This window comes from Euleptes europaea, chromosome 6, assembly GCF_029931775.1.
Source record: "Euleptes europaea isolate rEulEur1 chromosome 6, rEulEur1.hap1, whole genome shotgun sequence".
NCBI lineage: Eukaryota > Metazoa > Chordata > Lepidosauria > Squamata > Sphaerodactylidae > Euleptes > Euleptes europaea.
Window position 1 is genome coordinate 73,519,062 of NC_079317.1, and position 102,385 is coordinate 73,621,446.

The window sequence follows — 102,385 nt, forward strand, 5'->3', positions numbered from 1 at the left end:
TGGCCAGGGCAGAAACCCGACTGGAATGGGTCCAACACCAATGCTTCATCCAGGAATCTCTGCAGCTGCTCGGCGACCTCTCTCTCAATTACCTTGCCCAGAAATGAAAGATTTGAGACTGGGCGGTAGTTGGCTAGATCTTTAGGATCTATTGATGGCTTTTTAAAGAGCAGTTGTACCACGGCCTCCTTTAAAACCTCCGGGAAGGTCCTGGAACTGAAAGACAGGTTAATAATCTCTCGCAGAGGGCCCAACACTGCCTCCCAACTGGCCTTAACCAACCAGGAAGGGCATAGGTCAAGGAGGCATATGGTAGGCCTAACAGCCAAATTAGTAGTTAAATTTGGTTGTTTGTTCAAAGACGTCAAATACCTAATACTCTAAATACTTGTGCTGGGAGAGAGCTACCAAATGCTATTTCTGTGTAGTATTCTTTCTTAGCAGCCTTCACCGCCATCTTATAGGCTTTCATAAACATCCTATGAGATGTTCCTGCAGCCTCATCGCGAGTTCAACACCAGACTTGCTCTAGCCGTCTAAGCGCCCCCTTCATCATCCAGAGGCCCTCAGTGTACCAAGGGGCCTGGGTTCGGGGCGAAGAGGGCATATGGGTGTGATTTCATCAATGGCAGCAGAGAGCCAGCTTTACCAGTCATCCACCAACATATTGAGAAAATCACCGGGGGGATAGGATCCCACAGAGTCCTCTGGAATCTCATTGGATCCATGAGTCTCTGCGGGCGAGCGTAAATCGGCTCAGCTCCCAAATAGGCAGGGAGTCCCTCCCCCCCCAAAACAGGCCTTCAGGACTTCGTGGTCTGACCATGGAACTTCCTCTTTTGGCATCAGACCCAGACCCACCCCTTCCACAAAGATCAGATCTAGCATGTGGCCCGACTGATGTGTAGAGTCCGAAATAACTTGGGAGAGCCCCAGAGCTGCCATGGATGAGACCAGGTCTGAGACATGCGATAAAGGAGAGGATTCAGCACGAACATTGAAGTACACCAGTGTCAGTAGCCTGGGGAACTCCAAGGCCCAGCCTGCCACCGCTGCCTCTAGCAAGCTTGATAGGTTATCTGCCGGTGCGTTGGGCGGCCGGTACACCAGACAGCCAAGCTCTCCTCCGCTTCCCACGCCAGGCCAACACATTCAGTGCCTGGGATCTCTGGACTGGGTAGGGCCCTGAAGGAGAAAGCCTCCCGGATGAACAAAGGCCACCCCGCCCCCCAGGCCCGTAATCCAGGATTGATGGAGGACTGAGAAGCCGGGGGAGGGAGGTGAGTTCTTTCAGGGCGACAGTTTTGCCCTCCTGCACCCCTATCTCAGCAAGCCAGGTCCACACCCTGCATTACAAAATAGTTCTACAGGGTGGCGGTCTTATTGCTAATGGACCTTTTACATGATATGCAATCACTGACCATTAACACAATTCCGACTTTAGGTGCCCTGTGACAGTCTGGAGCCTCCGACTCAAAGCTTCCCATTGTTTCCAATCTCCTGTCCATATATGACTCACCTTTATATCTCCATCTTTTGTAATCCTGAATTATAATTTAATCAAAAACTGCCCTTTTCCTGGTGCCATTTAGTCAGTTCTATAGTTTTCTTTTGATTACTCTCAAGTATTCCTTTATCCTCTGTCCTAATCTTTTGATTCCTGAAAAGAACCCATTTTATGGCATGGGCCAAAAACGGTATAACTAACCTGACTTTAGAGCCAGGAAAGAGAGAGTCTGATCTTGGATACCAGCTGAACTGCGACAGATTCTCAACATACATTGGGCCCCCACCCCCTTCTTCCAGGTAATCTTTGTGGTCCCTCTTGACCTATTTTCCAAACCGCTCGTCCAAGAGCCATACAAATCCATTAACCGTAATTCCACATGGGTTTTCTTTCCCCTGAGGGGCAGTTATGGAACCCCCATATTCAATTGGGCCCTGGGGCCAGGGATGGTGGGCACGTGTGGACGAACCCTTTCTCCTATACCTCTTTCCTGCTGCAAATTGTACTCCACCTCTCCAGAACTTCTATTTGCTTTACAGGGCAGAACATACAGGTTCTGCATAGCAACTAGGAGAGGGAGGATTTGAATAGGGAAACTAGTATACCTCCTTCCTAGGGTTGCCAACCTCCAGGTGGTGGCTGGAGAAATCCTGCTATTACAACTGATCTCCAGGTGACAAAGATCAGTTCCCCTGGAGAAAATGGCCGCTTTGGCGATTGGACTCTATGGCACTGAACTCCCTCCCCTCTTCAAACCCTGCCCTCCTGAGGCGCCACTCCCAAAATCTCCAGGTATTTCCCGACCCAGAGCTAGCAACCCTGCTCCTTCCACCAGCACTGTGGCTGCACTCAGAGCTGCTACCCCATTGCTTTTAACAAAAGAGGGGTAATATGACCATGGCTCTCCCTATGTCTCCTCCAGTCTGAACCCAAATCAAGTGGCAAAAGCCTTCAGCTGTTTCACACACACAAAAAAATTCCCAAAATCTCAAACAACACAGTGATCTCACAAACAATGAGTGCCCCCCCAATTATCTGAATTCTAAAACAGTATTGAAATACAGCAAAGCCCATTTCAGATGTTAGCATTCTATATGAATAAACTGTTGTGTGAGGGGATCTGTTCTTGTCTTTCATGCAACGTTGTCCACAAAATAGGTCTCTTCAAAACTTGTAAATGGCTTCCAGTCACTCTGTCTTCAAGATGGAAAAAGAACCGGGGGTGAGAGGTAGGGTTGCCAGCTCTGGGTTGGGAAATGCCTGGAGACGTTTGGGGTGGAGCCTGAGGAAGGTGGGGTTTGGGGAGGGACTTCAATGCCATAGAGTCCAATTGCCAAAGGGGCCATTTTCTCCAGGGGAACTGATCCCTATCGGCTGGAGATCAGCTGTAACAGCACGAGTTCTCCAGCTAGTACCTGGAAGTTGGCAACCCTTGTGAGTTGGCAGCATGTTGGCAGCACCCCCCCCCCAAAAAAAAGTAGGGAGAAGTGTTATGAACCCCCCTTCATCTTCTCCTTCCACCCGGCAGTTCATCCACTGAAACGCGTTTGAAGTAGTTTTGGGTTGTTTTTTGCCGGACCAAGGATGCACGCGATAGCACACTTTGCTTCGTTTTTTGAACGAGAAAATGTTCGCTTTGGCTATTTATGCACGGGAGCTCACACCCTGCCAGAAAAAGAGTTTTGTTAGTCTTTAAGGTGCTCCTGGACTCTTGCTCCTTTCTACTACTGCAGACAGACTAACACGGCGACCCACTGGGAATTACGCACGGGAGGTTTTGCCTTGGGTTTGCCGCTCTCCAGATGCACATTTTCCCCATCCGAAGTCTCAAAACTCTGCATAGGGGCTTATTGTTGCCTTTTGAGACTTCGGATGGGGGGGAAAACGTGCATCTAGAGAGCGGCACATCCAAGGCAAAAGCCTCCCGTGCGTTTCTGAAGGCGAAGCAGCGGCCGCCGCTCCGCTCGCGAAAACGCCTTTGCGGTCACAGAACTTGGGCGTGAGCCCCAGGAGGGAGACCCACCAAGAGCCTCAACAGGAAAAGGGCGGGGAGCACACCCGAGGGGAGAGCGCGCGCGCCAGCAGCCTCCCGGTCTCTGTTCTTCCCCCCCCCGTGACGTAACCCACGCGAGTCATCCGATCCCCAAAGCGCGGCAACGTGCGCAGACCCTGACTCACCGCTTTCCGCTCCCTCCCGCCGCTTCCAGGGCCCCAGGGAGGCGCCTTCCCTTTAAGGGCAAGGGCAAGAGTCCAGGAGCACCTTAAAGACTAACAGAAACGTTTTCTGGTAGGGGACGAGCTTTCTGCATAGCAGCTAGGAGGAAAGCTCGTCCCCTACCAGAACATATTTTTGATAAAGGTGCTCCTGGACTCTTGCCCTTGTCTACTACTGCAGACAGACTCACACGGCGACCCGCTGTGAATTCCCTTTAAGGGCAACAGCCCTTCTCCCCCCATTCCCCCGCCAAGGCTGCCCCCCTCCGGCTTTATTTTTTTTTTTTGTCCGGCCGACAGAAAAGGCATCGTGGCCTTTCCCTCGGCGTCCCAGGGCGCAGCTGGCACAAGGCAGACCCCGCGTTGAGGGTGGCGCTCCGCCGCCGGGGGCTAAGGGCAGGGCGACGCCTCCGAGCGCATCCCCGGGGCCCCGAGGGAGGAGCGAGGCGTCGGGGGCGTGCGCTCCCGGCTCGGCCTCCTTCGGTCGGCTCCGGCCTCTCTGGAGCGGGGCGCGCTCCCTCCGCGGTCCCTTGCGGAGCCTCCCGGCCGCCGCTGCCATGAACCGGCTGGGGAGAAAAGACGGCGAGACCCTCATCGAGATGGCCCAGGCCACCGACGGCGAGTCGGGTGAGCGCCTTGCCGAGCTGACCCCGCCAGGGGAGGGGAGGGGAGGGGGGCTCCCCCGGGAGGGGCTGGCGCGGTCGCGCAAAGCGGGGGGAATCCCGGGCTTCCCCCTTGCGACCCGGCCCGCGCTTTCCCCCTCGCCCGCCCTGTGCCGGTGCTGAAGGCGGGCCGGGCCCGGGGCTTGACATAACGGTGCCGCCGGCCGGGGCGGGGCGCGGCTGGCTGGACGGACGGACGGACGGACGGTGGCGCGGCCCGGCCTGCTCGGCCTTCCTTCGCTCGCCGGCCGGGAATCCCGCTGCCGGGCGTTGCGGGGAGGAAACGCCGGAGGGTCACTTTTTCCTCTCGGGCGGGCTGGGAGACCCGCCCTGGCCAGGGGCAGGCGCGGGGCGTCCCCGCCGGCCGGGGCAGGAGGGCGGCTCCCTCGTCCCCTGGGAAAGCTCGGGAAAGGAACCAGCTTCGGGCCGCGGGCCGCTGCCTGCAGGGATCAGCATGCGTGTACGGAGATCAGAACGGGAGCAGTTGCACGTGTGGAGGCTGCTCGCCTCCGGCTGCGCTCATGCTCATTCCTTTTTAAAAAAATTTTTTATTGCTTTTATAATAAGACATACCTAAAAAGAAAAAAAAAGAAAAAAATAATAATAGTAGTAAAATCATAATCCAATACAATAATAATGTAAATAATAATGTATTAGTAGCGTAATAGTTCTCTGTATATGTTTTTGTGTATGTTTTGTTGTTGTATTGGCTCATGCTCATGTTGTTGTATTGGCTCATGGAAAGCTCCTTTCCAGGGCAGAATTCTGAACAGACCCTACTCAGACAGGATCTGCCCTTGCTCTTCTGGCTCTATTGACTCATTAGCCCATGCCCTTTGGGAAGGCCGCTTTGACGAGGAACTTGGATCGCACTATATTTCCCCCCTTTTAACATACAAATCCAGTGCCTCTGTGACTGACATAATGCCTTTTTTACTAAGCGATAGGGACCCCAAGGCTACATTCTCAGTGGCAAGATTTGTTTCAATCCTTATATCCCTCCAACACTAGATATATGCTGCTCAAGATCAATTGATCAAGGAGCAAGGGATAAAAGGAAAGGAAAGCTCCTTTCCATCTAGAATCGGCCCACAAAGGAATCCTGGATGGGCATGACAGTGCACTTCAGTGTAGCCAAAAGTACTAGAAGCACATCTGTTCCCCAAAGAGAAAGTAAAAGTGGAGGGCACCCAGAAATGCCAAGAATTCATGCTTTGAAAGTTCGGGGGGGGGGGGGTAAAGCTGGTATTTTATCATTAATTTTAGCCAAAACCTAAGCCAGAAACGCTTTCAAGTGCCTTTTTAGCCAAAATTTAGGCCCGAAGCACTTCCAAATGCTAGATCTGAGTGATATAGTCTCAATAATCGAGAATGTGCTAATGAATCTGTTTTGAGTGGATTTCTCTTACCAGTGAGTATTACAACCAGCCTCATATATCTAGAATTAAAATAAATATTTTCTTTTTTATTAATATTTTATGTAGAAAGAAAATATCTTCTTGTAGGAGTAACCAACATATTACAAACTTAATTCAATTTTATTAATAATGGAAGTCCATAAGTGATCAAAAGACAAAGAATACTTGTCTGTATCTATAGATATAGATACAATAGGTGTGTGTATATATATATAGTTGTATGTATGTATATAATGTATCAATGTATTTGATAAAAGCTACTAGCAACAAAGAAATATCTACATACACACATAAGTGTGGATATTTCTTTGTTGCTAGTATCTTTTATCAAATATAATGATACAATGTATCAAGTATATTGTATCAAATAGAAGTTCTTATTTTTATATAATAGATGGCATGATTGTATTTGTGTACTGAGAGACGTTTTCTAGCTGTATTAATTGAGATCCGTTAAACAATTATGCCAGGAATTAAATTTGGGACCTTTTTCATGTAAAGCATGGAGGTACCCATTTTCTACCTTTGTCTGTTCTTCATCTGTTGGGCAAAGACTGCATGTGCACTATTAAATCTCCCACTTGTGTCTTTGGATTAGGCCACGTTTTTCACTTTTGCTGTGTTAGCAGCCCAAAGATCCCAAGTAGAACAAGTAGCTTGCAAGAATTAAAACCCAACACAACTAATTAAGGTGCAATACAAAATGCTGCTGGGAAGAATGTGGCTCTCAGCTGTACTGGGGACTACGCATGATGGCAAGATGCTTGGCTACTGGTTTCCCCCCTTCTGGTGGCCTCATGCTGCCGGGTGGGAGATTGATTCTGAGGTGGAACTGATTGTAGGCATGATGAAAGAGACGTAAGAAACCATAAATAGTCTCTGATAATTCCTTCCTTTTTCTGCACTTCCTCATTTGAGAGAAGGGATGGTTCTCCAGAGATGATTTTAATGTAATGTTTAATGCTTGGGGAAGCACTTTTAAAAAGCAATCCCAAGTACTCATTGAAAAGGTTGTGTTGGAACCAGTTACCTATGCTATATTTCTGGGGACAACTTCATCCTAGTTTCCTATGCATGAGGCTGTGGCTCAGTGATAGAGCATCTGCTTGGCATGCAGAAGGTCCCAGGTTCAATCCCTGACATCTCCAGTTAAAGGGACTAGGTAAGTAGGTGATGTGAAAGACCTCTGCCTGAGACTCTGGAGTGCCGCTACTGGTCTGAGTAGACAATACTGACTTTGATGGACCAAGTGTCTGATTCAGTTTAAGGCAGCTTCATGTGTGTTCAACTTCCCTGCATGCCAGCTTTTGGGGAGGGGCTGTGGCTCACTGGCAGAGCATCTGCTTGGCATGCAGAAGGTCCCAGGTTCAATCCCCGGCATCTCCAATTAAAGGGACTAGGCAGGTAGGTGATGCGAAAGACCCCTGCCTGACACCCCGGAGAGCTGCTGCTAGTCTGAGTAGACAATACCGACTTTGATGGACCAGGGGTCTGATTCAGTATAAGGCAGCTTCATGTGTTCATGTGTACCAACATTGCAACTTCCAAGCTGCTTTACACCCATCCCTGGTAAAATTTACTCTTTAAGGTGCCACAAGACTCTTTAGAGGCTTGGATGAAAAAGAACTGGAGACTTACAGTGTCTCTAATCTTTATATTATTTTAAAATATGCAGGTGGTGCATAAGTGAAGAAATGAGCTGCCTCAACAAGGCAACATTTTCCTATCCAAATTGCCACTCCCAAGTTGCCCCATCCCATGGTAAAATTGCTGTATAGGCTAAAACAATGGGGAGGTGGAGATTTTCAGTGGGGAAACTGCATGAGAAGAAAGAATGACATCACCCCACCTCGAACAGTCTCCCCTTTTAAATAGCCAGTAAATGGTTGTTGCCAAGAAAGCACTTTGAAACGGTCACATGTTCCTCATTTATATGAGATTCAGGTATTCCCCCCAGGAAAATGCTTCTGCTTCAAGGAGAGCAAGTTTTACTGCACTCAAATTTCAATATATTATTCTTGAGAAAATTCAGATCCTTACCCATTTACTGGGGTCATTTTGATTTACTGTTTGTGATATGGTTGTGTAAGTGTCACCAGCATTTTTTTGAATAGTGCTCCCTTTCCCCCAACCATAATACCATGAGAGTGACCTTAAGACCAGTGTTTAACTAGTAAAGAGGGGGAATTGCACAAGAAATGAAATAGACTAGCTTTAAGGCCAGAGTCATTTATACATGTGACACTAAAAGTGCCTTTGAGACTCTCTGACTTGACTATGCTAATGCAGGATAATAATTTTACATGCAGGCTTTCTCCCTTCTTGGTCATAAAGGCCATCGCACAAAATTGTTCACTCAGAGGCAATTGCTGTATGTCTCAGGTCATCAGAGGACTGGCTAAATTGTACTGCTGTGAAATCTGTGAAACGTTGTGAAACATTGCAACGAATCAGTTATAGTGTACAAAAGGTAAATGGCAACTGTCTGCTGAGTTTCAGCTCATTCCTGACAGGAGCAGTGGCTGGGGACGGCATAGCGCAGTGCCTCCAATGAGGTTTCCCAGGTGCTGCAAGGCTAAAAAAGGGTATTTAAAAAAACTTGAAAAAGGGGGGGGAGCCCCATTGAAAACAGCGATGCTGTGCCAAGAAAAAGGTGGTGCGGCACTACTGCTGCTTCAGGGGGCATTCCTGGCTTGGATTCCCCCTCCCCCGAAACACCCTAGGAACACCTCTCAGGACGTTGACGCAGGGACTTGCACCGGGAGGAGGATGCACCTGTGTCCAAGGGCCACTCTGCCGCCGCGCTCTAAGGGCCAGTTTACCAGTGTCCATGTCAGTTTGCACGGCGCAGATGGCATGACGTTGGAGTCATTACGCCTCCTAAGGCGATTCGGCCCACAGCCCCAGGAATGGGCTGTTTGTTGATTAAGGGAGGGTGAATACAAGTACCGGTGACAAGTTATTGTGTTCGTATAGTCCATCAATTTCAGTATATTTTTCCTGTCAGAACATTGGCTTTCTTTGTTTTAAAGGCTCCAGTATAGGTATCATATAACAGAAACAGCCAGAACGTTCTTTCATTAAGTAGTATCTCTATATATTCTTTTGGCTTAGGGAAATTATTATACATTCATGTCAGCAATGAATTAGCTTTAAAAGTCTTATTTTCCAATATTCAAATTTTAAAAAATGGTTATTTTCCTATCAGCATTTTTTAAAAAAACCTATATGTTTATTTTCTTGGCAATTTATATATTTCATACAGCAGAACTGCTGATAAAATTGTACTTTGTGTATAATCAAGAAGGCCTGTTGGTTGTGTAGCTATCTTATCAAAAGGCAGGGCACATTCCTGAAGCTGTCTTTCCATTTGCAAACCACAGTATTGCATCTCTGTCTGGCCAGATGGGCTGATTGTGCAAGTTTCAGTGTCTTTGTGAATCAGTAGGCAATAGACCAGGAAGAGCAGGTATTGTAATGCCTTAGTTTTAAGAGTTTGCTTCTTTTAAAGGACTACAACCTTATATTTGCATGAATTCATCATCCTGGTAGATTTTTTTTTTTTTTTTGAAAACACTCACATTAAAATAGACAAAGTTGCTATTCTCCTTGGTATCCACATGCGTTCGAACTTTTGGCATATTCTGCAGGATAAATTTGTATCTCACAGTATGGAATCAGATAGTTCAGGAGGTGAATCAGTTGCAGAGAAAATTGTGATATACTATTGGAGTGTTACTGTCAGAAGAAACTGTGCTAGCAACCATATTTAGAAGAGTTGGTAGTTTTCCCCCCTGAAGTTTACAAACAGAAATAACTGACTGTTTATTTTTAAGTCTGCACATGTAAATCTAAGTTTGAACTTTTAATGGATAATATTTATAAAGAGAATGCTGTAGTAAGTAATTAGTTCACACATTAATAAACACAGAGAAAGGGAGTTTCCTGCATAGAAGGGGGAGGGAATCTTTGTGCCTAAGGGTGACCAAATATAGCCTTAGTGAAGAGCTGAGTCATGAGACGTTTAACGAAAAGTAACTCTTATCGCTTTCCTGTCTTTAATGCAGAAAGTAAAGCATTTTTGTAAAGAGTTTCAATTACATTAAATGACTTGACAATAGATCTTTGACTTTTGGATCAGTACAGATGTTCACTCAAAATCTAGTAGTGATTTTAAAACTGATCTTACAGCCTTAATATCCATAATGATTAATGGCCTTGAGAGAGAGATTGGGCCTTGAGATGACTGACTGATTCATTTCCTTCCCTGATTCTGTCATGTCCTGTCCCTCCCTACCGCTGCTTTACCATCCTGGACCATTCTGTGTTGCTATAGCAATCTGAAATGCCAACCCAAAATATTTTTTATGTTGCAAGACATAAGTCTTTAAAAAAAAAAAAAAAAACACCTTTAAAAAGGTTCTTATACTTTTCTGCTAACCTGTGGCTTTCCCTTGGTTTGCAGAAATCTGCACCATAGTCCCTTTTGTGTGTGTGTGTGTGTGTGTGTGTGCGCCATCAAGCTGTCTTATGGTGCTCCTGTAGGGTTTTCAAGGCAAGAGACATTCGGTAGGGTTTGCCATTGCCTGCCTCCGCATCACGACCCTGGTATTCCTTGGCGGTCTCCCAGCCAATCTCTGCCAGGGTCAGGGCTGAGAGAGTATGATTGGCCCAAGGTCACCCAGCAAGCTTCTGTGGTTTGGGTGGGGATTTGAACCTGGGTTTCCCAGATCCTAGTCCGACACCTTAACCACTACACCATGCTGGTTCTCACTCTATACTTGGTGAGCCCATTATATGGACTTTTTTGATCTGCATGGTGGGGCCATCCATGGCTATTAGATATATAGTACCCAGTATTTATTCGTTGTATTTAAATACTTTTTTATGAAGTGATTTATATTTGTAGAAGAGGCATCAGTTTAACCAATAAAAACCGAAGGAAAGGTGTCCAGGAATGTCTGGCTGCTCCAGCCTTCTTTTTAGTCCTTTTGGTTGTGCTTGTCCTAGTGTTCAGAGCAGCTGAACTTTAATGACATGCTAATATGTTTAATGTAGACTAACACCATTTTGATAGAGTGAAATTTAGAATAGAGAAATGTTTGGAGGGGAAGTCTTTCTCTCCCCCATCCCGAGACAACAAGCATTTGGTACTTTGTAGGGGGAAAGTTGCTTGTGGAGAGGACGGGTGATAGAGAAGTACTCAATTCCCCACTACTTTCCCATTCTAAATATTACGCTCTCAAACCACTTTCTTGTATTTTAAATGCTACTTTTCCAGGAAGAAAAAGTTCACAGCAGCTTGCAACATACAACCCACCACAACTATCTAATAAAATCAATTATATAAGTATCTAACAATTAAGTCATAGGTAATAACCAATATTAGTGGGAGGGGGGATCAAAAATCAAACAGTGTTGCTGGAAATGGGAGAAGACACCAATGGCGAATTTAAGCCTTTCTAAAACAAAGGTAACAGGTCAATTATTTGGCTGTACCAGGAGGTCATTCCACAGCCTCTAGGGCTACAACTTTAAGTGTTCTGTTTCTAATGCTGTTTGTTTTACACATACTGATGAAACATGAATCAGGGCCTAATTAGTTGAACAGAATCGGTGGGGGCATTAGCATGACTACATTAGCATGTGTAGTCATAGCCCCTCACTAATCCATAGGACAATACTTTTAGATAGGTCAGGATATTTATTCCCCGACCTATACTTATGGAAATGTATGTTCAGTTCATTAAGCATCTCTCAGAATAATGAACTTTCTCATGGGATGGTGATTAAGCAAAGATGACATTGTTTTTGCATTCATTATGATGCCTCAACCTTACAACAGTAGTCTCAGTATGTACACATTGAAGATGATGACTATTAGAATCATAATTGCTGCAGTTTTTACCAAGTGACTATAAAAAAAGATCTGATATGCAATGGCCAATTAGATCACTGATGGATATCTCCCCCAATGTAACAATATTAAATTGTGAGGAAAACAAATACAAGGAAAGGGAAAGAGAGACAGAAAGAAAGAACCCACACTGGTTGGTGGTGGTCGTTTCCCATAATGGAGCAGGGTGATAAATGTCAACACTTTATAACATGGATATTGGATACTGGTTTTGTTAAAGGGAATGGGAGTTTGGTTTTATTTGGGGGGTATTTTGGTCTGTTTCCATGCCAGCTTTCAAATGGTTTATCTGCAAGCCGTAACAGCTGGTTAAATATTTGTGACAGACATTGCTCAAATATGTTTGGCACAGGCATTGTCTATAGGCTAGGAGAATCTCCCTCAACTGACAGTAGATGTCAACTACAGATGGATTTAACACATAACAGTTAGACCTTGGAGCAGTGTAATATTACTCGGCATTTATTATATAGTACTTCAGAGTGTTCAAAGCATTTCAGTATTTCATATATACTATCCTCGTAGGCTTTACAATGGCCCTGAAATGTAGGTCTATTATCCTTGTAATTGTTGTGAAACTACGAAATAGTGGCTTGCCTAAGGCAACACAAGGAATCCATAATAGATGAGGGAGCTGAACTACGGTAGGTGTTTCAGACACTCAGTTCATTCTCTTGGCTGCTACACTAGGAAGCAACTAGAGCCACAACTTTGAGAACTGGGCCTTAAAAACTGCTTCCTGCAGCATGAAGAAGAAGAGTTGGTTTTTATATGCCGACTTTCTCTACCACTTAAAGAAGAATCAAACAGACTTACAATCTCCTCCCCTTCCCCTCCCCACAACAGACACCTTGTGAGGTAGGTGGGGCTGAGAGAGCTCTAAGAGAGCTGTGACTACCCCAAGGTCATCCAGCTGGCTTCATGTGTAGGAGTGGGAAAACCAACCACCAGATCAGTGTCCACCACTCATGTGGAGGAGTGGGGAATCAAAACCACTGCTCCAAATCACCACTCTTAACCACTACACCACTCTGGTTCTCACCCCGCTGGCTCCTTTGTGTTCATTTAGGTCAGCTAGTGCAAGTGCGTAGCACAAGAGTGACACAGGGACACAGAGCTGCTATTTGAGAAGGACTACAAGAAAAAAATGAAAAGAAACCAGCTATCCCTGAGTTTTTGAGGTCATAAGCCGCTATTGGAACTTGGAAGAGAGAATCTGCTTCCTTTTCTGGAATTTGTTGAGTGTGGGGGTTTGTTAAATTTTGCAACTCTGGTTAAGCTAATCTTTGTGGGGAGGGGGTTTGAAGCAATATTCTGAGCTCTTGGCTGAAAATAGAGGACATTAAAAGAACTGATCCACATTTGTTCCTTAGGCAGAATAGCTGCTCTTTTTGTTAATGAAGACAATTTAAAAGAAACAAAAGACATATGAAAGTTCCTTAAATGTGTGTGTGTATTTAAAAATCTATGTGGTTAATTAAGTTGTCTCATGCTCCTGATATGATCATCCCCCCCCCCTCTTTGGTATCTATTGCTGATAAAGAGTTCCAGAAGTCCCACCCTGGAGAAGCATCTATCTTTAGGCGTGGTGCAGTTTTATAGCACCAAGAGATCAGGTGGCCTTTCTCAACAGGTCTATTTGGTAGCTGGGGAATTTGACTATTATCAAACGTGGTGAAATAGTAGAAGCTCCAGAGCCATAGAAGCTGGAAAGCAGCACTGCTAAATTTAACTTTTATTCTGGCCTTTAATTTTCCCATAATTTGACTTTGAAAATATACAAGGATCTGTGGTTTGTTATTCAAGGTTTAAAACTATAAGCTAGGAGATCCGAAAGACTAGAATTAGCAAATTCCAAGTAACCCTGAAATGTATCATGCTGACAAATACAAGTTAAAAGTGGATGATCAAAGAAAAAAATCTTTGCAAGGCCACAGTGGTAACTATTAGTGGAAAGTACTTCAGGGAGATATGGATTATGCTCCTACTGTTTAAAAAGTATGCTTACGTTTGATACCATGGACCATGATCTAACTCTTATTTCTATTGATCAGCCTGTTCCAGATGATCTAGGATTGTCATTGAATGATCTGCAAACTCTCTGAAGAAGCTTGCATAGAAATGCCATAAGTAGATTAAAAAGGGAATAAAAATTGATTGCAAACAGTAGGGGGGAAATGATTGCATTTTTATACTACAAATAAATTATAATGGTTCTGTGTTCAAATTGGTATAGAATGGGCAGCGTATTCCTAAAGGGGGGTATTTCTGCAGCATCCGGGAGCAGCAGAGAGAGAAATAAATGTTGTGGGGGGTGGGGAGAGACTCAAATTATTCTGAAGTCCCCATAGGGGAAAGCAGGGCTACACCACCTAAAAAGGTGGCATGTCCACACCGCCGCAGGAGGGGTTGTTACTGGGGCAAAAGGGACTAGGGAGCTGCCTAAAGGCAGGTCCACCCCCGGGAACGCCTCCTGGGATGCCAGCACAGGGACTTGCGCTGGGTGAATGCCAGTGGGAGGCTGCACTGGTGGGGGAGGCCAGTGTAGCTCTGCAGCGCCCAGCCACCAGCGGAAATGCCTCCCGTGCTGGCGTAAGTGCCTAGTATCATGGGATAAATGGGCACTCAACACCAGCATGGGATCACATTGGCTTCTAAGGCGAGCCCCCCACCCCCCAGCAATGCACCCTAAGAGAGGTTGTTGTGTCCATGTATATAAAGCATTAAACAGGACCTGGAATAAGTCTAGGAATTGTGGACTGTACTGGAGAAGAGCATTGCATCTTGTGCAATTGGACAGAGAACTGAGAAAATGGAATTTGTGTGAAAAGACTGTCACTGAGGACTTTTTGATTGGTGGGGCTAGAAAAAAGTGATGTAGGCTTGGGCACAGGGGCAGCAGTAGAATTGTGTGACTTGAGGCTATTGGCCTGAAGAAGATCTATGTAACATACAACAGAACACATACCTGTAGCATTTCCACAAAGAGAATGTCCATCCGTGCTCTCATTCTGTTGGGCTTGGTAAGGAAGTCAGAGATTTGGTCTGAATCAGGAAGTTGGTCAAGTGTGGTGGGGAACAGGAACAAAAGTCAAAACCCTAAAAAAAAACCTGCCTCCACTTTCCCTCTTATAATTCTGCAACAAAAGGGGCTATAAAAATTAAAACTGGGAATTCAGAGAAACTAAAATTTGAAATAGATAAGTGACAATGATTATTATAGAGCTATAGTGCAAGAGCAATTTACTGGGTTTTTTAAGCTGGGGTGGCACCAGAGGAAACAAAATGTTGGGAAAATGGCACTAGCAAGAGGCTGATGATTGTAAGAAAAGCATCGATATGGGCAGGATCTTTGCAGCAGGAAAATGTGCATCATTCCTTCTGCACAACATGTGCTTTGACTATATCAGTATATATATTTATTGCGGTCAGTTGACCAGTCCTACATAACATTCAAAGCTCTAAAACATTCATGCTTCCAATCACCAAAAATACAAACATGGGAGCGCATACTAATGGTTAAAATTCAGTTTTGTTATATCTGGGCGTTCATCGTTAAGAAGAAGATTTACTTTATCTGCATCCGCGTAACCTGAGCTTTTCTCAAGAAGGGGGCCAAATATCTTACCACGCGCCTCATTATAGAAATTACACCTAAAATGAACATGCTCCACAGTCTCCAATTCACATGGACAAAGCCTTTGTGAATAGGGGATCTTAAAAATTTTTCCCTCCAAGATGGCTGAGGGGAGGGCTGAACAGAGTGCTAGAGTAAAGGCTCTCCTGGTGAATGCTTCTAATCTTGAAAGATATTCTGCAGGACAGACTTGATATTTGATGTTGGCTGGTGCTCTATATAAGGGCACACGCCCCAGATCCATTTGTCTTTCTGTATCTATTATTCTTTGTTTTACTGCAGCTACATAACCCAGTGCCAATAAATTTTGAGGTGAAAAACCAAGAACTAACATGTGCTTTGTCTATATTTAAAAAAAAATTCAGAGTAAAGCAAGTTGGGAAGGAGACACTTGCACGCCATTCTCCACTGACAACAGACCATTATCCTTGATACAGTAGATTACTCCACCCATATTTGTTCTACCAGGACCCTCAAGAAAGTCAGAACAGCCATGCATGCGCACGCACACACACACACGCAATCAAGGGAGACAGAAATTATTGGGTTTAAAGCCAAGGTGCTCTATTTCATGGGCTCCCCATGAATATGATCCAGAAACATCCGCTGGTGCATAACATGGCATCCTGTTTGTTATCAGAGGCTAGTTATCGGGACCATTTTACATCCATTCTGAGGTCCCTTCATTGGCTTCCTATTGATTTATGGTTCCAGTTCCAGGTGCTGATATTCACTTTTAAAGCCCTTCATGTCCTGGGGCCCACATACTTGAAAGACAATGTGCCTTTCCATGTTCCCATGGGACAGCTTCATTCTTCCCACTAAGGTCTGTTTTCATCCTCCTTGCCTAAGGCATGTTCTGCAATGGCCAGGGCTTGGGCTTTTTCTGTGGCTTTGGAACAGCCTACCCAAATTCTTCGGGGGGTTCCTAACCTCTTGGCTTTCTGCCTAGAATGTAAAACGGAATTATCCTGGAGAGTTTGGGGGGCAATCTAACTCTTGGCTGTGAACAGGGTAATATGATATTAGACATTATTCTGTATTTATTGTATATGTATTAGCTGTGAACATTGTGATTTTTAGATTAGTTAACTACCTTGAAATAACCTTAGTTTGTATTCATTGTTTTTAAGTTTAATGTATTTTATACATTAAAGGAGAGCCAGCATGGTGTAGTGGTTAACAGCGGTGGTTTGGAGCAGTGGACTCTGATCTGGAGAACAGTGTTGGTTTCTCCACTCCTACACACGAAGCCAGCTGGGTGACCTTGGGCTAGTCACAGTGTCTTTGCCCCACCTACCTCACAGGGTGTCTGTTGTGGGGAGCAGAAGGAAAGGTGATTGTAAGCCTGTTTGATTCTTCCTTAAGTGGTAGAGAAAGTCAGCATATAAAAACCAACTCGTCTTCTTATAGTTCAGTGGATACAGTTTTAATGCATTTTATTTATTGCTGTAATCCACCTTGGGCCCTCAGTTGTAAGGAGACAGGTGGGTTTATAAATATTTTGAATGAATGAATGAATGAGAAGGTAAGAGCCAAGTCAAATGATAACACCCCCCCCCCCCGCCGCCGCCTGCATCCATACTACCATATGAATGCAGGTTTTGGGAGGTTACATCACTCAAACTAGTTACCTACTCTGTGATGGGGGAGGGTTTTTGTTTGTTTGTGTAAAGCCTGTTATCACGCCTATGGTTTGCCAGCAGGATCCTTTATCTAGGAACAGGACTTTGTCCTTGCACAACTTTCTATCTTTTATGATGTGAAGAAAAGGCAAAAAGTTTCTTCTTTCTTCCCCCCTGAATGTGGCTCAACAATCAAATTCCCACCCCAAAGTTGTTCCAAGGAACATCGTTACTTGCACAGGATTCACAAGCGTGGGTCACATTTCCAGAGATAGCAAAATATTCTACTTCTGTGCACATGTTGATTTGTCTACCTTCTCCTCCAAAACTGTTTTGCCACTCCTGACAAGACAGGCACTGCGTCAGGGACAAATAAGAGATATAGTTCAAAGAACAATCATTCCCCCACATATGGTGTCCCATTAGGACAGGGGTGGGGAACCTCAGGCCCGGGGGCCGTATGCGGCCCCCGAGGACATTTTTTTTGTGGCCCTCGGGAGCTCTGGGGCCCTGCCACAGAGGCGGGGCGCAGGGCGGTCCTCCCTGAGGGTGTTCCTGGGGCTGCGGCTTACAGGGGCGCTGCAGTGCCCTTTGGACCTCCTCTCGCCGACTGTCGGCTGTTGGTCGGCGAGAGGGGAGGGGGAGGGATGCTTCCCCTAAGGCTGCCCCCTACAGCCGCGGAGTGCAGGAACGCCACGGCACATTGTAAGCCCCTCTCGCTGCCTGTCGGCTGTTAAGCAGCGGGGGGGGGGGAGAGGCTAGCGGCTCCCGGCTACAAAGCATGCATGTGGGAGCCGATCGGGCTTCAGGGGGGGCCTTTTATGGACTCTGGGGGGGGGAGGGCATGGAGACTGGGACCTAATCGCTCGGGGCTCCGTGTGCCACGGGGTGTGTGTGTGTGTGTGTGTGGGCGGGAGAGGTGGGGAGGCTGGGGCCCGGTTGCGTGGGCTGGCATGCGCGGGTGTGTGCGCGTGGAGGGTGAGGCTTTTCTCTCTTTTCTTCCTCTTTTTCTGTCACTCTTTCTCCTTTCTCTCCCTCTCTCCCTCTTTTTCTGTCTCTTTGTTTGTCTCCCTCCGTCCTTTTCTTTCTTTCTTTCCCTCTGTGCTTTTTTTTCTTTCTTTCTCCCCCTCTCTCCATTTCTTTCTCCCTTTCTCTCTCTTTCTCCCTCCCTCCCTTTTCCTCTTTCTCTGTTTTCCTTCCTCCCTTGCCGATCGACTTGTTTGCTGGGGCCCACTGCTGGCTGCCCTCCCACCTGAGAGGGGGGAGTGGGGGCGCCCTGCAGGCCTTCTCTGTGTGGCCTCCCCTGGGGTTGCCAACCTCCAGGTGGTGGCTGGAGACCTGGCAACCCTAGCCTCTTCCCGCCCCACCGGGAGATCTACACCTGGTATGGCCCCCGAATGATTTTATAAATGTGCAAATGGCCCTTGGCAGGAAAAAGGTTCCCCACCCCTGCATTAGGAGCTGTACAGGATAATGTTATGGCTTTCTCCATATTGGGTAGAAATGAAACACCTTTTTGATATCAGCAGCCCTTGTACCAGTCCCCACCCTCATCTCTGACCAGCGGCCCAGAAATTGTGGCTAGGCTTTATAGCCAAGTGCAATTTTATACTCTCCAAGTATAAAGTTCAAACTCACCACAATGTTGTGGTGGAAAGTGCCATTAAGTTGCAGCCGACTTATGGCAACCTCGTGGGGTTTTCAAGGCAAGAGATATTTGGAGGTGACCCGGTCAGGGTCACTACAATATTACCTGTATTAATAAGAGACTAATCAGACTTTATGCTAACTATGTTAATAGATTAGATAGAGAAGCATTTCATTTGATTGGGAAGGCATGTGAAAAAAATCACATGCCCAGTGTCAACCCCTGCTCGCCTTTAATTTGTGCATCTTGTATAATCCCCTTTTAAAGCCAGCCACAAATCTACTCACCAAGTTCTACAGGTCAACCAATCTGCTCTCCTTGGACTTAATAAAGCTGGACACAGTCCCATGAAACTGGACTTCAAAAGCAGACACTGCTGGAGAGTGCAGAACAAAACATGAACTGTAGACAAGCCCCTGCACTGGGTGGCAGCTAGCGGCAGAACTGGCATGGGCAGAAAGTCCAAGAGGAATGGAGCCACCTTACCACACACCCTGTTTTCATCAACCTGCTTGGGCTTCCCACAAGTGAAGGATCCCCCCCCCCAAGCTTTTTCAATTCCTGGCAAGTGTCACAGACAGACTCGCTCCACTTTATACATCTTCCAGTGGACTAAAAAGTAGTGAAAAAAAGAGAAGGATGAATGAGTGGAAAGCTTACACTTAGTTGATGGAACTGGCATCTGATGAAATGAGCTTAGACTCACAGAAGCTTATACTCTGGAAACTGTGTTGGTCTTTAAGGTGCTACTGGACTCAAATTTTGTTCTACTACAGACTAACATGGCTACCCACCTGAAACCTACTTGATGGGTAGCGGGATGATAGAGAAGATCTAGGCTCTTATTAAGGGGAGTGGCATGGATCCAACCATCCTCCTGGGAACCTTCCTCCACCTTGAGGACCGTTCCACCAACTTGTTCCTTGTCTTCCAAAGGAAGGCTCCTTAGGCTGGAGAGAGGCTTCAAGCTTTGCTTAGTGGAGTGGTGGGATGGGGATAGAATCCAAGCCATTATGTGGAGTGAGGAGAGCAGGGTAGAAAGTCAGGAAGTAGAGGTGGATAGCTGGAAGGTAAGTAAAAAAGGTATGATTAAAAGGCAACGACTAGCCTGAAGAGGCTGTGGTATGCCAGTGAACCCAGATTCAAAAATCAAGCCAGGCAACTGGACCCTCCCCTGAACCCCACTTTGTGGTTGTGGAAATGGGCCAGCAAAGTTTTGACCTCAAAGTTGGAGTTGGTGGGACATGCAGGAAAGAAGAAGAGTGGAGTTGGTTTTGATATGCCAACTTTCTCTACCACTTAAAGAAGAATCAAACCAGCTTACACTCCCCTTCCCTCCCCACAACAGATATCCTGTGAGGTAGGTGGAGCTGAGAGAGCTCCAAGAGAGCTGTGACTAGCCTAAGGTCACCCAGATGGCTTCATGTGTAGGAGTGGGGAAACCAATCCAGTTCACCAGATTAGAGTCCACCTCTCCAAACCACCACTCTTCACCACTACACCACGCTGGCTCTCAAGAAATGATTGTGGTGGCTGCAGGAGGAACTGGCAGGAAATTGAAGCTGAGAGTGGGGAGTTCCCTATCTCATATTTTACTACAGGTCTCTTTTACCTCTTAATCGACTCATGTTGAACCTAGAGTTCCTCCATCCTCTATTATGCTTTCCTTCAGGACAATTTCTACCCTCCTTTCATTTTGTCCTTACCTTTCAACACCTTTTCTCCTACCCCTTTAGCTTCCTTTGCCATTACAGGGAGTTATTATTGGTGGAGCCTGTTGCCCAGCTGGCATGGGAGAAGGGTGGAAATTGGTTCAAACATTGTGCTCTGGCTTCAAGCTCTACACTCTTCCTGCCAGTGTTTCCAGCTTGTGAAACTGGAAAACACAGTTGCCACTGTCCCGTCAGTGAGCAGTTTTGTCTCTGACTGATTTGCATTTCTAGCAGCCAAATGGCAAACATTATCATGCTTATCGCTCTTGACCTTTAGGAGGCCCTTGAAGACAGTGCTATTCATGACAGCATTAGATTAGTTTGAGCTCTTCTGCCTAAGGGCAGATTTAAATGATTCATTTCAAACTAGTGGAGTTTATGTATAGTTGTGCTTTTGCTTACACTGTAAGCTACCTTGAGTTCCTGTAAGGTAGAAAGGTGGCTAATAAATGTTTTAAATAAATAAAACAAAAAACACAAAACTTGGTCTGGGAGCAAAGTATCAAGAATGAGTATTGTCATACTATTACAAGAATTGTCTGGAAAGAAATCATGACCATCAGAAACAGGTGCACGTGCTATGTTTTCTCACAAATTGAGGGTAGGATTCACAATCCAAACTCTGTTTAGTTTAGATAAATCCGATTGGCCATAATTGCTCTACTTGCCAGTAATTGAATTATGAATTAATTGTGGACTGCAGGTAGAACAATTTAGGCAAGTCAGTAAAAAGAAACAGTAATAATAATAGGATATGACCATAGTTTATTCAGTGGTAAGGAGCAAATTAATTGCAAAACACTTCTATATTTAGATGCTGATGTTCTGGGATTTTATTCCACTTGCAAAATATTAGGAAAAGGATTGGATCTTATTATGCCATATTCCAGGAAACAACAGGCCATTCAGCAATCCAAGGTTTTTCATAAGGGTGAAGATAGTTGGTGTTGGGTGCAAATGTGTCTTTACCCCTAAATTGCTTTGGATGCCCCTGGGGACTCCTGCTTTGGGGAGTATTCATTGTTATACAATGTTGCCAGGATTTCTGTAGGCACAGAACAACTTGTTCATAGCTGTTGAGCAAACAAAAGTCCCTGGGTAGAGCTGGTTTGAATCAGATTTATTATTATGCTTTCTCTCAAGGCAATTTTAATTTTGTTGCTACACATTAGATCTTGTTATTGTGATTTAGAAACACAACAGTTTCCTTTCCTTGAGGATTATTTCTACATCGCTGTCTGTACACTGCACATTGGAAACTCAGTTCTCTTGACATGAGTTCTGTTCAAGTGAAATGTTGACTACTGTGTAGCCTGCTGTCCATGCAAACTAGCAACAATGATTGTTCCTGAGGGCCAATGGAGACATTATTGAGCAGCCATGTATATTGTTTCATATGTGTATTCATGTATGAAGTCTGTTTCTGGAGGGGGGGGGGATCTATTTTTACAGAACCCAGAGCATGTGGGTGAGGGCTCTGTGAACCCTGCCCTCTCTTGTGCCTTGTTTCATTTGTTGCATTTTAGAGTTTCTGTAGGCTAGATTAAGGTTGCATTGTTACAAGTCTATACACGTAAGTAATATAGAGTTTTCTGGAATCATTAAGGGCTACTGATAACCAGTGTTGGGCTGGTAATTCCAGAATGGTTTGATTTAAATACAACACAAAACTATGGCATATTAAAAAATACTTCAGTTAGTTATTGAAACCAGGATTTGGATTGTTGACCAAGTTCCTCCAGCCTAAGAAGCTTTCCTCCCAGTCGAGTAACTATTCAGCTGAAAAAAGAGCCATTTAAGGTGGAGGAAGGCTTCTTGGCTGGAGGAAGGTTTTGAGCTTTGCTTAGTGATGTGGTAGGATATGTTGACCACCTATTCTCTGTTCCCTGTTTACCCCGCAGAGACCTAGCTGGTATCCTGCTTTACATTGCAGCGAGGACTATGCTGGGTAGCAAGCCAGTATTAATCCAGGATGTCCCTATTCGTACATTATGGAAAACTATAGTTCAGATCAACTGTGGTTAAACTAATTTCAAAGCATGTTTTCAAATTCTGTTGTGATGGACTATAACTAACCATGGTGCAGAGCCCTGCATTTGGATGATCTCATTAATGATTATTGGTTTAATAAAACAATTGTTTCACATGACATCTGAACCAAACCTGAACTTTTAGTCAGTGAATTTTTTAGTTTTCCTTTGAAGTGTTAAAAAGGAAAGCATACATTGGAGATTAATATATTTCTTTCTATGTTGCTTAGGAGAAGAAGTCAATGGCCCTTTATTTGAAAATATATCAAACACCGATTCAGAACATCCCGGTAATTCTGAGGTAAGATCCAACTGTAGACACACTTTGCATATGATTTTTATAATGAAGAAAAAGGAAGTAATCTCTTTTGAAAAAGAACCATAAATCTTAAATGTCTAGAAATGGTAAACTGCTCATTCTCATTGAACCAACCTTTAGTTATGTATTCTGACTTAATTAGTTTTATTATGGATAAGTGATACAGTGACTAGTGTGTTGCTTGTTCTTTTTCTGCTATGACAAAGGCTGGATGGGATGATGCTTGTGCAATTGCACGGCCATTTGTGGTGGAGAGTGAAAACGATAGTGCACCTGCCTGTGCTCTCTTGGTGTGCCATCACCACCACTGAATATCTTTATGGGGCTGTATGATCAGATCATATGTACATCTGTACATACTGCACTGATCTTCCTGGAGTTTATTATGAAATGAAATGCACAGTCTGTATGTATGTACATCTAGTTTGTATGTTAAATCCCAACAGTTTTCAGAGGTGGAGTTGGTACACTAAGTGGGAGAGGCAGGCAAGGGTTTTCTCTCTGCCAAATATGTGCAGAACAGAGAGATTGTCAAAACTGCCATCCAGTGTTTCTCTTCGTGTTGCCTTACAAGCAAAATAGAGTGTTATAAGCAAAATTTTGTAGCACAGTTTATCTGATTTTCCTCTGGACGGGAAAGAAGATTTGTTGGAGCCTCCTCCTAGACAGAAATACCCCAATTAAATTCTCATGGTGCTTTTAAAAAGCGATTTACTTATGACTAGTTGTATCAGAATGAAACCATCCTGTTGAAAAAAAACATGAAGTGTGAATATACAACATCGGTTCTTGGGTGTATATTCCCTTTAGGGACATTTCTGAAATTCCCCTTCTCTAAATTTCATGCCAGGCTTCAGAGGGGCTTCAATTACCTGCCCATGGTTATAGATTAGCAACTAAAGGCTATTTTTCTGTTTGGATTGTTGGACACTGTAAAGATCTCTGTGCATATGCAGCTCTCCATTAATGCTATTCATTTGCATTCATTTTTCCCTTGCAGTGAAGCCATGCACATGAGCAATTAAGCTTTACTGTTCTTGATCCATAACCTCCAACTTCATAGATTAGATTGAGGCTCTGTCTGATAGAAGCATCTTAAAGTGCTGAGTGGGTGTTAATTTCAAGCATCTTAAGTAGAAGAGATGTTGGTACATTTATGCACGTGATCAAATGTTTAAATAGGAGGAGGGGAATTGCTTGGAATTCTTATGTTTTGTATATATCTTGTTGTATTATGTTCCTGCTCGTGTGTTCGAGCTTTTTCTTGGATGTATATCTTTTGGTAGCCAAATACCCAGATTTTTAAAGTTGTTTGGTATAAAGTTGTTTTGAGAGCCAGCGTGGTGTAGTGGTTAAGAGTGGTGGTTTGGAGTGGTGGACTCTGATCTGGAGAACCGGGTTTGATTCCCCACTCCTCCACATGAGCGGCGGATGCTAATCTGGTGAACTGGGTTGGTTTCCTCACCCCTCCACATGAAGCCATCTTAGTGACCTTGGGCTACTCACAGTTCTATTAAGAGCTCTCTCAGCCCCACCTACCTCAGAGGGTGTCTGTTGTGGGAGGGGAAGGGAAGGTGATTGTAAGCCGGTTTGATTCTGCCTTAAGTGGTATAGAAAGTCAGCATATAAAATCCAACTCTCCTTCTCCTCCTCACACTGGCTTGCTTGCCTCCTAGGCTTCAGGGGGGCCTCGGGAGATGCAGGATACTGGTGCATTAGCATTTCCCCCAGTGGCCACAATGGCCAATCTGTCCCCGTTCTGGGGATGGAAATAAACTACTCCCCAGTCCTTTCCAACAACCCCTTCTTCACAACACCCTCTGCACTGTCACCCTAGTATCTGGGTGGCTGCCATGAAGTCAACAAGCAGGCTGCAGAGAAAAAAGAGTTAACCCTGCCTCCTCCTTTGCAACTACTCTTGGCAAGCTAGTCACAATGAGGGAGCTAGAAGGCACAAAAAAAAAAGTAAAGAGCATGCAGGTTTCCCTGCCCAGGTAAGTGTCTGCTTAGGTTGCTGCTGGTTGGCTCAGATAGAGTTGCCAGTCTCCAGGTACTAGCTGGAGATCTGCTATTACAACTGATCTCCAGTCAATAGAGATCAGTTCACCTGGAGAAAATGGCAGCTTTGGCAATAGGACTCTGTGGCATCGAAGTCTCTCCCCTCCCCAAACCCCACCCTCCTTAAAGGAGGCTCTGCCCCCAAAACCTCCCACCGGTGGCAAAGAGTGACCTGGCAACCCTAGGCTCAGAGCAGGCTTATGAAGTTAGGGTTGCCAAGCAGCAAGGCTGTCAAAGATAGGACATTTTGGAGGACACTGATTCATAGGGTCGCCATGAGTCGGAAGCGACTTGGCTGCACTTAACACACACACACACACAATGTCAGTTTTATCTGCAGCAGATACTAGGTATAACTAGCAAATATTCCATGCTGTGAAAAATTTCATTGCCTATTTCTACCTACTAAGCTTATATTAAAGGAACATGGTATTTTTTTTCTCCAGGCCAGTTGGTAATCCTATCTGCAGTAGAAAGCCACAGTGCCCTTTACTTCACACATTGCCCTCTCAAGAGCAGAAATGTTGGCTTGGAGCTTCCCTTTGCAACACTCGTGCAGTGTGAAGCCTCAGTGCCCTTTACTTCCATTTTTGCCATCTCACTCTCAGAGTTATGTTTTTAATACTATTATCTACATCTTGATTATTATTATATGCATGTTGTTGTTGGAGTGGGATGCAGGGCATACAGAGATCATGTGGCTCTTTTGGTTGACGGAATGTGGCTGTTCATGAGTCACAAAGTACCACTGATTTAAGTTTCATTTTATTATATACGGATTGCCTTTATTGTTGAACTGCCTCAGGACGTGTTTCTGGAAAATTGGCTTAGCCTTTCTTGTGCATCTTATACCATTATTCAAACAAACGGCTTCCTTTTGTGTGCATTACTCAGCAGGTATTTTCAAGGATAGTAAAGAAGCTTAAATGTGCTGTGTGTTTTTTTTTAATGGTGTTTTAAACTGCACAATCGCTCATGCTCATGGTTTAAATACAAAGGGGGGAATGAAAAAGAAGTGAATAGGAGGATCTGTATATGCACGAATTCTAAAATTAATTATAAAAACTCCCAAAGAAAATGGGATGTATAAGGAGGCACAGGCAGAAGACTGGAACTGGCAGAATTTCTCCACCCTAATTTCAGTGTGCTTTTAGATTCTCATCAGGCTTATGACAGAGCCTGTCTGTATGCATGGATCTGCTTAGCTGTATTGAACTAACCAATGAGACAGCAACTCAGATTTTGTGATTTGGTTCTGAGAAAACCATCTGTTCATTGTACTGTGCACAGTCCTTTTGAAATGAGGTAATAAAAGCATTGTTAATTCACAGCGGTCATCAAAGTTAATGTTATTCATTTTTTCTATAGGAATTAACATAATATGTTAGAAAACAAATGCTGTACTTTTAAAACTTTTTTTAATCTGTTAAATTTGTTGTTAAAACAAATTTATTTCAAGATCTCAGAAGGTGGCACATTTTGCCTGAGACTAGTCTTTCAATGTAATGTGTTTATTAAGTTTTTAGAAAATAAAAAGCTGCTTTGTATGTAATCATCAGAGCGTTTTGTATTTAAGCAGCTGAAATATTTGACCTTAGACTAATTGCTAGGAGCCATTCCTCCGAAAAACAATATTCTGAAATGCTGGCATTGGTAGACCAATTTCTCCGGTATTCTGGATAATGTATTTGCTATTTTAAGTGGATCAGAATTTATATCTGTGTTCACTAATTACTTAAGTAAAGTTATTCATGATGTGAATCATTATAATCTGATTTGGCCATGATGACACAGCATCATTTGTGGGCAAATGATCCAATAAGTGTGATTATTATAGAGAGAATAAGCCCAAATAAGAACCAAAATACACCATCAACAGAATCGTGTGATTTGGCTCTTGGATTTCAGGCTACAAGTTGGGGGCTACCACAATTAAATGCTTCCCTAATTTTTGAAAGCTATATTCTCATAGAAAACCAGTATGTCAAGCTGTATCCCGTACATTGTAGCTTTTTTAGTTGCAGGGAATTATATGGATGGGAGAGGCAGAAACATTCACCTCTCCAACTTCAGTCTGAATGTGATGGTCCAAGAAAAAAGCAGGCTGCGATTGTCCTGGTTTTGTGTTCAACTCAAGTTGACCTTTAAATACAAGTGAAATAGCTTCGGTATTTGATATGTTTGTGACTCAGATTAACAAATGGAAGCTTGAACTGAAATATTGAGAGTTATGTTGTCATTTTTTGGAAAATGTGATGATTGAACTTGAGTGAATCAAAACAATGTGGGTAATTTACAATGCAATCCTAAAGAGAATTACTCCAGCCTAAACCCATTCATTTAAATGGGCTTAAACTGGAATAACTCTCTTTAAGATTGCGCTGCTAATGTATTAACCTTATATTGTTTCAAAGTCACCGCTTGGGGAAAAAACTTTAGTGCTCGAAAAGACTTGTATGTCTTTCATGAGATTTTGTTTATTTTTTCCTCCGAACAACTGTGATCAATTATGTTGAATTATTTGGATTCCAGCTAATAGAATAATTAAAGTGGCAGAGATTTATGACTTTGATTCAGATTTTAAGAATTCAATTCCAATGTATTGACAGCAGTTCATGCTGTTATAATATACAGTATGCAAAATGAATTATGGAAAAGCTATCACCAAAATGTTATGACTACATATTTTGCATAAATATTAATTGTGATGCAAGTAGTCAGCTCTGCCCAATATTAGTTTTGTCTGATGGTTGTCCTTTTCGTATTATAACTCATTCACTTTGCTGGTTACAGCAAATTCTTCCTATAACATATTGAATCTATTAAATGTCTCAACTTTAATGCAGCTTGATTGCAGGTGCAAAGATTTATGAATTCTTTGAATCTTTGTGCTACATGCTGAACCCGCAAGAAGTAAACTTGAATCCAGTGTAATTAATTTGAGGCTCAAGATCACAACCAGACTTCCCTACAATGTTATCATTGATATACTGAAATATTGACATTGATAAACTCAAATGCATTTTCCTAAAATAAACGCATGCAAATTTAACCATGTTATTTCTTATATTTTATCCATATTCAGAATTATCACTGAAAGCATAAGTGTTTATGTTCATAGCTTTTCATGTGGCATTTTAATGCACAGCCTTGGATGCCAGTATTGTTATGCATTGCGATGTTGCATTACCTTAGCTGCTGATTCAACTAACATGGAGCCCCTCTTTGCTAATACATTACTGGTCATGCCATATTCACTGTCTTCCTGATGCATACACTGGATTTTTTGATTTACATGGTAAAGTGGCTCTGTTGAGAAAGCTGCCAAATCATAGAAACCACAGAAAGCATTTGTTGAGCTAATCAAAATATTGTATTGTAAAATTTTGGAGGAAAGCTGCCTTTTGTGCCTGGAGTGGGGACCAGCTCAGCTGGGGGAGATGGATGACATAGACACACTGTGCTAGAGAGAATCAGGCCACAACTTTATTGATTACAGGTTCCTCAGGTCTTGGCATAGCATAAGCTGGGGACAGTGGGTGCAGCTGACAGTGTGACAGCTGCTACCATTCCCCCCCCCCCCCGCCAGTTGGGATAACCAAGGAAAGAGGGCTAGTATTATGTACAGAAGTGGCAGAAGTCACAGTTCCTACCCCTCACCAGCCTCCTGGGGCATGGTTAGTATATTGCCTGTCATGCACTTCACCCCACAGAGCAACTTAAAGGGACCCCTGTTTAGGTCATGCAGGGAACCCACCCTATACAACCTGCATTATGTTCCCCAGCCAATGCCTAAATACTAGTAGCCAGTTGTGATGGTTGTGCCCTTTTTAGCAGTACAGTTAAACATATATAGCACGTACTTTTTGCTATGGGGAATGTGAAAACCCTATCAGCCAATCAGAGCCTTCAGTAAGATTCCTTCTTGGCTCTGTTAACCAGCAAGCTTCTGAATTTAGCAAAGGATAATTAGCAATAACAAAAAATCAAAAACATGGGGCAGGCTGGTGGGTTATTGCTGGCAGAAGGATACAAATGCCCAGCATACTTGCAGCTCCTTGCTTTTAAACATGAGTGGTGGACCAAATCAAAACCTGGGTTCCACTGGCCCCACCCTCCCCAAGTGAAGTGGCTGGCCAGTACTGGTGGGGCTGCAGGAAGATGCCTGAGACCACCTGGCTGAGAGCAAAGGCTGGGGGCAGTTGCCCAGAGTCATCCTGTCGTCCCCCCTTCCACCCAGGCACAAATGATGCTCCAGTTTAAGGCTGAGAGCTAGAATTCTCAGTTTAAAAATGTCCTGCAACTTTTATCAGATTAAAAATGCTATTTCCAAAACAGAAAGCCGAAACACTATTGAAGGTTATGTTTTAAAATTGATGTTTCTAAATATTTGCCAATGTGCAGGGAATAATCTACCATGTAAATCATGTATCTCTATGCCATAAGCTTTCTGTCTTATCCAAGGAAGTAAATATGATAGAGGTTTTTTTTATGATAAAGGGTTTTATTTATTGGTGTCTATTTTTTCCTTGGGAATTAATGTCAGTATTAGTCACAAAAGCTTTGAAAACAAAGTGAAGACAATGCCTCATGATTGCTGCTTGTTTTTTTACTTAAAGAAAGCACAGCATCCTGCTGCTTTTTCCTCAGCACTAATAACATTGTATCTTTCCCACAATGCCACTGGCAGGGCCTAAGTACCACTGAGACTACATTACTCATCTCTGACCTTCAAGGGGTAAGCAGCAAGCAGTGGTAGCAGCTATGCATCCCTGCATGATCAATGTTTCCTCTTCCTGTATGCCAAGAAGTAGCAAAAAGAGAAAGGGAGAGTGAGGGGAATAAGAATTTTCCAGTTTTCCTAAGGTAACGTGAGTTGTGCATATCTAGATTTCAAAATAGCACACCATTCTGAAAGAGATTCAGTGCAAAATTTAAAAAAAAGCCACATAATACCTTCAAAAATGACACAAAACAACGTACAACCTTTCAAGCTCTTTAGAACTCTTAATCACATTGGGTGTTAAAAACAATAAAAAGGGGGGAATGCATCTTTCAGGTCATGATATAAAGACCTGTATGCATGCATCTAGTATGTTATACAGGCCTCTGTGGTTTTTGTATTTCTTTAAATAAGGGATTGACTTTTTAAAAAGGGATGGTTGAAAAGGGGCCATTGCTTTTCCAAACCATTAAATCAATTAGGTGTTAAATTAGATATCCTCCCATAGAACCATTAAAAGGACAGTGGCACCAAAGAATGGTAGTGCCGAATATAAACTGACAATCTGTACCAAGTTGGGAACTGGAAAGTTTTTTTCCCCTTATTGTATGCTGTGGTTGCTGTGGAAAGGATTCATATTCTGCGTTTGGTCCTTTTCTGCTGTTCTTAACAGAACTTTTGGCTTACTTCCCACTGCCATAACCATCTAGCTCAGTTTGAGTCACATGCTATTTCTAAATAAACAAACTATTAATAGACTACTCCCACTAAGTAGGAGCGAGCCTCTTTTAAATGAAGAACAAAGGATAACTTACAGATCACTCGGAAAACTGCAAAGCAAATCTCAAACGTCTTAGTTCATTCTCAGTTATTAAAAGCAGGATAACAGTTTTACCTACTTACATTGTTTTGTTTTAGTTATTGCCCATTCAGAACTTTGGAATGGAGCTCTGGGGCAGTCTCCCTTCCCAGTTAGCCATCTAAATTATAGCAGATGACCGCTGACATCTTACTTGGCATTCTTGCTTGCATTGGGCATTGATTTTACTAATATTTTTTCTGTTGAAATGGGTTTTTCTGTCTAAGTCGTCTGGTTCACTATTTTTTTAAAATAACAACAGATGTTTGTTAAATAGAAACTGTTATAACTGTCTTCCCTTTCCACATTTTTACTATTTCAACACTTGACAGGATTGTGGTGAAAATTTTGTACTGTCAGCATGAGTGTATTTGGACCTGTGATATGCATGCTTTTAGTTTGTATTACATTTTGTATGACAACATATTATAGTTTAAAATTGTACCATTAATATATTTTAAAAACCAATATGTGAAGGGGTTTATGTTAAAGCAGCCTATTGTGACGTAGCTTGGTTGAAGGAACTTGAGATGTAACAGTTATGAACATGGTCCCTTGATCATTTAGAGTTCACTGACATTTTATTTTCACATGATTTCACTATGGAAATATCTTTGATTTAATAGGATGCCTGTATTGCAGGGACCGCTGGAGTTCTCAATTTCTCAAAGAGGGGATAGCTTTTTCCAAAACAAATTTGCTGATTACAACCCTTTTTCTTTTCCTTATAGAACATATTGAGAGCCATTGACAACAGATATAATCCATACCTATGCAATTCTGCTCTGCGGTTGATTTCCTAATCATGCAGTAGCATTATTTACTGGAGTATTGATATTTGAGGCACAGTTTGTTCAAAACTAAAATTGGATGCACACTTCATTCTTATATCCAAACATATATTTCTCTCAATTGGTGACAAGAACAACTGGTATTCTCTTTACATTTTTAGAGTAGCACCATTAATGTCGCCACCTAATGTCGCCATTAATGTCGCCACCCACAGAGTCATCCAGGGATTAGAGATGGAACTGTGTTTTCTGAGTAATAACATTTCTAGGAGCCTGTCTGCTTATCAGCTGTACAGACTGCATAAGGGAATCATGATTTATCTTCACTCAGGATTATATTATTGTCCATATATTGGCACGGAAAGGTAGAATCAATTCTGCACAGGTTGCAACATGATAGATGTGACTTACAGTAATTTTTCAACGGATTTGCTAGTGTGGCACAGCACACAATTTGAGAATCATTGCACAAGTTCTTACTGTGATATAGATATTGAACCCAGCAACTAAAATCACATTAGCCAGTTTTCTTCATTTTGCATTTTTATAAACATGTTTTCAGTGGAATAAACTAAAAAGATCTCATGAACATCACTTGTAACAACTTGCATCATCAAGACAATGCTAAGTACTATTTACATCTCCGACTAAAATCAGCAGATGTAGAAGTGCTTCACTCCGGCAGGATTAATTTTTTGGCAACTAGCTATTTTTAGCTAGGATTACATGCCTTCTGCCCATAGGGGAAGGAATCAGAATTATGTACTAAGAGAACCCAAGTTTTATGCCAAAAAGATGAAATAGTGAAAACTTAAAACACAGACTGCATTCATGCTTAATGACTGCCAGTGAGTAAACTGAGATTGGGCCTGAGAACAGGTTTTTTTGCTGTGTTTATAAACTCCCCCTTCTCCTCCACCTCCTTTCACATTTGAAACTTAATTCAGAACTTTCAGATTTGACCAAGTTCCAACTCAGATAATGTCTGAATGCAGATTTTGGGAATATTCAAGTTTGTGTACTCTCCACATGCGGGAATCTAAATCTTAGTTTAGAATCTCAATTTGTGGGGAGTAAACACTCTCCAATTCACCCGTTTGAATAGCACTGTAAACTGGAGCTTGATCAAACTGTGAAGCTTTGAATCAGGATCTGGGGGGTGGGGAGAACATAAGAAAGGCCCTGCTGGATCAGACCAAGGCCCATCAAGTCCAGCAGTCTGTTCACACCATTGCCAACCAGGTACCTCTAGGAAGCCCACAAACAAGATGACTGAAAAAGAGGAGTGTACCAATTTTAGCCAATTTTCTAAGATGTATAGAAAATATTTCACTCAGGCAAGTCCTTATAATATTACACATAAGCTGGAAATAGTTCAATTTTAATAAATGTGTGAGAAATTAAGTCAATTTTGTTTCCTCTTCAATAAACAGATTTTAGTCGATGAAACCATAGCTAGCATTAATTTTCCTCGACCATGTCGTTGGTGGCTAGCCTTCTGTTTGTGTTGGATGTGAAGAATCGTCTAGGGAGTAAAGTGCTAAAATTTTGTACTCAAACTACTTAGTTTTTAAGAGACAGATGGCTTGCATGTTAACTTTCATGCATAAGGTAATGGGAACCCTGAGTCTGAGTCTAATCATAGTCTGGTGAACTTTTAGGGCAGAAATTAAATATGGGTCTTCACAGTTGTTCTTAGCTGTATGGACTAAGGGGGACATCCATGCTTCTCATTTTTTCTGGTAAAACATGGAAAGCAGCCCTAGAAATGGGAAGCATATCTTTCCTTGGAACATTTCCATGTTGATACCAGGATCCCTGCCAACAACAAATGCATAGCCCCAAAAGCTGTTCCTAGTTGTCACACAGACAGATCAGATCAGTCCCTTATTTGATTTGTATCCAGGCTAACATCCCAGCTGCCTTCAGAGATGTCTTTGCGTGGAGGACATAATATGTGGCTTGGAGTGGCTGCATATTCAACTGCAGCTTCCTTGCTGTGAGTTCCATGACAGCAATATGCCCTTTTTTCAGCCACTGAAATAATGAGACTTGATTCCAAGTTTCTGTGACTGTATCTTGGATGTCTCTTGGATCATGCTTCTTTCCCCCCCATGTAAATATGTGTCTTGAGATTGTCAGAACATCTGTTGTGGTGCAGGCAAGGAGCGAGGGCTGGAAGCTGGCAGCATAGTCTGGGGAAACAGTCCAAGGTCATTCACAGTTCAGGCAAAGTCCAAGATCTCAATACCGGCAAGGGAAGTCCGAGGCATTAGTCAAAGCCAGTCCAAGAAGTCAGGATACCAGGAATCCAAAGGATAGCAGGGAAACAAGGCCGGTACACAAGGAGGTTGGTGACAAGTTGCTTGCACAACAGCCCAGCCTAACTGATGGCTTAAATCCCTTCGCCTGCTGCTGTAGTAGAGCCAGCTGATGCTGATTAGGCTGAGTTCACAGGTGGTGCTTCAGCCCTGCTCTTCCTCATCACTGCTACTGAGGAGGTTCCTCTGTAAAGCCTTCAGTCTAGCACTCTGCCGTCTCTGCTGCATTGCCAGGCAGACCTGTTTTCTTCTCTGCTCCAGTGGCCTTGGCGAGGCCTCTGGAGACACTGCATGTTGCAAGGCATCAGGTCCAACTGGAGTCCTTGAGCTGGCAGGCTGCAGGCATGGTGAGTCATCTCCGGACTTTGGCTGATCCTCTGTTCTGGCAGGCTGTAGGCCCTGTGGTTGTTCCTGTGGGACTTCTGCCTGAGGACGTCCCTTTGTTCTGGCTTCTATTTCATGACAACTTCCCTCTTACAAAATATTTTGAATGTCTAAATGTGCTAACTCCATGATAGCACAGTTGTCTTCTGAATAAATGCTGTTTATTCTGGCAGATTTAAAATTGCCAGCGATGCCCCTTATTAGCAGGGGAAAATGGTTTCCGTGTCCTAGCTTCAAATAATTACAGGCTTAGTTTTTTGGGGATGGTGTGCTCACATGCTAACTCCCTGTTGGTTGTTCTAGAATACTGGAAGGAGATTCAATCTGTTCCTGAAGCGACGTCTCAGGGTAAACCATTGACTAATTATGCTGCTAATGGCTTGGATGGCTGCAGTGATAACAAGCTTCCCTGTGTGATGTCTCTAGTTAATTGGGAGCCAGATTTTACAGTCAGATAAAAACTCCCATAGCAGAAGGGAAGCCAGTGCGGTGCTGTGGTTAAGAGTGTCAGACTAGTATCGGGGAGACCCAGGCTGGAATCCCCACTCGTGCCATGGAAGCTCACCGGGTGAGCGTGGCCCAGTCACCCTCTCTCAGCCTAACCTACCTCACAGAGTTGTTGAGAGGATAAAATGGAGGAGAGGAGAAGGATGTAAACCGTTTTGGGTCCCCACTGGGGAGAAAAGCAGAGTATTAATGAATTAAATGAAGACAGGATTTTAACAGAAAAAAGTAATGAACTCTCTCTCTTTTTGTCTGCCTCTTAAACAGTCCTCAAAAGAATAAAAACCTAAACAAGGATTTCATGCATTAAGATAGATATGATATATAGTGATAACATAAAAATGATTATTTTTTTAAAAAAATAGACTTTGGAATCCTAAGCAGGGTAATAGCCTTCTGAAATTATTGAGGCCTATAAATTTACAAGGTTATAATTCCATTTGGGATTGCACTATAATTCTCAAAAAGCAATCTAAGTTTCAGGCTGCAGAAAAATATGTATAATGATGTGGATTATAATTATGTGGATGCCATGTTGCAAATGGGCCTGCTGAGTGTTGGTTTCACACTCTTGCACGGTTGTTCTGTTTGTATGCATGGAGATCACGACCCCGTAGGCTCTCAGTTCATCCAGCATTCGAGTATGTGCAAACCGCTCCCTGATTCTTTTTCTTAGGGTGATGCCCTATTTTTCAAGGCCAGTATAAAACTGGGATAGACTCCTATATGTATTCAGGATATTCTGGCATACAGAGCAGGGACGTGGAACGAATCCATCATAACCAACACATCATTGGGAGGCTCTGAGAAAAGAACTATTTTCAAATTAGTTACTTTTAAGCATTTATGAGTTGTTCCAATTAGAAAATAACAGTTTAAGCAGATGTAGAGCAAAATTAAAAGAGCACAACAGTACAAGAAGATATATAGCACAACACTGTCCCACAACAACAAGTCAGCCCTAAAACAGAAACAACCAGCCGCCTTCTGCAAAAATGTTTTGAACCCACTAAAATCAGTTGGCAAGTTCAGTTTTGTTGAGTAGGATGCAACCTCTGGAGCTAATTATGAACACAACCCAAAATTCTGTGGGAAGTTGGGACTCTGCATAGAATCAGCTCCAAAAGGATTTTGTAATAGCCTTGTATTAGCATGTAATAGTCTTAACCTGGCACCTCTCCCAGACTTAACCTTGCAGCGGGAGAAGGGATGGTATAAAAGCCCCCATCTCAAGGCATCAGTAGTTTTCCATTCTTCCTGGATCTGTTACTGAAGAAATGAAAAGTACAGTATTTCAGCATCCCCTGTGGCAACGAACACTTCTAAGCATGCTTGGAAGCCTCTGTTGCACCTTGAAAGTCTGGTAAGAGCGCCCCTCCCTGCCGGATACTCCTCCTCCCCATTTGTGCTGTAAGTTTGGAGAGTAACAGCAGACAGCTTCTCCCAAACCACACCATTCTGAAGTTTTTGGCCAACTCTTGGAAAAACCCTGAGCTCACTGTGAACAAGTTTAGAAAGGCTGAGCTAATTACAAAGATGCTGGGAGATTATTATTGTTAATAGTTTCCTTTTAAATGGGTAAACTTAAAAAATAAAATAACCAAAAGACACAATTTCCAAGTCTGAAAAGTCTTTAGGAACCCAAGTGCAAAATTATGTTCCCTCACAATCTGCAGTCTGCTGGATTCCCTGCTGCACATCTGTTCCTTTTCTAAACCTTCACACAAAAGTGGAAATATATTGTGTTTACTTTCAGAGCTGCTGCTGTGCTTCCTGCTTTTCCATGTATCATTTTTATGCAGAATGCTATTATTTTACAGAGCAAAATGACACTCGGATGAAAACGGTTGCTTCAGCAGTTTGCGGTGGCTTCTAAAAGTGGACATTTAGGCAAAAGCAAAAAAAGAGGCTTTTTTAAAAACGGCAGTCTTTTGTCACTGTTCTACTAACATGTCTTGTGTGTAACATTTGTGATTTATGGTGCTTGTGTATGTGTCAGGCATACCTGTAACATTCTTCAGTGGTGTCATCTCTTGTGCAGCAAAGCAACGTGTGTGTAAGAGTGAGTTGAGAACAGCAGTGGTGTGTGTGTGAGAGAGAGGGGGGCAGTGAGAAAGGCTAGCACACTTGTTTATGAATGGAGGTGTTCCATGGTGTTCTTGGATTATTGGACTTTCTACCTATTATTTATACAACAAAAGGATATGGTGCTTACGCTTCATTATCACCATAGAACACATAGGAAACTAGAAGACTAACCGTGCAATCCTGAAGGGGGGGCAAAGCGTAATAGGAGTGGCATGACCCTGTGCCACTTTGAACACATGAAGCTGCCTTATACTGAATCAGACTCTTGGTCTATCAAAGTCAGTATTGTCTACTCAGACCGGCAGCGGCTCTCCAGGGTCTCAGGCAAAGGTCTTTCACATCACCTACATGCCTAGTCCCTTTATCTGGAGATGCCAGGCATTGAACCTGGGCCCTTCTGCATGCCAAGCAGTTGCTCTACCAGTGAACTATGGCCCCAGCACGGGATAACTTATGCCGGCACTAGGGAGCAACGCAGGAGAGTGGGCCTCGGTGCCGGCACTACCACAAGTGCCCACGCTGGCATTGTCCCCTTTCCCAGGGGTGTTGGGGGCATTCCCATGGAGAAGATTCACTGGGTTTTTTTTAAAAAAAATAATGCTTTTTAAACTTTTATGTTTTGGCTGGGAAGCCCCTGTGGAGGCAGTGCTGTTCCCAGCTGCCGCCTATCTACCCCCCCTTCAGGAATGGCCTGTAAATGTTGGGTACAGATGAAAAGAAGACGGTTTAGTTTTCTGCTGTGAGTATAAGCAGCCACAGATATAAATAGTGTGTATTATTTTCTCTACAGATTGACAAGCGACATCAAAGCAAGGATTCAATTTTCTTCAGGGATGGTGTCCGGCAAATAGACTTTGTACTGTCTTATGTAGACGATCCAAATAAAGAAGGAGAAAAGAAAGTGGTAAGGATTTTTGGTTTTTGTTGTTGTTTTTTGCTGAAAGCTTTTAAAGGGGCAATTTAAGTAACATCTTTGTTTGACAAGAATAGTTTGTCTGAAACTCAAAGTAAGTTCTTAACAATGTACAAAAACATCATGTGCTTCTGCATGTTACTCAGAATGTTGCACTTTTTACTGGAAATGATAATAGTTCTGTCTTAGTTCTCTTAATGCTGAAATAAATGTTCTGAGTACTCATAATGAAACTTTTGAAGTAAAGATGTGTGCAGAGTAGCAAGACATCTTGGAGCAATAATGTTTGATCTTATAAACAAGGGAACTGTAGGCAGGTTCTTTTCCCCATTGGTGACAGTATCATTTTGACTGCAGTCCTGAACAGTATTTTGTGTACTTGGATACTACCTTAAGTATTGTTTCTGCTGCATTGTAAATATAGACCATAAAACAATCACTGGCAGTGTGAATATTCCACAGTTAATGTGAAGCTACTAAAATAATTAGTTTACAGTTTCAGGTTGCAGCTGCTCTTGATCTCTGAGAGCTGAATTCCAGGTTATTCAAGCAAACATAAGACTTAATTATTCTGTAGACTTCAACATGTTTAAAAGTTTGGTGGGGGAGGCTAGGGGTTTTTCTGCATGCCCAACTTATTCCTTTTTTCCTTAGCAGTCAGTCTGCAATCTAATTGGCAATTACCAGCATCCCACCAATCTACAATTTTGAGGACATCCTGGCAATTTGTGTGGCATAAAACTATAGTGTCGACATGCCCTTCGTGGAACACAGATATGTAAAAACACAGGAAATTAATCTCAAGCTTTACCCTGAGCATTGATGAAAATCTGTGGCACCTTCCACACAAGCAAATATATAGTGGCAGAGGCTTTAATTTGCCCATTCTGTTGGACGTATTTGACGAAATAGCCTTGCTGACCAAATTAGGGTTGCAAAACAAACGAGTGCATCTAAGGGAAAGTAACTGTGACTGAACTTCAGTGAACCCCTCCTGATAAACAGAAATCTACATGAACTTTGAGTTTGAATTAGCTTCAAGATGAAGAGTTGTTATTTTTTAGAAGATAAGACACTCTGATCTCACCCACTGATTAGAAGCACATGAGAAGAACCTTTACATGGGTATAGATTTATTAACTGGTTATATCTGGTCTCTCAGCCCAAATCGGGTTTTTTTTGTTTTTTTTTTTTTTTGAGGATTTAACGTTTTAATTTAAAAGATAGGGGACTTCCAGTGAAACATTCAGGGTTAAAATGTGATATGGCTGTGTTTTTGCTTGAAAGAAACATTTGAGAACCAGGCACTGGAACCATGGTGGAGGGAGAGTTCGTGCTTTGATGTCTTGCTTGCGAGTGTCTGACTTTTCATTTTTTTGGTTGTGAGCTTCCCAGAGGCAACTGGTTAGCTACAGTTGAATACATGATACTGAACTAGGGGTCTGATGCAACAGAACTCTTCACTTTCAGAGTTAAGAAACAAATTCTTCACAGTCATTCTCATTTGTCTCCCTCATTTCCCCTCACATCATTATCGAACCGCTTCCTGCCTCAACTTGTTTTCTCTATTCTTTCCCCTCTCACGTATAGTGGTCTTCCCTACACTCCCTCTTTCTCCTTCCTTGATTCTTATTAAATTGTCCAACTTGGCCTTGCTAGCTGAGATGGGAATTGCTGGCTACTGCTGTGGCCTCTAGATCTGAAAGCAGCGCCCCATCCCATGTTTCTCCCATGAGCCCGGTAGAACTCTCTGTCAAATGAGACCCGTGCCCTGCGGGACCTAGTCCAGTTCTCAGGGCTTGTTCCATAGGGTTGCCAGCTCCAGGTTGGGAAATACCTGGAGAGTTTTGGGGCAGAGCCTGAGGAAGGCAATTGCCAAAGGAGCCATTTTCTCCAGGTGAACTGATCTCTATCGGCTGGAGATCAGTTGTAATAGTGGGAGATCTTCAGCTCCTACCTGGAGGATGACAACCCTACTTATGGTTGAGGGCAGTGACAGTACCATCTAGTAGCTGGCCTCCCTCCCCTTCCCCCTCCCCTATTCCCCTTTCCTTTGTTCCATTGATTTCCCTTTTGTTTTCCCTCCCCAGTCTTGTGTGTGTCCCTACCCTAGTGTTAATGTTAGTGTGTTGTCCATCTTCTCCCCCCTGAAGTACAGCATCATGCTGATTGGTGGCTGACATAACAACAGCTCTCCCTGTAGGGAACTAATTTGGCTCCATTGACTTAGATTGTATCTAGAGATTCAGTGTATTTTTGAATATTTTTTATTGTTGTATGGTAGGTTGTACTTAATAGGTATCAAATTCTGTTGTTACCTGTAATTTTAATGTGTATCAAATTCTGTTAGCTGGGGGAAGGCGGAATATAAATAAAAGTTTATTATTATTACAGAGAAGGCTTACTGCAAGATAGTGTGCATCGAATGTCCTGCAAGAGGAGCTTTGGTATTTGGGATAACACATTCAGGAACAAGGAGCATGTGAAAATCCCCAGTGTGCATTTTTTTAAATAATTGAACATGTGTTTTCCTAAATGCAAAATCCTGAATTGGCAGTGAGCAGATGTGAGCTTTTGGACGTTTCCAGGGATTTGCTAAACTCTCACTGGCCACAAATAGCAACATTTAACATTTGTTTTCATTAGAATCGGTAACTTTCAGTTCACTAAAACTTGTGTTGGCAGAATAATTTGAAAACTAGACTGAGTGATTTGAATGTCCTTCACTACAGAGTAAGTAAAATCCCATAGAAATTATCTTATCTCCTCATATGGAAGGAAAACATTGTCTTTGGAACTTGGGGTGCTTGTGCCATAGGAGGGCTTTGCTAAACTCTCAGGTCAGACTGGCATGATATGCTTCACAGCTCGTTCTGTGTCGTTACAAACTATATGTGAATAAAAATAGGAATGTGTGCAGCTGCCTTCCTGTAATCCAACCACTGATTCATTAAGATCAGTATTTTCTACTCTGATTGTGGCTCTCCAGAGCCTATGACACAACAGTCTTCCCCTTCTTTGCTACTTGAGATCCTTTAAGTGAAGATGCCAGAGACTGAACCTGCAGCAATCTGAATTCAGCTATGTGTCCTCAGTGGTGTGATAACAGTGTTGTCTGCAGTGTTTTCCCCCCTTTCTTTCTTTTTGGCATGGGGCCAACAGAGGATGATTTTTAGAGGAAACAGTGCCAGAGGGGTTGAGACATACTTCTGCATCTTTATCCCCAAGCTTGTGTTCTCTGGAGGATTGCATTCTCTCCATAGCTGCATTTCTTATATATGGGGGGAACTATAAGGAGAATACTAGATATGGTGAATTTGGTCCTAAAAGTATATATTCTAAAGGAACAAACACAACTTTGTCTTTGGTTCACCATTAAAAGGAGGGTTGGTCCAGGTGTTGTCCCTCTGAAAGTATTTGCAAAATCAATAGCTTGCATTGTTTTAAAATCAGTAAAGACCAAAGTTCTTGGAAACTCATTGACACACGGTATACATTGGCACTATGTTGCTGCATGTTTAAAACCAACTCTTTACACTGTATAGTGTTCTCTCTAACTCTCTTCACCCTTCTCTGTCTAGAGAGTCTACATCAATGACTTCTAGGCACTGATTATTTGCCCAAGGTTTCAACGTTTTACGCGCAAGACAAGGATATGCATTACTACTGCTTTTATTGATGTTGTGATGCATGTTGCTTTTATGTAACTCAATACTCAGTTTTATCATATTTTTAGTACTTTGTAATTCACCTTGAGGTCGTTGGTCAAAAGGCATATACATAAATAAATAACAAACACTGATATACATGTGGCAAACATGCTTGGTGTGTATAGTACTAATCAGCCCTAATGGAGTGAGTAATCATTTCTACACATTATGTTTCAAAATAATATTAGGTATGCAACTGAACAAGGAACCCCTTGGCCATGAGTAGAGTGCTAATGCTTACTGAATTAATGGCATGGCTAAGAGACATTTCTGTTTATATGCAGTGGCCCCCGGTGTGTTCCCAATTACCATTCTGTGCTAAGAATATTATTCCTTCTGGAAAACATTTATGAAGCTTTAGGTGACACACAGCCCGTTCCTGAGGTTGGGGGCCGAATGGGTATAGGAGGCAGCGTGACCCCACACCAGCATCTGTGCTATTTGCAGCATCTAAACTGGCATGGACACTGGTGTTGGGACACTTATGCCAGCCCCTGTGGATTGTGGCAGCAGCACGGGCCTCGGATGCTGGTTCCCGCTGACGTCCTCCTGGTGCAAGTTCTCCCGCCAGCATCCCGGGAGGCGTTCCTGGGGCATTCTGGGGGCGGAGCTGCTGTTAGGCAGCTTCCTAACCCCTTTCAGCCTGGGGATGCCCCCTAAAGTTACAATGGTGCTGTGCCACCTTTTTGTTGGTGCAACATCGCTGTTCTCTATGGTGCTTCCCCCCCCCCATTTTCCATATTTTTTTTAAAAAATAGCCCTTTTTTCCTCCTGGAGAAGCCGCGAAACCACATTGGCGGTGTTGCAGTGGCGCTGCAGCTATGCCATCCCCAGCCGCAGAAGTTCTCAGGAATGGGCTGCAATAAGATAGGGTTCCCGCCTTATCGGGAGCCATTTTGGCTGCCCCGGGGGGGAGGAAGGAGCGATCGCGGCAGAGGGGGAGGGAGATCGGGTCCGGCCGGCCAACATGTGCGTTTGCGCGCGCACGAAGGCTCGTGCCGGACCCAATTTGCCCAGATACAGCCTTTTCATTGGCTGGGGCAAGGAAGGGCTCCAGCCAATGAGGGCGGAAGGCGGGAGCTGGGTGGGGGCGTGGCTAGCCTCGCCCCCTCAGTATATAACAGGGGAACGGGCCCGCCCACAGCTCACTCCGTTTTCTTTGTGAACCCACCCACCCTCCCTAAGGTTTATTGGCTTATAGTCACAGCTTGGTGCGGTTTAGCATGTGGATGTGTCATTTTGGGGGGGAAGCTCCATAGGAATTGGTCGCTTCCCTGGTTTTGGGAACCCTATCCCAAGGGTTTTGGGAGAGGCTTCAGGGACATGCCCTGGCGGCAGGGCAGGTGTCCGCCTCTTCCCAAGTGGTGGGGGATAACACCCAGTGGCGTTCGTCCTGGTGTCATCCTGGTACTGCCATCCCAGTTGCCCACAGCGGGAGCCCTGTGGGCGGAGGTTACTTCATGGCCGTGGTGGACACGGCCTGGGCACTTGACACATCACGCATGCTGCGCCACAAGGGTCGCAGCTGTTTGCCAATTCCAAGCTGTGGCCAATTTATTCCAAAATCAATCTAATTCCTACAATTAAATGTTTATAATATTGTTTAATAAAGTTGTGTTTTAATAAAATGTTAACTTTTAAAAAAATGTTTGAATTTATTGAATAGCGACGTTCCTTTTAATTAACCCTGGGTCAGCAAGTGAATGCATTAGTTGAATAATATACATTGAACATGAGTCCTAGGAATCAGATTTTGTGCTGCAAGTTGTCAGGCACCCAGAAGATGTGCTAAACTCTGATGACTAATTTCTCTCAATTACTTAGTAGTTTCTTTGTATTTAGTTGCCCAATTTCCTGTTACCTCCAAGCATCTTACCAAAACACATCTGAAGACGTCTTTATTTCACATGTTGCCTTTAGCACAATATATTTAGATCTGCCTGTAGTGCAGCTTGTATTCTGAGGATGACAGTTTAATGATTGAACTGTAAGTAATATGCATGACCTTATCCACAAAAGCATTCTGATAGTTTCTCCTTTTTTAGAGCTTAGAAGTGGCTGAGGGATTTTAAGCGCTCCGTCTGCTGTAACAGTTTGGTGTGTTTTGTAGTCTTTTCATCTTAGAGTGCAACCCAAATAGATGGGGAAGTAAATGGAATATAATACTAATTACAACTTTTTGTTGTTGTTGCACAGCGTTTCTTCAGAATTCTCACTTAAAATTACATCAGCTATCAGGATATGTAACCTTTGGAAAACAGATTTGCTCCCTGTTCTCCTCTCTAGGTTTATAAACAAGTCCTAGGAACCAAACAGTCTTTGCAGATCCCTGTTACATTTTTCACTGCAGAACTTCCACATAGCAAGGTTGAATTTGTTCCCGTATTGGTCAGCGCTTTGGCATCTTTTCCCTCTAGGAGCTTTTGAATGTATTTGCTCATCCTGTTTAGACCAGCATAAAATCTTCCTTTCGTATGGGCACAGAAGTTAGGGCATCATGCTTTCATTATCGGTGCCAATGTAAATTTTATGAAGATGCTGTTCTCTTGCCCCAATTTGTACCAGTTCCAAAGTCTTCAAAGTACATGTGCAACTGCCACAGAAAATCAACTGAGGGTGAAGAACTTATGGTTCAATCATGCTTTGTTCTGTAGAAAGACTTTTTTGGAATATCTGTATGACATTTTATCAAAATGTGGTACTAATTGCTTAGAAGCACCTCTTACATAAGAGTTATGGCAGTGAACTGTAACAATGGATGATTTCAGAACAGGTTTTGTTATGTTGGCATTCAGCCTGGGCTTGATATTTCATTAACCAGGAATAAAAATGCACACACAGATTGGTGTTGTACAGTAATCACTGTGAAGCCTTGTGCATTCCTCTTCCTCTAGCCCAGTGACTTGGCAAAGTCGTGTGGGTTAATAATAGAAGCATTCTTGGGAAAGGAAGAAAATATCTGATGGCTGCATATTCTAGAATGGGTTGTGCTTTCTTTTGCCCTAATTATTATGCCAATAGAGCACTTCAATATTAATAGCAAAAAAATAATTATTAAATAAAACACAAATGTTTCTAACACAAGGCCAAATAAATCATTGAAATATTTGGATGCCACCCAAAAGGTCTGTATTTCAGTGCTCTTGGTGAGCAAAGAGGCATCTTGACATTAACTAAATGGCCTTGGTCTTGATAAACAAAGATCTTATTCAGTGCAGGATGCTATTGCTCTAAGGGCCAAATACAACACATCATGGGAAATCCATGTTCAGTATGCCTTGCAGCTTTTTAAAAAGTCATTTGTACTCTGATGTTAGGGTTGCCAGGTCCCTCTTCGCCACCGGCAGGAGGTTTTTGGGGTGGAGCCTGAGGAGGGTGGGGTTTGGGGAGGGACTTCAATGCAATAGAGTCCAGTTGCCAAAGCAGCCATTTTCTCCAGGTGAACTGATCTCTATCGGCTGGAGATCAGTTGTAATAGCAGGAGTTCTCCAGATAGGACCTAGAGGTTGGCAACCCTGTCTGTTGTTAAGGAGAAGGGTGATACCAGGCTTCAGGCTAACAATCTTTTGCAGAAAATGGAAGAACTGGGATTTGTGTTTCTGCTGCAGTTTTGGACTAGGTCATTTTCACAAGGTCAGCAAAGCCATTCAGAAGTGTTATTGAGCAAGGAAAAAGTCTTAGCAAAACAAGAGCCTTCCATATGAACTCCTGAGTAAATATGCGACTAAATGTTATCTTTTAAACATCACTCCTTTATTTATTACTTTAATGTTTGCAACAGACAGCATTGTTATCAGAAAGTGGACTCATATTTATGTTAGTGACATATGTTTTTAGATAACATGTATTGCCTGTTCATTATTCAGCAGAATAATTAACTTGAACTACTGTACTTTGGGCCTTTTTAAATATATTGTTAAACCACACCTTGGAACTGAGTTCTGCTTTTGAACTCTTGAAGGTGAACATTAATTAAGCAAACTGTGCAGGTCATCCACAATAGGTGTTAATAAAGTTATTCCAAAGTAAAACATGAGTGCTATATATGCCACATTTTGGAACTGGGGTTTGTCAGAGGACTTTTTTCTGGCAGTCTTTGTAATTCCTTTCTACAGACTTAAAAAATATGTTGTTCTCCTTGCGAGTCTCGGTGGATCTCTTCATTGTTGGGAAAGGATGACTGTAGAAAACAGGGCTTGCTCAGTATTGCTCCATTTATACCTAATGGACCTGAGCCCTGCAATTTCCCTGTTTTTTCTTCAGGATCATAACAGATACTATTTTCTGATTTATTTTTAATGTAATTTTGAGTTTTTTTGCTATTCTTTTTATAGCATTTTTGCTTGTTTTACACACCTACCGAAAAAGACCTAAAATTCTATAATTACAACTGTGTATGTAACATTCAAACGTTATTTAAAAATAACATAAATATCTTGGTTGTTGTTTTTAGGAGAGGAGACGAGAATTTGAAAGCAATCTAGAAAAGGCAGGTCTCGAACTAGAAACTGAAGACAAAAAGGTAAAGAAGCATTGTGGGTTATATTTAAACTCTATCAGTATTTCTAATTCTCAATGTGGCCCCATCTGTTGATCCTTACATATGAAGAATGGGGCCATGAACAGACATCTTTCCACAAACCTGAAAAAAGCCCCAGGTTTTGCAGAAAAATCTGAAATCTTAAAAAACAAATACATTGGGGGTTTAAAAACCCCAATAATAGAAGCAGCACCTGTAGCTTTAAGAAATTAATGCTTTTTGATTATCTGCTTGTACGTTTATAAGAGCAAGAAGACGGGAATATAATGTTCTTAATGAAGTTGCTAGACTACAGAGTGAATCTTGGACATTCTCTGTTCAGTTTTTAACGTTTGTTTTGGTGTCCAAGTCTGCTCTAAATACTGAGTGCATTGAAACACATTCCATCTACTGTCCCACTCCACAATGCAGCTGTGCTTCACAGCACTGTGAGATTCTGCATTAACGTCTCTGTGGCCACCCTTAAGTCAAGTTTATGAATACGGTCGACTGACCAATCACGTGCCAACACATCAAAGTTTCCAGACACAATAATTTTGCACCACAGAATCACAGAGTGGCCACCCTTAAGCCTAACAAGCCTTTAGGGGAGCTGAGATGAGGAAATTACATAGCCCTGCTCTTATGGACAGCAGCTGGTGGTGCTGCCTTGACTTGGGAGAGCAGTCACAATAACCCTGGTGAGCTGCAAGCCTAAGGACTCTCGTTAGGGGTGTGCAAAAAATGGCATTTTTCAGATTTGGGTGTATTGGACCCCCAAAATATCGGTGTTCCCAATATTCCCCAATACCAAATATCAATATGGTATTTGGGTTTGGGTTTTTTCAGGTTCCTGAATTTTTGGAGTCCCTTATTCCCTATGGGGAAACCTTCCTGATGGATGGGAGGATAAAGCTACAGGCATGAAAATTGCAGGGGAGCTGCTGGTGCCTGTCCTTTAAATAACCTCCAAATTTCAAGTAGATTGGACTAAGGGGTCCAATTCTATGCATCCCTGAACAGGATGGCTCCATTTTTTCTTATGGAGGGGAACAGCCATGCCTGCAAGCAGCAATCACTGGTCAAATGTCTCCACTGGAAGAACTAATACAACAAGTCAACTAGAACAATGCAGAACCCAGTATCCTGGTAGAAACACAAGCCAATGTGCCAATCCAAACAGAACCAAAATCAAACCAGAGAATTTATCCAGTGGAAACTCTTTGTGGGTGGCGGGACACTTTTGCAAGCCCAGCAGAACCAGGGGCCACTATGGCATTGCAAGCCCAGCAGGATTAATGTCAAACTGAAGAATTACAGCAGAACAATTCCAAGTAAGGGGTGGGGATCTTGCAAACCCAACGGAACAAATGGCAATGTGCAGAAGCCCAGTAGAACCTACTGCTACTGTGGTAGTGCAAGTTCAGCAGGACCAAAGTCAAACCAGAGAATCTCTGCAGTGGAAACTCTAGTGGGAGGGAGACACATATTTTTTTTGTCAAGCCCTGTAGAACCCAGTGCAAGCTCAATAGGACCAAACTCAAACTCAAACCAGAGAATCTCTGCAGTGGAAACTCGGGGGGGGGGGGAGGCATTGCAAGCCTAACAGAATGAATGACAATGCACAATACATGAACATACTGCTTAGTTTAACATCAAGCATTCTGTCTTCATTTGTAGGAATCTGAAAATGGGAAAACTTACTTTGTGAAGCTTCACGCTCCATGGGAGGTCCTGACTACATATGCCGAAGTGCTGAACATCAAAGTGCCCATCAAGGAAAATGATATTCCTTGTGCTGTTGAGAACCCCCTGGACTTTGTGGCTCAGCCATTCAGGCTGCCAGAGAACGTGATGCATCCAGAACCTGACTACTTCACAGCCCCGTTCAGCAAAGAAAGGCAGGAACTCTACCTCATTCACGATGAGCAGACATTTTTCTCCCCGTCAGTTAGGAACAGAATTGTGAGTACTTGTGCCCACCAGTTCTGGCTCAAACACCCACCCCTTAAATAACCCACCCGTTATAATCTGTATATCTAATAGCGAAGTCGACAAATCTTTGGATACTTCAATCCAGTGACTGGAACTGTGAATGGGCAAGACATATCTTTCTACAAACCTGAAAAAGGCCCCAGATTTGCAGAAAAATCTGAAATATAAAATAAATAAATAAAAATTGGAGAGTTTTAAAAAGCCAAAAATGATAAAAGGAATACCTGTAGTTTTAAGCAACGGATTTTCCTCAGTGACTGTTTCTAGGCAGCCACAGATTGCAGGCTTGATTCTGCCAGTAAAAGGCAGGAGGAGGGGGCAGGGCCTATTTTGGCCTTTGAGGCAGGACTCACTGGGGCCAGACCTGGCTAGGGTTGCCAGCTCCAGGTTGGGAAATTCCTGGATATTTTGTGGTGAAGTCTGAGGAGGGCAGGGTTTGGGGAAGCAAGACTCAAGCTCAGAGAAACACATCCTTCTTTTTCTCCCCCAAATACTTGTACTTTGGCAAAGGAGTATAACTTATATTCCTTTGGTTAAAAAAGAGGATCTCAGCAACCTAGGCCCACTGCTGATACAAGATCAAGCTGTTCCCATCTGTTAATGTTGGCACCATTAACAATCTAAAATGTATAATATAATGGCAGAAGAATGCCAGCATCAATTATCTCAGGTATTGTACAATTCAAAATCCCAGATCCAGCAAGCTTCCACCAACATACCTGTAGATGGCTGGGGAACCATTTGTGCATTTGGGTGTCATGTATGTGGTTCCCTTCTTTGATCCAAAGCCAAGGTTGCATGCATGGATGCTAACATCCCCATTATTTGTTCAGGAGGAGATGCATGGAGGGGATCTATTCACATTAAAAGTTTGGTTTTAAAAAGAGGGGTTACTTGTTCTTCATTGGGTCAGAGCAAGAAAGTTGGGAGAGCTGGAGCCTGCTTTTCAGCTTTCATAGAAGTATGAAGGTGTTTCAGTATTAATATTAAACTGTGGTTGTGCCCCCCCTTCCTGCTTTTAGGTTTACTATATTTTATCAAGGTGTCCTTATGGAACAGAAGAAGGGAAAAGGAAGTTTGGGATTAAAAGACTGCTAAGCAATGGCACCTACACTGCTGCTTACCCGCTCCATGATGTAAGTATTTAGACTTCCATTCTTTTCTTTGTCTCCTTTTACTTCTTTGTTTTTGAAATCTACGCTGTTTTTTTACTGCCACCATGATCTGCTCTGCCTTGTAGTCGATATGCAAATAATATCTGTAATCTTCTGTAGTTGTGACTATTGCTGTGGAAATTGCTTATGACATATGTATGTGAAGAGGTTTAGCTGAGCTAAGACAACACCTGTGCAAAGCTCTAGGGAGGAGGAGAAGAGGGGGCAGGTAAATTTCAGAAGTTTTGTCAAGCTGGGATGACAATATAGTAAAAGAATTTAATGCCACAGTGCCATCTGGTGGTAAATGGTGAATACTTCACCGGAGCACATTTTTGGATTTTTTTAAAAAAAAATTGTACAAGCACTGCCAGGATATATAATTCTTTGCCCTGGTTTGGATAGCCCAGGCTAGCCTGATCTCATCAGATCTCAGAAGCTAAGCAAGGTCGGCCTTGGTCAGTATTTGGAAGGGAGACCACCGCTGAGTACCAGTGTCACATGAAGCTGCCTTATACTGAATCAAACCCTTGGTCCATCAAAGTCAGTATTGTCTACTCAGATTGGCAGCGGCTCTCCAGGGTCTCAAGCAGAGGTCTTTCATATTACCTACTTGCCTAGTCCCTTTAACTGGAGATGCCAGGGATTGAACCTGGGACCTTCTGCATGCCAAGCAGAGACTCTTCCACTGAGGCACAGCCCCTCCTCACTACACAGACAGGCAATGGCAGATATTCTTTATTTTATTTATTTTTATTATATTTGAGAATTGGGTTTTTCCCCCACACATAGGTGTTAAAGGGTTCCATGTAGGGCATTGAAGCCCTCCCATAGTTTCATATAAAGTACCGTCATGGTTTATGCTATGTGTCTCTGAATATCACCAGCTTCCTCCACTCTACTGTATACACACTGAAATCTGAAAGGGCACTCCTGCCATTTATTTCGAGAGGGAAAAAAATGGATGTTGTGGCTTTCTTAAAACCTGTGCTACCAGTCAATTAACAAGCTGCTTGTGTTTTGTTCTTTTACATATCTATCCGCATGAATGCAGTGCCAGTACTGGAAGAAGTCAAACGATCCAAAGTGCGACAACGAAAGATACACACTGTATAGGGAATGGGCAAGATTTTTTCGGTTTTACAAAGAACAGCCCTTGGATCTTATCAAGTGAGCCCTTGATGTTTGTATTTTGACAGTTCGGCACCTTTGCATTGTGTTTTTTTGTACATGCGCGCGCACACACATGCCGATTTGTGAATTATTACTTCATAAATTTGGAACACTTACTCCACCCCCAAAACCTGCCCCTCCACAGTTTTCTAAGCCAGGGATTGGCAATCTTTTTGGCCCAAGTGCTGAAAAAGAAATCAGTGCTTCTGAGTGGAAGGCATAAAAGCCTGCATAGTGTAACAGATAAGAGTGTTAGATTAGGGTCCTACAAGACCTGGGTTCAAATCCCCATTTCAACCCAGAGACTTGCTCGGCGACCTGGAGCCTATTACATATTCTCAACATAACCTGCCTCACAGGGTAGTTGTAGTGAGAAAAAGGAAGAAGTGAGAATGATGTTCTAAGGTGCTTTGAGTCCCAACTGGGGAGAAAAGTGGGCTATAAATAAATAAATAAATAAATAAATAAATGTATGAGAGTTGTACTTGGGGATGTCTTTAAAGCAAGCCACACCATATCAGTAATGCCTGTATCTCAGGGATTCACCTTGAGTTTACTTGGTGACTGTGCAGGTCTGGGAGGCATAAGCTTTCTCCCACACTGTTGCCCCAGCAATGCAACTAGTGCCTTGATGATTGGGAAGATCTCTGGCCCTGGGTGCCTACCAAATGATCTGGTGTACTGCCATGGTACATGTGCCAGGGGTTGCCTGCCCCTGCTCTAAGTTCCCCCCCTTTTCTCTTTAATTGATAATAGCCTGCTCTTAACGTTCAGTCTCCTCTCAAACATGGTGGTGGAATGTGCCATCAAGTTGCTGCTGACTTACGGCAACCCCATGGGCCATCAGGGCAAGAGACAATCAGAGGCAGCTTGCCATTGCCTGCCAGTGCCTAGTCACCCTGGTATTCCTTGGTGGTCTCCCATCCAAATACTGGCCAGGGCCAACCCTATTTAGCTTCTGAGATCTGACAAGATCAAGCTATTGTGGGTCATCCAGCTCAGGGCCTTCTCAAACACAGGTAGTCCTTATCAGGCAGTCATTCCTCATGCATACCTACAGAGTTCTCTGAGTATGTAGATTCCCTGATCTTGTCTGTGGGCGGTCTGATCTTGTGGCTTTCATCAACCACACAAGGGTCAGCCGGTTTACTATTAAATACAGCAAGGCAAGAAAATACTATATATTATTAAAAACCTTTATAAGGTATGGTTATATAACTGATATTTATTTATCACGACGGGTAGCCGTGTTAGTCTGTCACTAGCAGTTGAAAAGAGCTGGAGTCCAGGAGCACCTTAAAGACTAACAAAATTTCTGGCAGGGTATAAGCTTTCGTGAGCCACAGCTAGAATGTATCTGAAGAAGTGAGCTGTGGCTCATGAAAGCTCATACCCTGCAGAAATTTTGCTAGTCTTTAAGATGCTACTGGACTCCTACTCTTTTCTTCTATTATTTATTTGTTAGCGTGCCTTTCTCACTGAGACTCAAGGCAATTAATATATAATTAATATATATAATATATATCATATAAATATAATCCAGTCACACAGCATAAAATATTAATAAACAATGCAATAGGATTAGAATTACAAAATTAGAAAACCTAATTTGGGGGTTAAAGAAGTTAAAACCTAAAAGTTTTTTTTAACCTATATCTGTGCACACACTAATCTTGTACAAACACTGCTAGGTGTCAGGTTCAGGTTGCATTTGGGGTTGTAAACAATTTAAATTAAATGACCGCGCAGCAATGCAGAGCCTTCTACCTTGCAAGAGTTGTAACAACTCCTCCCACAGGAGTTGTCTTGCCACCTGTAATTCTGTGCGGGAGATTTCAAAATCTGCCTCATTCTGCTAGGACTTGCCCCTGTGGGAGGAGTTGTATTGAAACTATCTCACACACACTTTTTTTTACTGTTCTTACTATGCAGAAACTTGATCTAAATTTTTAACTCCCATCTTGGCAAACAAGACAGGACTTTCTGATTCTGCTAAGGTGTCCTTTCTTCTGAATAATAGTTCTTCCAGTATAATGGCGAAAGTGGCCAAATTCTTGCAGAGTGTTATAAAAGTGCGCTTTGATCAAACTCAGAGGTGAAGGCTGTTCTAGAACTGTAATAGTTTGGCATATGCAATGTTTTTACTGTCTGACTTGTATATTTTATGCCATTAAAGGTTTTAGTATTGGTGTTGGTAAGTTAAATGGTGCCTTAACAGGGACAAGCACCATTCTGTGGAATATTGATATTGCAAGTATTGACTTAGTGAAGTTGCTTTAAAATTGTATAAATATATTTCCATGATAGCAATGGACCAGTTTGACCCAGAATACTCAGGCTGAGTGGGATTGATCCTGAAGTTACTGATAAAGAGTTAATGGATGCTTTGAATGAATATGATGCAGTCGTTTTATTGATTTTGAAACCCCCCCCCCCAACTTTCCAATAGGGATCTATGTAACCCAGGATCTGCTGGGTTACGTAAGGGGGTGGGGATCCAAAATGGGCCATTGTGGCAGTGAGCAGGAGGGAAGCTGGGGTAAGAGGAGGAGAACCAACAGCAATAGGAGGGGAAGAGAGCCAGCAGCAGGAGGAGAATAGGTGAGGAGGGACCTAGACCCAGGGAGATGGAAACCAGACTCAGGGAGAAAAGCCAGAAGTGTTGTCAAGGAGGTAATGGGGAATGTGAGATTTTCCTCCTCTTTGTGGGTTCGTTTTTCTATCTGTTCCAAACATTGTGTCATGGGAATCTTTTACCCTTAATTCAGTGAATGCCTGAGTCAGATTTGCTTCATAATTAACCAGCCGTGCTGTTTTTGCTGAGGGGAAATGATCCACTTGAAACCGTCCCTTTTCTTCAGTGTTCAGCTTTGTCTCAGTCATGTTGAGGTTGAATGTATAGATCCCAGCTGACCCCTTAATTGACTGTTGTATCAATTGAATGTGGAACAGTGGTGATTTCTCATCCCAGCCTGGAGGATTCTCTTGAGTTGGAGGTAACAGTAGTAGTGGCATTGTTGGACATCTTCCTACCACCATGTCCATAAGGAAAGTTAAAGTGTAAAATAAAGGGAAAGGGAAATGTGGGGGGGGGGAATCACATATCCAGTTGCTAGGCAACTAGATGAGCAAAACTTTCTGCATTCGTAGAAGTAATTAAGCTTCAAGGATTTGAGCTAGGCAACATGTCAAATGTTCATTTTTAAACTGGGTTCAGGAGTTTGTCTTTTAACGCATAGTGAGGTCTGTAGCATTCCTTTGGCTTTTGCCTGATAGCTTTGCCTGATAACATTGCATCCAAATTCAGCCCTACTCTTTTCTTTGTAATCAATTGCTTGCAAAAAAAGATGTTGATTATAAGTTTCCTTTTATTATTGCACTACTTGTCTACAGGAAGTATTATGGAGAGAGGATTGGAATCTATTTTGCCTGGCTGGGATTCTACACTGAGATGTTGTTCTTTGCAGCTGTCGTTGGCTTTGTCTGTTTTCTGTATGGTGCATTCACAATGAATGAAAATATGAGTAGGTAAGTGTAACTAACTATCTAACATTGGCCAAAGTGAATTTATGATGAAGTGGCTGATGGAAGCTCTCCTATCCCTTGTATTGTGTGTTCTTTTTGATTGGTTTCTTTTACTGTGCCCTTGTTCACTATATATAGTTATAGCCTGATCCTATTGACAGAAATTGGTTACATTATGAGAAGAAAAGAGTCAGTGGAAAAGACAATAATGCTAGGAAAAGTGGAAGGCAGCAGGAAAAGAGGAAGACCCAACATGAGATGGATTGGCCCTATAAAGGAAGTTACGGCCCTAAGTTTGCAAGACCTGAGCAAGGCTGTTAGGATGTTCTGGAGGACATTGATTCATAGGGTCGCTATGAGTTGGAAGCAACTTGACAGCACTTAACACACACATACACAATACTAATGCAGAATTGTGGACCATTGTGTGGGTACAACATGGCGTATAAATTGTATACTGAAAATGTGGATGTGGGTCATCATGTGAACCAACAGTTGTGTTTCCTGTGTAAAGTCAACTACCAGTATTTGTACAAAGCAGCATTACTGTGTGTCCTTGCTTAATTAAATTAGACATATTTGTCCTCCTCAGCAAAGAAATCTGTGAACCTAATGTAGGGGGAGATATTATCATGTGCCCTCTCTGTGACCGAAAATGTGATTACTGGAGGCTGAACTCCACGTGTGAGTCTTCACAGGTCAGTAGCAATTCCTGCAATATTGTCGAAGGCTTTCATGGTCAGAGTTCATTGGTTCTTGTAGGTTATCCGGGCTGCGTGACCGTGGCCTTGAAGATGCCTGCCACAGCTGCTGGCGAAACGTCAGGAAAGAAAATACCAAGACCACGGTCGCACAGCCCGGATAACCTACAAGAACCAATTCCTGCAATGTTTGTAACTAACTAAACAGCCAGTTTTCTTGTGCTGTTTCACACAAAAGCTTTGCTTGTGTTTCTGTTACAGTATTCCCATTTGTTTGATAATGTGGCAACCCTCTTTTTTGCAATCTTCATGGGCATCTGGGGTGAGTATATTTGTTAGTGTTACTTAAATAACTAGAGTCCTACTGAACAGCTTTAGTTGAGTGGCCTTACTGCATGTAATCATGAACCTTTTCACTACAGTACTATGTAGACCTGAGCAAGGCTGTTAAGGAAGGATGTATTGGAGGACATAGATTGATAGGGTCACCATGAGTCGGAAGTGACTTGACAGCAGATAACACAGAGACACACTATATAGACAATTATAAATACATTGCAAAATCTCATGCTGCATTACAGCTTCAATCAAATATGCATATGCGTGAAAAGTCACTGTTTTCAGATTCTTAAAGACATCAGATCCAAAGATGCAGTGCAACTAACAGTAGATAAAATACGCACATACATCCAATACATATGAACAGTAATGGACTGGACTAATTTTACAGTGGATCCCAACATTTCAGAGCAATTTGGTTGTAAATAAATAAATGAAGAAACCATTTCTCCAAAGAAATTCAAAGCAGTAATAATATTTTGTATGGAACTAAATAAACATCTAGCTGTTTGCTAAGGTGTGTGTGCGTGTGTGTGTATGTATATGTATATTTAATTTTCAGTAAACATGTCAAGTCTGGTTAATTATTACTTGCTTTCTCATTGTAGTTACGCTGTTCTTGGAATTTTGGAAGCGGCGGCAAGCTCGGCTCGAATATGAGTGGGATTTAGTTGATTTTGAGGAGGAACAGCAGCAGCTCCAGCTGAGACCAGAGTATGAAGCAAAATGTACTCAAAAGAGGAAGAATCCAGTAACTCAGGTAATTTGAAAAAAAATGTTTCCTGCATATTGGGAGAATCTAGCTACCCAATGTGAGAAGCTCTGCCAGACTGGTTCCTAAAACCTGATATGCCTACACTTGTGCTTAGGATAGAACTATGACAGGAGGACATGACAGAAACAAGTTGTTTTGCCACTACCACAGAATAATACAGTCGGGCAAATAGTGAAGAACAAGGCGCAACTGAAACAAATCGGAAACTGATGAGGGCTATAGCCTCAATGTCAAATTAACCAGGCACTCTACAATGGCCACCACACATCATTCTAGAAGGGAAAGCCCATAGCTGAAGAGAAATTGTCTAATTTTTTACTTCCTAAAAACAAAAGAAAAGCCCTGCAGGATCAGAGCAATAGTCCTCGTCTTGTTTCCCACAGTTTCTGACCAAGTACTCTGGGAGGCCTGCAACAGGATCAAGGAGGCCCAAGCCTCAACCTGCTGCCATCTCCAGCAGCTGCTATTCAAAGGTGTACAGCCTCCAAAGTACACAGAAGTCCCATTCAGCTAACAGCCATTGATGGCCCATCCTCCATGACTTTGTAGAATCCTTTTTTTTTCTACTCATCTAAGTTAGCAACCATTACCACATCACATGGTAGCGAGCTCCACAGGTTAGTTATGTGTTGTGTGAAGAAGTAATTTGTTTTGTCCATCCTGAATCGACTGTCTATCAGTTTTATTGGGTACTCCCAAGTGCTAATATTTTGAGAGAGGGAGAAACATTCTCTCTAAGTGGATAGAAAAAACCAGTTGATTCAAGACCCTATGCATAATTTTATGAACATCTGATAACCAATCATGTATCTTAGGGGAAGCTTTCTGATTCCACTGCCCAGCAAAGAACTCCTGCCTTATTCAATGTGAGGTTTAATTCTGAGAGTGTGGAGAAAGGATCTATTATAAACATTCAGAGGGGAAGGGAAGTGCATTCTACATACTGTATGCTCAGTGGTATTTTCCTTTCATATACTCAAGATTGATCCCTGGTATTGAAAACAGATTCTGGGTTTGAGACCTAGCATGCATGAAACCTTGAGATTTTTCTCTGTCCTTCCAAAAGTAAATGGAAGATGAAATACTGATGAGCAGTATGAGAGTATGTGCTGAAAGCAAGAGCTTCCACTTCCTCTTTGCCTTCCTCAGCTCTGCCAGAAAGCCCTGCCAGACATACTTCACTGCATCCACACCACACGGAGCCATCTGTTAGTTATTCTTGCCCTTCCCATGCTGCCCAGTCCCTTGCATACCACAGGATTACTTGCTCCATATTTCCTCACTAATAAGGAGCTCCCTTATTTTACCAGGAGAATCACGGTTCCCTTTCCAATGTTCTTTTTCTAGAAGAAGAGCAATTGGCTGTCAAACCTGTCCAAAAACACCTCTTCCTAAATTGGAATGCCTTGTCCTAATCTCCAACGTGTGAGACTCCCTGCAGCTGCCCGTTCATGAAATGAATGCATTCTGTACCTGAGAGTGATTTTATCTATTCCTCGTACGTCCCAGTATTCAATCCTGGCAGTAAAAAAAACCATGCAAATTTGAATGTCCCAGCTATGTAACACATCAAAAAACTTGGCTTCCTGTAAAGTAAGAATCGAAGAGAAATGATAAAAAATAAGTTGAGATTGAAACGGTATGAGAGAAAACCTCAGACACAGCTGTGGTTTGGCATCAGTGGAGTGCAGTTGATTCAAGGGAAATGTTTTAAGCTGTGTTATCGAAGAACCCAAAGAGGTGGAAAGGGTCTTAGAAGAGGCTGGATTTTGTGATCAGCCAAATCTTTGGTTACAGTGAGCATGTAAATGTACTGCCAAATTTCCCACAGAAGAGATATAAAAGCAGCTGTCACTGATGGTTTAATGAAAGAAGGGTACGCTTGCTTGGACCTCACTGGAAACACATGGAAGTCCTTTATGGAGGATGCTCCTTTCTAGCCTTATATGTCAAACTGAAACCCAGAAAGTAGGGAAAAAAAGAGAGAGATTAGACTGCTGACCCATAATGCCTAGTATCTTTTTTCCAATTGTAGGCAGCACCAAGCACTACAGTTTGCGATAACACAAGATGATTTTAAAAAGTCCCCCAGTTATTGTTGATCATTTCCAACTAATAGTTGGGACAATATTTAGAAAAAAGGATGGATGTCTTTCGTATTACGGTTAATACACAGCACCTAAACAGATGAAGATTACCAAGGTTAAAGGGCCTAAACACATCAACATTCTCAGATACATGTCTAAGTGTTACCTTTCATTACCTTGCTTTGATTCATTGAGTACATGGTAAGATATACATACTGCTGGATATTGCGCTGTAGTAATAATTTGCCTCCTGGATTTTCCTGTCCAGACTAGAAAATCCAGTGGTTGAATTACAGCATTAGTGGATTGCGACATATTGTTGCAGTTGTTGCAGTTAAAAAAAATCAATAACCGTATATTGCTATTGAAAAGCACTTGTTATTTTTTTACATTTGAATTTTTCCATTGTGTCTGGGCATGTTTCAGATCATTTAAAGGCACTGGAAAAAAATTGAAGAAATCTATTGATCATCAAGAAGTGTAGTTCATTCCTAAATTCTTAAGAGTGTTCCTTCTTCTCAAACCTGTCAGTTCTTCAGGCAGTCTTCTGCCACTTACACCTACTCTTATCAGTCAGGTTTGTTTGCTATCTGCATCATAGCTTTTGCTTAAAAGAGGTGTACTGTACACCTGATAAATGTTCATTAAATAGCATTTCCCACCTGGAAGTTCCTTCAAGGAGTCTTTCACTCACATCAGCACTTATTTTTCTTCTCTCTAAATTCTGACCAAGAACTCTATTATCCTTCCAGTTGGCTCATTCCAAGAGCTCAGCATTCTAATTCAGATTCTTGGAGCTATCGGGATTTATTTCTGTTCACTTCTTTGAGTACCACATGTGTTCATTTCAATAAATTAATGTGAGAGTATTACCTTTTGGTGACTTCACAGCAGCCTAACCAATGGTTAATGAGGACTCATTGACTGTTAGCCAACCAGATCAGCTAGACAGTTATGCCTTGCTTTTTTTTCTGTGTGTTCCGATGAGTGTGGTTTTGGTCACATTCAGATGCTGCAAAAAATAATACTTCCTTATGTTCACAAATGCAGCTTGTTCTGCATAACTCACTCTCTCTGTCCTACCTTTGCATGAAGATTGCTGTTGGAAGTATTCTTGTTTGGGAAGCTTTCAAGTCAGAACACCCATTTGCCATGACATCCAAATGCAGCAGCCCTGGACAAACTGGAGTTTGTTTGCACTCCAGTTTACCCAGGTGGCTGCATTTGGATATTGTTTGGTGTTTGGTTGAAGGTTTACCAAACAAGGATGCTTTCAATCACACTGTGCATGCAAAGGAAAGGGGAACAAGGGAGGGAAATGCACAAGGACAGCATTAAGCTGCATTCATGCTCATCACGAACAAATGTTGCGCCTTTGCCAGTTGGCAAAATTTGGGGTGGGGGCAGGACAAATCCATGTAGTCTGTGCTTGAATTTCTCCCTTCACCCATCTCTGTATAACCATAGCAGATTCCCTTAAAATGGTGTTAACTGAAAATTATTGAAAATATAATTTATATAAGCAACTACTTAAGGGCTCCCTTATTTTAGTAGGAAAACAGTTCCCTTTCCAAACCCGTTGTTTCTAGAAGAAGAGCGAGCTATTGGCTGTCAAACCTGTCCAAAAGCACCTCTTTCTAAATTGGAATGCATTCTAATCTCCAATTGTGTGAGACTCTCTATAGCTGCTCATTCATCATTCATAAGGGGAGTGCCTTCTGTACCTCAGAGTGATTTGATCTATTCCTCATATGGTGTTGAATTCTGGCAGTAAAAACACACAAGTTTGAACTTCCCAGCAATGTAAAGGAGTCATATTAGTGGATATTCTGAACTGTAACGTGACAAAGCTCAAATAAATTGGAACACCATCCTCACCACAGATTCTTAAAAGGAAACATTTACGTAACCATGCTTACTTGCTCTTATAAATGTGCCTCCACATAGGAGATAAAATCACCTTCATTATATATCTGATGAAACAAGAACCGGTGAAAATTAAAAGCGTAAGGAGAGGCCTGCTGGGTTACTTATCAGTTCCAACATCCTGCTTCCCACAGCAACCTAATGCCTCCATGAAGCCTACAAGCAGGGCATGAAGATTGCAACAATCCTCTGCTGTTACCTCTCCCAGGATCTGGCATCAGAAATGAATTGCTTTTGAATGGGGAGGTCTGTTCATGCTATAACATTTTTTTTAGTCTTTAAGGCAGTGGTTCTCATATCTTTTTGAAGCAGGACCCATGTTTATACTTTCCATACTTATTGGGTAAGTAACTCCACACAACTTTTTCCTTTTACAACACAAAACCACAGGAATCTCACATCAGTTAATCCCAAACGATTGAACATTTCGTTTTGTATTTTGTATTGATATTAGCACTACTGAACAGCACATTATACCAAGGCCAACCCAGATTTGCTATCAAGCCTTCTTTCCCAGCTCACTGTGTTCTTCCTCTTCCTCCTAGCATCACAATTCACTGACAGGAGAGTCACAATCTACTCTTGGGGTCTACTCCCACAGTTTGGAAACAACTGCTTTAAGTTGTTACAGAAAACCCCATTTAATATTTTCCTTTGAAAAAGGTATCGGGGCTTTCCCATCATTAAAATAATGAGGAGTCTTGTAGCACCTTGCAGACCCAGATTCTGAGGAAGTCCATAAAAACTTACACTGAAGTAAAACGTAGTCTTTAAGTTGCTACAAGACTCCTCTTGCTGCAACAAACTAACTCAGCTGCCTCTGCAATTATTTTCCGTTGCTCTTTCTGTATTTGCAGTATCATCTTAAACAGATTTACAATGCAATCCTAAATAGCTTTTACTCTTCTAAGTCGATTGAACTGTGCTTAGTGTCATACTGCAAGTCACTTGGGAGCACACTGATAAAAACAACCAGGAAATTGCAGGATTTTATCACCTTAGTGTAAAGTTTCCATGTCATCCCTTCATCCCACTGATTTGAAGGAACCTACCTCCAAGGAAGTGTGAATGGGATACTGCCTGAATCATCATATCTCCAAGGATTCTGATTCAATCAGATTGTGGATCTGGTAATACGGCAATATGAAATAGCCCTGATATCAGGTGATTTGGAGACAATAAATTACTTCCTTTTTCTTAAATCCCTACTTTTTATACTCTCTGGTCTGATATTTTAGGAAGTAGAAGTGTTTAAGAGGAAGACCATAAATGACTATGGGAAACTGAGCTTGTTGTACTTTGGAATATTATTTTGGGTAAGACTGGAAAACCCAATCCCTGGAGTGTAGAGTGGCAACTAACAAAACCAGCCATTTCTTCAAGGGTGAAAGTAAAACAGGCAGGAGAGGATAGAGGACAGTGGTTCTTTTTGCATTTATTAAAACATTTCTGTTAATGTCTTAGAGGAACAATCAGTCCAAGCAGACACATTTTTATTGTAACAACACTGTGCTCTGAGTTGGGCATTGCACACTCCTGCGACAACTCCCTTTCATTTGCAAGATCCCATTGACTACCACCGATGAAGGAAACCAAAGAGCCTTTTGGCCATTTAATCGGCAAAGGCTTAAGACAATTGGCTTTCCCATTCATAGGCACTGATCATTGGCTCCTCTGTTCCTGTGTTTCCACCATGAGAAGAAATGTGCTATATACATTCTTTGGGGGCACAGATGATTTTCTTGGGTTGTGTTTGCTTTCTCACCATGGTTAAGGGATCTCTGCGGTGCTCTGTGTAAGAATATGACTGCGTGTGGTCAACTGTGCTGTGCTTGCTTGACTGTTTCAGGAGATGGAGCCTTATTTGCCTCTAACTAGCCAGGCTCTACGGTTCTGCGTCTCGGGAACAACAGTGTTGTTCTGGGTGAGCATTTTTTTTTAATCAACGCTTTAGCATGTATAACAAGTACTAATGGCCTCTTAAGATTGCGTTTTAACATGTATTTAAGCTTTTGCTTTGTAGCTTAGGCAGTGCATGCTGTTTGCTACGAGGGCTTCCAACTAACATTTGCCTGCCTTCATGCAAAGTACACATTGAATCAGATGGCACACAATCCACAGCCCGCTTAGAGCAGATTAATCCCTTTGATTTCAATCAAACTATTTGAAGTTTATGCATCATGATGAATGTACAGATTTAGATGCAAACCTGCCATTTATTAATAATGGGGGGATGTATTTTGTTATGCTCAGACCAAACTGCAGGCTCTAAACGAAATCTCAGCATGTCAGGTCCATTGCCTTAAAATGGTATGTGTGTGTGTGTGTAAAGTGCTGTCAAGTCATAGCCGACTTATGGCGGCCCTTTATGGGGTTTTCAAAACAAGGTACTAACAGAGGTTGTTTGCCAGTGCCTTCTTCTGCACAGCAACCCTGGTATTCCCTGGGGGTCTCCCATCCAAATATTAACCAGGGTTGAGACTGCTTAGCTTCCAAGAGCTGATGAGATCGGGCTATACCATGCTGCCTTCCCTCCCAGGGGGCAATATACCACAAGCAAAACGGAAGCCATTAGCTGTTCAGAACTTCTACACTAGTTTAATCTAGCCAGAATATTTTTACTTGCCCAACAGCCTAGTTACACAATGTGTAGCTGTAACCACTAGTCACTTAACTTGAGACCACTGTCACATTGGAGAAAGTGAGCCGTGGGTTGCATTCCTATGTACCCGCATCAGTTCAGCTACCAAAAGCACTGTGTAGTATGTCCAGTATTTCAAGATAAAAAATTCAGAATGCTGTAGTAAATGAGAAGGAACACAGTGCCTTGCTACTATACAGATTAGCAACTCTTGTATCTGTGGATTTTGTAATCACATACTACTAATTTGCTTTGCATGTGTTTACATGGTGTATGTAGGGCAATCTGTGCATTCAGAATGATCTAATGTTACATCTCTCTTAAGACCATACTATTTCAGACTGAAGGTGGGGATTCACATGTTTAAATGCTTCCCTTTATTTAAAGAAAAGAAAGCTTCTTGCACTTAGAAAACTAGATCATCAGGGTAGAAGGTGTTCCTCTAGCTCTTGTCCTGAAATTCTATTTTCTTATTTTCAGAGGAAACATGGTCATGTGTATAGGGAAGCATTAAAACAAACAATCCCTACTTGAAGTCTTAAGTATAGTTCATGATTATCACAGTGTGTAGATTGGTTCTTAGACTGCTGCACGTTTTGAAGTCTGTTCCTATGAATTACTAGTGGCTGCATGCATTCTTGATAAGGTATCAGTGTCCTTAATCTGTATGGTTTCCCTCAGATCTCCTTGATCATAGCAAGTATGATAGCTGTGATAGTGTACCGCCTTGCAGTTTATGCTGCTTTTGCCAGCTTCATGGAGAACGCACAAACCCCGACTCCTATTCGCCGTTTACTGACACCGCAGCTGGCAACATCAGTCACTGCGTCATGCCTGAATTTTGTCATCATCATGATCTTGAATTTCTTATATGAGAGGATAGCCATCTGGATCACAGATATGGGTAGGTATCTTACATGAGAACAAAACTGACAGATATGTTTCTGCCTTTGTGGTGGGAAGCTGCACTGGCTTTTGGACAGTTTCTGTTTTCCACCTATTTCCATGGGCTAATGTTCCTGAGAACCCTGATCTGGATAAACCAGGATAGCCCAATCTTGTTAGATCTTGAAAACTAAGCAGGGTCAGCTTGGGTTAGTACTTGGATGGGAGACCACCAAGGAAATCCAGGGTTGCTACGCAGAGCAGGCAATGGCAAACCACCTCTGTTGTCTCTTGCCTTGAACCTACCAGGTTGCCATATGTTGGCTGTGACTTGACGGCACTTTCCACCACCAGCATTCTTGGGAAATGGTTCTTTTGGTCTCTCATAACAGCACGTGGTTGGACTCATAAGCAATCCTTGACATCATACCAATTCTGTAATCTTAGGAGTAAGAACACTACAGGCATGATTTCATCAGGCTTACCAAGCTGTGAACTGGTGGCAGTTCACTTCTCCATGATTAAATTACCCCTAGCTTGAAATTCTTAGCATCTTGGAACATTAGAGGCTATCGTCTGTGTCTGTCCTCCCTGGATGTTACGTTGTTTACATGAGTGTTCACTGCATCTGTATTCTCACCATTAATAAAGTTTGCATTGGCTTTAAGATTGGACTATAAAGACTGTCTCTATTGCTGTACTGTTAACAAAAGAGTTACTTTATTTTTAAGACTCTGGGTCCTTTGAGCAAGATGTGGGATAGAAGTTGTGAACAAGTAAACAATTGAATGGATGAATGAATCACTTAGCAGCAGACAAAAAGATAATGAAAGCAATCAGGAATACTTCTAAAATTAGGACTTGCAGAAATGAGAAAAGGATTCATAATTAAAACTGTCAAATATCAAATGAAAATCTGGTAATTTTGTTTTTACTTAATTAGTAAGTGCTAAAAAATAATTGTGTCTGTAGTTTAAACGGGTAATCCTGTGATGCCAAATACTACTGACCAGCAAGAGTTGTTCCCTGATGGTCATGTCCTGCTCCAGCCTTGGACTTGACTCACTGTTCTGTAATTGGTTCCCTCTGCTGGCAAAACCCTAATTTGCTGTCCTTCAGTTTTGAAAGAGGTGTGTGCTTGCTCGATCCCAATAGTTTTGCAATACTGAAGCCAACTTCTGATTTGTCATCTTTGTCTAGACAAACCAGAATTTGCATGCAGTATGTGATGGAAGGAGAATTAAAGCCCTGTTTTATTTTGTTGTCCTTGCAGAAATCCCAAGAACTCACCTTGAGTATGAAAACAGACTGACCATGAAGATGTTCCTATTTCAGTTTGTCAACTACTACTCTTCATGTTTCTATGTGGCTTTCTTCAAAGGAAAATTTGCAGGTTACCCTGGCTCTTACACGTACTTGTTCGGTTCCTGGAGAAATGAGGAGGTATGGACTCAGATCTGAGTGAAAAGGGAGGGAAAATTGCTAACCTCTCCGATTTTTATCAAGACAGTGTGGGAAACTAGCATCACATCCCAACTCTTCCAAGGCCAAGGGGTGACTTCTACGTATACTGAAAGAGAAATATACAATTGCTGACCATTTTAGAAATTAATTACAGAATAGTACAGGGTCTCTTCATTGGCTAGACTACCATCTGCCTTTCCAGTGCATCCCAGTTGCTTTATTCTTTGCAATGAAGAAGCCAGGCACTCTGAGGAGGTCAATAGCTATGGATTGGGCTTTGACTCAACCTTGTCTAATGCATTAAGAGAATTTGTTGTGGTGCCAAAATATCCAGACATGATTGGCTCAGCTGCCTTAATATCACAGGCAAATAAGTTGTCTGGCTGCTATTGGATTGGCTGTTTGGATCCTAAGGTCTCTGACCACCGTCCACTAGAAATAGTCAAGGCAGAAAGCAGTGTCCAGAAAAGGATGGGGTGGAAGAAACATAAGCCTAGGAAAGCAGGAGCCAGAAATTTGAGAAGGCAGCATCCCAAGGTGGAGTTAGGGAAATGTGTGTGGGGTCAGTGTGGCTCAGTGGTAGAGAATCTGCTTGGCATGCAGAAGGTCCCAGGTTCAATCCCCAACATCTCCAGTTAAAGGGACTAGGCAGGTAGGTGATGTGAAAGACTTCCACCTGAGACCCTGGAGAGCTTCTGCCTGTCTGAATAGACAATACTGACTTTGATGGACCAAGGGTCTGATTCATTATAAGGCAGCTTCATGAGTTCAGTGGGAGTATCCAGAGGAATAAGGGGAAGAGAAGGAAGCCAGGAGAAAGAAACTTGAGAGGAAAAAGAAAATTGGCAAAAAGAAGGGGTAGGGAAGAGAATTGCACATGGCCAGGAGGCAGAAATTGGCAGATTTTTCCAGACCCAATTTGTATTGCTGTTGTTTCTTTCATCAGTGTGATCCAGCAGGATGCTTAATAGAACTGACCACACAACTTACCATTATCATGGCTGGCAAACAGATCTGGGGGAATGTCCAGGAAGCTGTCTTACCGTAAGTGGTGCTGAGACTATTACACAAAATATCCAAAATTAATTTGAGCACTATCATCTCCTTCACTAAGCTCAGAACAATAATAGAGTTGTGTTCACCACATGTAGACAAGTTATCTCATTTATGGGCCAGATTTTTTCCCTTTCCTAATAGTCTTCACTCCCAGTAAATTGCAATGACAGCCTGCTTATCTGCATGTAGGATATTGAGTATTTCAAAAATGAATCTGCTTGATAAACCATCGGAATATAAATTAATTATAGAAAGTAGGTATGATATTGGTTCTAACAGTGTCCATATTATCGGAATAAAAAGAAATATTACGGTTGTAAAAGGCTTTGATTGTAAGATCTAGAACAGGATTAATAGTTCATATTTCTTGACCTTCAGATTTAGGCATGGCAGATTCCTTGGAAAATGACAGTATGCCTAAGTACTAGATTCAATTTTTAGGCAAATTCAATATCCCATTCCAGCTCCTGTTTGCATGGAGTGCTTTGGAGTGTCACATCACATGATACATGTTTATGTCCTCTAATATTCTGTTCCCTGTCCCTGCTCACTGTTTCCCCCCCCCCCCAGCTGGATCTGGAATTGGTGGGGCCGTCGGAGAGCCAGGAGCAGCCCAGAGAATTTGTACAGTCGATGGGAACAGGACCATGATCTGCAGACCTTTGGAGCTTTGGGCCTGTTCTATGAATACCTGGAAATGGGTAAGCACAATGCATGGAAATATTGTTTCTTGTGTACTGATACCGATGTATTTCCTTATTTTCCATTTTTCATCAGTGAGCAGTAGGGAGTTTATATGCACCCATCCTTGAGCTCACGGATGCCCATAGCCACATGCAGGAACAGTTGTGTGAACTAGATAGTAGAACTACTCTAGGAAGTTTGTGTGCAATTGAAGTGACCTGTCAGTGCAGCAGCGTTTATGGATGCCCTGTGATGTGGCACATGGGGAAAGCACTGAGATTTGCACTCAAAATAGTTGCCAGACGATCAACATTTCGATATGTTGTGTGATGGAATAGGAAATAAGATGCATTTCAACAGCCATTCAGCACAAAATCAGTCTTTGTACCTTGCACACAGCTGGACATAGCAAAAATTGCAGATCTTCCCACCATGATGCACAATGAAAGGCATAGCTTTCTCTGGTGTTGCAATGTGCAGAAATAGTACACTTAAGCAGAAAATTTAAAGCAACAGCTGTTTGTGTTGTGATTACACAGAACAGCCAACAGAGGGCACATGGTAGCTAGCAAGTATTTCTAAAGTAATCAGAACTTAAGGTATATCAGAATCAATGAAAAGCACAACAGTGTTACAAGAGTTTTATAAATTTTCATGATAGCGTTACCTTCCGTTACGATGCAGACCATAAATAAATGCTAGCACTGTTTAATTGGCTGCAGTATGTATTTCAAGTTAATATTCACTGTGGTAGTAAGTAAAAAATGTGTAGCTATCTTTCCACCCTTACCTAGATAGCCCAGGCTAGACTAATCTTGTCAGATCTTGGAAGCTCAGCAGGGTTGCTGTTTGGATGGGAGACCACCAAGGAATACCAGGGTCACTATGGAGAGGAAAGCAATATGAGAGCCAGTGTGGTGTAGTGGTTAAGAGTGGTGGACTTTAATCTGGAGAACCCGGTTTGATTCCCCACTCCTTCACATGAGCTGTGGTGCACTGGGTTGGTTTCCCCACGCCTACACGTGAAGCCAGCTGGATGACCTTGGGCTAGTCACAGTTCTCTTAGAGCTCTCTTAGCCTCACTTTCCTTACAAAGTGTCTGTTGTGGGGAGAGGAAGGGAAGGAGATTGTAAGCCGGTTTGATTCTCCTTAAAAGATAGAGAAAATCGGAATAAAAAAACCAACTCTTCTTCTTCTTCAGTGGCAAACCAGCTCTGAACATCTCTTGCCTTGAAAACCCTAAGGAGTCACCATCAGTTGGATGCAACTTGATAGCACCTTATATGCATGTACACAGACTGAGATATCTTTCCATTTATTTTAATGAATTGTAGAGTAAAAAAAACCAACCTAAAACCATGTGTTCATTTGTAATGGTACCATATTATTGAATATACATCCAAGAAAAGTAAAGGCTAAAGGTCAAAGATTACAACCAAAAAATAAAGTACTGTACTGTATTTTCTGTTTATTAATCCTATCTGATTATGGAGGCTCTAGACCGTTTTCGGAGGAGGAAAGGCAGCATGGTACAGCCCGATCTCATCAGATCTCGGAAGCTAAGCAGGGTCAGCCCTGGTTAGTATTTGGGTGGGAAACCACCAAGGAATACCAGAGTTGCTGTGCAGAGGAAACCTGTGCAAACCACCTCTGTTAGTCTCTTGCCATGAAAACCCCAAAAGGGGGAGCCATAAGTCGGCTGCGACTTGACGACCCTTTACACACACAGAGAGACAGTTTTCAGTCTCTCATTGCTTGCTAACCATCTATATATATATATCCCCTGCCTTCTCCCATTTCTCCCCATTTTCTTCATGGAGCTCCTGTCTCTCCCACATTCATATTCCCTGTAGCAGTCACATCGAGGCAGTGGCTTGCGAGACAACAAAGTCTCTATTAATGCTTTTAATAGCTGGAGTCACCCAGGCTCTTGGTTGTAGGAGGCCTTCCTCTTTGCACAGAGCCTTTTCTAGGGCATGAGATTCAGAATGGGATTTGCAGCACACACAGATCTGTTCATCTTGCAGTTTACTCTGTACTTTTTCTCTTTCCTATGAATAGCTTTCTCTGATGTATAAACTTTTTTTCAGGAATACTTATATACTTGGGTTCCATTCTATGAACTGCTCATGGAGATAGCCTCCCATGATGCCAAGATAATGTGTGTGTGTGTGGGGGGGGGGGGGTCAAAGAATCACTGTGGACTCATGTGGCATGGTGGGCTGCCATGCAGAATGGGAATCGAGTGAAATCCCCCTCCTACCTATTGCACTAAGGAGCTTCATCCAACAGAGGGAGGGGACTATTTCACCCAGTTCTCCTCACTCCAACCTTCCTTTGCCGCATTTTTGTCCATGATGTTCTGCTTCTATATTCAGTGGTTACAGGGAGCTACTGAGAGAAGAGGGGAGGCAGGTAAGATCTGCCTCCAAACAGATATGGTTTGTGTTTCTTTAGAAAATTTAAGTGCCTCTCAGAGACCTGCTCATACGATCCAGCCTAATGTTTTCATTCCCACTATTGATTCTTCCCAAAACTGCTAAATTTATTCTGAATGTTCTGATATATTCATTACCATGATCAATTCAAATGAAATTTCTCTTAAGTTTCATTCAATTATACACCTTTATCTCTCTCTCACACTCACTCTCTCTTTTGTGTCTAGTTATTCAGTTTGGATTCATTACTCTGTTTGTGGCCTCTTTTCCGTTGGCCCCGCTACTTGCTCTGATGAACAATATCTTGGAGATTCGAGTTGATTCCTGGAAGCTTACAACACAGTTTAGAAGGCCGGTGGCAGCCAAAGCCCACAGCATAGGCATTTGGCAAGAAATTCTAAATGGAATGGCCATCTTGTCAGTTGTCACAAATGTAAGTAGCAAAAACAATGTTATTCTCAAAGCATATTTAGAAGACAGTTATGGTAGATCTATACTATAAGCACAAACTGTTTTAACATTTCTAGGTTTCTCCAGAAAACCATGGTATTTGTTGTTCTGTAAAGTGGCTATTCTCAGCATTTTAACAAAATGAGATTTTTTCAGGTAAATAAAGATTAGTTTATATTGCAGGGCTCTTATGTCCTGCTAAACAAAACAATGCAGTTGCTTTAACTGCTTTAGTTAGATGATGATGAAGAAGAGTTGGTTTTTATATGCCGACTTTCTCTACCACTTAAGGAAGAATCAAACCAGCTTACAATCACCTTCCCTTCCCCTCCCCACAACAGGCACCCTGTGAGGTAGGTGGGGCTGAGAGTGTGACTAGCCCAAGGTCACCCAGCTGGCTTCATGTGTAGGAGTGGGGAAACAAATCAAATTCATCAGATTAGCCTCCGCCGCTCATGTGGAGGAGTGGGGAATCAAACCTAGTTCTCCAGATCAGAGTCCACCACTCTAAAACCATCACTCTTAACCACCACACCACACCAGTGACTGCCTCAGTTCTTTCCAAATAGAACTGATCTATTGATGAGCCATTTGTATATCAAGGTTAGAAGCTGGGTTGCTGGTCTGTTTGGTAGCCTGGTGTTTGGCAAGCCTTGGATTTTGGGGGCATGTGTAAAGCATGATCTGCTTTGTTCACTGTTACTTAAATAACTCAGTTTTTTATATCAGCCTGTAGGTAATCAGGAAGTGTTCATTTGATCAGAATCATTAACACAGTTGCTTACTTCTTCTCCACAATCTTTATTTTCATGTGCCTTTCTGCTAATGTGCCTTTCTTCAGTGCAAGGAGCTTTCCCTTGAAACAAGAGGATCATCCGCGGGTAGAACATCTTTTTGAATCAGGTGGTGGCTTCTTGCACTGGAGGAAAGTAGCATCACTACAAGAACAGATCTCTGGGATCCAAATTCATCTTGGGATATGTACTGGAAGCCCTGATGGGACCTAATTGCTTTTTGGAACCTACTGTTAATATTATCATGGTAATTTTGCTAGGAATACGTAGACCAGACTTGTAAATAATCCCTTTTCTAATCACCCATGGCAAGTAAGAACTTCTGCCTAGTAACCAAGCAGTGAAGCATTTCAAAACTCATTTTTGTTTGTTTTATTGGAGGTAATTAATAGCTAACATAGTGTATATGGACAGCCAGGGTAGTTATATATGTGTGTATGCGTGTGGATGGATGGATAGATATCCAGTAATTTATAGATAGATAGATAGATAGATAGATAGATAGATAGATAGATAGATAGATAGATAGATAGATAGATAGATAGATAGATAGATAGATAGCCAATAATTTTTTGAACTTATTTGCAAAGCTAATGTAAACGTCAAAAATGCTGTATGCCCAGTTTCAAAGCACATTTCCTTTTGTTAACCATTGGTAAATGGAGACTTCATTCAAAGCAAATCTTAAATAAGGGCTGATGAAACTTACATAGTGTATTTTCTTTCTTGCAGGCATTCATTGTAGCCTTCACATCTGATATGATCCCTCGGTTAGTTTACTATTACGCCTATTATACAGATCCTAAATCACCCATGTCTGGATACATTAACAGCAGTCTCTCAGTATTCCAAACGTCAGATTTTTCTGATGAAAACAAACCTGAACATTCTAAAGAAGACTATGAAACCTGCAGGTTAGTAGTACTTAATCCCATGTATATTTTTAGACATAGGTTTCCTTAATGTATCAGTCTAATCCCCTTTTAAGGCGGAGACAGCTTTAAAGGAAGATTAGACAGCTTTATGCAGGATGGGTCTAGCAGTGGCTACTAGCCATGGTGACTAAAGGGAACCTCCACATTCAGAGGCACATTCAGAGTTGCCAGGAGGCAACATTGGAGCAGGGCCTTGGCGTATGCTCTATTGTTCTACCTCCAGAGGAACTGGTGGCCATTTGTGAGTCAGGACACTAAATGTACCACTGGTTTGATCCAACATGGCTCTTCTTAAGTTCTTAATAAAAAACAAATCACATTCCGTAGCATACATTACATTATTCCTAAAACTCAAATCTTCACTTACACCATACTGTCTTCTTATAAGGGGAAACACAGAACTTTTTAGTCATCAGAAAAGGACACATATTTTATTGTGCAGTTAAAGGAAATGTGATTTGATTTTATCTTGCAGAACATTGTAAATGAGGAAATCAACATGGTAGTAGAAGAACAAAACAGTAGTCCATGTGTTGGAAGTAAGGGAATATAGTATTTAGGTTATTTTGCCTTATGTTTACTTCCACAATTAAAGCAGTGGGGCTAAAACTAGATTTAAAGCTGAACTGTTGTCAAAAAACAAAAACAAAAACTGATTTAAAGTCCCTTGCTTTTTCTGGGAATGTGTAAAACAATAAACATTTGGCACATCACCTTGTGCATTTCTCAACCACTGCTTCATTCAGCGGGTAATATGGGGCAGGGAAAATATAAAGTGAGGAAATTGTACCAGTTGTTTACTTAGCTTCACATTACCTGGAAAGGACTATCACATCTAATAATTCTGAAGTGTGCCCCTTGCCTGCAGATTCTTAAATCTGCAAATAGGGGACACTCTTACCCTAATAGGTTTTTCTACAGACTTGGAAACCCCTAGGTCTGAAGAAAAATCTGAATTTTTTTTAAAAAAAAAACAGGGTTTAAATACTCCTCATTTCAAAATGGAGGTGGTCACTGCTGAGAGCCGGGGTTGGCCACCAGGCAGTGGGAGATTCTGGGAGTGGCTCCCAGGCTCTGCCGCCACCACGGACGCCTCGGGCCACTCCAGGGATGGCCAGGCCCGGCTTTCTGTGGCGGCAGCCATACCCTCCACAGAATGCTGGGCCTGGTTGGGGGATTCCTCCCTCCCTGTGAGGGGGAGACAGGATTCCTCTCCCCCCCCCCATGAGGAGGAGATGGGATTCCTTCCCCTGCGAGAGGGAGATGGCATTCCTCCCTCCTGTTAGGGGAAGATGGCATCCCCCCACCCGAGATGGTGAGATGTCTTTCCTCACCACAAGTTTCACAGGCCCCAACTTGTCCCATCCTGATTCCATTCTAAGAAGAAATGCACACTATCACTTTTTGGGTGAAAACGCATGGTCGCTTTAGCCTCCTTTATTCCCTCTTTCAGCCAGGATTCAGCCAGGATCGAAAGTACGTTCGGTGAAACCGCATTCATTCGATCCTGGCTGAATCCTGGCTGAAACAGGGAATAAAGGAGGCTAAAGCGACCATGCGTTTTCACCCTTAATGTCTCATGGTGAGTTTTTGCCATGATCTTACAATGAAAATCCACGAGCAACCTGGTTTAAGGGTGAGATTCAGTTATCTCCACTGCAACCCGTTAAACCTATTTCTGAGACAACTGCCTATATGCATGTGGTAGAAAGGAGAGATTGATATCATATGCTTCTGTGATACATGTTGCATAGGCAGTTCCAGCAGTGGCTCATGTGACTGTTCTCTGGTGGCAATCAGCTTCTACCTCTGAGTGCCTCTGGGGGAGTAGATCCAAAGCCCTCACTAGAGGGTGTCACAGCAGAGTTACAGAGCTGCTCCTCCGGCACCATGCAGGCATGCGTCTACTGTCGATAGCAGCACCCAGCTTGGGGTCACCTCAGTAACCAACAGAGGTCACTGTTACCCACTGAGCAGCCAAAGACCTTCAAAGTGCAGAAGTAGCAGGTCCCCTTGTCTTTGCTGCAGTTCCCTCACAACGTCTTCTGGATGGGCATTAGATTCCTTTCTCTGACAGCTTTATTTCTGGCTCCGCTTTATGCCAGGTGAAACTGTCACAAAAATTCATGCTAGGTTCTTGTACGTTATCCGGGCTGTGTGACCGTGATCTTGGTATTTTCTTTCCTGACGTTTCGCCAGCAGCTGTGGCAGGCATCTTCAGAGGAGTAACACTGAAGGACAGTGTCTCTCATGTCTCCTCGTCATGTTCAAAGGGGATGTCGCCACAGACAATGTCCTTCAGTGTTACTCCTCTGAAGATGCCTGCCACAGCTGCTGGCGAAACGTCAGGAAAGAAAATACCAAGACCACGGTCACACAGCTTGGATAACCTACAAGAACCAATGAACTCTGACCGTGAAAGCCTTCGACAATATCCATGCTAGGCTTGCTCCTGTGCCTTCCAGGGCTTTGGTTTTGTACCCTTTAAGCTTTAGCGCCGCGTTGTTTGAGGAGATTCCCTGCCTGCTGCCATGTGTTCTGTTTCCATTCCCTGATTTATTCCAGACCACAATCCATCATGCCATGCAACCTTATCCAAACATAACCTAATGACAGCAGTAAGCTGTGTGTACCTCGCTCTGCCAGCATGTCACCCGCAATCTGTTTCTGCTATGAATGAACAAACAAGAAACACAAACTGGCTAGAATAGTCTTGTTCTGTAAAAAGTAAAATGAATCAAAACATTAAGATAAAGATCAAAAGGCTTCTTAAATGACAGCTGTATTTAAATGTAAATGCCACAGAGCATACAATCTGTCTGTGTCTGAACACAGCTCTTCACCTTTATGTGTTTGTATCTAACAGGTACAGGGACTATCGATATCCACCGGAGCATGAGAGGAAGTATACGCACACCATGCAGTTCTGGCACATTCTGGCAGCCAAAATGGCTTTTATAATTATTATGGAGGTAAGTCCTCTTTGCTGCACTGCATACAAAAATACAGAATTAGGTTTTTTTAATGCATATACAGATTGTAAAAGAAGAAGAGTTAGTTTTTTATATAGTTTTATCTGCCACTTAAGGGAGAATAAAACCAGCTTACAATCGCCTTCCCTTCCCCTCCCTACAACAGACACCCTGTGAGGTAGGTGGGGCTGAGAGAGTGTGACATGCCCAAGGTCTCCCAGCTGGCTTTGTGTGTAGGAGTGGGGAAACAAATACAGTTCACCAGATTAGCCTCCGCTGCTCATGTGGAGGAGTGGGGAATCAAACCCGATTTTCCAGATCAGAGCCCACCACTCCACTTACAGTGTGGTGGAGTGGTTAAGAGCGGTGGTTTGGAGCAGTGGACTCTAATCTGGAGAACCAGGTCTGATTCCCCACTCCTCCACATGAGCAACGGACTCTAATCTGGTGAACCGGGTTGGTTTCCCCACTCCTACACATGAAGCCTGCTGGGTGACCTTGGGCTAGTCACAGTTCCTTAGAGCTCTCTCAGCCCCACCTACCTCACAGGGTGTCTGTTGTGGGGAAGGGAAGGTGATTGTAAGCCGTTTTGATTCTTCCTTAAGTGGCAGAGAAAGTCACCATATAAAAACCAACTCTTTTCCTCCTCCTCCTCCTCCATTTTACCTGACATAAGCTAGTCCATGGAGTTCATTTCAGGAACCCCCAATAACAAAAACAACAGACATAAAACAGCCACTGGAAAAGCTCAAGCTCAGATTATTGCAGAACATGCCTCAGACAACAGGGGAACTGACAATAGACCTTGCTGGGAAGAGCAAAGGTGTCATGTGTCCGATTCAGCCTACTGTGCGAAGTAGCCCTAAGATTTGCTGTACTGAACAATGAAGCTGTTAAAAAGTTTCGTGAATTTCTGTACCACCAGTCTTATGAAACAGCAATGACAGTGTATCATGATTTCACCCCAGCATTGCAGAGATGTTTAACCTAGATTACCAATGCTTATGACAGGGAAGAGGGAAGCTAGTAGCTAGTAACTTTGAATCCATAACTCTACGTATGCTTTATGTTGCCTCCTACACCACAGCATGTTGTCTTCATTGTCAAGTTCTTCATCGCCTGGATGATCCCTGATGTCCCATCGGAGGTGAAAGCCAAAATAAAGCGCGAGAAGTACTTAACCCAAAAAATCCTACATGAGTATGAACTCAATAAGCTCAGGCAGAAACTGTGCGAAGGCAGAACCTATGCCAACATGGAAAAGGAAGTCATTGCCAGCGAAGGGAGAGTGGAGTTAGCAGAAGTCATGTAATGTGGGGACACGCTGTGTGCCTTATGAATTCTAGCCTGTGAAATTTGGTTGCTCGTGATCTGTAAACTGCTTGGTAGGCCATGAGAGCTGTTCAGGATTTTTACTGCTTTACACTTCGGTCCTAAAAGTCTTACTAAAGCAGATCAGGAGAGAGAAAAAATGTGGATCAGCTGTCAAGGAGCCTAGCTTGTTGAGTTCCACAGCCACCCTGCTGTATCAGCTTGGAAACAAAGTTCGGCTCATGGTATTGCAATGCCTCTTCTACTGCCGTACCCTTCTGAGACATTATGGAACTAGGGTCGTCTAAGTGTTTGTATAATGAATCGCCTGAAAAGTTCCATGTTCTCAGCTGTGACTCAAAGCTATGGATTCCAAAGTATGATAATAGTTTCCTTAAAAAGTATCAGTTAGTTGCCAGGAAGGGCATAAATTTCTGTCCTCAGTCCTCACCCAGCCTAGATTTTATTAGTATGTATGTGTACATGTTGATAAGACTATGAGGTTGAGATTATGTGGGACGTGCACTCCTCCACTTGAAGCACTGCCAACCGATGGTGTAGGAGCCAAAAGGGAGATGCCTTTATTGTTGTAATAGAATTTTGTATCTTCTTATTATGTTCCCTTTGGACTTAATAGTATGCCACAGACTTGTGACGCTTGTATCCTTTTTTTTGTCTGCTTGTTTCCAGACTTGGGAATATTGGCAGCTCAGATGCCAATTGTCATACTTAACCTTGGAAAGGTTCAAACTGCTTAGTCTAGCTAGTATGGAAAGGTTTGAGGAACCTTGCCTCTACCAACACACAAACAAAAACTAACAACTCACATCTGTTTGAAGAAAATTAGATCCTTACTCAGTATTAAAGAAATACTAATCCGTATTTCTCTGCTTGCTAGCACTGGCTGTTAGAGAGCATGAGGGTTTTTAAAAAAATGATTTGGTTTAGATAATGGATATGAGCATTAGATACATGGAACATTACTTGGAAAATCTTACGCATATCATATGTGCATTTGTGACACACAAATGCAAGTCTTTAAAGGGGTTTTATACGTTATTTAAAAAGTTTCAATAGCCTGAACTATACATAAATTATAATGCAAAATTGATCATTGTGTGACGTAACAAAAATCCAGACCTACAATTTATTTTTCTGCCTAATAATGTTCATCTAGTAAACATTTTCCAAAGTAAATGTTCATTAAGGAATGCATAATTTGGAAAAAATATTGATTTTTTAAAAATATGCTCTTGTGTAATTGAGTATCAAGGAGAGGAGGAAGAAAAGAACTATCTTAAAATTAATATGTCATTATATCAGGAATATAATGGGCAAAGGCCTAAACCATTGAGGTTTGCCATTGACCTCAGTACTGTTGGGTAAAGGCTAGAGTCCATATTCCAGAAATTTTGTTAAAATAGTTTTGAATTCTGAAAATGTATAAGGTCTATAAACCTATGTTGCGAATCTGCCTTAATGTTAAATTTGTTTATGTTTGTACATGAAAGTATCGTTCAGGTCTGAATGTGTGTTCTTGATAATTAATGCAAGGTTATGTATCTTGATATAGCCAGAACTCTAGTGCTGAAAAGTACTGATTTTTAAATGTTGCCTAGAAGAAAAATTTCCTGTATTTGTCTTGAGGCAATCATGCACATTTATGAAGTCTAGTCTGCATAGACTATGCATGCAACACTATTTATAAGCCATTTACTTGCAGTATCATTGTTATGTTATATAATTTTTAATAATTACAAGCATTGTTGAGTTTTTGCTACATTTCTTACAGCCAGATCTACCCTACACTGCTTAGTGCCTTGTTTATATGCACTTGAGAAAAGAAAGATGTGAAAATGCTAATAGTGTAACATATGTAGCCTAATGTATCCTACAAGTGAATCTGACAGCATCAGTTTTCACATTCAGTCCTGAGCAGCGCTCAGGAACAAACATTGCAGACGTCCAGGTTGTTCAGTTCTATGCAAGTCAGTTGACTGCTGACTTGGAGAAGTGTTCCAAACAAAGCGTGTTGGACATAATAATACATAATGATGAAATCAATTGCACCTTGAAAGCTATGTTCAGCAGTTAAGTATCAGAAATCCCAGGCTATGTAATGCACGTGGGCTAAATATAAACAGTACAGTTTTCTATGCATTTCAATTTTTTAAAAAATAGTGTCAGAAAATGTCATAGTCAACCATTTTCTGAAAAGAGCAGTGCACATATTATTAGCGGAGAAGCAGTCAAGATTCTACATCCATGAGCAAAATGTCTGCCTCCAAAGCAAAAGTTTATGCTTATCATCACAACCATGAAGGTTCCAGCAGGGAGGCTGAAAGTGTATCACCAGGCACGAGAGATTGCTTATGTTGCATAACAATATTCCATAATATAAAGCCAATTAATGGAGCCAAACAAGATGACATTTGTCATTTCTGTTGTTGAAATTGCAATTTCCCTCCTCAAAGCCATTATAATTCGGCAAGAGAGAGAAAATACAGTAATATATGGGTGTAATATATTGAAGCTAATAGCAACTGCAGAGGGCAATTTAATTTGAAGAAATGGCTTGGGTAGCACATACACACGTTTTTCATTTCCCCAATCAAATCAGCCATCTCACACCACTACTTTGAAATAGAAAGGAAAACCACAGAAGATCAGATCAAGTCACTTTTAGATGGGACCATAGTTTTCCATGTGTTTGAGTAAAGGTTCTCTGTGCAGGAAAAATGGTAAGTCATTAGAAGGGCCGTGAAATCTATTCAGCTCTCCTTCATAGCAATCGTTACAGAGTGATGAACGAACAGGTCCTTTGAGTGTGGAGATGGATATGGCACATTCCACAATCTGTATCTTGCAGTACTGGTAGGATGGGCAGCTGGTTAACATTGTCTCAACATCTGTTCTTTCCTTCATTGTGTGGTGCATAATATGGATTCATCCATATTGCATGCATGCATGCCTACTGCATGGCATTTAGGGAGCAGACCAACAGAGAGGTATCTTGCCTGTAGCATACCAGGGATTAACCGTGCTATTCTAATGTCTATTCAGAATCCTAATGGAGTCTAGTCAGTTGGACTTACTTCCAGGAAAGTATATACTTAGGATTGCACTGTAAATTCAGCATCCTTCTCATATTTTGAATAAATTGTGCGGATTTCCGTTATCATTTGACCTTCATTTCACTTTTTATGATGAGCTCGGTTTTCTAGAACGTGCGCATGCACATCTAAGATAAATGTATAATGTCATATAGAGCCAGTGTGGTGTAGTGGTTAAGAGCGGTGGTTTGGAGCGGTGGACTCTGATCTGAAGAACCGGGTTTGATTCCCCACTCATCCACATGAGCAGCGGACGCTAATCTGGTGAACTGGATTTATTTCCCCACTCCTACATGTAAAGCCAGCTGGGTGACCTTGGGCTAGTCACACATTCTCAGCCCCAACTACCTCACAGGGTGTCTGTTGTGGGAAGGGGAAGGAGATAGTAAACTGGTTTGATTTTTCCTTAAGTGGCAGAGAAAGTCGGCATATAAAAGCCAACTCTTCTTGTTCAATATGCCAAAGATGTGTTGCAATCATCAAAAATTTGAACATATGGGAAAGACATATTATGTTGAGCATCATACGCTCTGCTGCTTTACAAGTGGTCTTATGAATTAAATGGCAAAATGTGCAGTATTTATATTCTGTTCATATTTAAATTATTTTGTAATACTTCTCTGTAGAATCTATAGCATTTGAAAAAAAGAGAAGAGTGCAAATAAAGGCTGATGGCATCATAGTTCCATGTGATATATTTCATCGTTCTATTTGACAAGAACACTCTCTGTGCTTCCAGCTCAAGCACGTCACCATATGTGTGTTACATTTTCTACTTTGCTGTTCTTTAAAAAGATCTCAATTGTGCGACCCACTTAAAATATATATACACACACAGAGAGAGAGAGTAAAAGAATTCACCAAAAATGCTCTCTTTACAAGTTCACTTGAAATTTCAGTTGCACAAGATCCGTGCCTGGCAGCATTATGTTCTCTGGCATGTTCCTAAAGTTCCACTCACTAAAAACAGAGGAATGAAGGGGAAATGTTTAAGGAACATGTATCTGTAGGCTGGGCGCTGCTGTTTAGAGTGACCATAGGTTTGTACACAAATCCTTGTCATGACTGTAAAAATCCTGACCCACAAAGCCGAATAAAGTCTACCAACCATAAATTGTGGCCTAGAATACCCCCTATGTTTGCTTTCCACAGCATAAAAGAATGAGGTTTTATAACTGCACTGCCAGATAATGGCGAGTGTTTAATTGGGTGGGTCACAAGTTGAGCAGAGCTGCCCTAAATGTATAGGAGAGAGGTATTGGGATTGCAACCTTCATTTGGTACTTCAGTGCAATCAACTTCTAAACAATGATTTAGTATGGTCAGGTTGTTGGGTTTAGTCTCTGACCTGTTGCTGGAGTTCAGAACCCTTTGGGTCACTCAGCCTGATCTACTCGTGTATGCAGAAGTAAGCTTCCCTGAACTCAGTGGTACTTCTTCCAAACTCTGATTGCGTGGGATTGCAGCATGAAGTCACCTTGGGCCAGACAGTCTAGCTCAATGCTGTATTAGCTAAAATCAATTAAATTAAAGCATCTATAACTGTGACCTGAATGGCAGAAGTGGTTTTAGCTCTGTAGCAGCCTTGTTAGACAGATGCTTTTGTACTAGCCCACAAAAAGGAGCAAGACACGATGTACTGCTGCTGTTCTGTTTCCAATGAATTCATTTTGACGGTGCTTGTATTGGAGACTTGTGCCTTGTGAAGTCCAGCAACCCATTTAACAATTGTGTGGAATGTCTTGGTCAACCTCTTACTCCTATATCTTTGCTTTTAGCTGAGTCATACCATTCCAGAAGCTCAGTAAGCACCAACGCTCGAGTCTTTGTTCTTGCACTTCTTGTATCATGATCTCCACATCTGTTTGCCCACTTCAGTATTTCTTTAACCCTTTCGAACCTCTTTCAGTTGCATGAGCCCTCAGTAGCCATTTCCATGAGCTTCGCTTGAACAATGCTGAGTGGTCTTCTGACCTTCAGGAACAGTATCCACCCCTCATAGCTTTGGATCTGGAGCAGAATGGCCTTACGCTGTACAATTATTTTCTGCCTGTTGTTATGTGACCCTCCCCACACTTCAGTGGCTAAATGCGGCTGCAGTGATTGTGTGCGCGAAGTGTTTCTTTGTGCATACTGCAGTCATGTTCCAGAAAAGTCATCAGGACACATGGAGGGCTAGATATTTTTGTTGCATGTTTAAAATGGAAAGCTGTAAGGGTTTTTTTTTTTTTTTTTGAGGGGTGGTGTCCAAACTTCTAGTATTTTCCCATTGCATTTGGAATGACTCAGGCTCCAGTCCAGAGTTCTTTGTGTGTAAACAGGATGCGCCTACGTGCAATCAATACTTTCAGAAAGCAGGGGAGAAATGGGGCTGAATTCATTTTCCCAAGTAGATGAGTGGTACAGACAATGCTTATTGTATTTTTGATATTGTGTGCGCAGTCCCTATTTTGCAACTGCAAGCATGTGGGTCTCTTGCTGGTGGATACAGAAATTAAGTAAGAGAATTTCATGCACACAATACCCTTATGGGCACAGAGGTCCCCATCCCAAAGGAGCGTCAAGCACTGGATTAGGACATCATTTATATTTTAAAATCAGGGCTTTGTGCTTGTTGCTCTTGTAGCAGAGGATTAGATCCATTTTCTTCACCTTCAGATTACTGCAGTGCTAGCATAACAGGAATACTTTTGTTATATAACAATATAGCAAATCACTGTACCTGCAGAAGCTCAAACCAGAATTCAATGGGATTAAATGTACCATATTATCTCACTCTTATTGTAGAATGTAACTTTCTTGCTATAGCTAGTGCACATTAAAAATTTTTTCCCAATGTTAATTATGATCAGGGACTTTTCCCCCCATTTATTATGGTGCATTAGCAAGCTACAACTTGAAGAAATTAAAAGTACTTTTTCCTAGCTGTTTGTTAATTATGTTTTTGATGAAACTTGCTAATGTTGCCAGTTTTGAACTAAGAAAGTGGGGTAAAATCTGAGAAAAGATGTGTTTGTTTATGGTTCTTTTCCTTTAATCCAAGATTTTTGTCACATGAAGTAGAATATCAGACAGCTGTCTTTCTGATGTACAGAATGCACTTAATACTGGGATTTAAAAAAAATAAACATTGAGTTCAAATAATGTATCTGTGTGTTAATGGGTCAGCCGATAAGCCAATGTTTCTGTTTTAATATACTAACTGCAAATATGCTCAACTGATTTGGTGAGATGTTGACAGATAAAAGATTTTGTTTATATGTTCTGTTTCTTACCTGCAGCTAATGGCTCAGTTATGCAGAAGTCCTCTTTTATCATCTAGTTGCAAAGGGCTGATAGCAGTTTTCTCAGACTTGTGTAGCCTGATTTTCTGAAACTATCAAGCAAGGTGCACCCAAACTTCATTTCATCCCTTTCAAGATGCTCATAGGTGTCCCTGGAACTGGCCGTGCTGTAGCCTTGCTATAGGTTGGAATGTGTGGAGCAATTAGGAAAAGATGTGTTGCGATAGTGGCCATTTGCCCTCATCTTTAAAATTCTGAGTAGCCATGAGAATAAAGGAAGGGAGTCGTTCCAGAACTGAAATGAAGTCGAAGCGGATAAGTGGCTTCTCCAGAACCTTCTGCTAGTTTGTCTATTTTCCTCTCAGTGGGGTGTCTTGCAGAATAAACCCCCCAGCAGATGTATTGACCTCCCTTCTCCAAAGCAACTATACCTAGACAACCCCTTTCCAGTCCTGTCCTTGTCTTCCATATTCCGAAGGAGAGGATGTGCCACTTAGGCATCCTCACTGCAGCACATCAATATTATGTGGCTAGAGCAAACAAGATCTCTGCTCTGGTTCTTTTCTTCACTGGCAGCGGCTTCAGTTCAAGTGTAAAGGAAAGCTGCCAATGGGAGAGAGAAAGAACAGTGCCAGATTTCTTCATCCTCTTAATGAATACCATGAGCAGTGGCGGATCTACATTTTGGGGGCCCTGAAGCTTGAACTGTTATGGGGGCCCTTTTGCAACCAGCAACAATAGGGCAACATCCAACAAGGCCCTGGCCCCAGCCAAGAAACATCAGGGCCCTATGTAGGGATGCCAACCTCCAGGTAGTAGCTGGAGATCTCCTGCTATTACAACTCATCTCCAACCGTTAGAGATCAGTTCACCTGCAGAAAATGGCCACTTTGGCAATTGGACTCTATGGCACGGAAGTCCCTCCCCTCCCCAAACCCCACCCTTCTCAGGCTCCACCCCAAAAACCTCCCACCTATAGCAAAGAGGGACCTGGCAACCCTAGCCCTATTGGACCTTCAGAAGTTCTACAGGGCTTGTAAAACAGAGCTATTCCACCAGGCCTACAATTGAGGGCAACCACAGGTTGTCATCGTTACTGGCCTCCCTCTCCTTCGGGGCTTCTGATATGAGGATTTGGCTGCTTGGCCCGGGCCTCCAATAGCCCTGTAATTATATGAGTACCATCCTGTTAATTGTATTGAATGGTTTTATGAATTTTATTGATTACTTATGAATTTTAGATATGTTTTTATCATGATTGTTGTTACCTGCTGTCAGGTAAGAGAGAGGAATGGGGGATCTTCAGTAGCTGCCACCACTCTGGTGTGAGCCTAACTCAAGAAGGCCCAGAGCACCCTGCCTGCTGCTTCTCCCAACAGGGTATACTTTCTAGGTGACCAAATGAGGCATGAGGACCCAGGGCAGAGTAACAAACAGTTTATTAAAAAGGTCTAATAATAATGATAACTCAAGCCACAACAGGACAACAAAACCAGTAAAGGCAGGCAATCAAACAAAAACCCAAACACATCTATCTTTACTGTCCCTAGCCCTCTCCTGGCACTAGGCCTCAGGCTAACTCACCTGTCCCTAGCCATCTCCTGGCACTAGGCCTCAAGCTAACTCACCCTTTCCTGGAGGAGGGATCCCTCTGTTTGCAGCAGCCTCTCCCCAGCCCTGCTCCCTAGGAGTGAACCACCCTCCCTCTTCAGGCAAGGCCTTTTATTCCTTCTCCCCGGGCACCACTCCCTTACCCTTGATTGGCTCTAGCCTTCCCTCCAAATCCTCTTCCACCAATCACAAGGTCCAGAGGGTACCTGGGAGATGTAGGCCAACTACTTTAATATAGGCCTCCCTAGGGTCTGTAGGCCACACTTGAGGCCTAGGATCATGACACCCACCCTGAGCCTGGCTTTGACCAGGAATGAGGGTGGGCTACAAATTTAACTAATAAATGATAATAATAGGGATGGGGTCATCAGAGGGATAAAGAGGTGAAAATCTGATCATTTGGTGTTAAAATGCACAAATGAGACGAATGCAGCCTGAATTGAGAATTCAGATGTCTTTTTATGGTGCTGATTGGCTCTAGCCTAAGGGCTGAGCTATAGAATTATTAAGCCGTGCACCAGTGAAGGATTTGAGGATGCAGCTGCCAAAATGTAGGCTATGAATAGATTCTGGTGAGCTCAGTGAGCCCTTACAGCTGGGGGTTCGAGCACTGCAAGCCCCCAAGGAAATTTTGAAATTTGACTAATTACAGGGACATTTTGAGGCCATGTGAGGATTTTCTAAAGTCAATATTAAGTACTTCAACCCATTGGCTTATGATTCTATCACTAAAAAGCTCCATCGATTTTGTAGAGAAATTCACTCATTTAAAAAAAGTTGCTTTGGGGGCCCCTCCAGGATTGGGGGCCCTGAAGCTTAAGCTTCATTAGTTTCACAGTAGATCCGCCTCTGACCATGAGGGTGAGTGATGGCAGCTCTGTTTTTGCCTGGTGCAAAGAAAAGGCTGGAATAAGTCAAACGATAAGCTACTCATAGTGACTTTGGAAGCTGCTGCTCTGTCATCTAGAATGCTGGACTTTTCATGAGTAAGGAAAAGATTAGAAATCCAAATGCCAATGCTCCTGTCTCTGGAAAGTCTACAGTGTTACCCCAGAACTCCTATAGACTTCCAGCATCTTATGATGCCCCTAGAGCCTGGAGAAAGGGCCACGTAACAACACTCCCACGGAGAACACAAATGAAGAGTCTGACAAGGAAATAAAATGGCGAGTACAAATGGTATATAAAGAGCCCCGTGGAACAAGGTGGTAAGCTGCAGTACTGTAGTCAAAAGCTCTGCTCATGACTTGAGTTCGATCCTGACGGGAGTTGGTTTCAGGTAGCCGGAGCAAGGTTGACTCAGCCTTCCATCCTTCCAAGGTTGGTAAAATGAGTACCCAGCTTGCTGGGGGTAGAATGTAGATGACTGAGGAAGGCACCAGCAAACCATCTTGTAAACACAGTCTTCCTAGTAAACGTTGGGATGTGACATCACCCCATGGGAATGACCTGGTGCTGTTGGGAGAGGCTGTAGCTCAGTGGTAGAGTATCTGCTTGGCATAAAGAAGGTCCTAGTTTCAATCCCCGGCATCTCCAGTTAAAGGGACTAGGCAAGTAGGTGATGTGAAAGACCTCTGCCTGAGACCCTGGAGAGCCGATGCCGGTCAGAGTAGGCAATACTGACTTTGATGGACCAAGGGTCTGATTCAGTATAAGGCAGCTTCATGTGTTCATGTGCTTGCACAGGGGACTACCTTCACCAACAAATGGTATAATGTAAAGTGAGGCTTTCAGGAATCCTTTTCAAGAAGGTTCATCATAAAGGCAAACATCCTGACTAGCTAAGATCATTTCCAATTCTGGCCACACAAAAAATGGTTGTCGTTTGTAACAACAAAAGACAAATATTACAAAAGACAAAAGAATATGTATCGCAATGGTTAACACATCAAAGGGGGGGAATTTAGTCTCCTTCCTGAGTAAAACATAAGGGCAAAGCCCACCTCTTGTATCTGAGTCCCACCACATCTGTAAGCAATGATCCAGTCATTGTGTTTGAGTTGATCATATCAGGACTATCCAATGTGACTATCTCCTCTCACAGCCAACTTTTGCTCCAAACAGAATGTTGTAAAGGAACTAATTTTTTTTGAAGCCTGAAACTATCAGAGAAGGTAATTTTCTTTGACTCCAAGGATTAACACAGGACTCCTCCAAACTGGTGGGGATTTAGGTATATTAGAGCTGAGATGATAGTTATATGGTAGTTTCAGTTTCTCTTGCAGGATGACCCCCTCTGCTACTACAGCACAAGGAAACAGGATCAGGCAAAGTATGATTTCATCTCTCTCTCTCTCTCTCCCCCTGTGTACCCCCTTTTTTCTGCCATTGCATACAGTCCAGGAGCCTTCTACCAACCCTCTGCAAATACCGCCCCACAGCATCATCCTTTTCCAGCTTCCCTTTCTCTCTCTCTTTCTATCTCACCACCTTGGGTTTCCAGGTCCCTCTTCACCTCTGGTGGGAGGTTTTGGGGGCAGGGCCTAAAGAGGGCGTGGTTTGGGGAGGGGAGGGACTTCAATGCCATATAGTCCAAATGCCAAAGCGGCCAGTTTCTCCAGGGGAACTGATCTCTATTGGCTGGAGATCAGTTGTAATAGGAGATCTCCAGCTAGTACCTGGAGGCTGGCAACACTATCACCACCAGAGCCCCACATCTCTCCCCCTCTCCAGGCATATCTGCAGTCTAGCAATTTTCCCTCACTCCCTTCCTCTGCAATGAATAGTATGAAGACTCAGGTTTTATTTTTTTATTTTTTTTTAAGATGACTGCTTCTTGATGGCTACCAAAGAGAAGGGTCAATTGGTAGGATCTGCCATGATTCTGGTAATATAGGAAATAATCTTAATGAATTGCATGCCGTTCTGTTTACTTTAAATTTATGCTAATGGAATGCATTCAAAAGGTTGATGTGTGAAACTGGTGCACTTTTAAAGACATTAAATCAATATTAGCGAAATTAAAGTAATGGTGCCTCATTTAGAAGAAGATGGACTATGTTGTGCTTAATGAGAGCTGCAAATCCAATTTACAGAAAAGCACTAAAAGTTTATATGGTGAAGCAGATAAATCTGTTACTATTTCTTCCTTGATAAGCCACTTCTGGATTAGATTCTCTTTAGCTGTGCTTACAACTCAGGTTCATGGTACAATGGCCACACTGAGTAGTTTTCACAGTGACATTCTTTTGGTTCTTTTTCTAGCTTCAACTTTGCCTTTTTCTACATCCCACAGATCCAGTTCTGTGATATGGAAAATTGATAATTGATAACTCAGATCACATTACCTGTTCACTCACATTGTCTTTCATCTCTCCCCCCTTGCGGTTAACTCCTGAGGCCCAAGTGTCAACATTTCTCTGGGCCCAAGGCAAACTTATATTATACCCCTTAACATACATAGGGTTAAGAGTTTGCACAGCCTCCTGATCCCAGTAAAGTGTACCCCCCTCTGCACCTTGTGGGCCATCCTAGATTTTAATTTCATCCACCATGACCAATGATGGCTAACTCAACTTTACTGCAACGGAAGCTAAGCTCCTGCCTGTGACTCAGAGGCAGAGAATTCCTCTGTTTTCAGCAGCGTTCTAGTTACTTTACCGAGGTGAGAAAGAGGAAGGGAGGATGCTGTTGGGAGTTGCTTCATTTGTTGTGCATAGAGTTGCCAGCTCCGAGTTGGGAACTACCTGGGGATTTTGGGGGTGGAGCCTGAGGAGGGTGGGGTTTGGAGAGGGGAGGGACTTTAATGCCATAGAGTCCAATTGCCAAAGCAGCCATTTTCTCCAGGGGAACTGATCTCTGTCACCTGGAGATCCATTGTAATAGTGAGAGATCTTCAGCCACCACCTGGAGGTCAGCAACCCTACTTGTGCAAAGGTTCCTTAACACCTTGGGACAATGAGGATGTTCTGAATGGCCGCAGTTCCCTGACACAGGATGTTTAAGAGCTCAAAAGTGCCATTTATGTTTTTTATAGTAAGTAGTTGCAGTGCACTTGATTGTTGCATGGTGAAAGCTCTGTGCATGTGAGCATGCGTGTGTGACAGTGAGTGCTCAAGCTACCCCTTTGTTTCTTAAGGATCCCTGACAAAGGGAAATAGTATAAATAAATACCTAAACAACCTTTTGTTGCCAGTCCTTGTCATTCTAATTTATTGTAAGGATGCAGGTGAAAACACTGGTACAAGAAATAAAGGAGAACATATGAGTTCCAGCCCAGCATGTGAACTAGCGAAAGTGCAGTCCATGTACAAACAGTGAATCCTGACGAATAAAAAACTCGAAACAGGTGATTACCGGATCCCTGTCTTTTTGGAGGATCCCCTTGGGGCTCCCCAGAACCACGTTTCAGGATTCAGAATTATGAATTCCAGCTCTGGTGACGGCAGAATAAAAGCACCATTTGCAAGTCCACAAGAGACTCAAGGACTGTTTATGGGATAAAACGTATGGACATTGTTCTTTGAACCCACTTGGATATTTGTGAAATGAACTGTATTCACTTACCTTCTACACCATATTTGAGTATATGACTGGATTTATAATTGTATTCTAAGTGTTAAGCATAGTTGTCAATTACATGTTATTACAAATTGAAGATTCTTATTTATTGCACACTTTGTGAAACACCACTGCTGTTATTTGGTTGAACATCTATGTGCAGCAGGCTAATCTTTTTTGTTAAGTACCTGGAGGTTGGCAACCCTAACTCACTCATGCTCACCCAGAGAGTTGTTGTGAATATATAAATGTAGGTTCCTCTAAGCTCTTTTGACCAGAGCAGAGTAAAATGCGACAATCAAAACAAATAGCTACTTTGAGGAGACTTGTTCACCTGTGTTATCAGCTATAAGAGTAACACATGTGCTCAGAGGCTAGCAGAATGCAGCTGCCCAAAAGGCAACACAATGACCCTCATAATAAGGACTGGGTGGTAGAATACTGTATATGTTTGCATTCACAACACATGTGCTTTATGAGGACTCTGCAAACTGCAGCTCCCATTCATGTGATGCCTTAGTATGTGTATGCCCATAACAGCTAACACTAATAACAACAAGCAACTTGGCTGAAATCTGTTCTGGATTTTCACCCTTATAACGAAATTTGGGTTGGGCCTGTAAAGTTCTGGGCATCTGGAAATGCCTGCCATGTTGCCCTTCTTCAACGAGAATCAGATAATTTGCTCTCTCTCCTCCTTCCCCCTGGTAAGTAGGGTTGCCAGGTCCCTCTTCGCCATTGGCAGTAGGTTTTTGGGGCAGAGACTGAGGAGGGCAGGGTTTGGGGAGGAGAGGGACTTCAATGCCATAGAGTCCAATTGCCAAGGCAGCCATTTTCTCCAGTTGAACTGATCTCTTGGTAAGAGCAGGAGATCTCCAGCTAGTACCTGGAGGTTACCACAAAATAAAAGAACAACTCAGGCTATATTAAACTTTACATGAAACTATATTCCAAAAGTTTCCAATTTAGCAATATTATTCACAATAGAGATTCACAACAGTTTTCAGTTTAGTAATATTATTCACAGTGTTCACAACTAAGGTTCACATGAAATAAATAACAGTATACCATGTAGCATTACAATTATTCACTCATAGAGACAATTGCTTTCAATGCATATCAGCAACGCATATTCCCACTGTAAGTGGGCTTAACAGTATTTTATTTTTGTGGAGTACCTGGAGGTTGGCAACCCTACTGGTCAGGCTCATTACTTCAGCCTATGTTTATGAATCGCTCATCTGCTCAGAACAGCACCATGGAAGAAGGATGTACTGGAAGGATTGTCAACATACGTGGCCACGCTATTTTTACACGGTCCTGCTGGAAATGAATTAAAATTACTCCCATTAGGCTGACATTAACAAGAAACCCATACAAGCAGGAGATAGCCCTGTGTTATGTTTCCACCGTTTAATGCTTTTATCAGCCTCTCTTGAATAAACATTTTATTTGATATTGGCCCATTAACAAAAGATCGATAAACACTGTAGTGCTCTAGCCAGCCAGTGCCGGTTTCAAGTGTTGTTATCCACACTGCAGACTCTCTGTGTATAACATAACCAGGAACACCAGAAGGGAAGGGCAGTAAACAGGCAACATGGTATTTCTGTATCATATACGGTAAATTGACAGGGCTGCTAAAAATAAGCAAGCACCTGTTTGCAGTGACAGAATTGCTGGGATACCACTCTTGATAATATCTCTGCTGATAAAACTCAGATATTTCATTCACTTCATCTGATCACCAGGTTCATGGGGGAAGATCCACACAGCCAGCATCCTTGCAATTGTGAGCTTCATCCCCCATCCCCCCATCTAAAATATTGCTTGCTTTGTCCCCAACTTGTGGGACAGACAAAATGTGTATTGATTTGAAATATCTGTAAAGGAAGGAGGATTCTACCCCTATCCACTGACCAAAGTTTGTTTGTTTATATATCACATGAACACATGAAGCTGCCTTATACTGAATCAGACCCTTGGTCCCTCAACATTAGTATTGTCTTCTCTGGCCAGCAGCGGCTCTCCAGGGTCTCAGGCAGAGGTCTTTCACATCACCTACTTACCCTAGTCCCTTGATTTGGAGATGCTGGGGGTTGAACCTAGGACCTTCTGCATGCCAAGCAGATGCTCTACCATTGAGCCACAGCCCCTCCCTTTCCTTTTGGCTCAAGTTCAAAGCTTTCCTCCAATGTACACAGCCTTCCTCCATTGGAGGTAGAGCCATTTGGAAGAAGGATACCTGAAAGATGATCGGATCCACCTAGCTGCCTTGCCACTTTACAGTGCCTGAGGCAGTGTACAGTCAACAAATGTAAGTAGATAGGTAAAATGTATTGTATATGGCCAAGGACCATTACAATATAATGAAAACAATTGCCCAAGCAATGATAAATAAAGCACTAGAAAGAAGGTCATGGTTGGGGGAGCAGCTTGGGGGGATTTTTTTTTTAATCTCGTCAGTGCTTTGCCAGTCACATGCATAGCTAGCTGCATTTCAGGGGGGAAAACAAATGGGAGACTTTAAAGTTGCTAGCTCCAAGTTGAGAAATTCCTGGAGATTTTGGTGGTGGGGCCAGGGGACAGGAGGGATCTCAGTGGGGTATAATGCCATACAGTCCACCCTCCAAAGCAGCCATATTCTCCAGGGGACCTGATCTTTGTTGTCTGGGGAACAGTTGTAATTCTGGAAAATCTCCAGGCCCCACCTGGAGGTTGGCAATCCTAAATATGCATGTCCTGGAAATTCTAGTTCAGAGAGAAGATTTGGGATCTCTAAAGGCTAGTTTTTGATACCTTCACAACATTGTGATGCACCTTTCAGAAGGCAATGGCTGTCGCAAAGGAATGAGAAAAAATGTCAGTGTGTAGTGTAGATAAGTCAGCTCACATAGGAAAAGACCAGGAAAGCATCTGTGTAGTATAGTGGACAGAGTGCCAGGCTGTTCAAATCTATATGCATCTATAAAGCTTACTGAAAAATCCTGAGCCAGTCAATTGTTTCTATGCTTAGCCTACCTCTCAACCTTATGCATGTATATAGATTTTAGAGCCTATAAAGACAGCATGTGTATCCCAGAAGACCATATACTTTCCTTTCCACTGCAGCAAGTATTCATCAGGATAAATGGGGAAAGGTATGAGTTTAAGGACTGTTTAGGGAACTGACACATAACTAAGTTACACATCACATAGAGATTCTGCCAAGGAAAGGCATAATCTTGTCAAGACATTCATTTATTTATTTATGTATTTGTTTATTTATTTAATTTTTTACTACATTTGTTCTCTGCATTTCTCCCTATTGGTGATCCCAAACAGCTTAAATTATTCTTAGGGTTGTAAAAGAAAATCAGTAAATTTCAGGTTTGGGTTTATTGGGCCCGGTTTTTTGGGGAAACCCCAAAAAAGCTGAATACCCATACCAGTAAAGGAGTATTTCGGCTTTATTTCTGGATTTACCAAAAAAAAAAAAAAAATCACCTCTATTATAGTCTATGGGTTTTTCCCCCAAAGCTCCTGTGGGGGCATTTTTAGAAGTAGAGTTCCCAAATTTTCAGGGTGGCTTCAATGGACTCTCCTTGCATGAACCCTGAAGTTTGGTGAAGATGGGCCAGGGGGTCTGATTTTATGGGGTCTGGAAGGGGTCACCCCCTCCTCCATAGGTATGGTAAAGTTTATAATGCTTCTCTATGGAGAAGGGGGGCAACCCCTTTTGGACCCCATAAAATCAGACAGCCTGACCCAATCTTCACCAGACTTTGGGGTTCATGCAAGGAGAGACCCTTGAAGCTACCCTGAAAATTTGGGAACTCTATCTCTAAAAATGCCTCCCCCAGAGCTCATTTTAAAATTCCCATAGGCCTGGGGAAAGCCGAAGCTGAAAAAAGCCGCATACCTATTCAGTTGATTCGACGATCGGCTATCCAGCTTGGGCTTTATTCCCAGGTTTCGGTAGTCAGTAAAGCCAAAACATGAATATTGCTGAAATGGCTAATTTCAAGTTTATTTTCGGTTCAGGTTTATCAATATGCACAACCCTAATCATTCTCCTCTCCTCCATTTTCCTTTACAACAACCCCGTTAGGTAGCTTAGGTTGAGAGTATGTGACTGGTCCAAGGTCACCCAGTGAGCTCCCATAGCAGAGTAGGGATTCAAACCTGGATCTTCCAAATCCTAGTCCAACACTCTAACTGCTACCCTTGGCCATATTTGCAATACCATCACATGGGTTTCCTCTATATCACAGTGAAAGAAGAACAGTTTTTTGTGGCATTGTGCACTGCTAGTTACCCCAACCAGCCCATAAAAGAAGTGAACACCTAGGGATTTTCAGTAATCCATCCATACCTTGAATGATCTACAGCTCTGTCATAAGACATGGCCAGTTTTCAATGGATATGTAAAAAGGAGGGGGGAAATCTTTATTTTATCTTTTCACCCCGTTCAGCAGGTGAAAAGAATGATGACCTTATGTAAGAGGTAACTATCACTAATTTACCTGTCAGCCAAACAATCTGGTACTATGTGTACTTTCTGTCACTGTGTATCAAAGAACAATATTTCTTCTTAGTGTCATGTTTTTGTTGATGTCCATTCAGGGGTAAAATAGCAGATTATTATCCACTATGGACAGCCTTGTTTGCTGTCTCCATATCTTAATTAAAGGCTGCCACTCCTTCCAAACAAAACAGTTGGCCTCTGTGTTGTCTTGGGGGCTTAACGCACGGCCAATTTGTCTCGCTTTTGTGCCTTAATAGTAGCGAATCTCCGTGGTCCACACGCACGACCGTCCAAGGGCTGCGCATCGGACCCACCTTAGTCGCGAATTAAGGCAAAAAAACCCGGGTTAATCAATCCCTGTTTTCTAGCGATCTTTCCAGTGCTAAACCGCTACTTTTTTTTTATTCCGCTACATTACCGGAACGCCGACGTGCGTGTAATTACTCGGCTAGCTCGCTACTAATGCCCCTTACCGGTCTCCTCCGTCCCGCCCCCTTCCCTGCGCGAGCAAGTGCCGCTTCCCGTCCCCCGTCCCGCCCCCTTTCCTGTGCGAGCAATTGCTGCTTCCGGTCTCCCGTCCCGCCTTTTTTTAATTGACAGGTTGAGACGATGGTATACCGGAACGCTGGTGTTCCAAGAAAAAAAAGGGGGGGAGAATCGTCCTTTGATTGGATAACTCCTCAGCCAATCCTTGGGCGATGTTACTCCCCTGCTATCCCGCATTGTGAACTATCCCACATTATATGGTTGGTTCAAACGCACGGGGAGCCTCCAGCAGCTACTTGTTTCAGACTTAATGTGGGATAGGCTGGCGTCATGCGTTTGATTATCCAGACTTAAATATTGTGGGATTAAATATTGTGGGATTATTGTGAGATAACAGAGGAGCGAACCAGGAACATTCTGCCCATGCGTTAATGCCCTTGGCGTTCTACTCGTGCAAATCCCCCGTTTGCATAAAAATCCTTAGTGGGCTGATTTTTCAAAAATATCGCTCAATGCTCTAGCGACACACTAGAGTGAGGTGTTTTACAATATATATACAATGTGGGAAGAGATGGAGAGAGGGAAATCACACCAAGTCCTTCCCTATGATAGCAGCATTCCATATCTGGGGAACAGGGATTTATATGTTCAATTACATAACAAAACTAAACCAAAAAAAATCCCATTTATTATTGCATTTATTAAAATGAAAAGAAATAGGAAAACCACAGTCATTCATGCAGGCTTGTTTTTTTCACTGCCCTGGTACCTGGCTTTCTGGTTTGAAGAGTTCAAACACAATGTGGTCTCTAGGAGAGTAGGAAAGTGTTAAGACAGAATAAAGTTCAGGAAGCCAGACTAATCAAGATAATCAAATAGATTTTACAACAGAAGAGATTTGATCTGGTAGGTCTTTCTTTCCACAGTGTTTCACCAATGATCGATGGATTGGGAAACACTATTTTGATTCTATATAAGTAGGATGTCCCAGCCAGAACCTCTCTGTATGAGTTTGTTCTGTTATACACTGGGTATTGTGGGGATCCTTTGGAAATGTATGAACCCATAAGAATGTGAGTCACTTGTTGATTTTGCTGGTGTGTGAATTGCCCCTTATCCCTATAATGCTAGCTCCAATGCACATCTATGTAGAGTTATTACTGTATTCTCAGTCCCATCCCCTTGGTGATGACTTTTATCCTGGGTAATGCATGATACAGCTACAAACATGTTTGGCCTTTAACAGCCTATAAAACTGGGATCCGTTCCCCCTTTATCTAAATGTGGCCTGTGATATCTCTTGACTAAACGATATAACTCTAAATGTGATCCTAGTTAGATTGTAAATAAATAAATTGTTACATAACGGAAGTGGTGTAGATCAGTGGTTCCCAGCATGGGGGGGGGGCTAGGGATGTCGGGGGGGCATAGAGTTATTCAAGAGGTTCATGATGCATTGACATTTTGAACTTCTTTTGGATGTTTTTGAACTTTTTGTCAATAGGTATTTTCTCAAACAATGGTTACTAATAGCACAACTACTATCATGGGGGTAGGGTGGGGGTAGGAGGTCCATTAAAATGTTTTATGTTAAAAAGGGATCCTTATGCTCAAGAAGGTTGGGAGCCACTGGTGTAGATGATGACCACCATCCAAACATCATTCAAAATGAAGTTCTATATCCCTGTGTTGTCCTGCATCCTAAAAAAGCTTGCATTCCCAGTACAGATTGTATAACATTCTTAACTTTCTGAAAAAAGTGCTTAAATTAAAAAGTGAAAAAGAGCACGTCATAAGCATGTTTTCAGGGAGAGCACAGGACATGAATATTTTCAGTAAATAAATACACCTCTTGTCTGAAAATGTTTTCTTTCCCCATCCCCACACCCTTTTCTTTTCCTTTTCCTCGTTTTGTATTAGACAAGCAGCTGGGGAAAATGCACAAGAGAAAACAAAATCTAGAACAAATGACAGCTTGGGGAACTCCAAACACTTCAGATTTCTGAGCAGCAAAATCTGACTTCTCCCCCTGCTTTTCTCCAGCAGGCTCCTAGCTAGGCACAATGTCCTGATAGCTACAACATTATTCACACATCTGTCATATCAGGAAGTTGGCTGGTCACCCTAGTAAAGGAGTGATGATTGGTACAAACAGCATTATGAAATCAGTACACTGCTTGTGAGGAACATGGGAGATACATCAGGTCAGGTAAGTGCTTGCAAAGATTATTTGGGGGTTGTGTCTGCCATTTAGATTAAAGCCAGCTAGTGTTTCAAACCCCAAACTGATCTACAGTCATTGTGTGGGTTAATAATATTTTGTTGCAGTCATAGACCAGTAAATATAATATTGCATTGCTAGGCTACAAATCCAAAATCTCAAACTACAGTCATTAGAATATCAAAAATTTCTTGGGAAACTAACATTAGATGTATGGACGGTATTGTCAGTATGTTTGATCATAACTTCTGGAACAAGAAATGCTGCTAGTGAGGAAAAATGAGCAGCATGGTGTCATTTTTGTGGTGTTTTCTGAGATTTAGGTTTATATTATATTTCTATGATATAGGTTTATATTATTTATTTCAGACCACCTTAGCCTACTTAGGGTCATGTGTATGTCTATCATTTGCATTCCCTACATTTGACTGGCTGTTAACACACTGAATTTGAGTTGTGGGGTGATATGAAAATTTATTCTGTAGTGAGTGCTCTGGGATGGTTCCTTCACACATGCAGGCTACCACATTATGTTGCAGTGAAGAGGCAAGCATGCATCTGTGAGCCAGCTGCACATGGGAGCATCTCCCAAACAAGTGTGGACTGTAGCCCTTATTTCTTACAATCCCAGGGAATTCTCTTTAGCCTCACTTTCCCCCCTTTTATCTTGAACAGCAAGCAGAATCAGACTTTTGTGGCAGTACTGACCCCCTCCTGGACACCATCCAAAGGACTCTGATCCCAGGGACTTTTCTGGTCATCCTGTTTGTGGGTCTGCTGTTGAACCTCTCCATCATCTGGATCCTCTTTTTCCGTATGAAGCGCTGGAACAGAAGCACCGTTTTCCTCTGCAACTTGGTGTTTGCTGATATCACATGGCTCTTAACCCTTCCTTTCCTGATCTACTACCACTTCAACCAGCTACACTGGATCTTTGGAAAAGCCTTATGCAAGATGACACGCACCGCCTATCATCTGTCCTATTACTGTAGCATTTACTTTGTCACTTGCCTGAGCATGGACCGGTACTTAGCCATCGTGCACCCGCTGAAGTCCCTGTGGATGTTAAACAAACAACATTCCCTGTGGATTTGCTGTTGCATTTGGACTGTGACTGGATTGGTCAGCTTGCCTGTCACTTACGTCGTAGGAACACAGACTTGCCCAAACAACAAAACCATTTGTTCCCTCTATGTATTTTCTAGCTCCACCTATATCACCCTTCCGCTCTCTGTGTGCTGCTCGATGGCTGGTTGCTTCCTGCCTTTCGTGGCTATTTGTTACTGTTACTGCAGCAGCGTTAGAAAGCTGCAAGAGGCTGGTCCTCATCGCTTTCAGAAAAGGGACAAACTCACCAAGCTCATGTACTCAGCCTTGATCTCGTTTGCTCTTTTGTACTTCCCTTACCACTTCTCGAGAAATACCTGCATCTTCTTGAGAACGGTACGGCCTGATGATGCCCAGTCCATCCAGCGAGCTGACACCCTGTTCCTTGTGGAGATGGCCATCTGTAGCCTGAACACCTGCCTTAATCCCCTTTTCTGTTTCTTGGCTGGAGGGGATTTTCGAGAGGAAGTATGCAAGTTGGCATCCCCGCTGTGTAACCTCAAATGCTGGTGGAATCGACGCCAGTTGGCATGTGTGTATCCAGTGTAAATCTTCTCTAAAGAAAAGGGACCATTTGTGTAGGTGTAAACCCCGAGAACAAGAGGTGACCTAGCAACCCTAATTGTGGCTCTGTCTCTGTGGAATGGGCTCTCTGGAGAGGCAAGAATGGTCCCCTCCTTGGAGAACGTCTGGAGGCACTGCAAGGCCAGCCTGTTTGCCAAGGCATTTGAAGGAGTTTGAACAGCAGGCTGTTCATTATTGTTGGGGATTCAATGCGAGTTCCATTTCTGTCTAGGCAGTTAAAGGGTTAATTTGTTTATATCAACAGTTTAGTTAGTCTCAAGATGATGATGTAATAACAGATGTCAGTATTCTATTGGTTAGCAATTCGCCATTGCAAACATGCCTAAAGTCATGGAGTCAGAATTGTCTTTATTGCCCTGTTTCTTTGTTTAGGGCAGGTGTCTTTAGCAGTTTGAATCTCACAGATGCAAGATGCTTGTTTCAGCTCTCTTGAGCTGGGACACAAACAAAGAGATTTAAGCCATAGTACCTGCTAGAATCTCTAGCAAGTTTTATAGGGAACTAGATAGTAAAGATTGTTATTTTTTTTCATCCCACGTAACCTACCCTGTTTAGGAAAGTAAAGGATTTTTGTTTGATTAAGAAAAAGTCTTTGACTCTGTTTTATTGTGTGCTCTGACCTGACTCTTTCTAACCACAATCATGATTCCATGGGCCTAATAATCCAACAATTATTCTATGTATTTATTGAGAATTTATTGAGAATGTTTTTATTGAGAATGTTTTTACAGTGCCTTTCACAGAAATTGCCAACGCAGTTTATAAAATAAAACAAAAATAAAAACCTAAAACATTAAAAAGTTGTTAATTAAATCCTGGCATTAAAGGTTACTTTTCATGAATTCAAACTGCATTATATTACAGCTCTGTGCATGTGCATTCTCACACAGCCTGCTGGGAGTTCTAGTCGCCCCTTCCCCACAAACCTGTTGTCGCTGCACGCTGCTTAGAAGCCAATTTTGTCAATAAATACTGAGCAGATCAGTCAATCAGCCATTGATTAAAAATAAACTGTTTTTGTTTTTATAAACGAACCATTTGTATTAATTTTTGTCTGTGTTACTGAAGTTATTTTGTGCATGCACATTTTTGCACAAGTTTATGAGAGTTCCCCCAGCCCAATCTAATTATCAGACCCAGCCGTCTATGCCACAAGGGGGAAATCCGTTGCACATACTGCATAGATGCAAGAGTGTCCTCAAGACTTCCCTACAAAGATTTCTGTATAGATGGAAACGCTACATGCGAAAAGGGCTATATGGGAGTCTCTTCTATGGAAATGAATGGGAAAGTTGAGACTGGATGTAAAGTATGGAAGATGCTTCATTTCAGGACTCATTTATCCACCAATCCTCCTTGAAGTTTAGGCCCATCAACAAAAATCCAGGTGCTTTAAGGTGAGCAGCAATACATAATGAAGACAGCATATCTGCGGTGGGATAATGTTTCATTATGAGTGGTGCAATCCATTTTATGCCACCTCCTTGTACTAACTAAGCAGAAGGAGTGACAGAACAGAGCCAGGTGGCTGGAATTAGAGGAAGCCCCGTCTCACTTTGCAAACTCTGAGATGGATTTTAGCATCAAAAGGCATGCATAACTCTGTAGTAAATATACATTGAGAAACTGTAATCAAAAATGAGGTTTTGATATTATTTTCCCCTCAGATGCAAACATCTTTCAGCACCTTTGTTCAGAAGCAGTGGAAGATCCATTCAGGAGAGCCTGTTTGATGCAGCGGTTAGAGTGTTGGGCTAGGATCTGGGGAACCCAGGTTTGAAGCCCCACTCTGCCATGGAAGCCTGCAGATGACCTTGGGCCAGTCACACACTCTTAACCTAATCTACCTCACAGGGTTGTTATGAAGATAAAAAGGAGGAGAAAAGAATGATGTAAGCCATTTTGAGTCCTTATTGCAGAGAAAAGCACAGAACAAATGGAAAATGTCTTCCCCATCCTACATATACCCCATCAGTATATATCAAGAACCCAATGTGGCAAAATGCACCCCCAGAACTGTTGCACGAAAATAGTGTGGGTGGGATACTTAAGCACCCTCTTCCCACATGCCACAATCCTGATCTGAATTGGGCCCCGCACTCCTAGGAATTATATTCCTAGTCAGGAATTTGAAACACACATCTGATTGAAAGTCCTTATGATAGACCTGGCTGCAACCTGAGGTCTCTGTAGCATGTAGTCACAATCTGACTCATGTTTGACCTTGAGTAGGTGATGAATTGCAGCATTCCAACATATTTAGATATCTGTAGTTAAATTCCAGCTGTGGTTAATTATGTAACTCCCTTTGTCTTCCTTCTCCTAACCTGCAGAAGAAGATTGTTGATCTCCTTAAAAAGGTAAAGGTCCCCTGTGCAAGAACTGGGTCATTCCTGACCCATGGGGTGACGTCACATCCCGACGTTTACTAGGCAGACTTTGTTTACAGGGTGGTTTGCCAGTGCCTTCCCCAGTCATCTGCACTTTACCCCAGCAAGCTGGGTACTCATTTCACTGACCTCGGAAGGATGGAAGGCTGAGTCAGCCTTGAGCCGGCTACCTGAAACCAACTTCTGTCGGGATTGAACTCAGGTTGTGAGCAGAGCTTGGACTGCAGTACTGCAGCTTACCACTCTGTGTCACAGGGCTCTTTACCTTTACAAAGAGATCGTGTTGATCTCTTTACCTTTACAAAATAGTCTGGGATGATTATTATTCTGATATCAGTGTTGAGTTTACTTGATTCTTGAATGTTCACTGTAACACAAGTAGATGCACTGATCGCTCTTCATGCCCTGAAATTTAGAGCCAGTTTCATTACTCCAGGTAAAGCTAATGGAAAGACCTAGCTCTTGGCTTTGTCACAGGAAGGTTAACATTCCAAATATCCTTACTGATGGCAATTCCCTCTAGTGTGTGTATAATGGCCATGTGAACATCGTCCCATGGGCATACAGCTACACCTGCTGGTAGCGGTGTATGAAGTCAGGAACTTCTCAGCAAGTAAAGGTTTCTCCACAATCTGAATAAGTGTTGGGTAAACTGACCTTTGGGTATCATCTTCTCATCACACAGGAAACACGATATCCCCCTTGTGGTGAGTTGAAAATTCAACTCAAGGGAAATGATGTTTGGATTACAGGGTTGTAGTTTATGAGAAGGGGAAAGATTTTCTTTCTGAGTTTTTTCCTGGATTTTTAATCCATAGATATTTATGTAGGCCTTCCTCCAGATCTGCTGTTTCTAGTCTTACTACTCTTTGTTCCAGATTTTTTTTATCCAGTCTATAATCCAGACCAAGCCTTCTGCTTGGTAGTATAAAGTAATATTCGGGACAGCTAATCCACCTCTCTTTTTTCATCTTGCAATACTTTAAATCTAATTTTTTTTTTGGGGGGGGGGTTCCATTCCATGTGAATTTATTTATCTGTTTTTGCTATTCTTTCAGTGTTTTACCCTGTGTAAGAACTGGCAACATCTGGAATTAAAAAATTAGTTTTTGCAATATATTCATTTTGATTGGTGATATTCTTCCAAGCCATGAATTTTTTAATTTAGTCCAGTTAGCATTTTTATGCTCAGCATTTCCACTTCCCACCAGTCTTTTCCCCACTGCACTGGAAATGCTTCCTGATTCTATGTAACCATGGGGTCTGTTTGGTTGAATTATTCTGATATCCAGGGCTGAGCATGCGAAGAGAAGAAGAGTTGGTTTTTTATATGCCGACTTGCTCTACCACTGAAGGAAGAATCAAACTGCCTTACAATCATCTTCCCTTCCCCTCCCCACAACAGACACCCCATGAGGTAGGTGCGGAGCTGAGAGAGCTCTAAGAGAGCTGTGACTAGCCCAAGGTCACCCAGCTGGCTTTCTTGTGTGGGGACACCAACCCAGTTCTCCAGATTAGAGTCCAACTCCGCCGCTCATGTGGAGGAGTGGGGAATCAAACCCAGTTCTCCACATAAGAGTCTACCGCTCCAAACCACTGCTCTTAACCACTACACCATGCTGGCTTTCACCATGCTGTGCTAGTTAGGAATGCAGGAAAAATAATTCACTTATATCTGCAGGCAGATAGGCAGACAAGAAAGGGGTGGGGTAGGGATAGATGCACAAAGACTGTACCTCCTCCCCACCACACACACACACAAAATAGGAAGGTAGTTTATAGAAGTAGGGAGGCACTGCAGTGGAGATAAGAAGACGGAGGCAGATACTCCCAAATCCCCCTCCCCCGCAGTACTAGGCAGCTCACTTACTCTACAGAAAGACTTGAGAAGATAGAGGAAGAGGTTAAGACTTTACAAACACCCCAAAAGGGATGAGAAGCGACAAGCAAGGATCAGATCATCCCTTCATGCAGAGCCAAGATCTCAACATCTGAAGTGTCACATAAAGATATCAAGAAGTTGCACCTTTTCCATGACACAAGCACACTTATCCTTGTCTGCTATTTGCCCTAGAGGAAAAGACAGGCATCCTGTTCCATTCAGTTTTAAAGCAAAACAGAAGCTGAGGACCTAGAAAGCTAAACCCTGTCCCAGACCATGTCTTATTTCAATGCTTGCAGCATTTTGCTATGGCCAGGCTGCAATAAGGATGGTCAACTGGGCTGAAAGAAAAAAGTACTGAAAGGAACTGACTACATTCAAGGAGTGCATGGAAGGAGCAAGGTTTATCTTGCCTTGTGTTTTAGTAAAACAGCAACAACAGCTATTCCCCCACCTATCAACAGAAACTTTGGAGAAGGAAGGAAAGCTCACTTGGATGTTCACACCTCCCTGTGCCTCCTCTGCAAGTCAAAAGTTTGATTGCCTCTAGACCAGGGATCCACAATTTGCCTCTGATGCTATTCCTGAAGGGCCCCTGTTCCCTAGGAGCAACATTTCAGGGAGCTCAATGGACTGCTATGGAAGGGGGGAGGCAGGGATCTACTAGAGAACCAGCGTGGTGTAGTTGTTAAGTGCGGGAGACTCTAATCTGGAGAACCAGGGTTGATTCCTCACTCGGCCACATGAGCAGCAGACTCTAATCTGGTGAACTGGGTTGGTTTCCCCACTCCTACACATGAAGCCAGCTGGGTTACCCTGGGCTAGTCACAGTTCTTTCAGAACTCTCACAGCCTCACCTACCTCACAAGGGGTCTGTTGTGGGGAAGGGAAGGCAGTTGTTAGCCGCTTTGAGACTCCTTAAAGGTAAAGAAAAAGCAGAGTATAAAAACCAACTCTTCTTCTTCTATTGCACTGATGGAAGTGCCTTCCATTGGTGGAAAAATTAGTTTGGAGCCAACCCAATGAGATTTTCATCCCATTTGGGTGGGTGGCAGAAATTACACACAGGTATGTATTTCCGACTGAAAGTGGTTTATTTCATAATATGATTAGGTTTATTTCTAATATTAAAGACTCTGATTCAGTTTGCTTAGATGACAGTTAACAGCCCTGCTCCAAATCCAAACCCGTATTTATTTATTTATTTTGCACCCCCAAATGACAAGAAGGAATGCGCTCAGCTTGAGACTTCCCAAGACTTGTTTTCTTACCAGGGCCTGTCTGCTGATATGCTCATCAATGATGACCTAAAAGAAGCCAATGCCTTTTCTGCTCCTGCTGAATGATATATCATTCAAACATTTCCCAGGGAATGAGAGAAGGAACATTCTAGGCTTCTAAAATAACAAACAATTCTGTTGACCAGGCTCTATTCAAACTATCGAAAGTCACAATCTCTTCTTACTTTACAGCTTCTGGAGAGAAAAGAACATTGGCTCCCCTGTTTCTTCAGTTCTATGAACTTTTTCTCCAAAGAAAACTGTTCATGAGCATTGACCCTTTTAGGCATCCACCACTAATAGAGGGAATTATTTTAAGACAGGGCATGCTTGAAAGACTTCTGAAAAACTGTTTCCAGTTTGCTGTGTGGACATCAAAAGAAATCCTTCCTAGTATAGGATTCAGTTGAAAAGGTTAATATAATAAATATTGGGTGTGGGAACCCTGCATGGGGCTCTATATGACATATTCAAAAACTCTGTGATTTCTGTAGTTTTAGTTTCCTTGATGCAATGCCTGTCTAATTTTACACCATAAGCCTGTAGGCTCCTGCC

General features: G+C 42.5%; 2 protein-coding genes across 2 annotated transcripts; both read left to right on the forward strand.

Annotated features, from left to right (window-relative positions):
• Positions 1–943: 943 nt before the first annotated feature.
• Positions 944–74,910, forward strand: ANO5 (anoctamin 5). Its single transcript, XM_056851928.1, has 23 exons — positions 944–1,085; positions 4,022–4,348; positions 22,601–22,671; positions 29,438–29,485; positions 34,129–34,173; positions 37,208–37,321; positions 45,494–45,562; positions 47,240–47,524; positions 48,577–48,690; positions 49,763–49,878; positions 53,275–53,409; positions 53,999–54,104; positions 54,369–54,429; positions 55,055–55,206; positions 61,084–61,158; positions 62,557–62,779; positions 64,034–64,203; positions 65,171–65,268; positions 65,851–65,981; positions 68,630–68,835; positions 70,379–70,560; positions 73,448–73,553; positions 74,641–74,910. The coding sequence occupies exons 1-23, from the start codon at positions 944–946 to the stop codon at positions 74,863–74,865; spliced, it is 3,201 nt and encodes a 1,066-aa protein (XP_056707906.1). The 3' UTR covers positions 74,866–74,910.
• Positions 74,911–94,553: 19,643 nt separating this feature from the next.
• LOC130479530 (P2Y purinoceptor 1-like) lies at positions 94,554–96,242 on the forward strand. The gene is made up of 2 exons (XM_056851929.1): positions 94,554–94,574; positions 95,262–96,242. Exons 1-2 carry the CDS (start codon positions 94,554–94,556, stop codon positions 96,240–96,242), a joined length of 1,002 nt encoding a protein of 333 aa, XP_056707907.1.
• The last annotated feature ends 6,143 nt before the right edge of the window (positions 96,243–102,385 follow it).

Coding starts and splice junctions, on each gene's coding strand:
- ANO5 (XM_056851928.1), top strand. CDS start 944: ATGGATGAGACCAGGTCTGAGACATGCGATAAAGGAGAGGATTCAGCA. Junction 34,174..37,207: donor TCCTGAAGCGACGTCTCAGG/GTAAACCATTGA, acceptor TTTTCTCTACAG/ATTGACAAGCGACATCAAAG. Junction 55,207..61,083: donor GGAAGAATCCAGTAACTCAG/GTAATTTGAAAA, acceptor TGACTGTTTCAG/GAGATGGAGCCTTATTTGCC.
- LOC130479530 (XM_056851929.1), top strand. CDS start 94,554: ATGGGAGATACATCAGGTCAG. Junction 94,575..95,261: donor TGGGAGATACATCAGGTCAG/GTAAGTGCTTGC, acceptor TATCTTGAACAG/CAAGCAGAATCAGACTTTTG.